General features: G+C 36.9%; 1 protein-coding gene and 3 pseudogenes across 1 annotated transcript; 2 read left to right on the top strand and 2 right to left on the bottom strand.

The window, feature by feature from the left end:
- The first annotated feature begins 47,679 nt into the window (after positions 1 to 47,679).
- LOC144368667 (ankyrin repeat domain-containing protein 33B pseudogene) lies at positions 47,680 to 48,493 on the top strand (annotated as a pseudogene).
- A 28,948-nt stretch (positions 48,494 to 77,441) lies between these two features.
- Positions 77,442 to 81,389, bottom strand: LOC144368666 (transcription factor JunD-like; annotated as a pseudogene).
- An 11,227-nt stretch (positions 81,390 to 92,616) lies between these two features.
- On the bottom strand, positions 92,617 to 142,609 carry LOC120890513 (uncharacterized). Its single transcript, XM_078024930.1, has 5 exons — positions 142,497 to 142,609; positions 104,881 to 105,007; positions 102,834 to 102,838; positions 94,103 to 94,146; positions 92,617 to 93,871 (listed from the first exon to the last, which is right to left on the bottom strand). The coding sequence occupies exons 1-5, from the start codon at positions 142,497 to 142,499 to the stop codon at positions 92,632 to 92,634; spliced, it is 1,419 nt and encodes a 472-aa protein (XP_077881056.1). The 5' UTR covers positions 142,500 to 142,609; the 3' UTR covers positions 92,617 to 92,631.
- Positions 116,671 to 117,724, top strand: LOC101965819 (poly(rC)-binding protein 2 pseudogene; annotated as a pseudogene).
- Positions 142,610 to 144,179: the final 1,570 nt, after the last annotated feature.

The following is a 144,179-nucleotide window of genomic DNA, read 5'->3' as shown; positions in this document are numbered from 1 at the left end:
ATTTTTCTCCATTTAGAATGATGCTGGCCTTGGGTTTAGCATAGATAGCTTTTACAATGTTGAAGTATGTTTCTACTATTCCTAATTTTTCTCGTGTTTTGAACATGAGAGTGTGCCATATTTTGTCAAAAGCTGTTTTTTGCATCAATTGAGATCGTATGATTCTTGTTTTCAAGTCTATTCATATGATGATTTACATTTATTGATTTCTGCATATTAAACCAACCTTGGATCCTTGGGATGAGCCCCACTTGATCATGGTGAACTATGTTTTTAATATTTTTTTGTACGCAATTTGTCAGAATTTTATTGAGAATTTTTACATGTATGTTCATCAGGTATATTGGTCTGAAGTTTTCTTTTCTTAAAGAGTCTTTGTCTGGTTTTGGTATCAAGGTGACGTTAGTCTCATAAAATGAGTTTAGAAGGCTTCCCTCTTTTCCTATTTCATGGAATACTATGAGAAGTATGGTGTTAATTCTTCTTTGAAAGTCTCATTGAATTTAGCAGAGAATCTGTCTGGTCCTGGACTTTTCTTGGTTGGTAGGCTTTTTAAAATATATTTTTATTAGTTTTAGATAGCCACAATGCCTTTAGCTTATTTTTTATGTGATGCTGATAATCAAACCCAGTGCTTCACACATGCCAGGCAAGCACTCTACCACACAACCCCAGACTGGTTGGTAGGCTTTAGATGGTGTTTTCTATTTCATTACTTGCAATTAATCTATTTAAATTGTGTATGACCTCCTCATTCAGTTTGAGTAGGTCTTATGACTCTAGAAATTTGTTTATGTATTCTATATTTTCTATTTTTTTGAAGTACAAATTGTCAAAGTAGTTTCTAATTTCCTTCTGCATTTTAGACATGTCCGTTGTGATATTACCTGCTTCATCTTCTTTTTTAGTAATCTTAGTTTTCTTTTTCTCTTCGTTAGCATGGCCAAGGGTTTATGTATTTTATTTATTGTTTCAAAGAACCAACTTTGTGTTTTGTCAATTTTTCAATTTTTTTTCCTTTAGAGTTCATTGATTTCAGCTCTGATTTTATTTTATTTTTTTTATTAGTTGCTCAAAACGCTACAATGATCTTGACATATCATATTTCATACATTTGATTCAAGTGGGTTATGAATTCTTATTTTTACCATGTGAACACATTGCAGGATCACATTGGTTATACATCCACGTTTATACACACTTCCATACTAGTGTCTGTTGTATTCTGCTGCTTTTCCTGATTTTAATTAGTTTCTGTCTTCTATTGCTTTTGGTATTGATTTGTTCTTCTTTTTCTCAGGCTTTGAGATGTACTGTTAGGTCCTTTATTCGTGCACAGTGCAGTAAACTTTCCTCTTAGTACTGCCTTCCTAGTGTCCCAGAGATTTTGATATGTTTTATCAGTGTTCTCATTTACCTTTAACAATTTTTTATTTCATCCTTGATTTATTTGACTATCCATTCCTCATTAAATAATGTATAATGTAGTCTCCCTTTGGTAGAATAGCTTCTGTTTTTTACTTGAGCGCTGATTTCTAATTTCTTCCATTTTAATATGATAGAATGCAGGGTAATTTCTTTGCTTTTTTTGTATTTACTAAGAATTGCTTTTCAGTGTAAGATATGGCCTATTTTAGAGAAGAAGACAAGTGCTGCTGAAAAGAAAGTGTATTTACTCGTTAATGGATGAAATATTCTATATATTTCTATTAAGTATGAATTATTGATTGTATTATTGTGTGGTTTCTTTTTAAAAAAATATTTATTTTTACTTCTTAGAACTTTATTTTATTTATTTTATTTTATATGCTGTGCTGAGAATTGATCCCCGTGCCTCATACATGCTAGGCAAGTGTTCTACCATGGAGCCTCAACCGAAGTCCCTCTATAGTTTTTTCATTAGTTTTTGTTTAGAACGACTGTCTAGTAGTGAGAGAGGTGTGTTAAAGCCACCCAGTATTATTGTGTTATGATCTATTTTACTATTGAAATAGAGAAGGATTTGTTTGATACATGCAGACGTCCATTGTTTGTGACACAAATGTTTATAATTGTTATGTCCTCCTCATATATACTTCTCTTAAGAAGTATGAAATATCCTTCTTTGTCTCTTCCAATTAAATTTGGCTTGAAGTCTACTTTATCTGAGATGAGCATGGAAACCCCAGCTTGTTTACACAATTAATGTGATGTTTTTTCCCATCCTTTCACCCGCAGCCTGTGGATGTCTTTCCCCATGAAATGAATCTGCCAATCTGCATATTCTGATTGATGAGTTCAGGCTGTTAATATTCAAGTTTATTATTGAGGTATGATCTGGGTTCCCACTCATTTTGAATTATATCTGGTTATTAATGTGACTTAGTTTCTAGTTTGATTGACTATTTATTTAGTGTAGATCCTCCCTTTCCAGTTTTTTTTAATTCATCCTCATGAAATATTTTGTTGAGAATGTTGTGTGGTGTGGGCATTCTAGTTGTAAATTATTTAGTTTTTGTTTATCATGGGGAACATATATCTGGCAGGGCTCTGAATGACATTGGTTGATGTACATCTCCCAGCGAGGTGCCCTATGGCCCTCAGGACCCTCGAAGTGGAAGCTGCTGTCCGTGTTCACACACATGCCTGCGTGCTCACAAGGATTGCTGTTGGCATCATGACACAAGCACCTGTGACCAGGACCCACGCACCAGCCAGAATTTACACACATGCAGACAGCAGAGGAGCATCTGCTACTTACACCAGCCCAGAACTTTGGTAAGCTTGCTTTCTGCTTTTTAATTTGTTCAAATATATTCTTCATTTGTTCTGATCAGTTACACATGACAGTGGAATGCACTTTGACACATCCCAAATCAGTGAAGTGTAATTTCTCCTTCATCTGGTTGTCCAGGAAGCAGATTTACACAAATCATGTAATCATGTGGGCCCATGCATTAGTAATGGCCAAATCATTCTACCATTGTTTCTTTTTCTGTTTTGTAAATATTTATTTTTTTTGGTTATACTTGGACAAAATATCTTTATTTAATTTATTTATTTATTTGTGGTGCTGAGGATCGAACCCAGAGCTTGACACATGTGAGGCCAGTGCTCTACCACTGTGCTACAACCCCAGCCCCTCTACCATCGTTTCTAACCCCATAGTGTCTTTTTTCAATTTTTTTTAAAGCTGTGTTTTTCTTTCTTCGTAATCAGGCATTAAACTTTTAATTAATCATTCACATATATTATTGTAACACCAATGTATTGAAAAGGTAATCTGCAGCTTTAACAAAGCATGCTTTGAACAAACAAAATCCAAGTAACTTTTTATTTTTGCATTTCTAAGTTATAATGACTGATGATATGCTTTGGAAGCTCCAGACACTACAAACAAGACAAGGCTGTGGTATATTCTTTGTTTCTAATTGTGTCTTACTCTTACTTTTTATGTAAAAGCTTAATATTTTGTTACTATTTTGTTTATTAAATTGGCCTCCATTGTAAAGACAAATTTAATGTTAAGTGGTCTAGTTTGAACTAAAGCTTTAATAACCATAGAAATAATAGTTAACAGTTTTATTCAAAATATTTTTATGGTAAGTTGTTTATTTTTGATTTGGGAGTACCTGCTTTAGGTGCATAGTGGGTAAATTTTCAGGCATATCCAATTTACTTACCTTTAAGACTTCTTCTACTTTAATACTTAATTTAGAAATGTCATTTAAAATCGTTTTTAAAGTTCAAATGCACTCATACTGGAAAAAAAAAGTTCCAGATTCTGTTAGTAGAGTGATACTCTGAGACCGACTGGTCCCATTATTAGAAACTCTAGGTTTGAATATAGGACTCCTCACTCTACTAGCTGTGACAAGAGGGATTTAAATTATCTGGATCTTGATTGTTTTTTTGGTAAACTCAACTTTCAACTACCTGTTCTACTCATTTTGTAAGACTTTTGTGAGAATGAAATGAAAATAAAGTATATGCAAACTAAAAAAAAGGTCAAATGCACTCATTATTTTTGTAGCTGTGATATTTTAAGAATCCTCCTATGTATTTGTTGCTGACTAAGAGTATCAATTAGCTGATGTTCAACAGTGATCATCAGTGTCAGAGAGTGTGTTTGTCAACATTTCATTTTCAGTATAAGGATTTATTTAAATCAATAGATACTATAGAAGATGATGTGCCTAATAAATATAGGAGTTAAATTTGAGTTTTTAAGACTTTACAACTAAATCTATAAGTGCTACAGTACTTAGAAATAAAAGTTTAATTGAATTTGAGTAAACAAAATTTAAGCCTTTTTCCAACCTCAGAAAACAATCTTTAAAAATATTAGCAGTCGTCAGGCAACATAGAGGTCTCTTATTAAAGGAATAAAAAATGAGGTTGAGAATAAAATTTTAAAAATTACTAAGTCTACTAATTTTCTGATTATTATGAACACTGACTACATATGCTTTTTTGTAATTGACATGCTATTGTTTTAATTAAATAATGTACAGAATTAATTCTAATTAAATCTTAGAGAATTAAATCTAACTAAATCTCTTATTCTCAAAATTATTATTTTTTCATGTTAAATTTTCTAATTGAACTTCTGATTTTAATACCTTTTTTTTTCTTGGTTCCATAGCCGTTAAAGGAATTAACTGTTGGATTCTGATAATAGAGTTTTGATATTGAAATAGATAACATGTATACCTGGTGTAGAAAATGGAGAAATAAAAGTGCATGTTCTCAAAGAGTAATTGGAGGTTACATTGCTATGTTCCATATTTCATCAGACTTTATCTGTTTTGGAATTTGATTTTTCACTCACATGAAAAGGAAGTTAATTCCTCAAAATTTTTTTAACAAAAATGGGTTGACTTTGACTTGACATCATGATAAAGGGCAATACTTCCCATATTTCTTAGAATACAGACATCTTGTATTTATCAGTAAACCAATGTGGATCTAAAATGAAGGTTTTAGAGATATCTATGTTATAGCTCTGAAATGAGACTAAACGTTGTAGTAGAAGAAAAATGCTGGAAAAATTGTGTATCTTATCAAAAGGAAAAGCCTAGGCAAATTAGAGTAGAAGATTTGTAGTAGAGATATTCTCCTTGCCCATAAGGACTCTAATAATTATCTGTCTGTGTATCATTGAACCATTGCTTTCTGAAACCATGCAAGTTAAAGGAAGACTAATAAGTGATTGGCACCATTGGCACTTTCAGCTAGAGTTATGTCATACAAATTGCTACTTGAAATTGAAGAGTCTTAGATGGGGCCTAGTATTAAAAATACTAGTAGTATTTTTTTTTAAACTTTCACGTTCTTTTTTTGTAGTTTTTAATTTTTAATTTGTTATATATGACAGCAGACTGCATTATGACTCATATTCCACTTATAGAGCACAAATTTTCATATCGATGGTTGTACACAAAGTAGAGTCACACATTTGTGTCTTTTTTAAATTTTTTTAATTTTTTTATTGTTGTTTATTCAAAACATTACATAGTTCTTGATACATCATATTTCACACTTTGATTCAAGTGGGTTATGAACTCCTATTTTTACCCCGTATACAGATTGCAGAATCACATCAGTTATACTTCCATTGATTTACATATTGCCATACTCTTGTCTGTTGTATTCTGCTGCCTTTGCTAGCCTCTACTATCCCCCTCCCCTCCCCTCCTCTCCCCTCTTCTCTTTCTACCCCCTCTACTGTAATTCATTTCTCCCCCTTGTATTATTTTTCCCTTTCCCCTCACTTCCTCTTGTATGTAATTTTATATAACAATGAGGGTCTCCTTCCATTTCCATGCAATTTCCCTTCTCTCCCCCTTTCCCTCCCACCTATCATCCCTGTTTAATGTTAGTCTTCTTCTCATGCTCTTCTTCCCTACTCTGTTCTTAGTTACTCTCCTTATATCAAAGAAGACATTTGGCATTTGTTTTTTAGGGATTGGCTAGCTTCACTTAGCATAATCTGCTCTAATGCCATCCATTTCCCTCCAAATTGTATGATTATGTCATTTTTTAATGCAGAGTAGTACTCCATTGTGTATAAATGCCACATTTTTTTATGCATTTTTTTGTCCCAGTGAGAGAAAAGAGGCCACAATAAAAATGGAGTATAACAAAATAATACTGATAGAGTGCAGAAAACTATTTCAAACACTCATGGTTTACTCTTTGTTCTGTATTTTTAGTGGATTTTTAAATATTGACTGCATATTCAGAAACGAATATTATGACTATGTTACATTGACAGTTTTGCATTGTTCCCTTGAGGAAAAGCCTTATGATCCACCTTATTATTAAGGAAATAATGAGGTGACCACTGGGTAGTCCTGTAGATAATTTTAACTTGTTGGGAAACCATTTTTACTTTGAGGATTCTCAACATATACCTGTAGGAGTAATGTGAAATATGGTGTTTGGAGAAGGGAACAAAGAAAAGTTGGTAACATTGGCATGAGGGTACACAAGTACTGAGACTGCCCAATGAGTGGTGGTCTACATCTATAGTGACTTTCTGAGGAAACCAGTGGGTCAGCCATTATGAGGCCATTGGAAGGCAGAGGCTCCCACATTCCATGACATCTCCCACCTTCTGATTCTGTTAGACTGTTACCTAGCGCACTCAGCCCTACCTCCTCATTTCTGTCTTGAGTCCTTGCTATAGACTCAGGTGTGTGAATCCTTGTTTGAAAGGTGAAGGAGTTTGAAGTGTTGTGGACTGCTGAGTACTTGTTTCTCAACAGTAAGTGAATCATGACAGCTGCTGTCTTCCCTTAGTCCTGATGAATTCTACTTGGGTTATTTTATTTTTTTTTTTAATATTTGGGTCAGAAGCACTCAAACACTGAGCCACATATGCAGCCCTTTTTTGTATTTTATTAAGAGACAAGGTCTCACTGAGTGGCTTAGCACCTTGTCATTGCTCAAGCTGACTTCTAACTCTAGATCCTTCTGTCTCACCTTCTGAGCCTCTGAGATTATATGCGTTTGCCACTGCATCCAGCTCTTGGATTCACTTGTTTTTAACCCATAACATGTTTGGGTTTCCTCTTTGCAGGTCCTGGCTGTACATTTACTGTACAAACATGGCAGTATTCTTCAGCCCTTCCCCTGATGGAGGGGCTGAAATGAACCTTGACGGAGAGCCTCAGATGAAATTGAAAGAAATCATATGGGGACTACAAGCCGAATTACAAGAACACAAACTGAATTTCCGTGATCTGGAAGAAAAATTCATCTTATGTCAATCTACTGTGTATACCCTGGCCAACGAGTTCCAGAAATATCGTAAGTTGCAGATAGGTTTATGGTCACTAAAGTGAGGTATGATTGTCTGTTTCCCCTCTGAGAAAAAGATCTTCTCCAAAACTTTTTCTCCTCTTTTCTTTCATCAAAAGGAAATCCATCATTTCTAGAAGTAAAGATATTGTTATTTTGCCTTCAGTTTACTATCAATGGAATAATCAAACACAAAGACTATAGCAACTTCTAGTTTATGGGGAAGTGTGGGGTGGGCATAGGTTAATTCCCAGTTACCGATTTCTACTGGAGACATGAAAATGCCTTTTCATCCTCAAGAACAGCTCAAATCTTTTATATTAGGATCCAGTCTGTACCATATCAGTTCCACAGACATATAACAGCTGTGTTGGTAAAGGTCTGGGACTAATGATTCTCCATTGAGTTCAGGCTTCCCCTGTGTTTGTAGTGAGTGATGTAGAAACTACTCATTGACTGACTGGACATTTCTGAATTTGATTTCAGGGAGTGGTGCAGAGGAGGAAAGTGGAAACGAACAGGAATTACTGGCTCCCAGGTAACAATGAGTGTTAAGAGCCTGGAAGAGGATGGGTTAAATATGAGGGTCCCCAGATGAGCAAACCAAGAGGTACAAAGTGTCCACACTATTCACATGCAAAGGCAAACACAAGCTGCTGGTATGACTGCATTCCTCAACCATGGAAGAAGTCCATCTTTTAAGGAGGTGTTTTTCTTTTCTCTGCGGTTCTTGTCTGTATCCAACTAGAAATAATCAAACTAACTAAATGTTTTTTTTGTTTTGTTTTGTTTTGTTTACCTCACAGAATCTACATCTCCTGTCTTGTATGGGTCCATTGAGTATGAGATATAAATCGATTTCTTTCTGGTTGATAAGACTTTTTGGCAGGGATGTCATAGCCTTGGGTGGGGGGAATACACATACACACACACACACACACATATACAAATGTGTGCACAAACACACACATAAAGTTCATTTTCTGTGTATGCTGTGGCTCATGGTTGTATCACACAGGGAGAGTGGAGTCTGTCCTCAGCTCTTTTCTAGTCAGTAGATTGAGCCCCTCTTCCTATCTCCTGTCATAAAGACATGTGCACCCTGCCCACATCCTAGGAGGATCATTTTCTTTCTCTTTGAAAGGAGTACTCTCTTGCCCTTTTGTGACCACTCCCTTAGGCCTCTATTTAGTCCAACTGGGACTCATATTTAATCCTCTTGTTTAATTGTACTCTTTATCCCTCCAGTCTGAGACAAGCCCCACAGGAGGAGAAAGAAATCCTGCAGGACGTATTGAATGAGGGCTGTAACACTTGCCCCAGCCACTCTGAATCATCAGATATCCACCAGCTCACCTGCTTCAGTGCTGATCTCTTGGGTGAGCATGAAGTCTCCCTTTCTCTAGCTGCAGCTCATGACTACTCCATTAAAACACAAATGCACTTCTATTAATTATACTTCAGAGGGTCCAGTGACAAATTCAGGATGGTAAACCTAGAACTAACAAGATCAGGGAAGTTGTAGAGACTGTAACCTATTCACAGGTACCATTTATGTGTGTGCATATCAGGGCTCTGCATGACCTTATTCTTACAACCTAGGACAACTGATCTCTCCTACAGTGTTCTTGCTCATGTTTGATCTTTTGATTACAAGCACAAGCCTATAATCCCAGCTGCTCAGGAGGTTGAGGCAGGAGGATCTTGGGTTTAAAGCCAACTCAGAGGGCATGGGATGTGGTTCAAGTGGTAGGACAGTCACCTAGAATGCATGAGGCACTGGGTTCAACTCTCGGCACCATAAAAAAATAAAAAAAGATATTGTGTGTCCACCTAAAACTAAAAAAAATTTTAAAAGCCAGCCTCAGGAAAAAGCAAGGCAGTAAACAACTCAGACCCTATCACTAAATAAAATACAAAATAGGCCTGGGGAGGTAGTGCAGTGGTCATGTGCCCCTAAGTTCAATCGCCAGTACCAAAAACAGAAAAGAGAGAGAACATTGAAATGGTTAATTTTGCTTCCATTAAAATGCTAGAATCAGGTGGTAGAAATATTGGTTTATACCAGAACAGTTCTGAAAGAGGAATTTCCTTCTAGTATACCGCCAAAGTTAACTTTGAGATCCTTAAAAAAAATCCCTAGTATTGAGAAAAATGAGGCTCAGGGCTTTTAATCCTCTTCATAGAAAATGAAACTGGTTCTATTTGAGAATTGTGAGGGGGCCCAGAGCCACTAAGTCTTGGGATGAGCTTTGTGGAAAGAAGGAAGCTGCAGTTAGTGAAGTCCAGAAGAACCTGGACGAGTATCCAGGGATCAGGAGGCCAAAATGCATTTTGACTTTGTCCAATTACATGAAGAGCATTCCATAATAATGATCCACCCAGTCAGAGACAGACCTTGTGCATGATGGATCAGCATAGCATCTCAGACCATTTTTTTAAACTCAACATGTGAGTTCTCCCAGGTTAAGTCCCTTAGTTGCTCCCTGAATTATATATACATAAATTATGTCTTCTTCTGAGGGAGGTGTCTGTATTGGAATGAGTGAAGGGGATTTATTTAATGACCTCTACATTTCTGAATATGTTTACAGAACACCATGACAATGAGGACAATGATAAAGAAGAGTCACTTTATTTCAGGTAACAATGAATGACCAGGGGCTAGAAAAAAATTGGATAAAATAAAAGGGGTGCAGGAATCCTAAAAGTACAGAGCATGAGGTCAAATGTAGTCAAGTTTCTTAAAGGCACAGTAGGAGTGCTGATTGCAGTGAAGTTGTTGATTCAACCCAAGATGATGGAACCCATTAGCAAAATTCTCTGTCTTCTTTAATGGTATTGTAAGAGTAAGTCTTCTCAAGAATAACTGAGCAGCCTTGGGCATTTCTAGATCTTAAATAAATCATATGTTCCCTTTGTAAATGTCAAACTCAGGATGAGATTCAAAAATCATTTCTGTACTGTTAGCCTAAGCTCATCAACAGGTATTCCATAGCAAGAAAAATAGAATAAAAATGATATCATGTCATAATATGGATGTGCAAAGAAGGCAAAATGTCTCTGAGACTCTTGAATTCAGGAGACTATTGATCAGACACTTGTGTCTAAAATTCACCATGCTTTATGCACAAGGTTGGCCTCTGCTATGCTTCTCATTATGTGATCCTTCTGTGACTGTATCTTATAGGTGAGTTGAGCCTCCTTCCTCATTAGCTTGTTATCTTGTTATCACTACACTGAGCACTGGTGGCCCTTGGTCTCTCTCATACCGTGGCACCTAAACTATGTCCTTGAGATGAAAATGGTTTTCTGGATCATTTTTGAAGGGAGGCACCTGTTTTGGACTCCACCCTTCAGCTTTGAATCGGGACCAGCTTGGAGACTGTAACTTCTAAATTACCATGATTTCATCTTTTGTTCTTCCCTGCCTCAGCTGTCTCAGCAGTCTGAACAATGGATTGCAGGAAGAGGAAGAGAATGACCTCCAGCTGGATGAAAATATTTTCAGTACTCTGGTCATCCTAATTCATGTGACACACAAGAACTTGTCAGAAGCTCTGTGTTCCCATCATATGAGCCTAAAGTCAGCTCTACTGTGGATGGAACCAGTGAGTACTTTTATCCTAATTCAGATGAATACAACTTGTCTCCCTGGTAAATCACAAATTCTCTGCACTCAACTCCACTATCTAGGCTGAGACATATGCCTGAAGAGCTAGGAGACCCAGTTTGTTTCCCAGCAGGTGTAGAGTTCAGGTGGATCTGAAGCTTTGTTATTTTTCTTGCCAGGTCAGTTTATTTTTAATCCTGGTCAGCACTGTGCCAGCCATAGTTGCAGGTAGACTGGAGTTAGGAGGAGGGGATTAGAAGCACCTCACAGACATCACTACAACTTTTTCCAGGAGGGATTGGTCAGACCTCAGTCTTTAAAGGGGTTAAATCATTCCTTCTGCAGTGTCCTTGGAAATTGCATTTATTTTCTAATGATTTCCTCTCTTCTTTTCATGAGATAGAATATTCAAAAATCATTGTGGAGGTCTTTTATGGTTCTTGAGTGTTGACACACTTTTTCAACTTCCTCTGAGAAGGCTATCCTTCAATTAATCATTCCTGTTTCTGTTTCACCATACATTGCTGTAGTTTTCAACCCAAAGGAGCACAAATGATTCTTTCCTCCATAGATTACATGTTGAATCATCTGTTCCATCTGAGAGTTATGTTCTCATGTAAATTGTCAATGGCCAGTGTACATGATGGGGAACTGACCCAGTTATTCAGACAGCAGAGAGCATTTCTCTCCACAATTCCCAGGAATGTCACTCTTGTTGAACAAGAGCCATGAGTGGTAGAAGCTTTATAGAGTATGTAGAGAAAAAAATATATTCTTCTTGCCTCTCACTCAAGGTAGAGTTCAACTTTTCCTCAGATAAACTTTTGAAATTCTTGAGTCTTTACTCATTAAATCAGTTTTTAGGAAGAGCAGAAGTCTGTGATGTCTCACTGTATCAGAATGTTTTATAGTAAAATTAACTGACAAAATTTATTTTTCAACCCTTGCTTTAGTCAGTGCCTTTTCAGGTGTGACCATCTTTTTCTTTTTCCCATTTCCACTGAGGTGCAGTGATGCAAAAGTTCAATCTCAGTGTCACAACATTTCAGAAACAGAAATAAAATACATGTGTGAACTGTAACCACTACCAAGTGATCTCTGTATACAGACTACTCCATTAAATCCTCAAGAGACACTATTCACAGTTGGTGGTGTCTCTACAGTAGTGCTGAGGACACTGAGATTCAGCATGGTCACTGCCCCCAAATCTCCACTAGTGTGTGGTGGGAACACAGGGCCCATGTCTGCCTGACTCCTCAGCCAACATATTTTTATTGCTGTGCAGCCTGATCTTTCAAAGACGAGGTGGGTTGGGTATTCACCCATTCCTAATTCTGTATGTTACAAATGTATTTGAGACAATTTCAAAGAGAAACAGACATTGCTTCTCTGGAACAAAGAATTCATAAAGCCTCTCACATGGGTTTTTGAGCTATTAATCAGTATACTTTGTCCCTGGGAAGAGCCAGTGCCTCATCCATTCCCTCCAAATAGAGATGGACACATTCACCTTTATACATGAATCTGAAATGAAGAAAAAGAGCATTCTAATTGTACTAATATTCATCCTGTGTGGGTTTTCTGACCCTAATGTGTATATTGTGAACAGGACACAGCTGTAAATACAGTAGTGGTGTTGACCTCTCTACTCAGACCTATCCTCTGTGTACACAAAAAGCCCTGCAGAAACAACATGAATATAACTAAGCTACAACTTGATATTTTGTTGAGGACTTTCCCATCTTGCCCACTAATGGCATGTAACAATACTTTTAGAGTTTGATAAATGGCTACAGTAGTTGAGAGGATCTTCTACTGTGAGCCTTGAAAAATGTCAGCAAGGTTCCTCCCTGGTAAAAGTAGGCAACCGAAAACAGGAGAAAATTCTAACCCAATTTAAAATATTTATTGCAGATGACCTAGAGGATAGTAGTAGCTCTGTAGTCATTCACGGAAGTGGTAGAGAGAGTGAGTCTACATTGAATTACAGCCACTTTGAGACCAAACTACCCCAAAGCCCTTCAGTCTGAGTTCTAGGTAGTTTAAAAGTAATATCCTTGTGGGAAGGTGAGACTTTCCCAAGGGACTTCACAGATTTGGCCACTTTTCATAATAGATACTATATGTAGGAGGGGCTGGAGGTTTAGACACAGTGGAAATAAATATTGTACCCAATGATTGAGGGATCCAGCCTCAAGGAACTGAAAGAAGTAGATGGAAGGGGAGGAGATTGGATTTGATATAATGAGACTAAATAGGATTTCATGAAAAGGAATGGGCCAGGATGTCAGGGGTTGGACATATAAAAGGAGTTCTCCTTCCCACCAAAATTATGTAACGACAGAGTAGCTGGTAGTAAGCATGCTGTACAAGACCTTTGTGAAGAAACTGTCCATGTTGCTAAGAGATTCTTGTGTTAGTGGCCATTTTCAATCCTTCAGGGTCTAATCTCCTTTTTTTCTCTGTTTCACCATTGCTTTCACAAACAGGTACATTGGTTTAAGATACTTTCTCCTTCAGGTCAAGAGGATCTCTCATGCATGTTACTGAGTGTCTTCAGTGACAGATGATTAATGATGGATGAACTGAGACTTGGGGACACACAGTACATGACAGGCAGGGAGCAGCACCTGTAGACAAAGACATGAATGCTGGAAGACAGAGAAGCAGAGTGAGAGTCAGGGAGGAGACAGCCTGACAAGGAAGGATGGTGTATGGGAGTGTTGGGATGTGATGTTGGGTAACCTTGTGGGGCCAGGAATGAGGACTTCAAATGCAGGATAGGGAGTTGGAATTATTCAGGGGGATGTAGGAATACAGTTTTCACAAGCAGAGTGGGAACATGGTAAGAGCAGGACATTGAGTTAGAAGGCTAGTGAGGCTGGGCTCATTGGTCCCAGCAGGAGGTTCTCTCATGGCCAGGAGTGTGAGGCCAGCATGGGTAACACTGTGCAGCTGTATCTTAACAAAAGTAAACCTGATGAGAGAGTTGATCTTTGGGGAACTTCATAACCAGAGAAGGTAGTGAGGAGGAGAGTGGAAGAATCTAGACACCAGTAATGAGAGTATGATGAGGTGTGCTCTCAAGGTGATAGAGCCAAACAGATTGAAGAAATTTTGAAAAAACTGAAGCAGATTGTGGTGAGAATGAGGGATTTTCAAGGAGAGTGTGTGGAGAACACAGTAGTGGGCAGCTGGCCCTGTTGTACCCAGTTCTTCCTGAGCCTGACCTGGATAGACATGAGGCTGCTGGAAACCTGCAGTCAGCTCAATTTCTGAAGACATCTATTCATTTCCCTAGGGACATAGAACTCAATTATATCAGGAGGAATGTCCAATTTGCCTCTGTAGTATGTGGAAAATATAAGGATTATGGACCCGATATCTCTTCACAGTTTCATACAATTGATTTACAATAAGGAGCCAGCTCCTCTGCTGCATTGCTTATAGCTGCTAACAGCCTCCAGGTGGCAACAGAGTGTATATGTGTATGGATTGTAGGTGGTACATAGGCCACAAGGAGTCATAGGCTTCCAAATTGCAGAGAGGGTCCTATAACTAGGAATGTTATACAACCACTCGACACCCCTCTCCATGGTATCCTAGATTCTTTCCATGATCTTTCCTCCCTGGGGAGAGAGATCAATAAGTCTTTTTATTTCAATCACGTCACTGAGTCTCAATAGAATGTCCTCTCTACAAACAGTGATGGAGTTTAATAATACTGGGAAAATAGCCTTGAACTCATTTTTTTCTTCAAAGCTATCTTAAGTGGATGATTTTTCTTCAGGGACACTCTTTTCTGGACACCTGCCTTTGTTGTTGTTGTTCTTGTTTAGTAACATATGACAGTAGAATGTATTTTGCAAATTACACATTAGTAGAGTATAACTTATCCTGTGGATGATCCCGCTCTTTTTGTTTATGATGTGAATTTACCCTGGTTATGTATTCAAATACAAGGCTAGTTAAGGCTAGTTAGTCCAGTTAATTCTATTGTCTTTCCTGTTTCTCCCTCTCCTCCCATCCCTTTATTTTCCTTCATCCAATACAGTAGATTTCTATAATTCCCTTCCCCAACCTTCCTTTTTTCCGGTTAGCATCTACAAGTCAGAACATATAGCCTTTGGTGTTTGGGATTGGCTTATTTCACTTAGCATGATATCTCCAGTTCCATCCATTTCCTGCAAATGCCATTGTTTTATTTTTCTTTGACTGAGTAATATTCCATTTTCTATATACATTATATTTTTTTTATGCATTCATCTGTTGATGATGTCAAATGGTGGTTTCATTCCAAGTTTTCTAAGGAATCTTCATACTGCTTTCCGTAGTCGCTGCTCTAATTTTCAGTCCTACCCAAAATGAATGAGAGAACCTTTCTCACCCCATTCTCCACCAACATTTATTGTTACTTGAATTCTTTATAATTGCCATTCTAATTCAAGTGAGATGGAATCTCTGTGTAGTTTATTTTGCATTTCTCTAATTGCTGGAGATGATAAAGAGTTGTTCATGTATCTTTTGGCCATTAGTATTTTTTCGGCTGTGAGGTGCATGTTCAGTCCTTTGTCCATTTATTTATTGGGTTATTTATTTTTTTTTCTTTTGGGTTTTAGTTTTTTGAGTTCTTAATATATCCTGAGGGTTGAATGCTCTTGTCTGAGGTGCATGTGGTAAAAATCTTTTCCCATTCTGTAGGCTCTCTCTTCACGTTATTAATTGTTTCCTTTACTGTGGAGAAGCTTTGCAGTTTGCCATCCCATTTATTGATTCTGGCCTTCTTATTATCCAGGCACAGAAACCGAAGGTGACATATCCATCACACTCATGATCTCTGTCACTGTACCTGAGTCACAAGCTGGTTTCCCCAACCGACAGGGACATAAGAAATGGGCATTTTTGGGGGGTGGTACTAAAGAAAGAAAGAACTAGGATAGTTATTGAGCCCTCTTCTCCTTTTGGTGTCACTGAGAAGGCCTGCCTCCAACAGCCTTTGAGTGGTCATGTGAGCCCCAGAGTGTAAGAGATGCAAGCCTCAGATGCACACCTGGATGTAAATGCTCAAATGAGTGGTTGTCAGGGGACAATGTTGGATCACCAGTTAATCTGTGGTGATGGTGGAGCCAGGCTGAGTCTTTCCTCTGCTATCGATAGCTGTGTAGCCAACACTGACCCTGGAAAACAGTGGATGCTCTTCCCAGGTAGGAAAGGAAAGGGAATTTGTAAGCTCTGATCCACATGTTGGTTGTCAGAATATTGTGGGTGGCAGAGATGGTGGGCCTCTCCATGTTCTCTCAGTCAGACTTAAAGCTGCGATTCTCTGACATAGTGATGTGAGCTAGAGCCTGGGGCCTAGGGTTAAATACACTCTCAGGTCCTGGGCTGGCCTTTACCAAGTGCATATCTTAGGTGCCTTCATCTCTTTCATGGTTTATTAGAATAATTTCCAAAGTACCAGTTCAATAAAAATAAAATTTTTTTAATGAAAGCTTTTACTCTGTAATCTCAAATCCTCAGATAACTTCTGGTGATTTGATAAATATAATTTCACAAAAGATATTTTTATTTGATATAGAGCAATTTTTCAGTAATAGTATAAATCCTGGGCCCACAATTCTGTGTCCTGACATATCCAGCTCACTTTTCACCTTTCCTCATCTCTTTGAATTAATGTGACTCCTTCACACAGAAAGTGCACAAATTGTCTCCTTGCTGATTCCACACTGAGTCCATCCTCTCCATTCATCTGTCTCCATAGCCATGTTGTCAGTGTCCTCACAAGGACTCAATTCTGCTCAGATGTAAAGACTGAGTTTCAGTCCCTCCTGCCCCCTTAATCTGGGTTGTGTTCATCTTGATTCTCTGTCTCCCTCAATATCAGCTTCTGGAGCCTCTGGTTATCATGTCAGGTGCCACACTCATCTGACATATGTGGGCAACCTTGCCCTCATTACAAACCTCTGAGGGTCATATAAGAGGAGAAACACCTGTCCCTCATGTGGAGCACTCCCTGGCTCAGTGTGTGTCACTGGTGTGTAGTTCTTGAAGCACATGTGATAACTTGAGGGGGTTCACCATCTTTTCTTCCTGCTGGACTCTACTGGGTGCTCCCACAGTCCCAGTCAAGACTTGGCCTACCGGCTCAGTTGAGTGATTGTGTTCTGGTGTCTCAGGGAATTTTTGAGCATCTGCTTTTCAAACATCTCTTTTTTTCCCTCAGGTTTCTAAATTATTTCTGACTTCTAGTGGCCAGAATATTGATATTATACAATCCCACATGTAAATGTTCATAATTTTCTGTTCATCAGATATATCCATTATATGTTAGGCATATACAGTAGTTCTATTAGTAATAATGCCTGAATATAAAATAAGTCAGTCAGAGTAAGATTTAAAATATTCCAGGGATGATTCTTCCCCAGTTCTCTACTTTCATATAGTTTTCCTTCTACTTTGATTTTGCTTAACTTTGATGATCTCTTCCTGACTAAAACTCTGCCTAGATCTCTAGTGGTATTATTGCCTTTTATATTGGGGAGCTATAGGTGTCTATAACTTCCATATTTCTTGAATATTTTCAAGAATTAGAAGCACACTTGCCTCCTGTCAAGTTTATCATATTGGATATGCCAGAATCATCAACAAAATGAAAGTATCAGTCTCAATGTCTTTATTTTTATGTGGTAGTGAGGATAGAACCCAGGGCCTCATGCATTTGAGGCAAGTACTCTAACTCCGAGCTACAACCCCAGCCCTGAAAGTATCAGTCTCTATAAGCAACACATCAATCCTTAGACTTTCTTGTGCAAGGCTGCTTTCTTGATTAGGTGACTCTTTGGGCTCAATAGTTGTGTCACAGGATAATAGTTCCTGTTTTATTTTCAGAACTGAATTTGGATACTTGCATTGAACTGCAGAACCTTCCCAAGCTTGAGGATGATGCCCTTGGAGGCTTGGCTGTCAAAACACCTGGATGTGAGCTGCATGTCCTCACTGATACCATGAGTGTCATGAAACAGAAGATCATGAAAAGAAAACAACTCTTCTGCAAGTGGAGAATGGCATGCAGATTCCCAGGACTTCAAGCTTTGGGTAGAGTGGTGACAGTTTCTCTGGCTCTGGGATGCACTTACCTCTTTTAGCTCTATATGAAGATATAGCTCCTTCTGCTGTGATTTCTCTTCACCATTGGTTCTTTCCAACAGCAGATGGAGACTGTCTGGTCTTATGTCTCTATTTTATGGTCTCCCACCCTGAGAGGCCTTTCCATCTCTACCTCCTGTTTGCATTCAGAAATCTGCTCTGTTCCTACATCTGCTGTCCTGATATTCCCTGTAACTGACACAGGAAAGCCCAGCTTAATTGGGGGTCCTAATCCCATGAAGAGCATCTTTCAGACACATTCCACCTTTCCTGGAATCACACACTGTCTAGGCTTTTGATCTACCCTGCTTCCTTGACTCTGCTGCCTCTTTATTCTGGGAACATGGCCTTCATAAGTCACTGGCACATGGCTCCTTCTTGGACCCTCCTTGGCAAACAGGACTAAGTCAACCCTGGATTCTTATCTTGTACATACAAAGGAAAATTGTGAAAACTGAAGAGAAAAATTATGACAACTGAACTTTATTTGGGCTATAGGTGGCAGACCCAAACAGGTCTGGAGTCATTTTGTCTTCACCCCTTATCCCACTCCATTTTCCATGACTCCTTTTTCTGCTCATTCCTGATCTAAATTGTAATAACTTTCAAGATTTCCTGCAGATTCTTATTCCTGTCTAGCCAAGGTGACTGAAGAACCCACTGGGCTCTGTGTTGAAATGGGTGAAATAGCACTATGTAATGACTCCTGGATGTTTTTGAATTGTTTGCAGAAAGCCATGAAAATGATGATGAAAAAGACCAAAATTCACTGAATTCCAGGTAACAACAAATAATCTGGAGATTATAAGAAAGGGCAAAATAAGAGGTTAAGGATAACCTGAAAGAATAGACCATGAGGTCAAAAGTAGACACATTCGATGACCAAATGTAAAAAAGACTACTGTTGGCAGGGGTGATGTTGACTAAGCCCAGTGTGATGGAGCCCTTTAGCAAGGTTATCTTTTATCTTCCTGGTGCTGGTACAGTGAGTGTGACTGAGAAGAACTGCACAGTCTTGGGCATTTCTTCCTTTTAACAAAATCACTTGTTTATTTTAAGTTGAATAATCAGAATTAGAGGCATACTATGTTTCTATAGAATGGCCTGATAATCGTGGACAGGTATGTCATAGCAAGAAAAACAGAAATATGCTCCCTTTCTACTCCTCCCCCCCCCAAAAAAAAGTATTATGTCAAAAAAATGGATAGAAAAGTTCTAGAAGGCACACATTCTTTGGGCACTCTATCATGTATCAGGCTGTATTTGCTGGCCATCTATATGCAAGTGTCAGTATCAGTCATGCCCTAGGTTCAACTACAGCTTTGCTTCTCATTGTATGATCCTTCTGTAGTTGTACTTTATAGATGAAGTTGAGCCTCCTTTCTCATCAGCTTGTTATCTGGCCAGTACACTGGACACTGGTGGCTCTCCCTCTCTCTCTCATACCATGGCACCTGAACTATATCCATGAGTTGAAAGTGGTTTTCTAGATCATTTTTGAAGGGAGGCACCTGTTAGGGGACTCCACTCTTCAACTTTGAATCAGGACCAACTGGGAGGCTGTAGCTTCTAAACCACCTTGATTTTTTCGGTTATTCTTCCTTGTCTCAGCATTCCCAATGGTGAACTGCAGGAGGAGAAAGAGGATGACCTGCTGGGGAAAACTTATTTTCTACCTTCGGATCATCCTAATTCATCTAACACACAAGAACTTGTCAGAAGCTCTGTCTTCCCATCAGCTGAGCCTAAAGTCAGTTCTGCTGTGGATGAAGCCAGTGAGTACTCCTATCATAATTCAGATGAATCGAACTTGTCTCCCTGGGAAAGCAAAAATTCTCTGCACTCAACTCTACTGTGTAGGCTGAGATATGCATGCAGAGGCAGGATACCCATCTTGTTTCAGAGTAGGTACAGAGGTCAGGTGGATCTTAAGCTTTGCTGTTTTCCTATGGCCTGGTCAGGTTTATTTCATTGTTGCCTTTGCTGTGTCAGCCATATATTTGCATGTAGGTTGCAATTAAGTGGGAGCGCATCATAAGCACTTCAGAGACTCTGACTGATTCTGTCTTTAAAGTATGTCCACTGTGCTTTGCATGGGGGCTCAGGCCTATAATCCCAGTGGCTTAGGAGGCTGAGACAGGAGAATGATGAATTCAAAGCCAGCCTTAGCAACAGCGGGGTGCTGAGAAACTCAGTGAAACCCAATTTGTAAATTAAACACAAAATAGGGCTGGGATGTGGCTCAGTGATCAAGTCCCCTGAGTTAAATCCCTACTGCTTCCCCCCCCCAAAGAAAAATATGATGTCCACCATTTCTATTCATGATCTTTTCTGCCTGTGAATCAAGATCAATAAATTCCTTTGTTTGTCCCATGTCCTGGTGTCTCTGTAGAATGTTCTCTCCAGAAATAGTGACTAAGATTAATTATATTTGGATAAAAAACATGAAGTCATTGTTACTTCAAAGCCCTCTTTGTCAATTGGATTACTTTATTTTAGGAACTTTTGTATGGGCACCACCCACCCAAGAATACCTAGGCACATGTACAAAAGATGACATGTCCATTGGACACATGATTTCTGTCACTGTGCCTGGGTCGCTAGGTTGGGTCAATTGGCAGGGACATAAGAAATGGGTTTTCAGGAGTGGTTAGCAAAGGGAGAATTGGGATTGTTACTGAACCCTCTTCTTCTTTCAACTTCCTCAGAGAAGGCCCAAGGGCCTTTGGGTGGACATGTGAGCCCATACATATCATAGATGCAAGTTTCCCATGCACAGGTGGAGTCAAGAGCCCAAAGGAGCAGTTGTCCATCAGATAAATATAGAGATCCCTCTTGTGTATTACACATTGTTTATATATGTGCTTTATCATATATAATGGGTATACATGCAGTATATCATTATGCATATTTTAAAATTCCTTAGGATGAGTTTTCCTTTCTTTAATAATGTGTTTCTCCTTTGATTTTGATTGATTTTTATTATCTCTTTCTTCCTCAAAGCACAACCTACCTCCACTCTGATTTTCTAGTGTTTGCAAATATATCTAGGTGCTATTGGATTTTACAAATCCTGTCTTATTTGCTCATACTTACAGAGCATGTCCTCAATGATGCCACAGGTGTCTGCAAACAAAAGATAATTACAAGAAAAATTCTGATGAGCAAGAGGAAACTAGCATGCAGATTCCCTGGCCTTCGGGCTTCAGGTATGTTGGCTCTGGAATACACTTGACTCCTTTTAACTCTATAAGATTGTAGCTCCTACTTCTGCAGTGATTTCTCTTCACCTGTGCTTGTCTCCAACAGCAGATGGAGCCTCTGTTTGGTCTTATCTGTATTTCCCATGGCCTTGTAGCCCTGACCTGCCCTTCCATCTACATTTCCTGGTTACATTCTGAAATCTGCTCTGTCCTCACGTCTGCTCTCTTAATATTCTTGATAACTGCCGCAGGGAAGCCCAGTCACATTAGGATCCCAACCCTATGAAGAGCATCTTTCAGATACATGCTACCTTCTCTTAAATTCTATACTTTCTAGACTTTTTTGCCTTCTGTACCTGACTTCCTTGACTTCATTATCTCTTTCTGCTGGGAATGAGTCTTTCCTAAGTTACTAGCACATGGATCTCTTTCTGGGGGTTTTCATAGGGAACAAGTCTAACTCAAACCTGGGTTATTATCTTTTTTTTTAATATTTTTTTTTAGTTGTAGTTTGACATAATGCCTCTATTTCACTTATTTATTTTTATGTGGTGCTGAGGATCGAACCCAGGGTCTTGTACATGCGAGGCAAGTGCTCTACCACTGAGCCACAAACCCAATCCCCCGGATTGTTAACTTAAACATGCAAATTAAAGTGTCATTTTTTATTATGTTTTTTATGGCTTCTTTTTAGTTATTCATGAGAGTAGAGCCCATTTTGATATCATATAGAAGCATGGAATATATCTTAATCTAATTAGGACCCCAGGCTTTTGATGTACATAAAGGTGACATTCTCTGCATTGTGTTCCTATATGTACATAGCAAAATTATGTCAGGTTCATTCCTTTTCTTACCATTCATTTCCTTTCCTTACCGTACTCTTTTTCCTTCATTTCCCTTTGTCTAATACCTGGAACTTGTATTCTTCCCCTCTTCCCTCCTTAGTGTAGATTAGCTTCCAAATGTCAGAGCAAACATTTGATATTTGTATTTGGGGAGATTGACTTAATTCACTTAGCATGGTAGTCTCCAGATTCATCCATATATTGGCAAATATCATAAAGTTATTCTTCTTTATGGCTGAGCAATACATGTGTGTGTGTGTGTGTGTATATCTATATATAAACCTAGGTTGACTCCATAGCTTAGCTATTGTGAATTGTGCTGATAAAAACATTGATGTGACTATAACACTATAGTGTGCTGACGATAGCCTCTTCAATAAATGGTGCTAGAAAAACTGGAAATCCATATGTAGTCAAATGAAATTTAGTCCCTCTCTCTTAAAACTGAACTGAAAGCATATCAAAGACCTTTGAAGTAGACCAGAAACCCTGCATCTACCAGAAGAACATGTATGCCCAACACTCTAACATCAAGGCTCAGGAACTGAATTCCTTAAGTACACTCCTAAAGTTCAAGAAATAAAATCAAACATCCACAAATGGGATGGCATCAACCTGAAAAGTGTTAAAACTGATAAGCAATAATCCTGGATAAAAAGCTGTATTGCAAGACCAGAAGATGGTGATATATTAGAAAGCTGCATTACCTTGTCTCATGAGCACAGCAGCAGGAATATAGACACTTACTGAGGTTGATGAAAAAGGAATTTCACAAAATATAATAGTGTATATTCATTTGGACTAGGGAATCAGAAGTTTGAGTACTAAAACAAAGAATAAGAATATATAGACGCCAACGCACCTGCCACATGGGTACCGAAAGCAGCAAAGATTCCCCACAAATGGAGGGGAGAACACAGAGAAACACGGATTTAGTACAGAAAAACCTGAGATCAGAAAAGCTGCCTAAACTTGGTTGATCCAGAGGTTGCAGTATTTAAAATCTTAGCAATTAGAGAAATGTAAATCAAAAGTACACTGAGAATTCATTCACCCCATTCAGAATGGTAAATATTAAAAATAAAAACAACAGTAAATGATGGCAAGGATGTAGGGAAAGAGATTCACTTAATACATTGCTGGTGGAATTGCAAATTGGTTCAACCATTCTGGAAAGCAGTGTGGAGCTTTTTTACAAAACTTGGAATGGAACCGCTATTTGACCCATTATCCCACTCCTCACTTTATACCCAAACAACTTAAAATCAGCATACCGCAGTGACATAGCCACTTCAATATTTAATAGCAGCTCAATTCACAATAGTCAAGCTACAGAACCAACTTAGGTGCCCTACATCAGATGAATAGATAAAGAATTTGGTATACATACAAAATGGAATACTACTCAGCCATAATGAAGAATGAAATTATATCATTCACCAGTAAATGGATGGAACTGGAGACTATCATGCTTTGTGAAATAAAGCAATCCCAAAACCCAAAGGCAGAATGTGGATGCTGACTCACAACTAGAGAGTGAAAGATTAGAGGTTCATTGGACTAAACAAGGGGAATGAAGAGAAGGGGGGAACATGTAATAGGAAAGACAGGAGAATGAATAAGACACATCTTTCCTATCTTCATGTATGAATATAGAAACAATGAAGTTCTTCGTCATGTACAACCACAATAATGGGGGATCCTATTTTCAACAAGTTATAATTTTTCTATGTATGCATAATATGCCAAAATATGCTATTATGTAAAAATAATATTTTTAAAAAGAATTTTCAATAAAAATACTGTATTCCTAGATTTGGGGTTGTAGCTCAGTGGTGGAGCACTTGCCTAGCATGTGTGAGGCACTGATTGGATCCTCAGCACCACGTAAAAATAGGTAAAGTAAAAGTATTAAACAAAAATAGCTCTGCCAAAAGAAAAATACTGTATTCCTAAATATATATTGCAATTCCCACCACTTCAAGTTGGGATGTTAATATATTAGCCTACATAGTTGTCTCCTATTATCTAATTCTTGAAGTAGTTTTCTATTTCAGTTTGTTTTTTATTATTGGTACCACTGTTAAATATAAAAGCAGACAATAAGTAATGCTGCAGAGCTCTAATAACAAAACAGCATGATATTGTCATAAAAATAGACCCAAAGACCAATAGGACAGAATAGAAGACAGAGACAAATCCAATACTTAGATCCCTCTGATACTTAACAAAGATGCAAAAATATACATTGGAGGAAAGAGGCTTTTTAATAAATGGTTCTGGGACAACTGGATAACTATCTAGAAAAATAACACTAAAACCCTATTTCTCACCCTGCACAAAACTCAAATGAAAATGGATCAAACACTTAGAAATTAGATCAGAAACCTTACAACTGTTAGAAAAGAACATAGGGCCAACATTCTACATATAATTGCTGGCACCAGCTTCCTCAAAAGTACATGAACTGAAACTATGAATAAATAAGTGGGACACCATCAAACTACAAAACTTCTTCCCAGCAAAAGAAAGAAAGAAGAGTGTGAAGAGAGAGCCTACAGAATGGGAAAAATATCTTGGCCAGCTACTCATCTGATAAGGGATTAATACCCCAAATATATAAATAACTCAAAGCATTTAATACAAAAATATCCCAAATAACCCAATCAATAAATGGGCAATAGAAAAAATGAAATAGAAAGTTCTTAACAAAAAAATTACAAATAGCCAAATAGATGAGAAAAGGTTCAACATCACTAGCAATTAGGGAAAGCAAATGAAAGCAATACTAAAATTTTATCTCACTCCAGAATTGCAATGTTCAAGAATATACATTAAAAAACTGCAGGCAAGGTTGTGGGGAAAATTTACACTTGTATATTGTTAATGGGACTGCAGACTTGTACATGTCCAGAAACCACTATGAGATTCATCAAAAAACTAGAGATGTAAACATCCTATGAGGATCTGCCCACTCCTTGGTATTTTGCCAAAACTTCTAAAATCAGCATACTACAGTGACAGCTACCTCAATGTTTATAGCAGCACATTTCACAATAGCTAAATTATGGAATCACCTTAATAGATAAATAAATTTTATAATTCTGACACATGTATATGATATGTGTGTATACACACACACACACACATACACACACACACTGGGGTTCTTCAAAGGCATAAAAGAAAATGAAATAATGGCATTTACAAGTAAATGGATAGCAATGATATCATGCTACGTGAAATAAGCCAAACACAAAAACTCAAAACTTGACTGTTTACTCTCATGCAGAAACTAGAGTAAAACAAAGGAAATGGGGAGGGCAGGATAGGATATCATACAGATAAAGGAAAGAGCAGTAATGGAGAAGATTGAGAGGCAGAGTGCAGAGATGGGTAAGGGGAGGCAATGCAGATGATTGTTTTGTTGTTGTTGTTGTTATAGATGAACACAATATATTTATATATTTTTTTAACCTGGTGCTTAGGATTGATCAAAGGGACTCAGGCATTTGAGGCAAGTGTTCTCGACTAAGCCACAACCCCAGCCCCAGAATGAATTCTTAAAAAGTTGTTACGTGGACATATAAATATACCACAGGGGACGCCACCTTTATGCATAGGTAGAAAGAAGCAATCAAATATAAATTAATAGATGAGCAAAAAGAAGTCTAGTAGAGTAGATGAAAAAGATTTGGGAAATGTTAGGGGGAATGGGAGAAAAAAGAGAGAGGGAAGGGGGCAATCATGAACTGAAGTCAAATTGCATGTGTGTATGATTTTGTCCGAATGAACCCACTACTATGTATAACTACACAGTTCTAATTTTAAAAAAGAAATATAGGTAAGAAAATCAGTATGAAACCTAAAAAGGCAAAACCAAATTTCTATGGAAGTTTGGCTATAGGTGGGAGACACATACTGGCCTGGAGCCTGTGTTTTCCGATGTCATTTATAGTAGGACAGGTTTTACTATATTTTTATATTTTTCATGATCCAACTGGCAAAGAGGGGCACTGAGACATTAATAGACAAGCTGGGTTTACAGGGCTTAGAGACCTAATCAGGTGCTTGGCTTTTTAGTTGGTCTTCCTTCCACCTCACTAGGCTCCGTCTCAGTATCACAGACCTTCCACACTCTCTAAAGTGGCTTCCTTTTCTTCACCTAGGGGGACCTCAGTATGTGGCACAGTGCTCGTGTCCCTAAGGAAACCAGGGCTGTGGAAAAGTGCTGGGTGGCAAGCACATTTATTCCACGTGGTAGACATCCACTTGTGCCCCAGTCTCTTGCCTGCCTCTTCAGATAAGCATGTTCACCAGATTTCTCTGGCTCTCTTCAATATCCAGCCTCTATCTTGCCTCCCTAGTTTTAATTTGAGTGTTAACAGAGGTCCCACTCCCCAGCCTCTTGACACAACATTCCACTCTGTGTCTTCTGTTTTGTCTTTTGGGGGCACCAATTGATTCACACTCTCCAATCACCTCCATGGCCATATCCTCAATCACTTCTGCTCAGTTTTCTCAAAGTCTGAGCCTTGAAATTTTCATGCCAGATATTCTTGGGTCATGTTAATCCTTATTTTCTCTGTTGTGCTGAATACTCATTTTTCAGATAATGACCTCAAGTGTCAGATGAAAGTGGACTATTTTATGGACTTTTTATTATGGCCTGTAAGTCAGAGATATCTGTAAACTGCTAAGCACAGTACCCAGCTGGTTGGAACTGCTCAGGATACATTAGGTTGCTGCTTTGCCCTTTTGGAGCTGCAATGGTGGATGTCATGTTAAGTCTCCTCTTCACTTCCTTCTGACAGGGCTTCCCTGTCACTGTTTTCCCATGTACCAGCTGAGATGCAGCAGCATGGCTCAGTCCCTGCTCTTCCTCTTGTTCCCAGCCCCAGAGGCCTGAACTGGAACCTGGCTCTGACCCACTCTCCTCTTAGCAGGAACTCCTTTTATTGATAGTTTACATTTTGATGAACTTTTGTAATACAGAGAATTTGAACCCAAGTTCTTCTGTGTGTGCCAGACCTGCCACACTCTATAGAGTGGTTTCTTTTTCTTCATTCTACCACTGAACTGCACCCTAGCCCTTGATAAATATTTTAACATATACATGTTTCACATATATGCATTTGTATGTGTATTTTATATATGTATGTGATTTTGTGCATATTTAAGTTTCACTACAAGGCATTGTACTAGAAAGCACATAGAAAATTATACATAAAGTTGGTTTATGAAATTGTACCTAACAAGTTTTTACTGGAAGTTACATTCATGTGGAATATCCATCCATCAAACATTTTTTTTCTAAATAATAGAAACATATAAATCTGTTAACTTTTGCTTTTCTATGTGACATATATAGGCTAATGATATGAGAGGGAAATCCTGGCACCTTAGATCTTGTGTGGTGAAGGCTAGACTGTGCATGATTTGGGGTGCAGGCTGTTTGTGATGTCCTTGACACTGGTTGTTTTTACTCCCTAGATTCAGGTGTTTCCTCTGTATTTGGGGTGTTGGCATGGATTTTCTAACTCTGGTCCTCCACAGCTCTTCTTTCTCTTCTCCTGGCTCAGATACTGTCATTGTCACCAGGACAAATGGTATAAATATGACAACTAAAGGGCTTGGACACAATGAAGAAAAATTATTAATGCAAATAGCTGCTGGTCCTCTGTAAGTGTGTCATGTGAATTTAGAAAATTTTCTGTGTGCAACATCCTTTTTCCTGACAGAGAAAGCATCGTCCATGTTCCTTGACTCTTCTGTGGCTGCCTTTCTTCTCATTCTTCTTCTTGCCACAGTTGTCCTATTGCTGTCTTTTGGTCATTGCCCTGTACACATTCTTATTCACTTGTCTGTGCCTTTTCTATACAGAAAACTTTCATGTTTATAATATTCTCCTGAATAGCCCACTTGTCAATGAAATCAAAATTTGTCTTCTTGAAAGTTTATCATTATGTAATGATGTAAGAAAGATTATAAAAATAAAGAAAACAAAAGGTGTCTATGGGCTTGAGCCACCCTGCATTTCTGAAGCCTGCCTTTCTTGAACCTGGGCTCTTTTACTGTCTCTGCACTGGTGAGAACTGAGGATATTTTCATGAATAACAGCAGATCTTTATTATTGTGGTTTTCTTTTTCAGAGCTGGATTCAAATGATCCTTCAGGAATGAAGAACTCTATGAAGCTAGAGGATGATTCTATGGATGGCTCCTTCGCCAACAAGCATGGCTGCCACATCATAGGCCACATCAATGACTATACTGCTCTCAGAGAGCAGATTGGGGAGGGGAAACAGCTGGTTGAAAAGATCCAATCTCTCCTGAGACCCACATGCAACTTCCTGGGCCTTGAAGCTCAAAGCTCAGAGGTAGTCAAACCTACAGCTCCTGGATTCACCCTTTCTTTGTGCCCTTTGTCCTTAATTCTAGTTTCTTCTCCTCTATTTACTTTTGTGGCCTGCATCTCCCAATGACAGAGAAAGCATCTTCCAATTATTCTAGCCAAGCCCTTGCTTCCCTATCTCCTGATTCATTCTATGTTCTACTCTGTGGTACAGGAAACAAACTAGATATTCTCCCTCAGAGCCACAGAGATGTCTGTGCAGTGTTGCCACCATCCTCAGTAAAGTATTTGTTAAGAGTTGATGCCCATATGATGTTGAAATCAGCACTGTCTCATGGTTCATTATCTATTACAGTCATGCTGGCCCATGTGGATTAAAATAAGTCAGATGGACAGGTAGTGAGGGATTTGCATCCTTGTATGTAGAAAGAATAAGAACCTGGCAATGGGAGGGAGGCAATTTGCAAATGCTTCTCAGAGTACATCTCTGTTCAGAGACAACAAGGGCCAATGGCTGTGCTGTCTGAGCCACCAGAGACCCATAGATGTGTAGACAGATACTTGCTTCTAAGGGACCTCCAATTCAGGGTAAGACACAGACCCCTATTTATAAACCAACTAAGGGGCCACAGGCCCAATGTGAGAAGTCCCCTCTTGTGCCTCAAGTTCACTGGTGCAGAGGGGTCTTTTATTGCATGCGAGGAAGGTAAAAGGTCTGTAGAGGACATGACATGGGAATGAGCTTTGACAGCCTTATATAGGGTGTCCAGGTGAGGAGTCATTCCAGGTAAAAGGAGCCACACTTCAGTTGTGGGACCTCAAAGGAATGAGCTTGGGTTTTCCAGGTTCAAGCAGCCCATGCTTTGTACCTCATCAACAAAGAAAGCTTGAGTCTTGTGCAGGGCTGCAATGTCGTAAGCCCTGAGATGTCTCAGCTTCAGTGATGTCCATGGCTCCCTCCCACCTTTCCACAGGCACCAGGCAGCAAATGTTTCCATGAGCTAAGAAGCAGTGCTCATGCCCTGCAGCACACCCTAGATGAGTCAGCCTCACTCCTGACCATGTTCTGGAGAGCAGCTTTACCAAGCTTCCAAGGCCCTGAGCTGCCTGGCAAAGTGGTAAGAGGCCAGTGTTGTCTTCTGGTATAAGCCCTGCTCTTCTGCCCCATGAGATTCTATATTCTCAGTTCCAGGGCTTTCTGAGGGTCAGGAGCCACATAGGTTGTTAGAATGTGCTGGATCTTAATGTAGCATCCTGGAGGGAGATCCCTGGTGGATGTTTTCGTTGAAACTCTGATTACCTTACTTTGTCCTCACACCCCAAACCCCAAGATAATAATTCAAAGAGAAGAAAAGGAAATGGAGAAGCACAGACGTAGATGCCCTGGTAATCTATAAATAGCTGCTTCCAATAAATCTGAAGTTTGAGCTAAAATTCAGGGGTTTTGAAGCTTCTCCATTCCTCAGAGCTTGTTGGTCAAAAGATCAAAGGAAGTCACTGTGATCCTGCAGCTTCTTTCAGTCATGCTCCTAGAATCCCAACACACCTTTTTCTCTGTTCCAGTCTGAGGAAAAGGTAGAGCTCCTAAAGAATTGTCCTGCTTTGGGTGGGCTAGTCTCTGGATCCCCTCACTAGTTTTTATTTCCATATTAATGTAACTGGTATGTTTGGGGGAAAAACTATGCTAATTACAAGGAAGCACTTTACCATCTTCAGGTTCGTACAGACATTTTGAAATGTGAGCACTGTCATCAGGTAGCCCTGTGTCCCAGACATAGTATCTCTGAAATTCCAAGTCCTGCATGGATGGGAGAAGGGTGAGACAAAACTTCTGCAAGGACTGATTTGGAGGTCTTGTTCACAGTTGGGAGTTGCTGTGGGTCTGGATTTAGGGTCTCCTTGATCACAGGACTGTAGGCCTATGCTGGTCTGATTGGGGGCTTTCAGGTTCTCAACATTCCTACCTGTGTTCTCTCTCTCAACTGTTCTGAACTGAGGGATTGAGAAGTTGTAATGGAGAGAACTCAGTCTGGAAGTGCCAAGAAGATTATAGAGTTCTACTTCTGATTGGCAGGAACCACAAAGAACTGGATATGTTTGGTCTCCAAACTGTTGTCTGAGAGCTTGTCCTTCTTCCCCAGGATGAATCAATGGAGAGGGAGCTCCTGGATCTGCGAGCCCGAGTATCCAAACAGGAGAAGCTCCTTGAGAGCACAGCTGAGCGTCTGAAGACTGCTAACCAGCAGAAGGAGAACATGGAGCAGTTCATTGTCAGCCAGCGTAGGTGCCCCTGAGCTGTGGAGCAGCAGAGGAAAGGGCTGGTCTTGCAGATGTCCCACTTGTGCTGCAGATAAACAGTGACCACAGAGGCACTGGAATGTTGGAGGGGAGAGTCTGATGCACTGGGCCCAACCCTCCTGTGACATGAGCAATTGTGGTTTCAGAGGGAAAGTACAAAGGGGTCAGCAATAGGCCATGATTGAGGGGTGAGAAGAAAATGGTCTAGAAAATGCATGCCCAGCAAGTAGGGCCCAGCTAGAAATTCCTTCTTTGTGGGTTTCTTTTCCTTCTTTCAGTGACCAGGACACATGATGTTTTGAAGAAGGCAAGGACTAACTTGGAGCTAAGGAACCTGTTGCACCTTACACGATCACAGAGCCTGCTTCAAATACATCACCATCTGACATCAGATCAGTAAGTGACCCTGACGTCCTTTGACCTTCCAGGAGATATCTGGTCCACTACACAGGTCTTGGCTCCTGGATAGCCTCCTCCTAAGATTTTATCCCTTCACCTTCCTGCCCCCTCAGCTCCCTCCTCTGCCCTTGCTCTCTTCCCTCTCATCATTATCTCTCCTCTTTAGCCCAATTTTCTCTCCTTGATGTCATTTAAGCCAGGAGCCAGAGAAATGCAGTTCAGTTGGTCCTTGAGGGAAGAACTTTCAAAGTCTGTCTGTGAATTAGTTGTCTACCAAGAGATCATGAGGCCATATGTGCCTTCTAGACTTTCCTGAACTACTTTATGAAAAGTCAAATAAGGCATAACCTTATAAATTGACTTTAGTGCACAAAATTAGGTTAAGAACAGCAATTTTATTTTAACACCTCATTTTCTTTAAGAAAACATGAAGGAAGATCCACTTGGTCTCCTTGATATAAAAGAAAAAACTGATAATGAAAAAAAGACAACTTTAAGGGAAAAATTTTTAAAAATATATATATGTATATATGTATGTATATTATATATATATATGTATATATGTATGTGTATATATATATATATATATATATATATATATATATATATATAATCAGATATTCTCTACATTTACTTAAATGCTGTGCTAATTATTCCCTAGAAATCATATGAGGAGAAACTTGATGTGTAACTGATTGTTTTAAATATGAGAAATTAATCCTTTAAACTTAGAGGGTAAATATAAGAGCAGTTGAGCCTTCTAGGAATGTTCCTATATTGTACACTGAGATCCTTGACACCCATAGTGTGATCAAGGATGGGCCATGTTTTAATTACCTCTTGTTTTCTAATTCCCTTTGGTTCTTCTGTGAGGATTGCTTTCTTTCCTGAGCCTCTTATCACAGCACTTAGAGGATTGCCTCTGTACAGCCTCCTCCTATCCCTGCCAAGGTAACCCACAGCCTCCATTTCCTGCTGGCTCCCTCCAGTGTGCAGCCCACCCTCTCTTGTTCCTTATTTCTGGTCTCTAACTCCAGGCTGAATCTTAACTGGTTGTATGCCTTTGGCTGGTCCCTTTGTCTCTGTGAGCTACTGCCCCTCATCTGTTAAAGGTGGACCTAGACTTCAATGATCTCTGAGGTTCCTATCAATTTGACTTCTTCTTAAGAAAACTGAGACACACACTTAACAGGGGAACTTGCCCCAATATGTCCTCTTCAGTACAGGCTGTTTCTACATGTGCGTATTTCATGCTCCATCCTTTTTCCCTGGAAGATCACAAAGGCCTTTATTTTCCTTCAAACCACATAACTTGTAGCATGAACTGGGTAGTAAGAGGACAGTAGTAGGGCTGTGGCTGGGGCACTAGGGATTTGGGTGCACAGGGAAGCTTATCCTCTAAGCTGGAACCTGGAATCTCCTCCAGACCCAGTGCATCCCCTTGACTTATTCTTTTCACCACCTCCAACCTGCATGCTTTGCCCTAATTCCAGTGTCTGGGCATCATAAGTGGGGTCTAACAGTTCCATCTGAACAGGATTCTTTTGTTTCCTTGCAGGTGAAATCGTTAAGGGTCCTTCTGTGTGCTCCAGCATTGAGACCCTTGCCTTCCAGGAGCCACAAAAGAAGCAAAGCCACCACAGGTCCCTTACACATGAGGAAGCCTAGGTCTAACCCCCTCACCACATCTGAACAAATACCTAACTGCTAAGGAGCACCTGGGCCCTATTCCTTCAAAGCTGGTGCAGGTCTGAAGAGGTGATCAGAAATGTCTCCTACTAGGGTAGGCAGAAAGGCAGAATGACTTCCTGGCAGTGATGGAATACCAGTAGTCAAATACCACCAGGCCTCTCACTAGACAAATTGCACCTAAGATTGCGTACTCAACCTTGAGACACTGCTTATGAACAGCCTCAGTGACACAGCACCTGTCACAACACAGTTCTCACCTCAGCAGCTCTCCTCAGAAAATCAACTCTGGGGAAATTGTTGCCTCCTACACAAGGGTCATGTGGTTTCAATGTAGAGCTTCTTGGCAGTTCTAGAAGCACCCTAATGAGCAGCAGGGCCCTGCTGGACAGTGTCAGTGAGACTCAGCTAGCACCTTTCACAGATCCACACCTGACCAGGTAGCTCCTCTAGGCCAAGCCAGGCTGGACTTTGCACTGCACCATCAGGTCTGACCTCTTTGAGTCCATGTGAGGAAGGAAATTGATGACTTGTTAAGAGGCCCTCTCATTTATAGCCTAGCACAATCTGCTTCCTTTATTCACTCATTCTCCAAATTTTACTGCCCCCTCCTTTCCATTAAGTATGCTGTGCCATTTTGCTAACCTAACATCCCTTGGCGGAATATGAGACTGATGTCCACACCAAGCCTATGCAAAGTCTTGCATATGGCAGCCTCTACTTGTTTCTTAGTGGTGTGGGCCAGGCCCCAATTGTACTGAAGCCTCCTTTATGTCTTCAGAGTGCTCCTAGGACGTGAGTAGGTATGTGTAAATGTAAGAAGGAGGTTTATTTATGTTGCTGTAGCCATACGTTGAAGGCCAACATCACTCATGGCAGGCAGGGTGAAACTGTAATGGTCTTTCGGTGGCTTTTTTTTTCTTTTAAAGCAAAGTTTGTATGAATAGTTGTTTTTTTTTTGTTTTTGTTTTTTGTCTTTGTTTCCCATTTCTACACCAGTCCCTAGAACAAGTGTTAAGAATAGAAAATAAAATAAGCCAAACCCCCAAAAACAAAGACTGAATGTTTTCTCTGATAAGCAGATGCTGATCTATAAAGTGGGTTGGAGGGAATGAAGGAACTTTGGATTGGACAGAGGGGAGGGAGGTAAAGGGAGGGGTGTGGAGGTGTGAAGGATTGTGGAATGAGAGGGACTTTAATACCCTATATACATTTATGACTACCCTACTGGTGTTGCCTGTGCACCACGTTCAGTCAGAGGAAATGATCCATTTGTATACAATACTGTCATGTATAATTAATTAGAATAAATTTAAAAATTAAAATTAAAAAATGATAAAAATCTTTAAAAAATAGAAGATAAAACTGTCATTAAGAAATTTATTGGCTAATTCTGAGGTCTAAGTTTAAAAAAGTGACAATTTTTCCTCTTTGCCATTTTTCAAGAATTTCTAAGGTAAGACAAGTGATTCTTAAACTTGATGTGCCTTTACAGTTTCACAGGAAAAGACATATTTTGCTGTTTTTTTCTGCAACATTAAAACTCAGGAGTCAGGATGGCAATGGAGAATTGGTTTCTTTCCATCCTGGGTTTGAGCAAGATAGAGAAGAACATTTTCTTTGACAAGTCTTCATCTTTGGTGACTGTGAGGCATGGAAAGCTTTCATAAAAACAGAACACAGTGTGGGCGAAAGGCAGGAAATACCCAAGTGTGTATTTAACTAGACTGTGTTAATCAGGAACCTGTCTTAAAGTGTGTGTTCCCTCTTGCAGTGCCCAAGAGGGCCAGGCAGTCCATCAACCTCCACTGTCAGTTTAAAGATCAAAATTTAAAAAGAATTTGAAGATTTTCATTTCAAAGGGGGTCTCTTTCGCAGTCGGCTATGGGGATTGTGGTAGCGACTCCCTGGGCTGCAGTATAAAGCACTTCAGTGGTTGTGGGTCTCTAATGGAGGATCTGCCTCTTTATGTAAGTATCCCAGTTGGTACTAATGCAGAAACAGTTTAACAAACTGATGATTCTGATACAGGTGGGCCACAAATGACAGTTTAACACACATTATGCATGTCATTGAGACACAATAAATTTATTTAAGAACCTTAATTGATAACGAAAATTTTGGAATAAATTTTTTTAAATAATCCTTCAGAAAATTTTGTGTTCTTTCTTCTTGCAGAATTAAAATAAAGCTATTAGTCTACAGTTATTTCCTAGAAATAGTTAAAAAGGAACACAGTGACAGAACAAAAACTGTAATCATTATCACAAAACCACCACCATTACTCAGCAGCAACAACAAAAAACCTTCAATAGACCTCCCTGTGTAGAGACATGGCCACTCCCTTGGGAAGATATGAAGTCAACCTGTGCTTTACACTTGAGTGTTTTAAGTATTTGCATGAATGATTTTGGCTTTGAAATACAGAGGAATTTGCTGGCAGATTTAGCTGAATGGTTGGAAACTCCTTAGACCCATTACTAAATCTAAAAATAATTCAGCCAATGGTAAGGATATGCCTGTACAATTTCACAGGAAGGACCTATTTTGCTGGTTAAAAGATACTATTATGTATTTTAAGTGCTACAACAGGTATCACTTTTCTGGCCTTGAGTTTATTGTAGCAAGCTTGCAAATTTCCTTCTTTTACTTCTGATCTTCAAGGGCTGGTAGCCTTGATAAAATAATCAATGATCACAGGACAACTCAAATATTTCTACTTAGCTTACTAGGAAGCAATGTGACGATGACAACAGCAACATATTACCTCTTGTAAGTCTGAGACTGGTGGATACAGTCCCCAGCTACTTTTGTAGAAACTTTTGAAAGTTATTGTATTTCCCCATTTATGATTATAGAAATAATTCAAAATAGCTGTTTGAATTAATAATTTTTTAAAAGGCAACAGTATAAGCTGGAGTTGTAGCTCAGTGGTAGAGCATTTGCCTTGCAAGTAAGAGACAACTGGGTTTGATCCTAGCACCACATAAAAACAAAGGCATTGAGTCCATATACAACTGAAATAAAAGGTGACAGCAAAATATCCTTGAGGCAGATTCTACAGTATATAATTTTTTATAAGTATATTTTTTCCATGTGTGTGGCAGAAACAGCTCATTCTGTAAGAAATAAAAGGGAGGGGGGCTGGTGCAGTTCATATAGTTCAGTTCATAGACTGCTTACATTGCAAGCACAAGGCCCTGGGTTCAATCTCCAGCACCAGGAAATTAAAAGAGAAAAAGAAAAGGGGAAAACCTCAGTCATATATGACTACCACTGTCTTCCAATTTTTTCTAATTCAAATAAAATCTATGGAGAATCCTGTGAGGAAAATGGAGTGAAAGTCCATTCTGCTACGTGACCAGTGCTGGCTTCATGAAAGGTTCCATTCATGAGCAAATGCTAGGGAGTTTTAAATTAAAGAGACAAGACTCTTATAACCTTTAATACCAGCTCCAGGACAGGCTTCTCCTAGCTCCCGCCTCCCGCCACCTAATGCAGTAGTTAGGTTTACTGAAGAGGCGAGAGAAAGAGAGAGAAGAGAACACACCAGGGAGTGGACTTTTATTGGAGAACAAAAAATTCCAGGGAAAATCTCATCCAATGAAGGTTAAGGGGCACAGCCTCCCAAGGTCAGGGGCGGAGATTGGTTCTTGAGGCAATGGCCAGACACACCTCTGCACGGACAATGTGTGTCTAGGCACCTGTCACCCAGCCAGGGAGGTAACTCAAATCACATGTGAGGATGGCCTCCCACAGTCCATAAAAGGAGACAAAAGAAAAGAGGACACGTACCTATTGTAGCATTTAATATACATAGTACTATCTCTTGACCTGCTGACCTAAGACCATCAGAATTTACAGAGAATTGATCATAGGGTTAGGGTTAGGGTTATGAAATAATACTCCATTTTTAATGATGAAGGAGAAGAACCTGGAGAAGAATGAGGAGGAGGAAGAGGAGGAGGAGAGGAAAGAAAAGGGAAGAGAAAGAGCAGGAGAGAAAAAGATAAAAAATGAAGAAAGGAAGGTGTGCTGTACCCTTGGAAATCTACCAGGGACTCCATCGCCTTCCAAATGCCTCCATGATTCTAGTAGATATAGTCATCTCCACCCTCAATACAATGGCAGCCCTTCCAGAACTAAGTCCAACCAACCCATGAAATTACAATTTTCTGCCCTGAAATTACAATTCTGCATTTTTCTCCATTGCTGGCTCCTTCACCAACAAGTCTTCTCATCTAGTTCTGAAATCAGAAAAAAGGAAAAAAAAAAAAAACTCATGCTTCAAACTGTTTTAGAAAATTAATTTGGAGGTTACTAGACCTCCAGTACTGTGGTTTCCTATTGAAGTAAAACAAACAACAACTCAATGAAAACAGAAAAAGGAAACTCAACATTAATTACTAGACACCAACAATTAACTGACAAATAAGAGCTTTGTAGTTGAAACAAATATTTTGTCTTTTTTCATTAGCATCTTAAAATTTATTTCCCTTCCACCCATTGAGAGGAGCCCTGATCTCCTGCCAACTGAGCTATTATGTTAATAATTTCATAGAATGCTTAGCACAAGGCCCTGGATTCAATCCCCAGCTCAAACAACTATTTAAAATTTTACTGTGACTCTTTCTTTGATTCAAACTGCAAAAATCTCATCTTCCTATTCCTTATATTAGCCACCATCTTTTTTTCCTGAATTTTCATTTCTTATAATCTGTGCTGTGAGGAAAAGAAACAAATGAAATACTACCAGGATGGACAAAGAAGGATATGCCCAGAAAACCCACCATCTTGTGCTTTGAGAAATTGCCCTGAATCTGCATACGCACATGCACATTTTGTTCATGGAATATGGTACAACTGTCCTGCACTGTTCTATAGCCTTTGTTTTGCAAGTTTCACATTGTTATAACACTTGAACCTAGATTTCCTCCCCTTGGTGTATAATCAGGGAGAAAGGTTAAGAATCCAACCAAACAAGCAGGGAAGATTCACCAACTTTGCATTTTTAAGTCAATAGATACTATTTTATGGTTATTCATGGGGCACAAAATTATAATTTAGTACATTTATACAATGTGTTATCACCAAAATCAGGGCTATTACCATTTCCATTCCTTAATAAACTCAACATATTTTTAAAATACTCATTATGTTTACTGAACACAAAATTATGTTATAATTAATAATAGGTATCTATGAAATTCCCATATATTAGAAAGAAAATAATTATCCTCTTAAATAATACAAATGAAAGGGAAAAAATCACAAAAGTAAGTGGAAAATTCTTCAAACTTAATGTCAATGAAAGGAATATATTCTAAAATTTGCAACAAAAGTGGTACTGACAGGAAAATATATAAGTTCATGTCAATATCGGAGAAGACAGTTTAAAACCAATGATCTTAATTTCTATCTTAAGAATCTAGAGAAAGACAAGCAAATAAAATCCAAAGTAAATAGGACAAAGAAATCATAAAGAGCAGAAATTAATCCAATAGAAAACAGATAAACTACATAAAAAAATCAAGTTTTGGAAAAGATTGATAAAACTGAGTAGAGCAAGAGTCATTGAGAAAAATGACAGAAAATACAAATTATTTTTAGGTGGTATCCATAGATTCTACAAACATTAAACGTAAGATAATCATGGACTATAATGAATAACATTATATTCAGAAATACAATAACTTAGGTGAAGTGGACAAATCTCTTGAAAAATAGATTTCTCAAGATAGCAAGATTATCCTTCTATGAAAAAAATTTCATTTATAATTTGAAAAAAAAATTCAATATTCTTTTTAGTTGACACAATAGCTTTATTTTATTTATTTATTTTTATGTGGTGCTGAAGATTGACCCCAGCACCTTGAACATGCTAGGCCAGCACTCTAATGCTGAGCCACAACCCCATCCCATAATTTGAAAATTTTGACACAAATAAAACTCTAACTCTCAGAGATTTCACTGATTTAATTCTTTCAATTATTTAAAGAAAAAGCGATACAAATATTCACAAGTTAAGGGTTAGGGTTATGGCTCAGCGGCAGAGTACTTGCTTAGCATGTGTGAGGCTCTGTGTTGGATCCTAGCACTACATAAAAACAGATAAACAAAATTAAGGTATTGTGTACAACTAGAAAACAAATATATATATATATATATTTTTTAATTCACAAGTTAGAAAATAAAAGGAGAAAAAAATCTCCCACCTCATTTCTTAGGTAGACATAACCCTGATACCAAAACCAAATGGAACATATCTGATACCAAAAGATCTGATAACAACAACAAAAAAAATATGCACAACCATTTCTCATAAACATATGTGCAATAAAAGTCCTCTACAAAAGCAAGCCAGACATATGTAATAGGAATAATACATCCCAAACAAGTTTAGTTTGGGAATGTAAAATTTTCTCACTATTTGAAAATTAATGAATGTAATTTACTTCATTAACAGAACAAGGAGAATATATAATAATTAAAATAAATTTTAAGAGTATTTGACAAAATTGAAACTCATTCTTTTTTTTTTTTTTGCAAACTAGGAATAGGAGGAAATTTTTCTCACCTGACACAATGTGTCTATGAAGAACAAATGATACATTTAGTAGTGAAATGCTGAATGTTTCCTACCTAACTTCAGGAACAAGGTGAGGATATCTCACCATGTTCACTTACTCTAATGTTGAACATCTTAGTCCACAAAATAAGGAAAAATAAGGACAAGCTGAGAGGAGTAAGTGTGGAAATGAAAATGTGAAACTACTTTCATTTGAAAAAAATCCTAAAAAATCTTCTTCAAATTGTTTTTATTATTTTGTGATATGGACAGGGTCATAGGATTAAAAGTTAATGAACAAACAGCCAAACATGGTAACAAAGGAAGAGACCCTGCACAGAGAAGAATTGGAAGACTTTAATGTTACCAAATAAGTTATTCTTCTCTTTACATCTGCTAAGTTTCCAGTGTTAATTGAAAAATTTCTCCCCAAGGCCAATGTTATACAAATGCTTTTTAAAATTATCTTGAAATTAGTGTTTAACTTTTTTTTTTCATTTTGGGCTTACATTCATTTATATATACATATATATATATATTGTCTTATGTGTCAGTGCTCCAGCATTATTTCCTTACAGAAGAGATTATTTTTTAAGTTATCAATTCCTCCAATTATTTGATATATCATTAGCTTATTTGTTTATATGCCAATATAATCATATTTTTCAAGTTCAAGGAATAGAATTGTTTTAGTCAGCTTTGTGTCACTGTGACCAAAATACCTAGCAAGAACACCTTAGAGGAAGGAAAGTGCCAGTGCAGCCAAATATAAATGGAATAGTTTGTCACACATTCTTTGCTATCTGACTCCTTTTACTCAGCATAATACTTCTGAGATTGTTTTATGCTATTACTCATATCCGTAGTTTTTGTTGCTGAGTACTATTCCATTTCAAGGATTGTGATAACTTGTTATATCCAGGCACTTGTTCGTGGACATTTTGATTGCTTCCATTTGGGCACTACTTTGAGCATAGCAGCTAGGAAAAAAAAAATGGAGCTAGGATAAAGGTCCAAACACAGCACAGAAGTATTTCAGTGGACACTACTCCCCAACTTGTGCCACTTAACACTTTGTTGCCAGGAACTCAACTCCAGAGCTTGATCAGGACACTCAGTGTCTTCACAAGAACACAAATTCCCTACATGCCACTCCTACCCCGAATCGTCCATATGCACATGTAGGTTTGTCTCACAAGAATTCATCTCATTGAAGAATAAATGCCAGTTGGAACCCTTACTCCAGATGAGACTGGGAAACTGCACTTATATATTATCAGTCTATGCCATTATAGAAGGCATGATAAATGGAGAAAAAGACATCTGCCATAGTAGGCATTAGACTCATTATATACTCTTAAAACAAATTTATATATTGTTCAGTCCCACACAAGGACCTTGCATCCCTTGCTGGAAGGCAACCTTGGTTTTAGGGGTTAGGTGAGTGGCTCTGAGTGCTGGGGAAGGTAATGCTGGGTCTGTGCAGGTCCCGCAGTCTGCTGAGGGCCAAATGCACACCAGGGAGAGAGGGAAGCTGAAGACAAATTGTGAGGTAAGGGTGGGAGTGGGCTTGCAGCTCCCCTAAGGGGTCTGAAGAGCTGGCGCGCCTGGAGGGGCAGGATGTGGCCAGCACCTGGGATAGCTGCTCCATGCAGCTCAAGGCCTTCGACAGCTCAGCTGCTCCTTCTTCATCTGCTAGGCCAAGCAGATGATAGCAGAGCACAAGATGCCCTCCTAGCAGTGCACCATCCTTAGACCAGGGCAGTCCTTCACCGCACAGTCCTACTCCATGGCTTCCATGAGCCAGGAGCCTATGTTGGACTTGTGGTTGTCTTCCACCGGATGCGTTTGTACTGGTCGCGTCCTTCCATGTGGTTTGGGCACTGGGAGGAGACATTCAACAATGCCCCCTAGGGCATGCAGTATGTCTCTCCAGGCAGTATGGTAGGCACAGTGGAAGTAGGGAACCAAAGAATTTAACAAGGGACCTACCACCTGGATGCGCAGAGTGGTTCCACAGGAGCTGCAGCCCAGGTGAAAGGACTCCGTGGCACTGGGGGGATGTCTGCAGGTGCGTTGGTTTTGGAATAGAATTCTGGGTAAGCAGAGGAAACCATCTCACAGCCACATTGGAGCAAGCAGATGTCTGCTCACTGGGCTTAGGATGGAGTGCCTGCACTACTGGAGTCAAAGTGCAGTCCTCCCTGAGCCCTTGGCATGGGGGCTCCGATCAAAGTAGAGGATGACAGCCAAGTAGAGGCTAGAGCACAAGAGAGCACACTTGCTCTTGGATGTGCAGGATGGAATCCAGGCTCCTGGAGCCCTTGGCCCACCTATTGTCCTGGGTGTTGTATCTAAGGAGGTAGACCGACCTCGGATAGGAATGGTGTGCAAAAAGTAGAGCAGCAAGCGCTTGCTGGCACCAGATTCAGGGACTTCGGCTGTTGTCAGCCCCGCTGCCACCACGCACCTCACCTTCCAACCTGCCCGCAACCCAGGCAACCACCACCTCCCAACCTCATCCCTGCTGCTGCCACAGCTACAGCCTCTGCCTTGGCAGTTCTTGTTCATCTTCATCAGCCTTTTGAGCACAGTTCAGTCCATCTCTCCCAGTTAATCAATCATCACCATGGAGTGTAGGAACTGGGGCGATAGATTAAGAGAGGGAGCCTTCAGAAGTGACCACCAACTTAGTCCCCAGAGGCTTGGGCGGCCAGACACCTATTGGATCCCCTTCCTCCTTCAGCCTTCAGGTTACATAACAGCCCTAGAAGCCTCAGGTGCCTCGCACAGCATGCACTCACTAGGGGGTGGCAGCAGAAGTGTGTGTGTTAAAGGCAGAGTAGCACTGGCCCCCTCCTGTTGTTGCCTCAAAAACATTTTGCTGCTCCTGCCCCTTGGTCTGCAGCTTTGTCATTGCTGCTCTTCCCCCAGTATCACCAGAGCTCTGCACCCTGCCTCCACTTTTTCTTGGAGGAAATTCGATAATTGGTTTGGCAAAATGCTTGTCATCTATGTTGTCACTGAGATAATTGTTTTTCATATCCTACATCATTACAAGAGTATACACAGTGCTGAGTTATTGTGACATCGTAGGATCCATTCAGATAACTTTTTGATTTGGTATTGCCCATTGTGCTTTTCTATCTCACTTGGTCTTGTCCTCATCAAGTTTGGCAAACTTTTTGAGAAATCCTTTTCTATTTTCTTGTTTTTCTTTATGGTGTCATCATTTTCTCCTGTCTTTATTTTACCTTCTAATTTTATTACCTCCTTTCCTCCACTTTGTCTTAATTCCTTCCTTCTTGTTTTTTTTCTTTTTTTGGAGCTACTCAAGGTGGATTTTCAGAGTCAACAGTGATTTTATCCATCCATGTGTCTTTATCTAGTGTAAAAATGTGGAAGTAGAAGCAGTACTTTAAGAACTTAAGACGCATCCTGTTGCTGTTGATTGGTTGAAGGTCAGTTATCATCTGCTCAAAATTATTTCAAAATTCCCTTGTAATTTTTATCTTTACCCCATATGTATATTTTACTAAAATACTTTGCTTTTTTTGAAATTTTTTTGTGATTTTTCACATGGTTTACTTTGTTGACTCATCATCTAGTTCTGTTGTCAAATCATCTACTCTGAACAAGTCCTTAAGAAAATTTCGAGACTTCCTTTTTGCTTGTATTAGGTCATTTGCCAACACAGTGACAAAATACCTGAGATAAACAATTGAAAAAAAAGGAAAGATGCATTTAAGGTTTCCAGGAATCAAGGAAAAAGTGGGAATGTCCAAGAGTGCTGCCTGTACATGGGTCCACTGCCCAGAAACCCCAGCCCCTTTATGCTTTTCTTTCAACCCACTGTTCAGCCATGCAGCTCCCAGAGAAGCAGGGCACCCATGCAAGTGCACAGTGGCTTTTCTGAAAACAGTAAGCCTCACCCAATCATGGGGCTTTGAGACAGGCAGACAGGATGAACCATGCCAATGCAGGTTATGGTTCATGGAAGCACACGTAGTGAACCTGGGCCTGTTATTCTGGGTGAGAAAGAGCATTCTGACCTGATGGTGACATTGAGGCTTGAAGTCATTCATGGGTGAACAGATGTGTTTGTTGCCACATCCCTCTCCAAGGGCTTTAAAAATGCCCTCCTTTCTAGCCAAGTTTGCAAGGGCCGCTAATCCAGCACTCGATGACAACACTGGTCAACAAAACTGCAAATGAGGTAACTTTTTCCTTCCCTGCTCCCCCAGCCCTTCACAAAGAAGTATATCCTTCTTTCTCCAAAACCATTGCTCCTTCTGGAATGGCTCCTTAAAATGCCATTAGTCCATGTCAGGTTTCAACATGGCTCCCAGATGCTCTTCACAGGAGCTGGCACCAGACAAGGACTCTGTCCCACCTCCACCTCTCTTGAACTTCTAGAATTCAAGGAGACCTGAACAGTGGAGTCCCCATTTCAGTCAAAAGAGGGCCTTTGAAAAGAGTCTCCACACAGGAGTTTAATTATGCAAGACTATATTAGTATACCTCCAGTAATCTGCCTAAAATTAAGAACTACAATATATGCAAAAGAGAGAAGATGGTGCTTCAAAGTACAAAAGATTCATTTCGCGTCTATGCCTAAGTAATTGCTTTCCCCCATGATCTTGCCAGATCATTCACTGAAGAAAAATCTGAATTGTACCAGAGTTTCCAGGAGCACCTTATGTAATGTGGCCTCTGTCACAGACAGTAGGCCTAGAAGAAAAATGCTCCAAAGACCAAACCACACATCAGAGAGAGAGAGAAAATAAACAAAAAAGGTTCTATGGTTGTGGTCAATGTGCCCAGGATCCAGAAGCATGAATAACTAAGAAATAATCCTTTCCCTTCCTTTGTCTTCCCACCCCATCCTGCCTCTCAGTGACAACAAAGTGAAGATCTTCAGCTGACCTGCACACATCTTCAAGGCACCATTCAGCTCCTGGCCACTTGCACATCTGCCTGCTATGGTGCTGCACAATTTGCGATCCCACATTGGTATATGCTACATCCACTGGCCCTGGACTCCATGTACATATCTACTCTAAGCAAATTCTTAATAATTATTATAAATAAATTATTATTAGTGCTTCTCAAGTTGCATGATCAGAGTCAACACTGATTTTATTCCTGTGTCTTTTTCTAATATAAGCAGGTGGAATTAGAAGCACTTCTTTATAAATTGCTTCTTCCACCTCTTATTGCTTTTGATTTGTTGAATCTTTGTTATCTGTCAGCTCAAAAGTATTTCTAATTTTCCTTGTAATGTTTTTCTTTACCCCATATATATATATATTTATAAAAGTCTTTGCTTTATTTAAAACTTCTGATGATCTTTGACTTATTTTTTATTGTTGACTCATAATTTAATTCTATGTTCAAATCATCTATTCTCAATAAATCCTTGAGGAAATTTTGTGTCTTGCTTTATGATTGCATTTGTTATCTTGCTTTCACTGTTTCAAAATACTGAGATAATTTTTTTTCCTTATACTTTTCCTGTTAATGATAGTATTTCCAACTGTATGTGTGGCAGTTGATTTTTTGTAGTTATTGTCAACTTTTCTGCATACAATGTTTTTTTACTAGGTCCCTGTTCATTTTTTATATATGTTTTATATATATTTTCACATGCATATTATTTGAATATTCATGTTATATATATATATATATTCATACTCTAACACTTACACTACACAATACTTAATAATAACCCTAAATTTACCCCATTTCTAAACCTACATTAATACAAAAGCATATCTAGTAATATGAATATTTTTGCATAGACTTATTCAAGCATGCAATTAATAATCCTATACCTATGTGTTTATATATGTTCACATGTAATTTATCTGTGCATTTGGAAATTAATGAATATGTATTTATACATCTCATACCTTTATCTATTTCAAAACACATATATTTCTATGTATTTTAATGCAAATTTTTACAGGTATAATCTTGTGATTATTCATATTTTTTAATATAACTTATTCATTTTCTAATGTTTATGTGTATTTTGACTTGCATTCAATTATCAATGGTATATTTAATGTATATTTTTATATATATATCTTCTTTCACAAATTAAAAATGTGTCTTCCTACATCTCACATTAAAACCTTCCCAATTTCAAAACATCAAAATTGCACATGTACATTCTTAAAATATTCAGATAAAAGCATATATACTTATATGAATACTCATATGTATTTATATTTACATACACATTTATCAATGTTATATTTGCAGAAGTGTTATTATATATTCTTATATAAAATTTGTTTTTGCATTTGCATATTAAAATTTGTATTTATGTCTCATATTAACATTTTCCTGTTTCCAAACATATATTTATGATAATTTTTATGCAAATATTACCATGTACATTCTTAGGTTTATTCATGTTTTCAACAAATATATTTATTCCCTAAAGCTAAACCTAAATGTACACAAAAATTTGAAGTTAATACTAACCCTATATTTACTTGTATACCTAAATCTACCTTAAAATAAATGCATATATAATAATTTTAATATTCATTTCTAAATAGTTATGTATATAATTATCAATGTTGGCATAGTTGGATATGTATAAGTATATATTCATGTATATAATTAATCTATGCAGCTCTATTTTTAAAAATCTGTATTCATATGTGTCACATCAATACCTTTGTTACTTCAGAGCTGGGGCTGGGAGTCAGTAGTAGTGCACTTTACTGGCATGTGTGAGGCATTGGGTTCGATTCTCAGCACTGTATATAAATAAATAAAATAAAGGTGCATCAACAACTAAAATTTTTTAAATAAATAAAAAACAAAAACCTTCCTGAGTTCAAAAAATATATGTTTATTTATATTTTCATACATGTATTCATGAGTAATTCTAATGAGTATTCTTGGTTTTCCATATGCATTTTCCATATGCATAAGCCTAGCCCTTACCCTACTCAAAATTTAACACTAAACCTAAATATAACCTTATACCTGAATCTACATTAATATAGAAGCATACATAAAATTGTGAATATACATGTGTAATGAGACATATATTCAATTATAAAAAGTATATTTGCATATGTATTATATATGCATATTTATTTGTGCATTCACAAATTTTAAAATGGGTATGTGTACATCTCACATTAAACTCTTTCCTATTTCAAAAAATATATTTATATACATATATTTTCACAAGTACATTCTTAGAAATATTCATGTTTTTTGATATACATATTCATTCCCTAGCCATAATGCTAACCCTTGCTATAATTTAATACTAATCCTATGCATACCCCTTATAATTAAACCTAATTTTACATAAAAGCTTATGTATTTACATGAATATTTGTGTGTATTTTGACATATATATTCAATTATTAATGGCATATGTGCATGTTTTTTGTACTAATATATATTATCTACCTCTGCATTTGCAAAATAAAAATATATATATTCATACAACTCATATTAAATCCTTCACTATTTCAAAGCATATGTTTTTATATATATTTTCATAGATATTTTCACAAGTATATGTTCATGAATATTCATGTTTCTGATAAACTTATTCATTCCCAAACATCAACAGTAACTCAAGCCATAATTTAATACTAACTCTCACAACACCCTTATACCTAAACCTAATTTTTACATAAACATATGTGCAGTAATATGAATGTGTACATGTATTTCAACTTAGATATTCGATTATCAATGGTATGTTTACATATATATTATCTTATATGCATATATAAAATTTATCTGTACAATTGCAATTTTAAAATGTATATTTATAAGTCTCACTTCCCTATTTCTAAACATATACCAGGGGCATAGTGACACAAACCTGTAATCCCAGTGGCTCTTGAGTCTCAGGATGATCTGGAGTTCAAAACCAGCCTCAGCAAAGCAAGGCAATAAGCAACTCAGTAAGACTTTCTAAATAAAATGTGAGATGGAGTTAGGGATGTGGCTCCGTGATCAGGGATGCCCCTGAGTTCAAGCCCTGGTAACAGACAAGCTAAAATGTGAAGTAAAGAATACTCTGGCAGACACCCGCAGAACTGCTTCTGATGATTCCTTCTATCTTTGCGGAGGTGAGGAGAAATGCAGTATGGTGAGCATGGACAGCACCCTGGAGGACATCCTGGTGGAGGGCACCTCTTTGTGCACAGGCTGTGCCAGGGATGTGGGGCTCCTGCAGGTGCTGGTGCAGTGGGGTCCACGGGATGAGGAGGTGCAGGGGATCAACTGCACTGCTTGAAGGGCCTTTTTGTTGTCTGCTTTGTGGACACTGTGGTGGCCTTAGCAGAGTTCCCCAATGAGAACATGGCACTAATCACAGCTGTGCCTGCAGGACACCCCACCATCACCAACTACCTGTTGAAGTATTTCTCTGTTCTTGATCTTGAAAAAAGGAACGTGTTCAGCTTCACTGCCATGATGAAAGTCACCATGCAGGGCTAAATGGAGTGTGTCAGAGTCCTGATGCAGGGGCAGATGTACATGGAAGGAACACCCATTGCGGGATGCCCCTCCCCAGAAGTAGGCCACTTACAGAGGCTGAGTGTAGGCTTCGCGCAACTCTCCCATGAACAGTTTGGGGAAAAGTACAGGCTAGAGCTGCTGCTGCCCTCTGAGGCAGTTCTGAAGCCTGCAACCTCCAAAAAAGTGTTTGCAGAGACTCATTGAGTTTGTGTGGTCCATGCTGACCTAGCACTCCAACTGGGGCCTGGAGGATGGGAGCATCCTAGACCATATGATCAGGATGAGCATAAGCTTTTACAGTCCAATTGTGGCCATCATCTGCCAAACTGTGTGCCCTGAGGACCTTTCCTGTGGGTGAAAAAGGCAGCAGGCAGTAAGGAAATCCTATCAGCTAAGGGAGAACCAGGACACCCTTGCCCAAGACAGGGACGAGGAAGAAGGCGCTGAACAACAATATCAATATCAGTATCAACAACAATATCAGTCTTCTGAGGCTATGAGAGCCTCCAGAGAGGAGGTTCCAAGAGTTGGTCCCCAGTCTTCCTTTCTGCCAGGGGCCCAGGGGTCAGCCTCTGCCTGGTAAAAGGCCAGCCTTCTGCCCCTGAAGCTCTTGCATCAGAGAAGTGAGTGGCCAGGTATGTGTTCCTCAGCATCCACATCAGCAAGGTGCAGGCACCCATCTTTCAGAGGACTGGATAGCCCTCAAGGGCAGCACCAAGATGGCACCCACCTGCAGATTCCCAAGCAGCAGTAGAAGGAGGCCAAGGAAGAAAAGGGGAAGGCAGAAGGGGCAGAGAGGAAGCACCTGGCAGAAGCACAGAAGGAAAGGCAGGCACCACGCAGGAGGAAAATGACATGAGGAGGTATGTTGAGCAGAGGGCCTGTGTCAGGCTAGCAGCTGTGGACTTGGTGCAGAGCCCCAGCTAGGAGATGCACAATGGAGGAGAGAAGCACAGGGCAGGGGTACCAGGATGGGTACACAGAAGAATGCACAGGGCTTCTGCAGTGCACTGAGCCAGTCCTGCACAGCCTCTCCTGACAGACTTCTTCCCAGAACCTAGGAGGTGACTAAGCTGTTCCTAACTGGGAATGACACGAACTTATTTGTCTAACACCCATTCTCCAAGTAATCAATACACCTAGAGGCTAATTTACCTAAATGACACCATTTAGAACCACAATTAAGAAATTTATAAAAGGGCAATTTATTTAAAAAACAATTTATAAAAGGGCAGGTTCTTTGGATTATTTTGTATGTTTAATTATTATTCACCAATCTGCAGCATTTTACAGGTGATGAGGCTCTTTGTATTTAAAGAAGTTTAAATACATGTTCCCAAAGACCCTTGGATTAAAATATTTGTGGTAGCTGTATGAATAAACAGAGAACTCATGGGATTCTCTCTCTTTTAGACATTGGTTTTGGCTTTTACCTTCTCCATCTCATGTGGGTGCACATTTGCACTATATTTTCCTAATAATTTGATTAATAGGAAATTTATACCCTGCTGTTCCGTTTCCATGTTTTTCTGCATATATGACAAACTCGAGTCATAAGGTAACATTTTTGAAGCCATTTTACAATGCCAATCAAACCTGGCATTTTGATATTAATGATATGCAGGTCAGTTAAGGGGATACCACTATAAGCTGAATTCACATGTGCAGAAGCTGGGATATTTGTTTTATTTGATGGAAGCTTTGACTTTTACAGCAAAAAGATCAAGTGAAACAGTTCAGAGTTCAGTGTATCTTATTTTAAATCTCTTTTGGCCATACAGTAATAATAAAAATGTTTGTCAAATTATTATGAAATAATGCATAAATAAACATGCATTTCTTGCTTGGTTCATTTTAAACAGAGGCTTTGGAAAACCACATAGGAAATCTTTAACTAGTTATAAGAAAAAGTCGTGTTTTAATAAGAGGGTTAAGTTTAAAAAGTGATTAGTAGAAATACAAAATTTATCCATATTCCCTTAGTTAAGTCAAATCTGTATATACTTAAAATGTAAAAAGTATGCAAAAAGGATGAGAAAACCAGAGAGATGAAGTTGCTGAAGTGGGCAGGAAGGTGATTTTTAGAAACAGGTGGTTAGAGTTGAGTATTAAGTAAGCTGCTTTAGGTAAATTTCTAAAGAGAATTCAACACTTTCAGGGCAGCCCTCTCTTCCAGGCTGAAGTGGAGTTTAATATTATTTTTTGTTTGATGATTTTCCCTGATGTTCAGTTCATTCTCATGCCAGATTTATCAAATTTCCAGAGTGTGAGGTCTTTGGCAGGACACAGATGTGATTTACCTGAGCCCTGAGCTCTCAGCAGAGTTTTCTTTCTATGTGTTTATCTCCAAAGCACTGAGAATTTCTTAGTGGATTTTAAAGTATCTATCACATATCCACTTTATTTAAATGTTAATTTAAATGCTGGTGACCATGGATTTAAACTATTGTACACTGTTTGGAAGTTCTTTACAATAACCCTTGATCCATGCTGACATGTACCTGTTTCATGATGCAGGCAGGGGCTGGTACTCGGTTCTCCTTGCTGCTTCCTATTGGCACTTCTGGATGTTGAGCTTATCAAAGATTTCAGACTATCCCTTCCCCACTTAACAGATCATAAGGCTGCACCCAGGCTGATGGAGAGACTGGTGAGATAAAAATACCATGTTGCAAAATTAGATTTTAGCACATTTTTCCTAAATCCCAGAAAGGCACCAGGATGAATGCCTCAGAATCCTGGACCCACCTTTGGAACTACTGATGTTTGTTGGTTGTGGAACACCCTTATGCCTTAGAAGTTGAGATGGGCCACATCTTCTCAGAGAACAGAGCTGCAAATGACCTCCGTTATCTTTAGAGATGTTCTGTGTCCCTGGCATTGTGGCATCTTCATACCATGTCTATGGAATCCATAGCTTCACCAGTCTTCCCACAAGCCCCTCCCTCATCAGCTGAGGGCCCAGCCAGGCAGTGCTAAATGGCCTCTAATTTGTAATTCTCAATACTGGATGTCCTGGGCATATCCTGTGCATCTGGGTAAGACTAGACAAGACATGGCTCTGTGCTGGCAGCTTGTCAACATTTCCCACCCTTACCCTAGTGCAGAGACTGTTACTGTGTTTGTCTGGGGAAGCTGAACATCAGTTCCCAGGAGACTACACTGCAGCCTGTGGTGAGAACTGCAGCTTCTCCTCTCACTGACTTAGAGGTTGCTCTTCCTGAAGACCCATCCTGAGTTTCCACAAAAGGCTCCAACTTTGTAAGAATGTCTAATTGTCATTGGAACAGGCAGTGTTAGGCAGTTTCTTCTCTGGCTGATTTGGCATCTGGCTGCCAGCAGATTGTCCAATAATCCTGCATGTTAAGCACCATGGGACATGGACACTGGGAATGGTATGGAGCCCCACCCTGACAAGCCATGGCTCTTTGCTGCTACCTGACCAGAAATGCACATTTCTGGTCCCACCCAGCCCTCTACCTCACCACAACCCATTGTCAGACTCTCCAGTGATGGAAGAACTGTCAATGGTGTGACAGGTGATTTCTTCAGTTCCTGAGTTATTGTGAGGTGTGTGATCAGGGGCTTCTCTTCCTGCTTGTTCTAGTCTTATCCAGATGCACAGGATATGTCTGACCAGCATGGGGCCTGGCCAACAATACTGCTGCTGTCCTCAGAATAGCTCTGAAGGTATGTGCATTTAGAAAATCCACTAAGCCAGGAAAGCGGGGTCAGCCCAACAGTTTCTTTGTCAGGCTTGAAGTTGAGCCTGCTATTTTCCTTGTTAGGTAGAAGCAGTAATTATCTAGTGGGAATCATGAGATGAGGAGAATGATACATGCTTGGGAGAACTCTGACAGTTCTTATCTGTGGTGTTGATTAAGGACAGAAGAACGTAACTGTGAAACCCAAAGGAGCCAAGTGCAGAAAGAGTTGGAGCAGAGCCTGGTGCAAACTCCTTCAGTCCTCTCTCCAGAATCAAATTACATCTAGGCTGCCTGGGAAGTCCTTCTCTTTGATGTCCTCAGGTGGGGTTCAAATGTTTTCTGGACCAGGTGCCCAGCACTTCTCAGTCTGGCTGTGTGGAAGCATATTTGGTAGCAAAGTCGTTATACTTCAAGGACAATGTCTCCACTCTCCCTCTCACTAAGGAGGAGGTAATTCCCCTTGTTTTTAGTCTCTGTGGAGTGGGCTGCAGGACAGCAGGTTAACACTCTGCCTGGGTTTGGGGAGGCAGTGTGAGAGGTCAGGAAGCAAAGTCTTTAAGTTTTTCATCAGTTGGTGTTTAGACTCATTCCTCTCTCAAGTTAGAGATCTGTGGGAGCACAATGACAGATATCCTCAAGTGGAATCTTCCTCCCCATGCTCATCAGAATGGTAGTGTCCCTACGAGGAAGGAGATGGAGGCAAGTGGGGGGTCAGTTGGGTGATCAGCCCCTAGGTCACCCTGAGGAGGTTGGTGGGGCTCAGGTGGGCTAGTCAGTTCTTAGGCAACATTGTTTGGTTGAAGTATTTCTGGGTATGGGATGCACAGAGATGTGATTGTTTGGTCCCTGAGATGGAGACAAATAGCCCCTGGTCTCCCTGAGATTCCAGCTGACATCATTTGCATGAGTTTTTATTACTTTGAACAGCTGCATCTAGTCCCAGACAGTCTGCCTTCCATTCATCATCATTCCAGGGGACAGGTGCTGATGAATGGTGACCTATCACAGTGTTCCCTCCAGCTTTCTCATTCCTTCCCTGAAATCCTCTTCACTTTCTTTTTTATTCCCCAATTTCTTTTCTTTCTTGTCCCATTTTCTTCTCCACATTTACTTAAACTCCTTGCTCATCTTTGGCACCAGCTCTCCTGAGTTAAAAAAAAAAAGCAGAAAAATTGGGTTCCTCAGAAGCATTATTGTGGCCCTGATACCCTATTAGGTCAAGACCTCTGAGTCCCCAAGTATGAGTAAGCATCAGGCACCACCTGCTCCTGTGCTGAGGTTCTGCATCTCAGAACCCCACCCACCCCACTTTTAGAAAGGGTGGCCTGGTCTACTACTCTCCTGACATGTGACAGCACAGAGGGTACAGGCTTGGGGTCTCTGCTTGCATTCAGGATGTTTATTAAGTATAAAAGCAAATTCAAGTGGATAGGTATCTTCTCAGGGATTTATATCTGCATATAATTAGAGAAAAGTTGAATTACATTTTAATACTTTTTAGAGCATGAGTAAATTATGATCAAACTGGACAGAAGAAATAGTTCTAAAACATGGTTAATGCTGCTGATTTTATAGCGAATTCCCAAAACTCACACTTCAGCAAAGATTTCCTTGGTTATTAGAAATTAGGGGGACTCTGGCAGAGGATATGGCTTTGAGGTTCATGTGAAGTTGCTTCTGTGTGAGCAGAGGTGCCTGTTTGACAACACAGATGGGCCCTTCATCACTTTTACCTCCAGAGCTGGTTGCTCCGGGTCTAATGCTGGAGGCTACACAGTGACACTGATGTAATTTTTCTACTTGCTATGTGCTTAAACTGTCCCAGAGCCATCCCAGCACCACCCCGATAAGAAAGAGCAGGGAGAGCATGGGGCTGCTCCTGCCTCTGCTTCCTATAGAGAAACACACATGAAATATCACTGACATCATGGAAATCATGGTATAGCTTCTCCTGTTACCCAAGCCGACTCCTGGCAGCTTTAGATATCTCAGAATGTGAAGAATTGCAATTCCATTACCACCTCTTGAGACACCATGCTAATTACATGGCTCAGGAGAGTTTGTGACAAAATAGGATTTGTGATGCCTTTTTCCATTCCTTCCCAGCTGTCAGCAGAAACCAGGTCTCTGGGGTAGAGGCTGCAGTGGGTGAGACAGAGGCCCAGGAGGGGGCCAGATCTCAGGCCTAAAGTGATGCAAAACCTGCTATCCCAGACAGTTGGGAAGCATCAGGACTTCCAAGTTTCATGAAGAAATGCCTCATAGAGGCTGGGGAATGAACCCAAAGCAAGGCGAAGGTAACCCCTCCATGCTCGGCCTTATAGGTGAAAGATCTTTTTGTATAATTTGCCTTGACCTAAGTTTTCTTGAATTACACCCTGATGCAAGTCTCTTGGGCCCTTTCACCAAGTGCTCCTGCAGGGACATACTGGCTTCTCTGTTAACACTACAGTTATTTCCCACATGCTTCAATGTGATTGGGCACTGCTGTAAAATTCCAGCCCAGTTGGTCTTGATGTGATGAAATGCTTTTCGTTTACAGTATTGTGGATGGTCTCACACATCCTGCACTGGTTTGCTTAGGGTCCTAGTCCTCAACAGAGGGTAGTTGTTTGGATTCTGAACCCTGCTGCCCAGTTCTTGGTTTCCTGCCCACTAGGTACACGTCAGCCCTGCTTTGAGCCAGACAACCTCCTGGAGGGTCTCAGTCTTCTAAAGAAAGAAAGGGTGGAACATTGGTCATGCAAGATTATTATAAAACAAAAAGCATCAATCATGATAGAGTCTTATAATACAACTAAGTCATGGTCATTGAGACACCAGGACCTTTGCAGTGGGATTTCATTCGCCACAAAGAACTTACAACAAACACAATTATTCCTAAAATGTGAATTGCCCAAGTTGACACTTCTGCATGTATTCAGAACTTGTTTTATGCATCTGTATGATAACTCTTGAGTCAGCTAGTTATTTCTGTGCCCTTGAGTTAACTTGTCTTCATTAAAATTTTAAATAAGTGGCTTAAAAAATGCCTCTGCATTTTTTTATTTAAAGAAATGGTGGTGGCGGGGAGACCAAAATCACTCTCTGCAGTGATTTGACTTGATTTTCAAGGGACATTGAATGCCAGTGCTGCACATTCAATTCCCTCACTCTGACACAACTTGCAATAAGACTGTGCAAAGCACAGCCCTTGTTGTGCTCCAGTGAGCACAGTGTGTCACTGGGTGACTGCGTGCAGAAGCAACCAGGTATACACACATGCATAAACACTATGTGCACACAGATTACTTCAAGGGAGACCAAATTGCCTGCACAGGTGACAGTGGCTTCCCAATGGAGTGTTTCTTGTGACCCACTTGGTCAGAAGAGTTACAAGCCAAATAATTCCCTGGGAATCCAAGTGATACATGTTGTGGCATAGGACTTATTGAAAGAGGACCCAGGCAGTTTGAATACAACTGCATTTGCTGGGTCTGCAATATCTCTGCCTTAATCAAGGCACCTTAACACCAGTTTGAAGTTCTGAAAGCTGTTTTAGAAGCATACAACTATGGCTACACTTGATGGAAACCAAGTGCATGATACCATACGCCCAGAAATGGTATCAGCAAATTCATGAGCCTTTAGTGGATTTAGACTTAGTTTGAATAAGATTCTTCATTTAAATGAAGGGATAAAGCTAATCTTAATGGAACTTTCTTAGTTCAGATGATAGATGGCATTTACTGGATGTCCCAGGATCTGTGTTTTTCACAATGGTGGTCAGCTATGTACTGCTATGCCCTATTTGGGGGTATAAGCCATGATCATCTTGGAAAGTCATCTGAGAGACATCAATTTAGAGAAGCAATCCCCCATGATACATGAGGAAACTTACATATAGACAGTGAATAGAGAAAAGGAGAATTCAAAATAATGCAGTAAGAACAAAGTCAAGATGAGAGCCCTTGTCGTCATTGCTTTAAATTTGCCTAAACAAATATGTACAGTGTTGTCAATACAATATTCTTTGTAAGAAAACAAACTTAAATTTAAGCTTTCCAAAAAAAATAAGATCAATAGTTAGGGAGAACTGCTGCCAGACTCTAGCCCTAAATTGTTGGAAAAAGCATTGAGTGTGAAGGTGAGTACCTCAATTCTTATCTCTGCCATTTGCTAGCTTATATGACATGGAACGCAACCTTTCTGGGTCTGTGATATAAAAACTTTATGGAAGATAATTAAGTGTTCTTTCCATCTCTAAAAGGCAATACAATATAATAAGACTAGGTTAGTTCATGCCACACCTTTAGGTTATTCCTAAAGGGAAAATATTGAAATTCTTGAGAATATGATCTTTTCTTAGACCCCCTCTTTCCTGTGGTGATGAAGATGTACATGCTGGATACCAGGTTGCTGAACATTAACCAAACCTGGTTTTCTGATATCCAACTTACATTTTTGGGAAAGAGTATCACAAGTTCCCTTTGAGTTTAAACCAAATCCCACACATTAACAAGAACCAATGTTTGCTGAGTCTACTATGTGTCAATTCAACACAAGGTATCAGCAGGCAATTATAAAAGAAATGCTCAATGTTGGCTTATTCTGTGGATCCAAACAATATAGCTGGACTGCTGAGGTGAATGCACACTAATTAACCAGGTAGCAGATTAAGAAATGCTTTCCAAGTCCTGGAGTGATATCCTAAATGCTGTTGGAATTCAGGAAGAAAGTATACTGGTGGAGGAGTAGGGTGAGATGAGATGGAACGAGGTTGGGTGTAGGCTTGCAGCGAAAGTAGACTCTGAATTAGAGTCTTGTAAATGGAAAACTTCTTTCAGTCTCAAGAAATCAGTAAGTTCCTCATTATTCAGGTTTTAACCAGTCACTATCTCAGAGCACTACATGTAAACCAATTACCTACCTGGAATGCAGGAATGCCAGCAGCTTATCCAGCAGGTGAAATTTTCCACTAGCATCAATTAAGTGGTCTCCAACTACAAAAGGCTTTGGCTCTATACCTGGAAAAGAAAGAGCCCATTGTAAATCATGTGCCTTGAGTCAGGGAAAACTTCATGAATATAAAAGCCTATCACTAGACAATAATAGAGAGAGAGAGCCCAATTTCTTTCTAATGCATTATGTCCCTCAGTCTCATCTATTTGAGGCATTTTATACTTATTTGCTTGCATGACTATTTTGGTGCTGCATGACACCAATTGCAGAGCCTGGCACATCCCGAAAGCCTAATACATACTTACCTAAGAAATAAAACCAGTCTTTAGGAAACTGAGGCAAAGGGAGATTCTAAAGGTCAAGAAGATTCAAAAATGAAATCCTAAGGCTCTCACTCTATATAAATAAACAAGAAGTATGCTTCAGTGTGTATAAAAGGGATTCTCAAGGTATAGGAGGGCAGTCAGAATATTCTGGAAGGTTTCCTTAAAAAAATCTACATTACTAATGCCTCTTCTCTTTAAAAAACTTAAAAAAGTTGTAATGTGGATCTGATTAAGATTCTGTTAAAGTTAAAAGTTTATAGTGCTACTTGGCAAAGACTCCTTAAAACAAGTACAGCAAATCATTTGCATTCTTTGTATACTAGAGCCTCCATCACCACAAAATTCTCTATCAGAGTGTATCTAATAACCCCAATTTGAATGCAAATGAAAACACTACACATCAAATTTGTAGGGTGGAAAATGAAAGCAGTGCTTAGAATGTTATATACAGAAGTCAATGAGATGAGGGGAAAGCAGCAAAGGACACTGAGGAGGAGCATACAGGCAGGAGGAAAAGCAGGAAAAACTGCTACCCCAGAAGCTGAGTGAAGAGTAGTTCAAGAAGACATGATCTACTGTGTAAAGGGGTTTCTGAGAGGTTAACTGAATTGTGAATTGACTATCACTGGGCATTGCCACAGTCTGGCTGGGCAAATAACCGGGAGGTGACAAGCAACTTGAAGGTTGAAACGGGAACTAATTTATTGCAAGTCAACTCAGCAGGAACTGAGCGAGAACCCAAAGTAGCAGGCCCCTAAGATAGCGGAACCGCCTCTCTGCAGGATAGCAGAGGTTTATATACCTAACTAATTACACACAGCTTGACTCAATTAACATCATCCATCTAGATACAGCAGTCAGTCAATAAGGAATCCTCATCATCTTAATGGCTTGCTGGCTTTCCTTCACAAACCACTCCTCCTGGCAAACTGCCAGGCACCATCTTGACTTGATTTGCATCCCCAACATCTCCTCCCTTTTGTTTTATTAAACAACAAGTATATGGCTTAGGGATCATGCCTGTTTTAGGTTGTCCAATACTACATATGGTTCTTACCCATCATTGGATGGTCTGACCTCAAATTGTCAGTCTCCTGTCTTAGGTTTGTACCATTGTAATTGGATCTTACCCATCTTTGACTACTGGCCCAACACACTTAGCCATACTTGTGGATAATCACCATAGTGGTTTTTACACAAACACCATAAACAACCTGCCACAAGCAGAAAGAGGAGGATACAAAATGCCACAATACCAAGCCATTGACTGCTCCAAGTGAGAAACCCCTGGAAAAACTGTACCACAGATGACAATGTCAGCAAAGATACCCTGGTACTATTACAATTTGTTGTATCAGTTCATAACGCATATAAGTGATACACAGTCCAGGTAAGTTCCTCAAGCAGATTAAAGCAAGGGAATCCATTAATATGTCTATTTCTTCTTGAAATAAATATTGATGCAACAGATTGTACAGCTAGTGTGATAGCTGTTGCAAGAGCTGTAGTAGTAGCTGCAGAAGCAGCAACAGCTGTGATGATGGTAGCTGTAATTCCGAAGTATCATTTGGTTTTTCAGTAATACTGGATATTCTTCTATTTTTGTCTTAAGGTAGGAATTCTGGCAATAATGGCTAAAGAAAATTGTGCAGCACTCCAGCAGGCACTAAGAAAAAAATTTTCTGAACAATTTAGTACATTATTCTGAACAGAATTATTAGACATAATGAAAAGGAAAGGTGAAAGTAAACAGATCTATTAACCTCCTTTTTTGTTCACATATTAAAACAATACCCAATTTAAATTAAACTGTTTAAATCACGTGAATAAAAGATATTTGGATCCAATTTTTTCATGAGTGCTCCTTATATATAGACATACACACATACAGACATACAACACATAACACAAGTGTGCACACATAACACAATAGTAAAGGCCTTGTAGCTTTTCACAGTTGAAATCTCCATTGCAATGTTTAAAAACTCCACAGTTGATTAAAAAATAAAACTGATCAGAAAAACATTAACCTAGGTCTGTATGAGCTCAAAAAATAAAATAGAAAAAAGCATTCTGGTACCACCTGGTTTTGACTCTTCTTTTGACATCCATCCTTCTTCCTGTAACTTGCATATGGGTTTGAAGGTATTCCCACAAGTAAGCCACAAGGATTTTTATATTTGAAATAGGCCTTAATGGTGCTTTTTATTCATTAGCCTCCAGCTGTAGGAGAACCATTATTGCAGATGTAAGGATAGCTAAACTGGAGTTCTGGATATCAGCTGTTATGGATTTAAGCCAAGTCATCTTCTTTTTGGTCTGTAGAAATCACTTTAGTTAGTCTCTCTGGAATCCAAATTGTCTGCTCTTCTCCCTGTTGAAATACACAGACAGACCCCCGACTCCAGACAATCACTAGGTCAGGACCTTTCCATTGTCCAGTTAGAATATCCTTCCAAAGTACCTTTGGCTTATGTACATTTTTTGGACACATGTGTCTTTCTGAAGCACTAAGTCTTGATGAATCCAAATTTAAAAAGTTTAGAGTAAAAAGGGTTATTTTAAGTGTATCTTTGGGGGAGATAATCCCCTTCTCAATTCCCTCTTTTTGTTTTAATAAGTACATTTTAATAGTTTAATGAGCTCTTTCAACTATGCCTTGTCCCTGTGGATTATACGGGATTCCTGTTATGTGAGTAATGCCAAATGATGAGCAAAATTGCTTGAAAGAAGTAGAAGTATAACCAGGGCCATTATCTGTTTTTAACTGTTTTGGAATGCCCACAGTGACAAAATTTTGTAAACAATGAGATATAATATCTTTAGTTTTTTCTCTGGTATCAAGGGAGTCCATTAAGTATCCGAAAGAAGTATCAACTGTAACATGCAAATATTTTAATTTTCCAAATTCTGGCAAATGTGTGATGTCCATCTGCCAAATATGATTAGATATTAGTCCTCTAGGATTAATTCCAAGATTAACTTGTGGTAAAAAGGTCACACAATTTTGACATTGTTTTATTATATGTCTAGCTTGTTTCTTAGTTATTCTAAAATGCTTTTGTAAGGTATTAGCATTGATATGGAAGGATTTGTGAAAATTTTTAGCTTCTTCTAGTATAGAAAAAATATGTATGACATGTGTGGTTTTATCTGCTAAATCATTGTCCAAACTAAGGGCTCCAGGCAATCCTGTATGCACCCTGATATGTCCTATAAAGAATGGATCTTTTCTGTCCCAGATTAAAATTTGCATAGCAGAAAACAGAGAAAACAGTAGAGGAAGAGGAAATCCTACTAGCATTTTCAAGGGAATTTATAGCATTAACTATATACAAACTGTCAGAAAATAAATTAAATACCTAATCTTTAAACATCACAAAAGCTTGTGATACTGTATTAAGCTCTGATTTTTTGAGTATTAAAAATGTAAAAGCCTTATCAGGGGTAATTACTGCTGCTGTACCATTATTTGACCCATCAGTGAATATATTTGGAGCATTCATGATAGGTGTTTTTCTTGTCATTTTTGGAAAAACTACAGGATGCGAGGACCAAAAAGATAACAAAGGATTGGATGGTAAGTGGTTATCAAATGAACAAATAAATTTGCACATAATTATTGCCCAAGTATTTAACTCATTGCTAACTCGTTAATTTGATCCATAGTATATGGAATGATAATTTTATTGGAGAAATTCCAAACACTCCTTTTGATACTTTTATTCCTTTGAGTATTAATTGTCCTACAGCCATAGGATACCTAGTAAGAATAGTGTTAGGAGAATAAGATAAATGTATCCATAATAATGGACCTTCTTGCCAAAATACTCCTGTAGGAATATTTTTTGTTGGTAGTACAATAAATAATAAAGGCAAACTTATATCAATTCTATCCAAATGCATATTTTCCATATATGTTTCAATGTCTTTTTTGTTTCAGGCATTAACATGTGGGGTGAATTTGGATCTTATGGACTTTTTAGGATATCAAAAAAAGGTCCCAACTCTTCTGTTGGTATGCCTAGATAAGGCCTTATCCAATGTATGTCTCCTAACAACTTTTGAAAGTCATTAAGTGATTTAAGTTGATCTACTCATATTTGAATTTTTGGTGGATGGACCATGGTCCAGGATAATAAAACTCCTAAATAATGAATTGGAAAATTTAATTGTACTTTATCTATTGCTATCTCTAGATTATAATTTTTTAATAAGTTTGTAAGTGTGGCATAACATTCTAGCAAAGTGTTTTTATCTTTGTGTACTAATAATACATCATCCATATAGTGAAATATTTGTAGTTCAGGATTTTGATTTCTAAGTTGCTGGATTGCTTTGTTAACATAAATTTGACACATAGTTGGGCTGTTAGCCATCCCTTGAGGGAGTACTTTCCATTCATATCTCTGATCAGGACCTTCATGATTCAGTGCAGGGACAGTAAATGCAAAACATGGACTATCATCAGGATGAATTGGAATTGAAAAAAAAACAATCTTTTATATCTATAACGATAACATACCAGGTTTTTGGCAAAGGAGACAATTGAGGAATCCCTGATTGAGCAGGTCCCATGATAACCATCTCATTATTAATAGCTCTTAAATCTTGCAATAATCTCCATTTACCAGATTTCTTTTTGATGACAAAAATGGGAGTATTATGGGGAGATACAGAAGGTTGTATCTGTCCTTCTGTTAATTGTTGTTTGACCAGGTCATGGGCTGCTTGTATCTTTTTTTTAGTCAGGGGACACTAAGGAACCTTTCTGATTTCCAAGTGATTTTTATTGTCTCAGCGACCCCTCCTGAAAACCCAATCCATGTCTATCTGTTTTTTGATCTATTTGTATTGGTGCCAGTATAACTTGTTCTTGTTCTCCTAATCCTTTTTCTTTCCTAAAACCTTGCCATAAGAGTGGGCACATATGAATTGATGTTATTTGTTAATGTTAATCCTAATTAATCTAGAACATCTCATCCCCATAAATTTATAGGAAGATGATCCAATACATATGGCTGTATAGTTCCTTCACATCCTTTAGGATTCTTCCAATCTAATACCATCACACTTCTATGAGAATTAGTTGCCATTCCTAGGCCTCAAAGCATTTGAGTGGCATGTTGTAATGGCCAATGTTTTGGCCATTCTTGAGGAGAGATGATGCTAAGGTCTGCACCTGTATCCAGTAGCCCATTAAATTTATGTCCTTGAATCTTTAGTTTTAGCATGGGGAGAGAATATAAATTTAAACAAAGCATAGCCCAATCTATACCTGTGGAGCCTAATCCCCTGGAACCTCTTTCTACAGTACAACTGGTAAATTTATCATGTACACTGGGTATTATTAATAACTATGCAATTCTATCTTCTGGTGAAATTACTGATATACCCTTTGGAGAACTGGCTATAATTTTTATTTCACCTTCATAGTAGGGATCAATTACCCCAAGACTTATCATAAGTCCTTTTAGAGGAGAAGAACTGCGTCCTAATATTAAGCCTACTGTTCCTTGGGGAAGAGGTCCTTTTACCCCTGTGGGAATAATTTGAACTCCCATCTCTGGAGTTAGTACTGCTCTGGTGGAGGCACACATGTTCAACCCTGTGCTCCCTCTGGTTTGTCTGATAAGGGATTTAATGGATAATGTGTCCTGGGCACTACCCTGATGGTGTTGCTGGGTTCTTCCAATGCCCTATATATTTGTGGTCATGGGCCCCGGAGCATTGGACCTCCCATCTGTTTCTTTGCAATGGAGTCCAATGTTTTCCTCCACGATATCATGGGTAAACTGCCGCAGTCCGACTGCAGCAAAATAGCCAGGGGGTGATGAGCAACTTGTGTAGATTGATACAGCAGGAGTAGGAGCCGTTTACTGTAGGACAGGAGCGGTATTTATACATTCCACACAGCTTATCTTAATTAGCATAAACTAAGATATATCAGTCAACCAATAAGAAATCTCCACACTTAATGGCTCGCTGGCTTTACTTCACAAACCACTCCCTCTGGGATTTTGCCAGGCACCATCCAGACTTGTTTACAGACTCTAATATTCCCCTGGCAAAATGCCAGGCACCATCCTGACTTGTTTACAGACTCTAACAGTAAACACCTGGTCCTTGTCCATTTTTTGACAATGGAGTACCCTCTACAGTAGTCTGAGAATGGCATTCATTAGTCCAATGTTTTCCTCTACGACATCATGGGCAAACATCCGGTATTCTTCCCCTTTGATCATACCCATTTTTATTAAACCCTCCTCCTATGAGGAAATTCCCTCTAAAATGTCCTGCTTGACCACAATTATAACATGTTTTTGCCTGGCACCTAAGGCCTGTTGTACTGCAGCTGCCAAAATTGCCCCTATTCATTAATGTCTCCACATAATTTAATATATGTGTTTAAATCTCTATGTTTCCATGGTCTAATGGCCTCCCTACACCATCTATTGGTTTGTGTGTAGGCTAGCTGTTTCACTAATGGCATCGCCTGTTCTACATCCCCAAAGACTCTTGTAGCTGTTTGTATAAGCCTATCTACAAATTTGGTGTAAGGTTCATTAGTTTGGGCTGGGGATGTGGCTCAAGTGGTAGCGTGCTTGCCCGGCATGCGTGCATCCCAGGTTCGATCCTCAGCACCACATACAAACAAAGATGTTGTGTCCACTGATAACTGAAAAATAAATATTAAAAAATTCTCTCTCTCTCTCTCTCTCTCTCTAAAAAAAAAAAACCCTAAAAAAAGGTTCATTAGTTCCTTGTATTACTTTAGATAATTAACCTTGTAAATCTCCATGTCCTTGTAAACTTTTCCATGCCTTGACTGGAGCTGAAGCAATTTGTGAGTATATGGCAGGATCATATCCAATTTGTTGCTGCTGACCCTCATAAGGTCCCTCTCCTAGCAACATATCTAGATTTCTCTGAGGATAACTGGCTACTGCATTTTGCTTAGCCATCTCCATACAAGATTCCTGATTGATAACCTTCCATAGCAAATATTGTCCTCCATTTAGCACAGCTTTGCACATGCTAGCCCAATCTGCTGGCATCATATTCAAATTTGTAATGGACTCAACCATACTTATAGTGAAAGGGGCTCAAGGACCATAGGTTGTTACAGCCTCTTTCAGCTGCTTCATAGTTTTGAAATCTAAGGCATGGTGAATTTGCTGCCCTCCTGCCCCCTCAAATACAGGGCATGCCAATCTTCGAGGTCCTGTCTCAGGATCCCATCTATCAACTATGGGGGTTGAGGGCCACCCAGCACATGCTGTCTCTGTATACATAGGTGGAGCTGTTGGTTGAATACTTGCGCCCTCTGGTGATAGAAAGTGGTTAGTAACAACCTCCCATTGTATCTTTTCCCCTGATAGCCCTTTCTCCTCTAAACTTTCTTCCCCTGTCTGACTAACTCCAGAGACTTCCTGTTTTACTTGATCTAAAATGTCTTCTCCTTGACTAAGCAAACAAGATCTTATCAATGTACATAATGGCAATGTGCCAAGTGGCATAGTTCCTGGGCTTTCCTTTTCTATCCTTTATAAATCTTCACCATGATGGTTCCATTGTGATATACCCAACAACCCCTCTTTAATGAACATGGGCTACATTTTTGTATCATCTTAACGTATGCCCTAACTGTTCTTGATTTTACTGAGATGTCTCCTTCCCTTAGAAATTTACTTAACACCCTTTCAGTTTGGTTCTTCTAATTTTTAATCCCATATTTCCTTGACAAAGATACTGCTTACTAAGATAATGGAAAACAAAACCGAGACAAACGAAACAAAAATGGAACAAAAATTCAATTTTTCTCTTCTCTTGAAATGTCCATCCATCCTCTTGCCTTATCTCTTCTCCTGCGATGTGAGCCCCACCCCAGCAGGGCACGCGCGACGGCGGACAACACCATGGCCTCCCAGGGCTTGCTGCCGAGGCAGGCAGGCATTGCTGTGGGTGTGGCCATACTCGTGCCTTTCAGCAGCTTTTCTCCCATCCTATTTATTTTCAGGGACAGGCAGCTCAAAAATGAAATGAAGCAAAACAAAACAAGAACACACTGCTTCCTGAAATGGTCACCCATCCTTTTACCTTGTCACATGCTCCCAAACGTCCTGAAGATTCCCCATATGGCCACCATATGCCTCAGTCCATCTGAGCAAATAACTGGGAGGTGACAAGCAACTTGAAGGTTGAAATGGGAACTACTTTATTGTGAGTTAACTCAGCAGGAACTGAGCGAGAACCCAAAGTAGCAGGCTCCTAAGGTAGCAGAACCGCCTTTCTCTAGGACAGCAGAGGTTTATATACCTAACTAATTACACACAGCTTGACTCAATTAACATCATCTAGATACAGCAGTCAGTCAATAAGGAATCCTCATCATCTTAATGGCTCGCTGGCATAGCTTCACAAACCACTCCTCCTGGCAAACTGCTAGGTGCCATCTTGACTTGATTTGTATCCCCAACAGGGCATCACAGAGATCACTGGTGAACTTGGCATAGTGTCTGGTGGGTTCAAGATAAAAAAAATCTAATCATGAAGAGTCAGATCAATCCATATTGTGACAAATTCTGTTAAACTATCATTTTTATTCTCCATAACTCTCAATATCATGAAAGACACAACAGCTCCCTGCCCTCAAAAAAGGCTAAAAACATTTCTAGATAGTAGAAAATTAGAGACATGACAAATGCAATACAGAATCTGTGTCTGGATCATGGATTAAGAAAGAAAAGGAAAAACATAGCCATAAGGGATATTACGGGATATATGAAGAAATCTGAATATAAATAACATTAGATACCAACAATATAGAGAAAGTGATAATAAGCAAAATAGGCACAGTAAATACAGGTAGTTCTTTTGAATAATTCTGCTATGATTTTGGTTACAGAATTACTATTAAAAATAGTATAGAAGTACTATTGAAAAATAATGTTGGGAAAAAGGACACTGCTTCACCTTCAAACAAATATGGGTGATCCATGCACTTTCACAGGTGGAAAAATACATTATGAAGTTTAACATTCTTTGACATCTCATTTTCAAAAGCATTTGAAATTCTGAAACAGATAGAGAATGGACTAACAATTTGAAAACAAAGACAAACAAACAAAAAAACCCAATCCTTCCTAAGTATCCTTACACATTTCATAGTATATCCCTCAAATTGATACTAACCTTCCAAATGGCAATGAGCTGCACTGAGAATTACAGCATATTCATATGGAATTTTCTTACTCATCACTTTGTTTTGAGAAGGACGTCTATAAACTGACTTTAAGAGTGCTTTGATATAATGGTGGCAAATTTCTAAAATTTCTTTCTTTACTATTATTGTGGATTTCAGAGGCCAAAAAAAAAAATCAAATAGAGGACAAAAGTCATAAGTGGGCATTTAAAAGTGTTTGCTTCATCACAGGCAATAAGAAAATCTAGACAGTAGGCCTGGGTCCACCCCTCCACTTGCAGGGCAGACACTCACCACAGTCTAGTCTCTGGCAGAGGACAGCCACTTCCAGCCAGCAGACTATTGTGGGAGGTCTACCAGGTGCCCCAAATCCACCCACACAAGACTGTGTAGGACCCAGGCTCACAGTAGGCCCAGGTCCACTCCTCAACCAGCAGGTACCGGCCAGATCCCAGCCTCAGGCACAGGACCATCTCTTCTGGCTAGCAGACTATTGTGGGAGGCCAGGCATGGCCCAGATTGGTCTACACTGACTTATGCAGAACTGAGGTCCAGGGTAGTTCTGAGTTCATCCCCTCCAGACCTGGGAGCCTAAGCTTAATGCACTTCCATCTTGGGACACTACAGTCATAGCCATAGCCTTCCCAACACAGTAGCCCCTAAATTTTTGGCAGCAGACAGGGCCTAGAAGCAGTTACATCTCAGAGCAGGCATCCCAAAGGGAGTGTGAGGCCCATCCTTTCATCCCCAGCTCTGTAATAGATTACTTCCATCTTGGGGCACCTTAATTATTATCTCAAGTTACCTCAGCTATTACCACCAACTTTAGATGCGGTATCATGCATTGAGAGACACCAGCATGGTCTGGAAGCCCAACAGAAAGATGAGGTACAGACAATCTACACAGATACTACAAGAATATAGGGAAGAAATTGTAGTATTTTAGATCCACACTGCAAGAAAGGAAGACACATAGACAACATAAAACAAACATGGGAGGAAAGTGCCCCCAAACAAACCAGGATACTATAATAACAGAACCCATGGACAGCAAAGTTGATAAAATGTCAGAGAAAGAGTTCAGAAGGTTCATAATTAAAATGATCTGTGAATTAAACAATGAACTCAATGAGCAAATACAGGGAAAAATTGATCATTCCAACAAAGAGATAAGAGAGCAAATATAAGAAGCAAAACATTACTTCAAGAGAGAGAGACTCTGAAAAAAAAAGTCAGAAATCCTTGAAATGAAGGATACAATAAATTAAATAAAAGCTCATAGAAAGCATAACCAACAGACAAGATATCACTTGGAAGAAAGAATGTCCAATAATGAAGACAAAGTATATGATATGGAAAATAATGTTGATCACACAGTGAAGATAGTAAGAAACCATGAATAGAACATACAAGAATTATGAGACAGCATCAAATGACAAAATCTAAGGGTTATTGGGATAGAGGAAGGTACAGAGTTTCAAACCAAAGGAATGCACAATTTCTTCAATGAGATAATATCAGAAAATTTCCCAATCATGAAGAATGGATTGGAAAACCAAATGCAAGAGGCTTACAGGACACCAAATGTACAAAATTACAACAGATATACATCAAGGCACATTATAATGAAAATACTTAGCATACAGAATAAGGATAGAATCTTAAAAGCTGCAACAGAGAGGAATCACATCACATATATGGGGAGACCAATTCGTATCTCAGCAGATTTTTCAACCCAGCCATCAAAGACAAGTGATCGTGGAACAACATATACAGAGCTCTGAAAGAAAATGGATGCCAACCAAGAATCTTATATCCAGCAAAACTAAGCTTTAGATTTGTTGATGAAATAAAATCCTTCCAGGATAAACAAAACTTAAAAGAATTTACAACTAGAAAGCCTTTCCAACACAATATTCTCAACTAAATATTCCAAGAAGAAGAAATGAAAAACAATGATGAAAACCAGTAGAGGGATGCAAGGTTGATTCAACATATGGAAATCAATAAATGTAATTCATCACATCAACAGATTTCAATGTAAGAATCATATGATCATCTTAATAGATGCAGAAAAAGCATTTGAAAAATGTATTGATCTATTGAAAAAATACATCACCCCTTTCTGTTAAAAAAAACTAGAAAAATTGAGGATAACAGGAATATATATTAACATCATTCTAAATGGAGTAAAAATTGAAGGCATTCCCTCTAAAACCTGGACCTAGATGGGGATGCCCTCTTTCACCACTTCTATTTAACATAGTTCTTGAAACACTGGCTAGAGCAATTTGACAGATGAAAGAAATTAAAGGGATACATATAGGAAAAGAAGAACTCAAATTAGCATTATTTCCTGATGATATGATTCAATACCTAGAATACCCAAAAAGTTCTACCAGAAAAATTCTAGAACAAGTAAATGAATTCAGCAAAGTAGTTGGATATAATATCAACACCTATGAATCAAAGGCATTTCTGTATATCAGTGACAAATCCTCACAAAATGAAAAAAGGAAAACTACCGCATTTACAATAGCCTAAAAAGAAAAAAACACACAAAAACAAAAATTAGGAATTAACTTAAAGAAAGAGGTGAAAGATATGTATAATGAAAATTACAGAACCCAAAAGAAAGGAATCAAAGAAGAACTTCAAGATGGAAAGTTCTACCTTGCTCTTGAATAAGCAGAATTAATATTATCAACATAACCATACTACCAAAAGCACTATACAGATTTAATGCAATTCCAATCAAAAAAAACAATGACATTTCTCATAGAAATAGTATAAGCTGTCATGAAATTAACCTGAAAAAATAAGAGACCCAGAGTAGCTAAAGCAATCCTCAGTAGGAAGAGTGAAGTAGGTGGCATCACTATACCATATCATAAACTATACTACAAAGCAATAGTAACAAAAACAGCATGATATTGGCACCAAAACAGACTGGTAGACCAACGGTACAGAATAGAGGACACAGATACAAACCCACATGAATACAATTATCTCATATTAGACAAATGTGCCAAAAACATGCATTGGAGAAAAGAACCTCTTCAACTAATGGTGCTGGGAAAACTGGAGATCCATAATCAACAAAATGAAATTATATCCCTATCTCTCACCACACACAAGACTCAACTCTAAATGGAGCAAAAACTAAAACCAGAGAATCGAGGTCTAACAGAAAAAAAAAAAAAAAAAACGTAGGCCCTAATCTCCATCATGTGGGATTGGGCACCAACTTCCTTAATAAGATTTCTTTGATGTAAGAATTAAAATCAAGAATAAATAAATGAGATGGACTCAAACTAAAAAGTTTCTTCTCAGCAAAAGAAACAATATGTGAGGTGACTAGAGAGCCTACATCTTGGGAGCAAATCTTTACCCCTCACACATTAGATAGAGCACTAATCTTTAGGGTACATAAAAAATTCAAAAAGCTAAGTACCAAAAAAACAAATAACCCAATCAATAAATGGCACAAGGACATCAATAGAGACTTCTAAGAAGATGATACATAACCAATCAACAAATATATAAAAAATGCTCATCATTACTAGTAATTAGACAAATGTAAATCAAAACCACTCTAAGATTTCATCTTACACAGGTCAGAATGGCAGCTATTATGAAGACAAACAAGAATAAGTGTTGGTAAGAATGTGGGGGAAAGTACACTCATACACTGCAAAGTGGTGCAGCCAATATGGAAAGCAGTTTGGAGATTCCTTGGAAAATTGGGAATGGAACCACCATTTGACCCAGCTAACCCTCTCCTCGTTGTATACCCAAAGGACTTAAAAACAGCATACTGTAGGGACACAGCCACTTCGATGTTTACAGCAGTATAATTCACAATAGCTTAACCATGAAACCAAACTATATACCCTTCCATAGATGAATGGATTAAAAAATATGGCATATCATGATATGACAGAGTGCTGTTATCACAGAAACATAGGCTCATTTAAATGGATATTGCTAACTTCCCCCTCTATTATAAAACTTTTTTCTTTGATACCTAAAATTTTCTAGAATTCTTTTATTCTACCAGCTGTTTTATAAGCTTTAGAGTTATTCTTTACTAATGTATAATCATTTAAATATTTTATAAAATTCTGAGAATTTTCAATAAGCAGAATTAACTGAACATAACTTTTCTGGGTACATATATGAATCTACCACAGTGAATAACATCATTAAGTAAATTAACAAAAGTGAGGTCCCAATTAGAATGAGATATATTTTATTCCATGCTTGTATAATTATACCAAAGTGCATCCTCCTGTCATGTATAAGAGACCCAATAATAAAAAATGCTTTATTTTATTTTTAATAACTTTAATCTTTTTTAATATTGTGCCAAGGATTGAACCCAGAGCCTCACAAGTCTTAGGGAAGCATGCTATCACTGAATGATAACTCCAGCCCCTTGTTTATTTTAAATATATAAATGCTTCTAGAACTAAAATTAATTTATTATAATTTAAATGAATTTTCTGAAGAAGAGCAATTTACAATAACCTAGAGAAACTATATTTTCTTTCTTTATGAGAACTATGTTCTCTTCTATTTTCCATCCAAATCTTGACTGATGGTATTCTGAGTTAATTTTTATTTCAAACAAATATTTTCCAAGCGCAGTTTCAATCCAGTCATATTTGTCTATTCATGAAGGTACATAAACAAAAACCTTCAGGAATTTGTTTGATTTAGATTAAGAAGAAAATGATAACTAGATCATAAGAGTGGAGAGGTTTTGCACACTGGTTTGCAACTATCTAAATACAGCCATTGGTAGGAGAATGACTTTAAATTTGAAAACATGGGCAGATTTTATAAAGAAGAAATAATACCCTGGGTGTTTCAGTGCCTCAATGAATATGATGTAAAAAAGTCACATAAATAATGTCATATAACAAATATTCATGTTGATTAACAGATTACATAATTTATTTTCAGTAATTAAAATGTTTAAAAGAAGGTAATTTTGTTAATTAAACCACACTTTGTAAATGTCACTACTTAACTTCTTTTTTGATGGACACTTATGAGAATTCAACCTCAATAACACCAATAAGAAAAAAATCTTGAAAACACTGAAGTCTATACAATTATAGCTAGAGGTGACAAAAATCAACTATGGAATTGGACATAACTTCCTTATCCTTGTATTTGAACACATGACCAGAGTAACTGCATTATGTAGAACCACAAAAATAGAATCCTAAATACAATGTCATACTCCATGTATGTGTAATATGCTAAGATATATTCTGTCATCATGTATATCTAAACAGGACAAATAAAATAAAATAAAATAAAATAAAGAAACTATGAAGTTATAGTCTCCCACATGTACTCTGCATCACCAAACTAAAGCATGAATGGTTGCACTGGATACCAGAATTCAAGAGCCTTCTCTGTGTCAGGCAGTATTGTTGATTCATTATTTACTTTGTCCTTATCTTTCCAGTATCTTGAGTCCTGATTGGAAGACTTCTGATCTTACAGATGAGTACACTTAGTTTGAGGAATGACTGAGTGTTCCAAGGTCACCATCTATGCAGACTAAAGCTCTGGCAATCAATTTGTGTGATTTACAATCTACTGTATCATGTATTACAATACAAAGTCAGTCCGTGTTGTTGTTGTTTTTTTTGTTTTGTTTTGTTTTGGTTTGGTTTGTCTTTTTTCCCCTGGTAGGATGAGGAAGTAAGAGGTATAAATTACAACAGGGGACCAAGAATAATCTGCATGATTCTTGAAGGAAATTTGGATTTTCATATTTTTCCTAGTGGAAATGGCGATGCCATTGATATTCATGTTCAGTGATTATGGTCACTGTTACACTGGTAAATAGGTATGTCCAATCATGACAAAGTGTGAATTATATATGTATAGTTTATTGTATTTTAGTATTACCCTAGTAAAATTGTTTTAAATTTGAATGAAAGAAACATGTTTCTAAAAAAAAAGTATCTTTGGAAAGCATAGGAAAAGATGGCTGAATATTATATGTCATTAAGGAATTACAAACTAAACACACCTATAAAAATTTATAAAATTTCAAACCTGACAATATCAAGAGCTAGCAAAGATGGGGAACAAGAAGAACTCTCATACGTTGCTGTTGGAATAACAAAATTCGATAGCCACTCTGGAAGACAGTTTGGGTAGCTTCTTAAAAATCACAATATACAATTAATATGGCCCACTAATTATATTTCTTAGTATTAATTCAACGGAATTGAAAACTATGTCCACACAAAACCCACATACAAATGTCTACAGCTACTTCATTCATGATTGCCAAGAACAGGAAGCAGCTAAGAGAGACTTCAGTAGTTATTTACCTGTTATTAATGTAAACACTGTGATACATCCATACACTGGAGGGTCATTCAAATTTTTAAAATAAAATAAAATTTACTATCAAACATGAAAACACATGGAGGCATCATAAATACATATTACCAGAAAGAATATATTGTCTGAAATGCCATATTTGTGGGATTCCAAATTTATGACTTTCTGGAAAACTTAAAAATGTTAAACATTGCCAAGAAATCAGGGGGAGTAGAAGATGCTAAAGAGGTAAGAACAAGGACTTCCGGTGTGGTGAATCTACTCTGTAAGATGCCATCATGGTGAAAATTGACATTATTCTTTGTCAATGCTTTAAAAAAATGTAAAATTGGTGTTTTAGTAAATAATTAAACTATTTATTGTCATTAATAATTATTTAATATCATCACTATTGGCAAAATATTTTGATTTTGTGCTTACATCAAATGTTTCTCAGTAATATACAAAGAAAAAATAGTGGAAACTCTGAATAAGGGAAGGCATATGGGAACATGGTACTAGGTGCTTCATTTTCCTGTAAAACTATAACTCTCCTTAAAATAAAGTCTGTTCATTAAAACAATGAGAGAAGGCTTGGTGATTTTCCTAGCCTCAAACATGTTCTGCCTTAGGACTGGCCCTCAACAGTATAATTTGTATGAGAATAAATATTTCCAACAACCTTGTTTTCTTTCTTTCTTTCTTTCTTTCTTTCTTTCTTTCTTTCTTTCTTTCTTTCTTTCTTTCTTTCTGTATATTTTTCTGTGAAGTGTTGCTGGTCTTTTCTTACAAGAAAGTCAAGGAAAATCTATTTTTACAATTTTCATTATCCTTTTAGAGAACAGTGACTATAAGCCCTTAGTAACAAACTAGTACCTTACATTCAAAAGGTGCTTATACATTAATTTAAAAAAAATGATTATTTATCATTCTGCTCCATAGGTAGTAATTCTTTGAAAACTAAGGAAAAGATGTTCTAAACTTATTTTACTACACATGAGAAAATTATCTGAGATTTTTTTTAAGTTCACCTCACTTTCAATATGCTACCTTTAAAATGAGAGTACTTTCTTTTTCTACTCAACAAATCTCTGGTTGAAATAAATAAAGGTACTCCAAGTAAAAAGGTGTGCTGATACACATTAAGGGGCAGATAAATTATGGGTGATATTACTGAGAAACACAGTCCTATTGATCAGATAAATAGTAGGCATTTGGTGATACTGAGAGCTCCATACTTTTTCTCCATTTTTTTTTATAACTTAATCCTTTCCATGTAGATCTTGCAATGCTGGGCTATGGTAGTTACTAACTAACACTAACCTACTAGAAACAGATAACAGGGTCTGTGAGTCATTTCTGTCCAGATCAAGTTCCATCATGCTCACAACAATATTTAGTAGAGTTGGACATGACCAGGGCCAGTCAGGACCTTCCCTTACATTTCTCAGCCAAGGTTAACAGAAAAGAGTGTCTCATTTTGGTTTCTAGATGGGAAAGAGAAAATCCTGCATGATTGGCATCCACGGTTCCTTTTTTTTCACAGTTCTTAAACTACCTGCTCATGGCTAAGCTGGACTGTACAGTAGTTGAATTAATTATCTTCAAGCACAGATTGGTTCACAGTGACAATGTATATCTGCTAAATATTCAATATGATGAGGGTGAGAGAATGAAAAGATGGACTACAATGAAAAGGGGAAACTGGAAGAAAAACTGGCTCCCTCAGGAAGAAGGTGCTTTAACCTGTCTCCATTCCCAAATGAGAAAAACCATTACTCAAATTTCTTCCTTCCTTTCTCTCTTGTCTACTTTCTTCCTTCCTCATTTCATTGCTTATTTTCCTTCTTATCTCTCATTCTCCATTCCTTCCTTGATTTCTTTCTAAGAGAAGATGTCTCAGTTCACTCTCCATATGTACTTCTCAGAAACTAGTCATTTGGAAGATAAAGCTATAGGGGAGGCTTATCCATTTATATTGGGTGTCATTACTCTAAACTGTTTTCAATTGAAAAACCTGAAAAATATATTGTAAGAGTATACACACTCACATGAAACATTAGTTTGGGGTTTTTAAAAATTTATTTTCTTATACAACAAACCATACATATCTGGGGTCTAGTGAGAGGCCTTACATTGTTTTGTTAGGAACAGAACAACAACAACAACAAAAACAAAAACATAACAACAGCAATAAAAACCAAATTATTTTCTATCACATTACTGACTTTTCTGTAATAAAGCAGATTATAATAATTTAAAGGTATTTTATCTTTTCTTGAAAAATATATAAACTTTCAAAGGAATTTCCAATGATTTTTCACCCAAATATCAAAGGATGATTTTGTTCATTGATAACTAAAGAAAAAATGTTTTTCAAAGACAATTTAAATTTATTCAATGAATGACAACAGACTTTGGGTGTTTGGGTAAAGAAAGCATTTTCTATAGAAATTTTTGTAATTTTAAAGGAGAAAGGTAACTGGATCATCAGAGGACAGCTTTGCCCCAAATATGTGCATCCATACATTGATGTTAGGATGGTCAAAGCTTGGGAAAAAAGGAAATTTTTCTTGAAGAAGACTCAAAGCCCTGGGTACCTACATTTTTGTACCATGAGTCTTTCAGGCATGGGGTAACTATTCTGTAAGAGGTACCAGAGTTAATGAATATTTCAGCATTATTCAAAGTGTAGCCATTTATCTGAGAAGACTTTCTGTTATTACTGAATTTATTCATGGAAAATAGTCATTTTTTTCCTTCTTGGTCATAGATGTGTCAAAGACAGTTTAACAAGTTGAACTTGACAGTTCCTTCTACCACAGCGTGGTTTATTAGTTTTCCTCAAAATGAAGCATTTTATTGAATTTATTAAAAATATGTCTGTAAAATATTGATTTCTACTTTGTCCTCAGTAGCAAGAGAACTGACGATCTATTTGCTTAACTTTGTTGCTTACAAAACATCTCTAGGGTTCACATTTGGGTTTCCAGCTAAATTCAGCATGACTATTTATGAAAGTGTTCCTCTTATTTCCCTATTTCTTAACACTGTGATACTATCTTATATTCTCCTACTTTATAAACACCTAAATATCTTAGTGTAGTAATTATCCCAATACACACATGAAAACTGTCGATTCCACATTTCATGGAACTTAGCTTTTAATTCAGAAGTATTTCATAATCTTCATCCTGCTCTCATGGGGCTCTGTCACTTCCCTTGACTGATCCTCATATGTTTTATTTACTTCAAAGGATTTCACATTTATTTTAGGAGCATTATGTCAAGAGTATGAATAACATTAAATTCCATTAGAAATAAATTTGATACTACTGGAGAGTTAGAGTGTTAAAATATTTTATCCCATTATTTCATACTTCCATGTAGAGACTCTGATAGAAATTATAGCTACTTTAAGTGTTGTATGGATCAAAAATTTAAGATGTGGGCTAAAATCCTTGAGTAAAATACACAAATTGGAGTCATGGCTGTGTTATTTAATGAAATTTTACCAAGTGACGACAAAACCCTGAATACACACACACACACACACACACACACACACACACACACGTTTAAAGAAAGGAGTCTTGGAGGTGTCAAATCTTCTTCTGGGGAAAACAAAAAAAAATGTTTAAAAAAATGTTATTTGATGACTACTATTTGTCAAAGCAGGCTAATGTTAGGGTAGGCATTTCTTCTCTAAAGTATGAAGTCTTCAGTGTACTACATTAATTCTTCCAAGCCAGGGTTTATCACAACTAAGAAAAACCCAGTATCAGAGGAATTCTCAGCCCAGTTCTACAAGAAGTGGAAAAAAGAATGAACATCAATTCTTCTAAAATTATTTTATGAAATAAAAAATAGCAAAACCTTCTAACCTCATTCTATGAAACTAATATTAACCTGACCAAAAACCAGACAAAGACACATCAAGGAAAGAACATTTCAGATCAGTATTCCTGAGGAACAGAGATGTAATAATTTTCAATAAAATTATGGCAAGCAGCATACAAAATCATATTAACATGATCACTGGGGTTTGTCCCAGGGAAGAAGGGTTGGTTCAACACATGGAAATCAATAAACATATTTTTTTAAGTTAATAGATGTAAAGACAAGAATCAGAAAATTATCTCAATAAATGCAGAAAAAGCATTTGACTAAATACATGGTCAAAACACTAGAAAACTGTATAGTAGAAATATATCGTAACACTATCAAATATAAAAGCTGTCTATGGTAAACACAAGGTAAACTTATTCTTTCTTTCTTTCTTTTTTTTTTGGCACAGGGAGACTTTACATAAAACAGAAAATCGGGTGAGAGTGAACAAAGGATTACCAACAGGAATGTGGACTTCTAGCAAAACAAAAGAACAAAAAGGGCAGGAAGGACGGGTGTTGGAAAGACAGAAGGGGGTAGCAAGAGTGAGGAAAAGCCATAGTATTTTTTTTCTTCTTCCCATTTCTTTAAAAAATCCAACACAAGGAAACACACAGGTATGCACAACCATTTGTTCCCGAGTAGAACCATAAGTAAGGCAGAATCGAACATTCTGTTCTTTTCTCTTCCAAAGGCAAAAAAAAAAAAAAAGTAAAAGAAAACTCAGGCTGGAGGCTGCTCCCCAGAGCCCCCTTCCACAGGGATGTGTAGATGTGTAGGAAGGGGCAGCTGGGCGCTTGGGTTTGTGCAACACAGAACAGCATCACTGGGAACAGAGGCAGCGTGATAGGGGGAGGGGGTCATGGTTTGTCCCACCCCATGAGCAGGGAGTTCAGCTTGTCGAAGTCGAGGGTGCCCTCTTTTGAGTGGTGGGCACCCACGGGGATATCCCTGGGGACTGTGACTTCTCCAAGACCTGGGCACCATCCCAGAGAGGGTCGCCAGGGCTGCACCCTCTCCAAGTCGGGGGCGCCCACCCCCGCCCCGTGAGCCCACCCCTCAAGGAGGGGGTCCGTGCTTGCGCCCGGTGCTCGGGTTCAATATGCGGGTTCAATATGCGGGTGCCTGGTGCAGGGGCAGCAGCTGGCAGCCCCTGTTGACGTGGCTGAGGACTTTCTGCTTGAGCTGCGCCACCTGGCGGTGGATGCCAGCGCCAGCTCCATGTTCTGGCTCTTCTGCATCTTCACTTTCTCCTCCAGGCCCGCAAGATGCGCTCCAGTTTGCAGTTGTGGCACTTGAAGGCTGTGATGCTGTTGAGCAGCCGCTTGCGCTCCACCTTGATGCAATCCTGCGCGTCCATGTGGATGGGCGACTGCCCGGGCTCTCCCCGAAGTTTGGCATGTCAGACATCCTCTGTGGCTAGTCCTTGAGCACGGCCAGGCGCTGCCCCAGTGCCCGGGCGGGGGACGAGGGGGGAGGGCAGCGTCGGAACAGGCTGGGTGGCTAAGGTTACCATGGCAATGCCTCCAGCATCCCCAGCGCCACCGGAGTAGCTGCTCAGGTTCCCATAGACCACTGCCTCAGCCGCAGCCAAGGAAGGGGCTGCGCCTGATGCCATGGCAGGGGGGTCCTCCTGTGGCATCCGCAGCAGCAGCCACTGCACCCACGCCTAGCTGGTTCTGCTTGTGCAAATCCTCCAGGGCCTTGACAAAGTCCTTGGTGAATTCCTGCTCCTCACTGGCCGCCACATTGGGGAAGAGGAGCTGCATGCTCATCAGCGTGGTGATGAACAGCCCATAGGACTGTATAATGAGGAGTTCGAGCTCAGGAGAGGGGAGCTTGAGCAGCTCCAGGTCGGGTGAGCAGTGTGTGTGTGTGTGGAGGGGGGGGCGCCTGGCTGGGGGCCGTCTATGTGCAGGGGGGCCATTGGTGCCTCCATTACCTGCTCGCTCTGGCTCAGCCTCAGCGCACCCCTTTTTCTCTGGTGTCCGCTGCCAGTCTGGCAGACAGGGGAAGAAATGGCCTGGGGACACTAAGCTGCTGCTACTGCCACTGGCGCCACCTCTAGGTCGCTCAGCGCCCCATTTCCATAAAACAGTGTTTCCATGCTCCACCTCCCAAGCTGCTGCGCTGTTGGGGGTGGGGAGGAGTGGACCGCGGCCTCCCAGAGGGCTGTGCCCCACTTCCCTGTCACTGGGCCCTGTGCCCACCCAGGGCGCCTCTGCTGCACCTGGCCCTCTGATAGTGGCGGCTTCATTATTATTATTATTATTATTTTAATATTTTTTTGTCAATGGTATTTATTTATTTATTTATTTATTTATTTATTTATTTATTGTGCTGAGGATTGAACCCAGGACTTCACACATGCCAGGAAAGCGTTCTACCACTGAGCCACTCCAGCCCCAGAAACATTATTCTTAAGGGAGAAAAATTTAAAGCATTCCCTCTAAAATTCAAAAAAAAAAAGTAAAAGGATGCTCTTTTTTTGCCACTTCTATTAAACATCCTCCTTGAAACTCTATCCAAAACAATTAGAAGAAAGAATTAAAGATAAATGAATAGAAAAAGAGGAACTCAAACTATCACTATTTGCCAATGACATGTGTCTATATTTAGAATATTCAAAAAAATTCATCTGAAAACTTTCTTGACTAATAAATAAATTCAGCAAAATAGCACAATATAAAATAAACACCCATAAATCAAATGCATTTCTATACTCAAGCAATGAATCCACTGTAAAAAAAAAAAAATAGGAAACCACGCCATTAACAATGGCCTCAAAAAAGAAAAAGGAAGAATAAAATAAAATACTTGGGAATCAATCTAAAAAAAGAGGTAAAATACCTCTACAATGAAAACTACAGAACACTAAAGATAGAAATTGAAGATCTTAGAAGATATAAAGATGTTCCATGCTCTTGGATAGGTGTCGCGACCCCCGCAAGGAAGACGCGACTCAGGAATCTTCTTTCAGCAGTTTATTCAGGCCCTTGATATTCTTCTAATAATTCTTCTAATCATTCTCGGATGCCCCTCCCAGCCTTAATAAAGCACCGCGAACCCCAATGCGAAGCTGCCACGTGGACCCTTCTCACAGGGTGCTAGAAAACGACACGCCAACTCTCTCTGATAAGGAGTTGACAACACGCCAACTCTCTCTGATATGGAGTTGTCCTTCACAGACCACAGCGGAGCCAGCGCCATCATGTAATGGCGACCACAGTCCGCAGGAATGGCTCACCACAGATAGGCAGAATGATCTTGGTCAAAATGGCAAATCTAACAAAATAGTTATACAGATTCAATGCAATTCCTTTTAAACTCCCAATGACATTCCTCATAAAACTAGAAAAATCAATCATGAAATTCATTTGAAAAATAGAAGAGCCACAATAGTCAAAGCAATTCTCAGCAAAATGAGTGAATCAGTAGGCATCACAATACTAGACCTTAAACTATACTACAGAGAAATCGTTAAAAAAAAAAAAGTACCCAAAGACATGTAGACCAATCCATACTAGTCCAAGGTGCCAACAACATAAATCGAAAAAAAAAATAACCTGTTCAACAATTGGTGCTGGGAAAACTGTAAATCCATATGTAAAAAGATGAAATTAAACCTCTGTCTCTTACTATGCTCAAAAATCAACTCAAAAAGTAGATTAAAGACTTAGACAAGAGAACAGAGACCCAGTGCCTAACAGAAAAAAAAAAAAAGGTCCACATTCTCATCATATTAGCTTAGGACCTGATTCTTGAAGAAGACTCCTAAAATACAAACAGTATAATTAGGAACCAATAAATGGGATGGATTCAAACTAAGAAGCTTATTCTCCTCAAAGAAAACAATCTATAACATGAAGAGAGAGCCTACAGAATGGGAAAATAAATCTTTATCACACACACATCAAATAGAGCAGTAATCTCCAAGATTTATAAAGAATACAATAAACTTTAATGCCAAAAAAAGAAAAATAACCCATCAATAAATGGTCTAGGGAAGTGAACAAGACACTTCACAGAAGAAATACAATTGATCAACAAACATAAAAAAGACCATCATATTTAGCAATAGATAAATGCAAATCAAAGCTATTTCAATATTTAATTTCACTGCAGTTATAATGGCAATTATCAAGAAAACAAGCAATAATAGTTTTCATACAGATGTGAGAGAAAAGATACACTCATACATTGCTGGTGGCCACATCAATGTAGAGTAGGTCAACTCACAGTAACTAAACTATGGAACCAACCTAGGTACCCTTCAAGATATTAATAAATAAATAAGATGTGATATCTTTGCCACCCTGTAGTTCTTTTTAGTGGTTTTCAGAACAAGAGGTTCTGCCTTTTTAAAATAATCTCTTCCAGAAACCCATGTCATTACATTTCCCTGGTTTTTATTTCCTTAACTGGATGCCCTCACTCTCTGTCTCCTTCATAGACTTTTCTTCTCCGTTGCTAAATATAGGTTTCTCTGAGCCCCATCTAAGAGAAATGCTCCCTGTACTTGTATATCTTCACCCACACCCAGGGTCATGCTCAGTTTCATGGCAGTATTTTCTAAATTCCCCTCCCTCCCAAATATCCATTTTCTTCCCAGTCCTCTCCTGTCACCTTCAGACATGTTCATGGGGATATCTAGGAGAAATCACAAACATCAACATAAAAGCCATCCTCAAGACTAGCACTCTTTTCCCTGCCTCGTGTCGTCTTTCTGCCCCATACAGGATTGGGTATCAGCAACTACCCTAGAGTGCTCAAGTCAAAAATTCAGCAATGGTCTTTTCACCATTACACTCACCCAATTCATCCCCAAACCCTGCTTATCTTAAAGACAATATTATAAACATATTTATGTGTGTGTGAGAGAGACAGAGATATACATATATTCAAAATTATAAATATATAAGTAAACAATTATATGTATATTAAATATCTATAAAATATATAATTATAAATAAATAAATCAGGTTAAACTAATTTATTCCTATTACCAAGTCATGCCATCATGTTATATCATACATATTCTATTGAAATCATACCCATGGGGACAAGTTCTGCTAAATGGCCACAAATTCTCCTCATATCAAGGGACTCAAAAGCTGCTTTTGCCCAAAAGCACTGATTATTTACTTAGGCCTACAGATGCCCAATGAACAACTACAAGTGAGATAACACTTGGCATCTCTGAGATATATTTATTCTATTTATTGGCTTATAATAATCACAGCATAGAAAAGAGAAAGAAATACCTGCAGTATTAGTAAGGACTCCTGAAACATCCCAGGCACAACAGGTGTAGGAAGAGGCCGTGACTGAATTGAAACTCTTACCCCACTTGTGAATAAAATTTGAAAACACACACACACACACACAAACACACATACATACAATGGATAGTGAGTGTAATATTCCCTTTCTTACCTGGATGATTAATTTCATAGTGCCATTAATGAAGATTTGTATGAAAAAAATTAAAAAGCTGCTTGTAGAACAAATACTGAAGAGCTTTCTAAAATGTTTCATATCCAAGCCAGCCAATAAGTAGGCAGACACTCTGGTGGAACTAGAAACCTAAATGGCTTTGCAGATGTATAAATATTCATAATCAGTCTCATTTTGTCTCTTTAAACAACAACAACAAAAACTACCACCACATTGTTTTACCATTTGTTTGATGGTACACTAAGCTAAAGCCTTAACAGTATTTTTACTTCATTAGATCATTAGAAATTAAGCACTCTTTGGAGTTAATCTGCAAAATTAAAGAAAAAGAAAACAACTCATGAAATTAAATGTTATTTCATTTTATATCCTTTCACACTTCTTGAGTAAGCATTATCTTATAAATGAAGCTACATCACAAGTTAAGAAATTTATACATATTTATTTGCTATCAAGTTAAAATGATTATTTCTCCATGAATTATGCTGTAATTGATAATAATTAAGAAGAAACTTAATTTAATCTACCTCCCTATCCTTAGTACACATTTCTCTCTAGCACTTCTGACACCTTCATCTATCATACTGTGTTCAATACTGCAAACTTCTGGAACATTTATGTACAACTCTGAGTGGTACCTTCCAGAATGGTTCTATAAAACTCCTCACTAACATTTTCTCAACCTAACAATTTCTTAAGACAATGAGATATTGATTCTTCATTTTTTTTGTTTCACCCAAACTTGAAAAGCATCTGTTATGATTAAAATCAATATAAAGTGAATATCTAAATTCTTTTCATAAAACAAATAAAAAGTGATAGCAGTTATCACATTTTCTAAGGTAATTAGTAACTTTAGAATTTTTAAATATGACTTTTACATATTTTTTAGGTTTGTATTCCTGTTTTAATAACAAAAGTATAAATACTTGCTAAATAAGCTTAAAAATAGTCTATACATTAAAACAGTGTTTTTGTAGGCCTAGGTGGACAAATGAAAAAACTGGGCTTAAAGAGGAGATTCCATGGGTTTGAAGTTAGGGGAGGAAAAAAAGTTTATGCCACAATTACTTTCACAATTCCAATTAAATTCTATTTAGCAAATTTTCTTAGAAATATCTCTTTTGAACAACAAAACAAAACAAAACAAAAAAGCTTCTTCTTACACTTACAAAAAAATTCTTCAAAAATCTTTACATAAGTGCAGCCACTTGGCAGCATAAATATATTTTACCCCAAGCTTATATCATTTCATGATTCTTTTGGAAATTGTCATCCTTGACACATTTATATTCAGAATATTGTCTTTAGATTAAATATAACTAGTTTTAAAATATATACTAAATATTCTTGTTAACCACATAAATCTCCAAATGAAGAAAACCTGTATTGCATTACACAAATATTTTGAATGTGAGATAGGAAAGAATACCTTGAAATAATGCTTAACTAATCACAAAGTGACAATTATGTAATAGATTGCTGCTACTAGACAAAAGTAAATAAAACTGTCATGATAAGATAAAAGAATAAAGTGAAATAAGCAGTAATTACTGTTTTGTCATTAGAGAAAGTAATATCCAACACAGCTCAATAAAAAAGGAGGGAAAGCCCACAGCTGTACAAGTAAAGAATAGGTCTGGTCAAATCAATACTAGAAGCTAGACACAATTCAGGGATAAGAGTGACACCTAAACATCTATGGAAGAATGGAACAATGGGCTGCAAAGAGAACCCAAGTGTTTTTAGGTTCAGGGTATGCTACATACTGAAGAATAATATCAAATGGGCACTGGCTGAAAAATAACCAAGCTATTCTCAAAACAGCTCTTTATTAAAGACAGAGTTAGGACTTAAGTGAGGATATTCTTTTCAAGTCATTGGTAGTCTTAATTAGGTCACTTAATATGCAAATGGTCCCAGCAAGTATAATCAATTGTGTCTGAAACTTTAATGTTTAGAGCAACTTAAATTCTAAGGACACAGAGAAGCCCAGGAAAATGTCATGCAAACATGGAGACAGAAGGTGGTGATCTACATGTCAAAGAGTGCACCTCAAAGGAATTTATTCCAGAAATTACCTTGATATACAAATTTTAGAATTGGGACAAATAAATTTCTGTGTAATCTCATCTGTGCATTGTCTTACAACAGCCCTGTGAAATTAATGCAGCCCATTTGGACACACATACATTGTCCTTGCCCCCTTGCTGAATGAATATACATCTGGATCACATCACCTTTCAAAAGCATTGAAAGGCTGACCTGCTGCAAGAAAAGACATGTCTAATTATAATATTCTTAAGGTATGCAAAAACACAGCTCCTAACCTGATGGGGATATATAGATTTATGGTATGGCACAGTAATACAAAATATATACTTACCTCCTTCATTAGTGTAACTCTAATGAAGTTTCACTCCCACTGAAAATTTTTATACACAGATTAGAAATAGATGAATATATGCATAGGCCTTCATACATTGGATTACAGAAGAAGGTCTTTGGATAATTATTTCAGTAGAAAAACTAGAACCCAAAATTTAAATATCCACCCTACCACACATGTCCTGATAACCTAATTCTGCCATTTCAGGTGCCCACAATTACTACCTCCCCTCCTCAACACACACACACACACACACACACACACACACACACACACACACACACAGAAGGGGAAGGTCAAAAGACTTTCCAGCTTGTGATCCAAGATAAGGACTTGCCTGGATTGCTTTTCTCTGGACTGCTCTCTTTTGCCTGTAAATACCTCCTGATAAATAGTCATAGATCCTGGTGTGAAGGCTGAGACAACATGTAAATATTCTCAGGACATTTTTGTGCCTAGAACCTTGGAAGGTTTGCATACATCATAAAACATATTTTTATTTTGTGCATCTCCATTTAAATGAGCTGAATAATGCACCCTCTCTGGAATATGTGTGCCTGGTTATCAGAGTTCTAAGTTCTGTTTGGTTCTAATGCTGAGAAATTGAGGTTGATCCTTCAAAGTTTCATTACCTTGGCCACTTCCTATAATAAGACCACCACAAAACATTCTTTAGAGTGCTGAATTTTTATCTTTTTATCTGTATAAAAATACACAAATGGATGTGGTCTTTTAGTCTCTTGGGAAGTTGTCAATACATCTTATAAAAGGACTATAAGGCTAGTGAAGTTGACTGGTACATGGGCTACCTGGGGCAAGGAGCTAAAACAAAAACAGTAGCAACAGAAAATAAATATTAAGTCCTCAATAAACCCTGACAATGATGTGTGCACACTTTGGTGAAGGCTTCCAGCAGGTGTGGCAGGTGCCCTAGAGTAGACCTGGATGGCAACATTAGAGCTTGATTTTTTTCTGAGTTTAATCTGGAGGCAGAATAAGAAGATCAGAAGAGAAGAGACATCATAGAGCACAGACATGTGTACAATCCAGCTGTCCCTGGTCTCCCTTGCTCTCTGGTGAGGCATTTTTTGAGAGAAATACCTGTGGTGGCCACATGATGGCAGTTTGCACAGATCAAAGCAAACTTGGGCATTCTCTCTGGCTCCCACCACTCACTTGGATCTTGGCACCTGGATGCTCACCTGCCTTTCTACAAAAGTCAAAAATACTCTGCCCAGAGGTGCATCCATAATTGCAGCTGGATACTCTGAACTTTACAAAAACAAAAATAAATCAAAACAAAACAAAAAAAAAAAAAAAAACACCATTACTAACTGCCCACCTCTAGCTGCTTGTTTTGATGCAAATAGAGCAGATCTGATTCAAAACAGAGTTCTGTATCTTGCTCCCCAAATATCAGGGGTGGAAAAAAATCACGTATTACAGACAAGACTTATTGTTAAGAGAGGGTCAAGGGTCTCTGTTTTCAAGAAAAAAAAGAATTTTAGCTTTCATTGTGAATGCAAAAAAATCTAATTCTAGATTTTTCTAATTTTATGAATAACTCCATATATGTGCCAATAAATAAATACATAATCAGGCATCCTGCTCCTCTCTGCCCTAGTTAAATGTAGGCTGCCTTGAGATTCCTTGCTCCCTTGGATCCCTTCACCTGCATATCAATGCAGCAGGTGTGCAGTCCCTTCTGCTACTCCTTGAAGCATCCTGAACTTCTACCTAATTATTTTTAGGCCTGAACACCTTTGGCCGACTCCACTTGGGGAGAGATTCAGAAAATTCTGGAATAAACCTAAAGACATTTCATCATCACGCTATGATGCTATCAAATTCTTTCTATGTTCCTATTCACTATTTTTAAATTTATCTTATTTTAGTTGTTCTCCTTAATTAAATATGACATAGAATTTATTTTGGTAAAATTATACAAGCATAGGAATTCCTATTTATGATTCATAATTATTTGAGGCTGGGTCTATAGCTCATCAGTAAAGTGTTTGCTTCACACATGTGAAGAACTGCTTTGGATCCTCAGTACCACAAAAAATAAATAAAATAAATAAAGATATTGTGTTCATTTAAAAAATAATTCATAATTATTCTAATTATACTATGCTTAAATATAAAAATGCATTTGGTTTATGGGTGTTTATTTTATATTGTGCTATTTTGCTGAATTTATTTATTAGTCAAGAAAGTTATCAGGTGAAATTTTTTGGGTATTCTAAGTATAGAAGCATGCCATTAGCAAATAGTGATAGTTTAAGTTCCTCTTTTTCTATTCATTTATCTTTAATTCTTTCTTCTAATTGTTTTGGATAGAGTTTCAAGGAGGATATTGAATAGAAGTGGCAAAAAAAGGGCATCCTTTTACTTTTTTTTAATTTTAGAGGGAATGCTTTAAATTTTTCTCATTGCATTCTTAACCATAATTCTTGCAGAGTTATAAACAAATATTTTAGAGTTATAAACAAATATCTTTATCTCTCTGGTTTTCATAATCTGGTATGTGGAGAGAGTCACAGAAATTCCCTTCTTCAAGGTAATGTTGGTTTCTCTTATGGACATTATTTCATGACTGATTTTCTCCTGCAGATAACAGATAGTTCAATGAATAATGTGACATACCCTCTCCACTTAAGTCAGGTAGAGTTGCAGGTTAATTTCTTTGTGAAAAGGAAAGCATGTGGGGGTCAGCACAGTGGGAACCTCAGGGTCCCACCACTCACATCTGTCCTCTATCATTTAGTAAGAAGTAGTTTAGCCCAAGTCATAGTATGATTGATCCTTGGTCCCAAAAACTGGGCCCCAGAAAAATAAGTTTCACCAGAGAACTGGATAGAAAAATGGATTTTCAGGCTTCATGCCAGCCTTACTATATGAGACTCAGAGTGGCTCACAAATCTTAATTTTCATAATCCATTTAGTTGCATGCTTGGGGCTGAGAATCTATGCTCTGATTAGGTCTCTCCTCCAATAACCAGGTTTTTTTATTTGTTTGTTTTTTTTTTTACTACTTTATAAAAAAATATTATGGTCTCAATAAGTTACACCTCACTAACCTACATCTAAAATTGTCTAGTTCCAGCCCTGATGTACAGACCCTGAGATCCAAGGAGGTGGGTGTATGGAACCCAACTGCTCAGATCTTCAGGGAATCCTGTTACAATATCCCCATTTAGACCCTCAACAACACCACCCACAGCTAATAGTCAAATCCCTGTAGATGTTTTGATCTTTACTTCTCTTCCAGAGAAAAAATAAATGCCCAATCTGTTATTTAAGATGATTAAATGGGATTGAAGTTTTGGCTCAGTGAAAAAGTGTTCTCCTATCATGCATGAGGCACTGGGTTTGATCCTCATCGCCATATAGAAATAAAATAAAAATTTCGTGTCCATCTAAAACTAAAAACATATTTTTAAAAGTTAAAAAAAAAATCTCTAAAGGTCATGTAACTGCACTATAACCATGATTATGTGGACCATGGTTTTCTTAAATGAATATTCTGGATCACAGTGTGCAGATCCCCACAGTTGCCTAATAAGACCACTAGATGGCAAGAGTGTGTTTTCGTTTTTTTTCTTTGCTAGTGGTGGGCACTTTGCAGGTGGATCTGGCTTCTCTTTGTTGCTCCCATCAGAGTCCCTGAAGTGTTCCTCACTGAGGCAGATTTTACTGCAGATACCAGGAAGTGATATGAAGCCAGAGTCTTTGACTACAGGGAACAATAGCTATAGGATTTTAATAGAATTTTTTTTTTTTTCAGAATGTTACAGGTCCTCCTCTCCAAAAGTGAGAGGCTGACAATTTCTTCACAGCCTGAAGTCCTAGTAGTGGCAGAACTATGGTCACAGGCCCTAATAATACAAATCTGGAGGAGGAAAGTGGAGACAGGATATTTTCTTCTCATTAAACGTATACTATGGTTTTATGAACACCCAGAACATATGGCCTGCCTTCTTTGATGCTTTAAAGTATTGATTGAGAAGGTAAATGAGAAGGTGGAAAGATAACTCAAATTTGAATCTTGAGTCCAAGTCTAGCTCTGCTCCACACTATTGTGGCCTTTATCTGCTCCTGTGCCTCTTCTACAACCCACATTTTCATCCATGGCAGAAGACACTGTATGCAACAGGAACAGTGCTTGCACAATTCCCACATCCCAGGAGCAGTGCTCCTCCTACCCTCCCACTTCTGGCAGCCCTTTGTGTTTTCCAGGACTAAGATGGGAGGGCTTAACAGAAAGTAGGGGCTTGGGTGCCTCCCCATGACTAAAACCCAGGGATGCAGGTTACAGACACAGTTGCCCTGGCCCCTTTGAGAAGCTTTATATGTTTGACATTGTAGTAAGAGTGCCTTGGGCTTGTTTTAATCGGTATGGGAGACTCACATAAACACATGGACTGTCACAGAGATCTACAGTTTTCCATAAGCAGAAGTGCAGAGCCATTTGGGAAGCTTCAAGGTTGGTCAGAAGATGAGCATGTGGAAGGTGATGGAGAACATGGGAAAGAGACTTTCTTGTATTTGTGCAGAAAGATGAGACAGCATAAGTGAATTTAGGGTTAATATGTTATAATTTTAGTTAGCTTTAGTCGCATGGACCATCCCTGGTATTCTGGTACCTGACATACTGTGATTAGATCAAACAAAGACTGACCTTGGATGGTAGAAGCACAATAGAGAGAATAGTGGTGGTATGGAAATTATATTGTTTAATTTGCACATGGTGAACAACTTAGGGATTTGGCTAACTATTGCTAAGAATTAGCTCTCTCCAAAAGGTCATGACTGGGTGCAGTGGTATATGCCTGTAAACCAAGGGACTCAAACTGGTGGATTGCAAGCTTAAGGCCAGCCTGAGAATTTTAGAGAGACCCTGTCTCACAGTAAAATTTTAAAAACACATATAGGGATCTTGTTCAGGTATAGTAGAACAACTGTAGAATGCTCCTAATTTAAATCCCGAGTACCTTCCTCTGCCCCAACATACATCCACCCACACCCACACACACACAGGCAGTCTAAGAAGTCATTCCCTTCGTGGTCAGCAAAGCACCATTGTCAAAGAAAGAGAGTCCCAATAGAAAAAGGCCTTGGTAACACAAGTACTGTTTATTTCCACAAAAAAGACAGTAACTCTGTAGGTGTTTCTAGCAGCCTGCTCTCTGCTCCCTCAGGCAAGGGTCTGTGTTTATAATCTTTTAGGTCACATGCTTCATGGACCCTAAGCAGCCTTGTGGATGACTGCAGAGCATGGGACTGCAGATTCTTATGGCCTACATATTTGTGTGTGTGTGTGTGCGTGTGTATGTGTGTGTGTGTGTGTGTGTGCGTGTGTGTGTGTGTACGTGTGAATGCAGGTGCAATGCTCAGTGACTCAATGTGCATTCTTGGGATAGAATAGGTGGAAAGACTACTTACTCAACGGGGTTCCTGCTTAGGAAGAATCTTGTCTGTTGTTCAAGCAGGGGCATCTGTCTCGACATTGATGATTGACCTGGGACTGGTAAGCTTCCGGAAGGATGGTAGAACTCTTTGACAAAGGTTTAGTAGCACCACAATCACACCCAAATTAATAATTTTCCTGCTTTCAGGCTTTAGGTTTCTTCTGATAATATGCTATGTGTCTCCCTCTGCTCCTTCTTTTGTTTCTTTCCTCCCTTCCTCACCTACTGGGAGACAATAACGGTGCTTAAAGCACTGGAGAGAAAATAATAAATTAGAAAAATACTAGTTCTTTTTTGTGTTGAATATATGATCTACCCAGGGTTCCTAAGCCTTGGCATGGTTAAACTTAAAGACCAAAGACTTGTTTTTGGTAAGGGGCTTGCCCATCATGATGATGTTTAGTAGTACTATTCCCTACCTTGAAAATCAGGTAGAAATGCCTCTAGAAGACCCAATGTCCACTTGGTGTGACCACTGCCATGGCTGAGAACTATTGAGCAGTGAGGCACAAAGCTTAGTATATACCTGTAGTGGATTCTGCATGGATGTCTCTGTGTCTACTTGGGGTCTGTTCAGGGTCTGCTAATGCTCAGAGTCTGGGTTATTGGGACTTGCAGGGGGTTTAGTGCATACCTGTTGTGAGAGAGTAATTGTCCAGAGGCTATCAAATAAAACCACCATCAACAAAGGCACCATCTTAATATTGTGAGATTATCATGCAGATATTTCTGTTACAGCAAAAGTCAGTGGAGGTATCAGTGCTTTATAGCACTATGGTGATCACTCAGTAACTATAGCTATTATCATTTGAAAAAAAAAAAACACTTTTTAAATGATGCAATTGTCCAGACTGACACACAGCAAATACTGAGTCTGACTACCACAAAACCTGAGTCTCTTTGTCTTTTTTTTCCACTTTTTTGTACATAAGATTAAACCAAGGTGCTCTCTACCACTGAGCCACATCCCCAAATCTTTTTTAGAGTTAGGATCTTCCTAAGTTGCTTAGATTCTTGTGAAATTGCTGAGGATGAATTTAAACCTGTGGTCCTTCTTCCTCACCTTCCCCTGCTGCTTGGATGACAGGTGTGTACCACTGTGCCTATCTGAAGACTGAGTCTTCCAGAATCCTGAGAGAATCTGAAGTACTGCAGTGGAAGAGATTTTCTCATACTTTATTAACTGTCAAAACCATCATTCCCTGGGAAGAAGCACGTTGAAGGCTGAGCCAAGGATGAGTCCAGGGAAAGGTTTCACTTTCTCAGCTTTCACAGTGTGGCTGGGGATGGACCCGCATTTTTCTGAGTGACACAATGGTATTCTTATAAGAGTTGCTGGTAGGATGGACTCATCAGTTCAAATGCTTTTCATTGACACCATTTTTTCAACCATTCTTATTTTTTTCCAAATGTAACAACATTATGGATTTGTAAACTCTGCAGGGCGGTGGTATTCTTTTAAGAGAAAAATAAAAGAGGCAGCTATGTTTCATCAGGTACTGGATCAGTGTTCTCTAAAACAGATATCATATATATGCAAGCAGAGCCACACGTTGGATACAAAGACACACAGTGCTTCCCCTTGTCTGTCTAGTAAATGCTATGTAGTAGTATGTTTAGGGGTGGGTGAAGGGGAGTGTGCTTCATTCTCATTTGTGCAGACGCTCTGGAGGCTCAGGGGCCTCAGGGGTCATGGACAAGACTCTTGATGTCTATTCAGTGTAATCATTCTAACCCACTACATGTGTGGATTTAACAACAGGATGTGTTGCATTTCGCTGTTCAATATCTTTGTTTCTCAGTCATCTGGTTTCAAACTTATAAACTCTGCATTTGATGTAGAAAGCTAAATTGTATCATGAAGGACATTTTAAAAGCCAGAATCTGATACCTGAAGTATGACAAAAACAGCTTTTGAATGTTTTTATGGACACCAAATCCTGAGTAAAATTTTATATCTAACTGTAGAGCAAGAGACATTGACTTCTGGATGTAGTGGTGCATGTCTCTCATCCATGTAGCTCGAGAGGCTGATGCAGAAGAATCGCAAGTTCAAATCCAGCCTTAACAAAAGTGAGGCCCTAAGCAACTCATTATAATTGTGTCTCTAAAGAAATACAAAATAAGGCTGGAGTGTGGCTTAGTGGTTGTGTGCCCCTGAATTAAATCACAGGTATAGTACAAAAATAAATAAATAAATATTGACAAAGGACCATGCTATCCATCTGAGGTTATGGAAAAAAACTTTGATGTGATCATAGACTTTAGTCATAAGATAGTTTTATTAATGTGTTGTTTGGTAGAAAAGTGGCCTTTAAGTTAAAACATAGCTTTTGAAAAAAAAAAGATTATTTTAATTCAATCAATACAGAGTGATTGAGGAAGGGGCAAGTGAACTGGAGAGGTTCACAGGAGGAAAGAGGGCCAAGGTTCCAACTGTACTCCCTGCTCACTTTCATGGGCTCCTGGGTCATGGCTGGTTGTGTAAGTGTGGGGTTTCATGCGGTCAGCTCTCCAAAACTATCTCCGGGCAACTGTAATTTTTCTTTCCAGTATGAAGTTTCTAGTGACCAATAAGGTATGATACCACAAAAAATGACTTTTACACTCTATAGGTGTGTGGGGATGGTTTGAAGTATGAATCATCTGTTGCATGGTAACACTTGAATCATCTATTGTGGATTTTTTGGTGAACAATGAGACTTTTCCTAATAGAAATAGCTTTGCCTCATTCTTTGCATTTGTGTGGTTTCTCTGCACTATGAATTATTTTGTCTTGAGAAATGTGTGATCTTTAATAAAAAGCTTTTCCATATTCTTTACACTTGTGTAACTTTTCCCCAGTATTAATTTTCTGGTATTGAATAAGGCCTGATTTTTGATTAAAAGCTTTGCCATAGTATTTGCCTTTGTATGGCTTTTCTCCCATATGAAGTCTCTGGGGTTGACTAAGGAATGATCTTCAATTAGAAGCTTTGCCACATTATTGACATTTATATGGTTTCTCCCCAATATGAAATGTCTGATGTTTACTAAGGCTTGATTTTTTATTAAAAGCTTTGCAACATTCTTTACATTTGTATGGCTTTTCTCCAGTATGAATTATCTGGTGTTTAGTAAGGCATGCACTTTGATTAAAAGCTTTGCCACATTCTTTACATTTGTATGGCTTCTCCCCAGTATGAATTTTCTGGTGTTGAGTAAGGTTTGATTTTTGATTAAAAGCTTTGCCACATTCTTTACATTTGTATGGGTTCTCCCCAGTATGAATTCTCTGGTGTTGAGTAAGGTGTGATTTTCGATTAAAAGCTTTGCCACATTGTTTACATTTGTATGGTCTCTCCCTAGTATGAATTCTCTGGTGTTTTATAAGGTATAATCTTTGATTAAAAGCTTTGCCACATTCTTTACATTTGTATGGCTTTTCTCCAGTATGAATTCCTTGGTGTTTAGTAAGATATGAATTTTGATTAAAAGCTTTGCCACATTCTTTACATTTGTATGGCTTCTCCCCAGTATGAATTTTCTGGTGTTTACTAAGATTTGATTTTTGATTAAATGCTTTGCCACATTCTTTACAATTGTATGGCTTTTCTCCAGTATGAATTATCTGGTGTTTAGTAAGGCTTGACTTTTGATAAAAAGCTTTGTCACATTCTTTACATTTGTATGGCTTCTCCCCAGTATGAATTTTGTGGTGTTTACTAAGGTTTGATTTTTGATTGAAGGCTTTTCCACATTGTTTACATTTGTATGGTTTCTCTGCAGCATGAATTCTCTGGTGTTGAGTAAGATATGATCTTTGATTAAAAGCTTTGCCACATTCTTTACATTTGTATGGCTTTTCACCAGTATGAATTAGCTGGTGAATAATAAGTCCTGAGTTTGCACTAAAAGCTTTGCCACATATTTTACATTTGTATGGATTTTCTCCAGTATAAATTTTCTGATGTTGAGTAAGGCATGATTTTTGATTAGAAGCTTTGTCACATTCTTTACATTTATAAAGTTTCTCTGCAATATGAATTCTCTGGTGTTGAATAAGGTGTGACTTTTTATTAAAAGCTTTGGCACATTCTTTACATTTGTATGGTTTCTCCCAAGTATGAATTCTCTGGTGTTGAGTAAGACTTGATCTTTGATTAAAAGCTTTTCCACATTCTTTACTTTGGTATGGCTTTTCTCCAGTATGAATTTTCTGGTGTATACTAAGGTATAATTTTGTTTTTTAGAGAGAGAGAGAGAGAGGAGAGAGAGAGAGAGAGAGAGAGAGAGAGAGAGAGAGAGAGAGAGAGAGAGAGAAAGAATATTTTTTAATATTAATTTTTCAGTTTTCAGGGGACACAACATCTTTATTTTATTTTATAAGGTGCTGAAGATCAAACTCAGCACCCTGTGCATGCCAGGTGAGCGTGTTACCGCTTGAGCCACATCCCAAACCCCTAAGGTATGATTTTTGATTAAAAGCTTTGCCACATTCTTTATATTTCCAGATTTTCTCTACACTATGATTACTGTAGTTTTAAAAATGTTTGAACAACACTTAAAGACATTTTCCCATTTCTTATATTTGTAAGGTTTATCTTCACTGTAAAGCCTGTGGTTTTTAGTAATGGATGAATTTCGAGTAAAATGTTTTCTACATTCTTTACTTATGGAGGATTTATCATTGTTCTGATATACAATTGAGGATTCTTTAAATGCTTTTACATATTTTTGTGAACTTCTAGGGATTCCCTCCAATATTAATTCTCTGGTGTTCAGGAATGCTTGCAGTTTTACTAACAGTGCTTTCACATACCTTATATCTGTAATTTGTTTTTTGGTTATAAATGCTTGGATAAATAAATTTTGGGCATGGGTTAAAATCTTTCTCACTTTTACCATTGTAAAGCTCTTTAAAATGATCATATGGGTGTTTTCTAGAATTTAAATAAAAAGTAAATTTTAATGAGTTTTACAGAATTAATATTGTATTACATCAAAAACAAATGTACTGCAAATTACCTAGGGTAGAAACATGTCTATAGATATTGAAAGTTTTATCAGGGCTGGGGATGTGGCTCAAGCAGTAGCGCACTCACCTAGTATGCCTGTGGCCCGGGTTCAATGCTCAGCACCACATACAAACAAAGATGTTGTCTCCACCAAAAACTAAGAAATAAATATTGAAAAATTCTCTCTGTCTCTCTCTCTCTTTAAAAAAACAAGAAAGTTTTATCATAAATATAGAGTTCTCTCCAAGTATCTACATATGCTATGGCTTAAATGATAAGACAATTTTTCTATACTGTATGGAAAAATCAACTCCCTATTACTTTATAATAAAGACAAATTAGTATACTTCAATTTTATATTATCGATCTGTAGACTTTTATCTAATGTGAACTCATGTAGAGATTATTGAAAGTTTTAAAACATAATTAATTTTTAAGCATTTTATTACTGTGTTGATCTTTTTCATTAAAATATCTATTTTTAAATACAGCATACCTTTATGTTCAAAACACTAGAAAAATTAGGGATAACAGGAAATTACCTCAACATGGTAAAAGCTATATATGCTAAGCCTCAGGCCAGCATCATTCTAAATGGAGAAAAATTGAAGGTATTCCCTTTAAAATCTGGAACAAGACAGGCATACCCTCTCTCACCACTTCTATTCAACATAGTTCTTGAAACACTAGCCAGAGCAATTAGACAGACAAAGGAAATTAAATGCATAAATATAGGAAAAGAAGAACTTAAATTAGCACGATTTGCTGATGACATGATCCTATACCTAGCAGACCCAAAACTTTCAACCAAGAAACTTCTAGAACTAGTAAATGAATTCAGCAAAGTGGCAGGACATAAAATCAATAATAATAAATCAAAGGCATTCCTGTATATCAGTGACAAATTCTCTGAAATGGAAATAAGGACAACTACTCCATTCACAATATCCTCAAAAAACAACAACAAAAAAAAAAAAAATCAGGGAATCAACCCAGCAAAAGAGGTGAAAGATCTATACAATGAAAACTACAGATCCCGGAAGAAAGAAATAGAATAAGACCTTAGAAGATGGAAGGATTTACCTTGCTCATGGATTGGTAGAATTAATATTATTAAAATTTCCATATTACCAAAAGCACTTTACAGATTCAATGCAATTCTCATTAAAATCCCAATGACATTCCTTGCAGAAATAGAAAAAGCAAACATGAAATTCATCTGGAAAAATAAAATACCCAGAATAGCTAAAGTAATTCTAAGCAGGAAGAGTGAAATTGGTGGTATCGTAATTCCAGATTTTAAACTATACTATAGAGTAATAGTAACGAAAACATCATGGTACTGGCAAAAAAACAGGCTGGTAGTTCAATGGTACAGAATAGAGGATACAGAGACAAATCCACAAAATTATATCTACCTTATATTAGACAAAGGTGCTAAAAACATGCAATGGAGAAAGGATTGCATCTTCAACAAATGGTGCTGGGAGAACTGGAAATCCATATGCAACAAAATGAAATTGAATCCCTTTCTCTCACCATGCACAAAAGTCAACTCAAAATGGATCAAGGAGCTAGGAATCAAACCAGAGACTCTGCATCTAATAGAAGATAAAGTTGACCCTAATCTTCATCACATGGAGGCAGGCCCCAAATTCCTTAATAAGACATCTATAGCACAAGTCTTAAAACCAAAAATCAACAAATGGAACAAATCCAAACTGAAAAGTTTTTTTCTCAGCAAAAGAAATAATATGTGAAGTGAATAGGAAGCCTACATCTTAGGAACAAATTTTTACCCCTCAAACATCATATAGAGCTCTAATCTCTAGAGTACACAAAGAACTGAAAAAGTTAAACAACAAACAAAATAGATAACCCAATCAACAAATGGGCCAAGGACTTGAACAGACACTACTCAGAAGAGGATATACAATCAATCAACAAATACATGAAAAAATACTCACCATCTCTAGCAATCAGAGAAATACAAATTAAAACTACTCTAAGATACCATCTCACTCCAATAAGAATGCCAGCCATTATGAAGTCAAACAAACAATAAGTGCTGGTGAGGATGCAGGGAAATAGGTACACTCATACATTGCTGGTGGGACTGCAAATTGGTGCAGCCAATTTGGAAAGCAGTATGGAGATTCCTTGGAAAGCTGGGAATGGAACCACCATTTGACACAGCTATTCCCCTTCTCAGACTATACCCAAAAGACCTAAAAAGAGCATACTACAGGGACACAGCAACATCAATGTTTATAGAGCACAATTCACAATAGTTAGAATGTGGAACCAACCTAAATGTCCTTCAATAGATGAATGGATTAAAAATGTAGCATTTATACACAATGAAATATTACTCAGCACTAAAATATAACAAGATCATGGCATTTTCAGGGAAATGGATGGCATTAGAGCAGATTATGCTAAGTAAAGTTAGTCAATCTCTAAAAAACAAATGCCAAATGTCTTCTCTGACATAAGGGGGGTGACTCAAAATGGTATAGGGAGGAAGAGCATGAGAAGAAGACTACCACTAAATAGGGAACAGAGGTGGGAGGGGAAAAAGAGGGATAAGGGGAGTTGCACTGAAGATGGAAGAAGAACCTCATCGTTATACAGAATACATGTATGATGTTGTGATGAGAAAAAGAAAAAAAAAGTGTGTCACATTAGATTGCATAGAGAGAAATTATGGGAGGGGAGGGGAGGAGTAGGGAGGATAGGAAGGGCACCAGAATAGAACAGACCTTATGATTGCTGTATGTATATAGGTGACCCTATGACCAGTGTGATTCTGCAATCTGTACGATTAGAAAAATGAGAAATTATACCCCAATGATTCAAATGTATGAATTGCCAAGATCAAGATCATTGTAACGTCATGTGGAGCTAATAAAAAAATAAAATAAAATTTTAAAAACTCGCCTATTTCTGAAGCTGAGCAAACTGGTTGAATCTTTATTTTCCTGAAGATATTGTTAAGGTGCAGCTTCATAATGCCTTGCAAATATCACATATATATGTAATTTGATACATTTTTTGAATTTGAAAATATTTTTGAATTGTAAGTTTTTTTATACAGAATACAAAGTAGTAAAAATTTTATGATTACAATAATGTAATTAAAAGTCTTAACCAAATAAAAAGTAACTGGCACATTTGAGCAGTCAATCTTTTGAGATGCTTATAATAATATAAGCTGATGAATGCTTAGATTAATAAATTTGGGACATTTTTGTGTAATTTTCTGTATAAATAATTTTCATGTTTTTTTCTTCATTTAAAGAATTTTTAAAATTTCCTTCTCTTTCAATTTCTATTCCTTATTTAAAATTAAGCATTACCTGTCTTGTTATACATACCTTCTCTTTATCAAGTTTTGCAAAAAACATTTTATTTCTTGCTCTCCTGAAAATTCTTGGTTTTGATTAGAAGTCATACCTGAAAAAAAATTAAAATAGCAAGTTATTCTGCTTACTACACTATGGTGAATATACTCTGCAAATATATAAAATTTTATAAAGTTGGAGGGATAATCAGAGAATAGTATAATTCAAAGCCACTTTTACTCAAGAACTATACAGAGTTTACTAGAATACACTGACAAAAGTTGTGAAAACTTTGAAAATCATCTTAAAAATTTATAGCACCACACATGAGGACATTAAAACTGACTACTATTACCACAACAATGTCAAATCACAGCCCTTTACTTCAAAATATTTGGAGTCTACCTGTGACACAAATGTTGCAGGAAACGAATATCTCTTATTTATTTGTTATCTCTTTGGGGATTGTTTCTTAAGATTGAACAGAGGAGTATTCTATCACTAAACTATATCCAAAGACACTTCTATATTTATGCTTTTTTTGAGACACTTCTATCAGAAAGATGCTGAAATTTATTTTAAACTGGCATTCCACTGCCTTGGCTTCCCAGTTATATGGAATTACATTGGCATATCATTGCACATGACCTGTTTTTGTTTCCTTTGTAACTTATAAATATTTTCCAAAATGACTTTAATTATGTAGTTTAACAGATTTTAAATATAAAAATTTCAATGAAAATAATAGCTCCTATAATAAAGGGTATTATCAACTCAAGCAAACAAAGAATATAACACTAGTAATTGAGAGTTAAAAAGTTGATGTTGTTAAATAACTAAGCAATGCCAAATAACTACTTGAAAGATATTTAATAAAATAAATAACAATGTAGAAAATTGAAAGAAATTCAGAAAAAAATAGCAACAGAAAAAGCAGAAATTATATACTAAAAATATTTTTTATAAAACAATGCCTCAGGCTGGGGACACAGCTCAGATGGTAGAATGTTTACTTCACATGCAAAAGGTGGGGCTTAATTCCTGGCACCACACACACACATCACACACACACACACACACACATACACACACACACACACACACACACACAGTCTCATCCATTAGAAATTTGAAGAATATATTAAAGGCTAGAATTAATTAAAAGACACAGGTAGGTCTGGATAATGTAGTGTATGACTGTAATACCAGCATCTGGGGAGGCTAAGGCAGGAGGATTATGAGTTCAAAGACAGACTCAGCAATGGTGATGCATGAAGCACCTCAGTGAGACCCTGTCTCTAAACAAAATACAAAATAGGCTGGTGATGTGGCTCAATGATTGAGTGTCCCTGAGTTAAACCCTCAGTATAAATAAATAAATAAATAACATAAGTTAATAAATTTATAATCAAACTTTTGAAACTCTTCAAGAAAAAAATTTGATATGACTAAGAAAAAGATAAATTTTAATTATAATGATATTGTTTTATGGTTAACCATTGATTTCTTTGAAGAAGGCTTCCAGAAAAGAATTGGAGCATAAAGGTATGTATGTTGAAAGAAAAAGAAAATATGAACCTAGAATACTTTATCCAACAATACCATTTTTTAAACTTTAAAAAAAATACAGGCTTAAGATATATACATATTCCAAAGTAACTTTACTTCTTGGCCTGCTCTAAGAGAAATAATCAATGGAATCTTTCCAATAAAATAAATCTGCACAACAGAAATGATAAAAAATTTGAAAGCTTATGTGAAAAAAATATATATATACATATACAAATATATATTTTATTTTACTTTCATTGTTGTACATAAAACATTTGATTCTACTATAGAATTTGGAAAACTAAAGTGTAAAAATTATCATAATTCTTTGTTAATCAGCATAAGTTAGAAAAGCAGTTGTGAAATCAATAATAAATCATGGCAACACATGTAAAGACACTGATTATCTTACAAAACCAAAGTTAATTCAGTTTGAAACATAGTGCAAACTAAAAAAAATTTTAAATTTCTTCTATAGTAATACATGACAGTAGAATATATCTTCACATATTATACATTCATAAAGTATAACTACCTATTTGTGTGGTGGTAAATTTTGTGGAGTTACACTGGTTGTGTATTCACATAAGAACATAAGAATGTTATTTCCAATTTATTCTACTGTTTTTAAGTACTTTTATGTAATTCCAAATAATGACAAAATAAACATCAAAGATAAAAAAATAGGAAAAAATTGAAATATCACTATAAAAATTTATGAACTACAAATTAAGGCAGTTTTTTAATAGTAGAAAAAATTATAAGAAATAAACAAAAATTGAAAACTACAGAAGTAAGTTCTTCCTCATCAGTAACTTAAGTACAAATAAACTATTTTGAAAAATCCTAATCAGAACACAATGTGACTAACAAGATTAAACCTAAAAATATGTTAACTATTTCAGATGTAAATCTACAGAAGATTGTCTTTAAATATAAGGTCACAAAAAGACTAAATCAAAAAGATACAACAAATATTACATTCAAAATTGCAAAGATTATAATACTATATAAATAAGAGACAAAGTAGATTATTATATAAAGATAAATATGACCAATCCTGGGAATACAATCATAGTGAATATATTTGTAACACAAATCATATTTTTCATATATAGAAAGAAAACACATACTAAAAATTAAACATCATAGAAAGAAACAAAGCTATAGTAGGAGACATCAATTCCCAATTAATGCAAAGAAAAAAAAATAGCATTGCATTAGTACCCATGGAATTAAAAAAAAAACTTCAAAAAGCATTAAAAATTAATTAGGTTTACAGAGGAAATCTATAGTATATGGAATATTATTCCAAAGAGATCAGGTTAAAAGCAAAAAACAAATGTTAAAGATATTAAAATATTGAAGTTGCTTTCTAACATAACATAATAAGTTCCAAAACAAAAGTGAAAATGATATTCAGAATTTATGAATATGAGTTTAAAACCAAATTCAGTGATTAAACAAGGCCCTAAGCAACTTAGATAGACACCTTAACAAAAAGAAATATAAAAAAAAGCTGCCAGCCAGACATGGTAACACACATCTGTAATACAAGCAGCTTGGGAGTCTGACAGCAAGATTTTGAGTTCAAAGCCAGCCTCATCAAAAGAAAAGTACTAAGCAAATCAAGGAGACCATATTTCTAAATAAAATAAAAAATGGGGGCTTGGGATGTAGCTCAGTGTCCAAGTGCCTCAGAGATCAATCCCCAGTACCCTTCCCAAAAAAGGATTGTTGATGTAGCTTAATTGTAAAGAACCTCTGCTAAAAAAAAAAAAGAAAGAAAAAAGAAAAAAAATCCTATAGCACCCCAAACAATCTAAGCAGTTCATTTAATACCAAACAATCAATATTACTTTTGTATAAACAAATAAGTTATTTGAACAATTCTGTGGAATATTCTGGGTGCATCAATAACTACACATATTAAAATTTTTTATAAACTGCTTCCTGATATAAAAATAATAAAAGCTACAATATTCAATATATTTTGAGGGTAATTGAGAAAGCCACGAGTAAGAAAACTGAAAGTACATCAACTAGCCCTCAACTTGATGGTAAAATTAAAATAAATTTACAGATCTATTCTCATTAAAACAACATTCAATAGAGACCAATTGAATATCATTTCACATAATTACATGAAGGCAATTTGGAATGAACTATGAAAAGTTTTCAAACTTTTCAAAGATAAGAAATTATATAATATTTACAATGGTCAACTTTTAGTATAGTGTGTTAAGTGAAATAGTAATTGACAAAAAAAATACCAGGTAAATCTACTTATGAGAGATATCTATTGTAGCCAAATATACAGACAAAAAGGAATGGCATCAGGGATGAAAAAGTGTGACAAAGGAGCACTTGTTTAGATGAAAAATGAACTTATTTTTTAGTTGATCCAAACTTTCTAGAAAAAATGTTACAAAAAAATTTGAAAGAACACTACTGACCAGTAAATTTAAAATATATAAGACAGTAAATTCAGGAAAGTTACACAGTTTTGATCACAAGTACAAATTTAACAAATACATAAAAGTTAAAAGAATTGTAAAAATCTTTATGGTACCTTTAAAAAGCTAAAATCTTACACTAGGCAAAACAATAGATTCATATAGAGAGAGATGATGAATATGCCATTAATTCTAGCTACTTGGAAGGCTGAGGCCTGGAAATACAATTTTAGCTTTAGCCACTTAGCAAGAGTCTATTTTAAACTAAAAGTCAAAAGGGGGTGATGATGAAGGTAAATATTATAAGAACCTCTGAGTTCAATTTGCAGTATATATCAAAATTTATATATATAGAAACTCTGAGTTCAATCTGCAGTGTGTATATATATAAAAAAATTTAGATACATTACATGAAGAAGCACAAGAACAGGGTAAACAATCAAGGCACTATATATAAATCATAAATAAAAGAGGGGTAATATTTATACATGTAAGTAAAAGTATAGAAAACTTGATTGAAAATTGGCACATGGTTCAAGTGCAATATAATTTCACCTAATGTTTTCCTAAAGTGACAAATTATGATAATTTCTATTTAATCATAACATATAGATATAAAAATTAAAACAATATCACTGAGAAAAACTAATAAAAACGCTGCAGCTGTCTAAAGAGTGAAAGTCAAAAAAGACACAAGAATTAGAATAATGTAACCCACAAAATTCTGAATAAGTGTATTACAATAGAAATCTTTGTTTTAATTATTTTGTAGTTATAGGTGGACAGAATGCATTTATTTTATCTGTTTATTTTTATGTAGTGCTTAGGATCAAACACAGTACCTCACATGTGTGAGGCAAGCCCTCTGCCAATGAACTACAGTCTAAGCCCTGAAAATTCTTCTTTAAACCACATTGATCAGCTATATTTACATAACCCCTAGGAGCAGGCATTGTGAATTACTGCTATTCATTACATAGCAGAATAAATTTACAGAATGTCCAATTTAAGCATTCATATAAAGCTCTGATGAGAAAATTTTGAATGAATAAATATTTAAATTATATTTTAAAAAATCTTCTATAATATTAATATATTATGGTTTTACTTAGAGGTATTTGGAAATTAGCAGATTTTCAAGGGAGCCTCCTGAATACAAATAAGTGCCAGGTTATGAATATCCTCACAGGCATTGTGGAATATTTTGTAGGGATTCTTACTGTGAAAATATACAGAGAATCATTCCTCTGGTGAGCAAATTCCTAGGCCAGGGATAACAGGCAGTCTGTTTCCCACCCTAAGAATGCCCTGGAATTTTCCCTAGGAACTAGTAATGTAATTAAATGCATGTGCGATGTCAAGCTGCTATGGCAATGCCCTGCTCAAAAAGGTTCTGCACTAGAGTCTTATCAGCCTCAAACATGATCTGTGGAAGACAGCTCCTGAGAATAAAGGAACTCTCTCTCTCTCTCTCTCTCTTTTTTTTTTAACAAGCACAAACTCTCTACATACAGGTGCCGCAGTCTAGCTGGGCACAATTCAGGAGCCACTTGTCAAAAAAAACTAACTTTATTTTTAGAACTACAAACACCAAACAAAACAGCTCCTCAGGAAAAAACCCTCAGAGCCCAACTGCCACCACTGGCTTTCCACAAGCCTCCCACCCCCACACCAGCCTCTCCACCTCCCACTATCCTCTTGCTCTTGAGGCCGATTGGCTGGGTTGCATGGGTGGAGTCAAAGAAGTCCCCCAATGAGCAGCTCCGTGGAGGAGCCAATCAGCTAGATGTTGCTGGGGCTGCTGTGAGCCAATCATCAGCTGGCAGCTGGAAGTTTGCTGGGGCCCCTTTGGCTGTGGTTCTCAACATACAGGTAAGTTTATACAATGGAATTTCTTGAGAGCTACACAAAACTCCTAAGTTTGCACATTGTAACTTAGTATATAACTGAGGAATAAAGTGTATAATGTTGCTAAATTTCTAACCTGCCTAGTAATAAAATAAACAATATGTAGTTATGTTGCCAATGACCTAAATTAACCTATTGATATAAATAAAGCTTGGCAGCTTGGTCTCTTTGCCATTATGCCAACTTTCCTGCCTCTTGTCTATGTGTCTTCTTCTTCTTCTTCTTTTTTTACTGTCCTACAATACTTTGTTAATTTGAATGTACAGAGATCACTGGAGGACAAGAAGGAGCTTAAATAATTGATTGCATGGTAAATATAGAACATCGAATGCTCTTTATTGATTGCAATGGAAACAAACCTAGGCTTGAAAAAACTAATTTCTGTTGGATTTTAGCTTATCAATTAACATTTTAAAATGTGAATTCCTCTTTGACATTTGGACCTCTTATCTGTATTCTTTGATTCATTGATTTCTACCCACTTTGATATGTCTACTGTTGGTTTTCTCTTTAAATCCTAAAGTTATTTCTTTGGGGACAGAAAAGTCACCAAGGATTACTTTAAGAAAGCAAAAATGTTTGATGGAAAATGAAATGTGTCACAATTTGTTATTTTCTTGGTAACTACAGAAGTCTTCTTAATGTTGTCCTCATTAGGAAAAAAGAAAAAGAAAATACCCTATAAGATTCTACACAATTATTTCCCATTTTTTCCAAACAAAAACACTAAAAAATAATTTGAAACCATTTTCATTCTCTACATTGTGACCACTACTTAGAAAAGATAAATTAAACATAAAAAGAAAAACCTTTAACATTTTTTTTCTACATAAACAAATGCCAATCTTTGTCCTAAAATAAGAATCTAAAACTTTTTTCATGCAGAATAGAAATTGCAATAAGACACTCTACAAAGTTTAAAAACAAAATAATCCTTGGTTTTGAATTAGAAATTCTGACTTAAATTTAGGCTTACCAATAAAAAGTAGGTTTCTACAGATCTCTAACATCACATCTCCATATAAAGTCTGCTGAGAAGGGTCCAGGCATTTCCATTCCTCTTCAGAAAAATCAATGATCACATCACTTAATGTCAATGGTTTCTGAAATAAAAATGAGTAAATACATATCACATAAACCATTTGATTAATGACATCGTATTTATTTCATAAAAAATGTACTGAGAGTTAAAAAAAAAAGTGTCTTTCACATATAGTAGTGACCTCATCCATTCAATAAGATACTTTTTTGTGGTGCTGAGGATTGAACCCAGGGCCTTGTGTATGCAAGGCAAGCACTCTACCAACTAAGTGATATTCCCAGCCCTAATAATTAGTTACAAGCAGCAAAATTGGTGGATAAAGTTGGTATAATGGAACCCAGGGAGTAGCATATGTGAAGTAAAACACTGACACAAAGAAGTGGGAAAAAAAAATCTAACATAATCCCAAAGGATGAATAATAGTAGCAATTAGTTACTGAATATTCAAAAGAAGCACAAACAAACAAAGCAATGATACTTGAGACATGCATATCAAAATTATAAGTAATAATTTTACTCATACAACAGTGGTCACCTCAGTGACCATATGAGATCACTAAAGACACACGAAAACATCCAACAGTCCACATATTTATTTGAATGGTCAAAGTTTTCTATCTTCTCATATTTACACATACCATAAAACAAGTATTGTATTTAAAAAATTACTTTTACTTCTTCAGACCACAACATCACAACTCACTTCTAAAACAATAGAATAAAAATTTTAATTGTCAAAGTATTAAAAAACACTTAGGTCCTTGGGTCAACTTGAATTACATGGCAAAAAAGTTATAAAAAAAATTAAAAGCAAATTAAGTGAATAGACTGTTAATCTCTCAGTTTATAAGGAAACTGACATATCAGTTTAACATTCCCAGATTTGGATAATCACTCTCACTGTGAAACTGTATTCTCACCTGGCTCATTTCAAAGTAGGAAGTGAGAGAATCCCAAGCAGCAAATGTCTTCTTTGATATAATGAGAACAACTAAGAACAGAGCAGGGAGGAAGAGCAGGAGGAAAAGATCAACTTTAAACAGAGACATGAGGTGAGAGGGAAAGGGAGAAAAAAGGGAAATTGCATGGAAATGGAAGGAGACCCTCATTGATATACAAAACTACATATAAGAGAATTTGAGGAGGAAGGGAAAAAAAACAAGAGAAAGAATTAAATTACAACAGATGGGGTAGAGAGCAAAGATGGGAGGGGAGGGGAGGGGGATAGTAGAGGATAGGAAAGGTAGCAGAATACAACAGTTATTAATATGGCATTATGTAAAAATGTGGATGTGTAATTGATGTGATTCTGCAATCTGTATTTGGTGTAAAAATAGAAGTTCATAACCCACTTGAATCGAATGTATGAAAAATGATATGTCAAGAGTTTTTTAATGTTTTTAATAACCAATAAAAAAATAAAATTAAATTTAAAAAAATTCTGAAAGGTTCTGGCACCCTAAATGCCTCCCTGACAGCATAAAAATACTACTTTTTCCATGGGTCTCAATTATCACTAGTGAATAAACACATAGGTGAAGTTAGTTTAAGGTTCTGATCTGTGATATCTTTTTTCTGTATTATTATTATTATTATTATTATTATTATTTAGATATTTAACCCAAGGGCACTCTACCCCGGAAAGACATTTCTAGAAGTTTCATTTTTTTTTTTAATTTTGATAATTGGGCTCACAAAATTGCTTAGGACTTCTAAATTACTGAGACTGGACTCAAACTTACTTTCTTTCTACCTCATTTTTCCACAAAACTGTGATGTCAGGTGTGTGCCACCACTTCTGACTCTGCAACCCCTTTTGATACCAAATACTCAAATTTGCACAACAACTATTATTTCAACAACTAGTAGTCCAATAATTCATTTATGATATGTCGCGACCCCCCTTGCCCGCAAGGAAGACGCGACTCAGGAATCTTCTTTCAGCAGTTTATTCAGGCCCTTGATATTCTTCTAATAATTCTTCTAATAATCCTTGGATGCCCCTCCCAGCCTTAATAAAGCACCGTGAACCCCAATGCGAAGCTGCCACGTGGACCCTTCTCACAGGGTGCTAGAAAACGACACGCCAACTCTCTCTGATAAGGAGCTGACAATACGCCAACTCTCTCTGATATGGAGTTGTCCTTCACAGACCACAGCGGAGCCAGCGCCATCATGTAATGGCGACCACAGTCCGCAGGAACGGCTCACCACAATGATACCATTTAGTACAGATCCCTCAAGGTTAAGGTTCACTCCTTTCAAATTTTACTGAGGTACCAGTTTCAAGCCCCAGAATAGAAAAACATTTATATTTATGATTCATTTTCTATAATTTAACATCTCAATATCTACATGCTCAAGTTACTTATTCTGATAAAAAAAAGAACACACTTATGCATACCAGGTTCTTATAAATTATATAAATCAGAAAGTTGACAATAGAAAACTTGCATAGAACATAAAAAATGTCAGAGAAAAAATGGACACTATATAGGTCATTTTAGGAAATAACTTGTTGAAGATATTACCTCCAATTTTTCTGTTCTGCTACAGCAGTGAAGAGCCCCCTTCCCATTATGATTTAGAAGATCCTCACTATTTTAAATATGCTGATTCAGTTATTCATTCTGCATATTTACATTTTTTTCATCAAAAATATTTAATTGAACACTTTTACATTCAGGGGTAAGAACAAAATATTTGTAAAAGAAAAAATAAAAATGAAGCTTAAGTTTTTTCTCTATGTGAAACCCTTAGAATATTGACCCATCACATCTCAGCCCAAACAAACATATATTCAATTTTCTTAAAACTCTTAAAATACTTATTCATTGACTTCAGAGTAAGAGATCCTTCATTTGGAATTTTGATATATATATATATATTTTTGGTACGGGAGCATTCTACAACTGAGATATATCCTATGCCTTTTAATTTATTTTTTCTTTTGAGACAGTGTCTCACTAAGTTGCTACACAAATCTTGAACTTTGACCTTTCTCCCTCAACTTCCAGGTAGTTGTTATTACTGGCATGTCCTAATGTTCCCAGAAAGACAGAAATGTTCTAAACTCCTTTGGTCCACCTGCTTTTCACCTTCTTCTTTTTTTTTTTTTTCTAAAAACAAGCCCTTGACAGCCTAAGATTTTAGATGCATCCATATGTTATATTTGATATATTTGAAGTATTGCAATATAGATTTAGAAAGAGAAGCTGCTTATTACCTATTTCTGAATTTTTCCAATCTGATATTCTAGAAATAGCTCCGCAGCAATGAAAACTATAGCCACAGATAGAATTAAGATCTAACTCAACCTTCAATAATGTTCTGTTGCAGGCTCAAAAATTGACCTTAGTTTGAATGCAATTTTATTCTAAAATTTCCCTCTATCTTTTCTCTTTGGAAACATTTTTTTAATCTTTCAAATATTAGTGATAAATTACATTTCATAGGTAATGAAATGTTAAACAAAATGAGACATTCTTCATCCACCTTTCTATTTACTTAAATATTTGGTTACTACCCCAAACTTGAGGTACAAATTGTGTCTTTCAATTAGCATACAGTGAGTTTTTCTTTGAAGACTTCTGAACAAACGCACCAGGATTTTTTTTTTTTTCTGGAATTCTCGGAACAGTTTATTTTCCATTCAAATTCTGGCACCTTATAATCATTTTTCCCCGAGATGAGTAAGAAAAGGGGGGACAAAAATAATATTTGCCTTTCTTTTAAGATACAGAAGCACCTAAATAGATCAAATATTTTAATATTTGATCTATTTGGATGAAACCTATAAAGAATATTCCTGTAATATCTAGAGTATCCAGCTAGTCCAACAAGGTACATCATTCCCTGATTACAGGCTGCTGGGGAGGAAGGGAGGGTTACACACAAGTTGGTATTCTGTAGGTAATTCAACAAACATGGACGCTGTGGGCACCTTGGGTCAGATTCATGTAATTTTTACACTATGGCCACTCAAAAACATGGCAGATACTGAAGAGACATCACACTCTAAAGTTTCTTAAGGGGGCCCTAAACTTGCCGTCTATTCTTATAAAATACAAATAAACAAAAGGTTCAAAGATTTGTTTTTAATTTTAATACCAAGGATTAAACTCAGGACTGCCTACATACTTAACATCATTTCACTCCCTTTTATATTTTTTTTTATTTTTAATATATTGATCCTCTTTTTTCATCCTACTAAAATGCTGAGATTATGACCATGCATCTTCACACCTGGCATTAGGTACAAATACTTTTTCAAAGAGTTTCTTGTTATAACCACATGTTCCTCTCATGTGAAAGTACAACCACACAAATGCACACCCATACTCACTTTTAAAAATTCTATCCAAACCTAAGAGGAAAAGCTGATTTAAAACCCTGTGTTATTTGAAATGTTCCAAGAAACCATAGTTCGTATTATAGTAAATTATCTGAGAAAAGATGAAACTTCAGAAAATCATGCTTACTACACATTAGGAAAATGCACTTAAAAATGGGTGCCACCTGGTAAGGAAAGAGAAACTGAAAACTCCTTGGACCATAGCTCCTCCCAAATATTAATTATTTCAATGAATCAAAATTCTCATGCCCTGGTCCTGTCTTTAATATCCACTCTGAAGGGGTGTAGGCAAGAAAGTACAGAGTTGGTTTCAGGCCAGCAGAGGTCACCAATCTGGCACAGGACAAAAAGTAAAATCTTGACTGTCAACCCCATTCTTAGGGCTGGAGGGGCAGTATATTGAGCTTTATCAAATTTAAGGCAGGGTTAAAAGATTACAAAGGTGACCTCAGGAAACCCAGGTTCTCACAATTAGTTCTGACTACTTTTACTCTGCCCTTTCTTCTGTTTCATAATGCCCAGTCCTACAGACATATCATTTTTAAAAATAAACTAGATCCTGAATGTTAGAGGAAAAGTGCCTGTGACAGACTCACCCAGACATCACAAAACCTGGAGAAGAATCAAGAGATTTGCCTGAGACAGAGATGAATTGTCTCCCAGATTTTGAAGCCTACCCTCTATTCTTTGGTTGTTGCTCTGATTCAATAATTATCACCCAAATCACTTCTGATTGAATAATTTTTACCTGAATATAAAAAAAAAAACAAGCTCAGACCCCTCTGCCTCTGAGTGGAAGGTGAAATAATTTCAACTCAGGCTATAGGACCCCAAAATAACAAAATATTAATTATATGCCTCTCAGACAGAGCTTTCTATGTGCAAGAAGACTTGGTTATACAAAGGGACATAAGTATTTAATGTTTAATATAATGTTACATCAATTATCAGTGACAATAATGCCAATGACAGATTAAAAATGCAAATAATATAGTGGGAATTACTTTACATTTTTGGGTTTCATAACCTTCATACTCTGGCTAAATGAGGCTTGTTTGTTTGGTTCCAGGGATAGACTCCAGTGATGCATCACTGAGAAATGTCTCCAGTTGTTTAAAATATATATATATATATATATATATATATATATTTCCAGAATCTCACTAAGTCTTTGAGGCTGGCCCTAAGCTTGTGATTAACTTTCTTTACTATCCTGAGACACCAGCATTATAGGTATGCAACAACACACTGAGCTCATGTTCAGAAATTTTGATGCAGCTAGATTTTAGAAAAAGTAGTCAATCTTCTATAGCATCATAGTTAAAAGAAATAAAATGATAAATATATGTGTAACTGAACTTTTAGAGGTCACAAGTAAAACAAATAAAATAATTATAATAATTTATAAATAAATTCTTATAATTCATAAGTTATCACAAAATTGGTACTTTATAATAATTTAAGTTATAAAATAATTAAAATTTTTATTACATAATAAAATTATGACTATATTTTCTAAGAAAACTATTATATTTTTAACACAAAATATCCATAATTTTATCATTCTAATATATACACAATGAAATTTGTTAGCTGACTACATGTATTTTTCATTCAACTTTCAATTCTCATACTTCTTTTCACTTCTAATACTTCTCAATGTAGATCAGCCACATTCCAAAAACTCATTAGCCACATGTGGCAAATGGATGCCACATCACAAGTTTATATCTGAGTGCTGTGGTTTCCTGGACTGCAGAAAATTGAATAACTGAAACCTTCTTTTCTTATTAGAGCTGAAAAACATGTCTTTCTTAACAATATTTCTTCTTTAAACCAAATGAGAAAGAAATGGTATTTTTAGACCCAGGAGTGTGCTATAAGATGAGAATTGTCTAAGGCAGGCCATTCTTCTAAAGTGATAATTGTTAGGGTCAGTAGCCTTTTCATATATTAGACAGAAAACAAAGGATGATGCAAATCCAGGGAGAAATGTCCTCATGTCTTCATGTCAGTCTACACCTTGAAACTAAAATTTAGTTGTGGACAAAAAGATTAAAACTTTTTTATTTTGCCATTAGGCCTTAATCCTAGGGATCCAACTATGGTTGTCAGTGTTATCTTTTTTTGTAGAGTATGCTGTGAGTTAAAGTACAATAATATTTTCATGTCTATATGCATTTTGGCATTACTCAAAATCATTTTATAGAACTTTCAATGTTAAATCAATAAAAATAAATTTAGTGCTTTTTTCATGCCTAAATCTATGCAGTTAACTTGAAATTATCATGTTTTGAATTCTGGCTTCCTGTTTCTATTAAATGCATTTAAGCTATCAAGTATTACCAAGCTGTCAAGTATTACACACTACCAGCCAACTTACTAATTCATGATTCAAATGAACAGTTTATGAGTAAGCCAAATTTAGACTGGGTTTTTCTGGGCTATTCTGATTTCAGCAGAAATTTTTACAAGCACATGCTCTGCTATTGGACATGGTTGCCCTGTTCCTGGAAGAGAAATGGCTGTCCACTCTAGTCTTTTCATTCTCATCCACATGGCCTCTTCTCCTTCATAAGCCTAACATGAGCTTCTCCTTCTTAAGATGGTGGGGTTTACAAAGATAAAAATGGGAAGAAATCAAGACACTCTATGTCTAAGCACAATACCAGTACATTTCCATATCCTCTCTCTTCTACTGGCTGTAATATAAAAGCCATTTTTTATTCACATATTGACAAAGAGATACTATCTCTTATAAAAAAAAAAGCTATAAAAGAGTATTGACAATTTCCTGGGATAAAGGGAAGGATATTGAACTGGAGATATTTTTGCATTTTATACTTTTTTACCTTTTCTTTCAGAGACTATTTGTATGTCTATTCTAAATTTATAAAATTTTACCATACCACAGATACTAGTAGAGGCTAGTCAGGTTTTGAACCCAGAATCACAACTGCCTGACTCAAAAACTCAAAGATTTTCATAGGTCACAATAATCATGCAAATTTTCTAGGGCTCTTGATATAGTTAAATTGGTAGAGTGCTTGCCTTGAATGCCAAAGACCCTAGGTTAAATCCCTAGCACCAAAATAAATAAATAAGTAAATAAATAAATAAAATAAAATAAAAATAAAACTTTTCTAGGAATTTAGTAACTAAAAAATTACACCTCTGCTATAGAAGCATGATTCTTTTCAGCTTCATAGCCTTTACTACTTTTTATTATTAAAACACTTTCAAGAACACTCAAGTGTTTTTTTTAAAAAAATAGGGAATAATTTGGGTAGATCAAATTGGACTATGTTTTGAAAATAAAGCTAAATGAATCATTTTTATTTCTCATCATGAGATAATAGTAAAAAATGTGTATAACATACAATATACAGGTAACTTAGTTTGTTCCTTTTCTTTGGTTTTCATAGTCCACTAATGATTTTTAACCTAGATTAAACCTAGACATTCTTTTCATGAAACAGTCTCTTGATATGAAAGCAAGAGAAGATAGATCTACTGAATTTTTTTCTAGCAGCAGTTTGGCTAAACACCTGAAGATATAAGAAAATAATTCTTTTATTTTTTTCAACATGGCAAATCTTTTTTTCTATAAACCCCACATGAAAGGCTGAAGTGGATAAATCTACAGAGCACACAAGGAAACCACGCAGAGCTAATGCATTTTCAACTGGGAACCAGTGATGAGCCCCTCTCCTTGTATATTTATTTTTGGTGAGGTCATATGTCCATCTCTTGAATGTCATAGAAATAACATTATATAGTTTTAACAAATAGAATGATAAAAACCTTCACTGCTTTTAAGCACAGAATATTTACATCATCCCCCCCCCCAAAAAAAAAACATTTTCTTTCACATGCAACTTTTTGTTTCCAGAAGGATGTTAGTGTACAGGATTATAGAACTACATTTTTATTTTCCCTGACATCATGAAATATAATTCAAATACAGCTGCTGAACTATACAGTATCTGTGAGAGTCAATAAGCATGTGTGCATCAGTAGAGTGTTTGTTTGTATTGATGGCTGCTTTCATATTTTATGGATTCACTACAAAGTGTTAATTTTAACATTCAAGAACATTTGAGTTATTTCTTACTTTGGACCATTTAGGACCAGTGAGGTCATCAATAATTTTGAACAAATAATTATTAAACTCAGCTTATTCTTTCCTAGTATTTCAATGACACTATATATTATTTTTTCTGATTGCTATGAAAATTATAATTTCCATCTTATCATTTCAATTTAATCAGAGTCAATATTATATGAGTTTACTAAATACAAAATAAAAATCTTACCACAGACTGTTTATTTTCTTGTAGTCTTTATGCAATTACTATAAATATTTATACATACCAAAAATACACATTATACATCCCAAAAATACACTGCATAATTTTTTTGTATGAAATAATTGTAGGTTATTATAAAACAAAGAGAAACAAGTATCAATCATAAGATTGCTAATACATGCTAGCCATGATGATACACACCTATAATAATTCCAGTGACTTGGGACAATGAGGCAGCAGGATAACAAATACAAATATTGCCTCTTTTACTTAGCAAGACTCTCAGTCACTCAGCAAAACACTGTCTCTAATAAAAATACAAAAAGAGCATGGGAGCTCAGGATGTGGCTCAGTGCTCAAGTGTACCTAGGTTCAATCAATGGTAGCAAATAAAAAAAATTGTAATATATTATAAAACTTAGGCAGTGTGGTAAAACATTGACAATAATGTAACAAATACAGAATTTAATAGATAATATGGATAAATTATGAAATGTTATTAGTCACATTTTGGCTACAATATTAGTAGATATGTAGGTTTTGGTAAATTTTCTTTCCTATGTGCCACATGTTTCTAAGTATAAATTTTCAAAGACATGACGTATAGTCTGAGATACCATTTAAACAACAATTATACTTTATATTGATTGTTTTATGTTCTACAAGATACTTTGCTCTCAGCTTTTTAAAGTTTCAGAAAAGTGAATTCAAGAATGGTTTCAAAGTCACCAAACACTACACAATAAGAAGTATAGGGAACTTTTAATATCCCTGATGAAAACTCTAAAACACCTTAAAGATGAGAAATCAGTTTTACGTGAACATTCTGAATTTAAGTCTTCACTCTCAAATTTTTATCTACACAATGACAGTACACCTTAGATAACATTCAGTCAGAAATTCACCACATTATACACATTCATCAGAAGTCCAGGTGCATATGCTTTGTTGACTTTTCCATTTCATCTACTTTTTTAAAAACATTTTTACACCCTTCATTTTTGGCGACCTTGAAAGTATCTACATTTTAAGCTTTGTTATTATACAGTTGGGGAAAGAACAAAATTAAAATAGCAAGCCACACAAGGAAGCTACTTTGTATATACCTTACTTTCACCATGTTAAAAAGATTGGTGAGAATCTCAAAAACCTACAATTCAGAAACAAACAAACAACAACAACAACAAAAAACAAGACCACCAAACAGACACAAGTATATCCACTCAGTGAAAGTAGTGAAAGAAACATGAAGCAGTAAATTCTCTGGTCAATTAAGTAGATTACAAAAGCAATAAAGAATTCCTCCAATCCTTATAAATAAAAACATATTTTCAGGAAGTTTGTCAGAATCAGCCCTCCACTTTTGAACTGCAAAAAATAAAATATATTCAAAAGTATTTTAGAACAAAATATTTTATAACAAATAAATAATGAGAAGTTATATAAAAGAATACTTCCCAAAGTCACATCTGCAGTAAGCAGCATTTAAGAAAAAAATTAAAATGCTGTCAAATTTGAAGAGTTTGCCTCAACAAGTTGTTTCTGTTTCTGAAAATATGTTATGCAGCTTTCTATTATAATTTGCAAAAATATGCACAACTGGAAAAACAGTAGTTATATTTGATACCTACCACTTTAGCATGATTCAGTTTGTTCACATCATCAATTAAACTTGCAAAAAATCTCTAGTTCCCATTGCTGCTAAAGGAAATAATCACAAATATAACAGCTTAAAAGAGTAAAAACTCATTCTTTTATAGTTATGGATGTTTTCATTATCATGACAGAAAATTAATATCAAAGTATTAGCAAAGCCACACTCTTTTCAGAAACTCTGGAAGAGAATCTGTCTAGCTTCTAGTTGCTATTGGTATTTTTTCTGTGGTTACAAATGTTTCCCTTTTCCTTGTAGTGATACATACTTCAATAGAGAAAAACAATTATATATATATATGGAGAGAGAGAGAGAGAGAGAGAGAGAGAGAGAGAGAGAGAGAGAATGGTCCTGTCATAACAAGCTACAACATTCAAGCATCATAAAATCTGAGAACTATAGCAACATAGAAGGTAGATACTCCATTGAGCTTATTTTTATTCATGCACAGAGTATTTGAAATTTCATGCACAGTGGATGAAGAAAGAAGGGACAGAGCCAGGAGGATCTAGCAAGACAGGTTAATTATGCACAAAAGTGAGTGTGATGGATAAAAATGTGACATCATACACTGTCTCTGGATGCAGATCAGAGGACAGAGCCATGTTCAGAGTGGAGGACTTATTTGTTTTTTTCTTGGAACCTTGGAAACTCTCTCAATCCCACAGAGCTTTGGATTATTCCAACTAATACTCTATTCATACTTTCTGCCTATCCTTGGTCATCCTCTTACAATAAATGTGCATGGTACTTATTTGAATACTGGGAAAGAAGAAACTACATCAGTGATCTCTGTTACTCAATTTTTAAGAACATTTCCTGTATATTTCCATGGATTTATATATCTGGAGACCAATTTTAAATATTTTAGAATGAGGAACACTCGGTGATCAAAGCTAAAATATAAAGTGGGAGAAAATACTTGCAAAGTACACATGTAGCAAAAAGTTGATGTGACAGAATAAAAGTGGTTTATATTTGTGGGGAAAAGAAGGCATACCAAAAGAGTAAGTTACAGTCAAAATATTTCTAAATTCACTTAATAAAAGTGGAAATATTCAACAATCACACGAATTTCCAAAAAGGAGTATAAGTCACTCCTACTGAGGCAAGTTAACAAAAAAAGCAAATTCATTATTGCATACCAACCAGGAAGGAAAACATTAACTAGAAAAGAAAAAAAAATGAAATTAAAAACATTGGAATTGGCCCAGACCAGCAGAGGCAGCAGCCAGAACACCCTCTCTTGCCCTCCACCCACTCCTGGGTCCCTTTCCCCCTTCCTCCTCCTCCGCTCCTGGCCTCCCACCCTTCTCCTTCCTGCCCGCTCCCCTTTTCCCCTCAGTCCTCTGGAACCTGCAGTTTTTGGCTTTTACCTCCACCAGTGACCAAAGACTTGACCACTCAAAGTCCAGCTCCCCATAACACTGCTAGATAGGGAAACCCAGTGTGATTGAAAGTAGATTAAATGTCACTCTCACCATTTGGCAACTTATGCATGGGAAGGAAGTTGGCAGTATCATCAAAAAGAAAGGCGAATGGTTAAGAAGATGTGCGGGGAGAGTGGTGCACGTTTCAATATCTCAGAAGGGAATTGTCCTGAGAGAATTATCACTTTGGCTGGACCCACTAATGCCATCTTCAAAGACTTTGTTATGATCATTGACAAACTGGAAGAGGACATCAGCAGCTCTATGACCAATTTTACAGCTGCCAATAGACCCCCAGTCACTCTGAGGCTGGTGGTCCCTGCTACTCAGTGTGGCTCTTATTGGAAAAGGTGATGTCAAGATTAAGGAAATATGAGAGAGTACAGGGGCTCAAGTGCAGGTGACAGGGGTTATGCTCCCCAATTCAACTGAGCGGGCCATCACTATTGCTGGCATTCTGCAATCCATCATTGAGGGTGTCAAACAGATCTGCGTGGTCATGACCATCCCGTACCTGCCCAAGCCATCAAGTTCTCCAGTCATCTTTGCACGTGGTCAGGACAGGTACAGCACAGGCAGTGACAGTGTGAGTTTTCTCCACACCACCCCATCCATGTGCCTCAACCCTGATCTGGAGGAACCACCTCTAGAGGCCTAGGCCATTCAAGGACAGTATGCCATTCCACAGCCAGATTTGACCAAGCTGCACCAGTTGGCATTGAAACAGTCTCATTTTCCTATGATGCATGGCAACACTGGATTCAGTGCAGGTTTGGATGCATCTGCTCAGACTGCTTCTTATGAACTCAACATTCCAAACGATTTTATTGGCTGCATAATCGGATGTGAAAGCACCAGAATCAATGAGATTAGTCAGATGTCTGGGGCACAGATCAAAATTTTGAACCCAGAGGAAGGATCTACTGATAGGCAGGTTACCATCACTGGATCTGCTGCCAGCATTGGCCTAGCTCAGTATCTAATCAACATCAGGCTTTCCTGGGAGATGGTGAGCATGGGCAGCAGCTAGAAAAATGCAGATTCATCCATAATCCCTTTCTGCTGCTCACCACCACCCATGATCCATCTGGGAAGTTTCTGAACAGTCAGCAATTTCAGGTTTTAAATAGTTTGTAAATTTTCAGTTTCTAATCACTTTATCATCTACTCGTGATTTTTTAATTAAAGCGTTTTAATTCCTTTCTCTGTTCAGATGCTAAGATCCATATTTAGTTTTATAAGCTTCTTATTTATTTATTTATTTATTTATTGGCTCATTATTTTTTTCTGTTTGTCATGGAAATGTAAGAGTGGACTATTAATACATTTCAGTTTAGTTCTGTAATGTCAGGAATTTTTCAAAAACATTGAGATGGGCTGGAGCTTTTTCTTTGTGAATAAAAACTGGATGCCACAGTGATTCATGTGGGTTTTATTCCTGATGTCTTCCTGTTATTTTTGTACCTTTAATCCCTTACAGAACCCTGATTGGGTTTTGAATAAAAGCCTTTATTGCAATTAAGATATTTTCTCCTGTTTACCACTTCCATGTTTTTTTTTATTCACCCTCAATTGTTTCTTCCTACAATGCTGTATTTAGTTGCTCCTTGTGAAACCTTATACACAGGTTGAGGATTAGACTTTGCTAGTTCTTAACTGTAGAATAGATGTGCAGTTCCATGCTTGGAGGGTGCACACATACATATCCATGGAAGCAGTTGACCTGTAACTGGGATTCACCTTCATGGGAATATTTGTCCTTGTTCAAACTTGCATATTTTAAATGAAAAAAAGAATTATTGGAACTGTCAAGCTTTATTCTTTCCCATGCAATATTTTAGAGCCTTGTGGAAAATTGATTTGGTACTGCCTACATAGGTACACCTTAATGAGCCACTAGTTCTACTCTTAGACACTAAAATATTCTGTATGTTCCAACAGGGAGCTGCCACTGCTGCTTTCACCATGAAAATAGACTGCATCTGCCACCACCTTCCACTGTCCATATTCCTTAAGTCAGGACCCTGGATACCAAGATTCTAATGCGCCTATGCCCAGTCCCACAACAATGTCAGAGTCAAGCATAAGGTATGTGGCATAGTTGGGAATTAAGGATCTGAGCATGGACACAATGGAAGAAAAGGCAAAATGGAATGAGTATAAGAAAAAGTGTTGAAGGAGTAAAAGAACAGATCTGAGGAGGAAAAAGAAACTGCTAACTGTGTATAGATGAGAAAAATTTTGATCACAAGCAGGAGAAGACAGGAAATATTGTAGCAGCATAATACTTACCCCAGTGGCCTCATATTAGGCAATTCCTAAAAACCAGAACTTAATGGTATAATCAAAAAAGGATGCCACACACCTGGCTTCCTGCTCTTAGAGCTCTACCAGAGATGTCACACTCTTTTTCTTTCAAGATATCTAATTTCTTCCTCTCCAGGCACTGCTCACTCAACTTAAATCTGCTGATGCTCCATTTCTAAACCTGTTCCATCAGAGCTCCCTCAGGTTGTCTCCAGTAGCTCACACCTAATCTTTTTTTTCTTCAACTCATCTCACCACTCCTTATACTCTGGTAACCCCTCATAACTGAACTCTTAATGCTCCAGCCCTGAAATTTTGAGCTACCCCTGTTTTCTCTGACTCCTGGATCACTCTCTGACTTGCTCCACCAACAAAGCATCAAGCATAATTGGTGTAAGATTTTGTTTCCTACACAATAAGCTACATATTTCATTTTTTGTATAATTAAATGTATAATTAAATAATAATTAAATGAATACATTATCCCACTCTTCTTAGAATAATACTTTAAAAGAACTAGTTGGAGAAAAATAGTTGAAGTTACCACTAGGGTGACTGGAGGGTATAGTAAAAGCAAGAGGACATGAAGCTATTCTGTGTGGCATTATTAATGTTCTATTTCTTAATAGAAATAGTAGTTACATAATATATTCCTCTTGTAATAATTCAGGATCTGTAGAGTTTTGATGCTGATCAAGTATTTGCATTGTTAAATAAGATCAAGTTAATTTCATAAAAGGTAATGGGGAAGAGCATAAGGGGGAGACTAAAAAATTAGGGTACTAGAAATTATACTATCAAATGATTAATTCAAAATAAAACTAAGAATTCATTAGCTAAATATCACTCTCAATATTTTGAGAAAGACAATTTTTATAGGTATAGACTAGAGGGAAAATACTAACAAAGGAGTAATATTTAAACATATTAACAGTGAATATAGCATAGAAAATGTCAGTAATTCTAAATGTTACATTGAGAACACAACTAAAATTAAAAGAGCTCTGGTAAATTTTACAAGTAAAATTTTTATATTATTTATATATTATATACTTGTAAAATGTATGGTATGTATAATGATGCCTCATTTAATGGAAAATACACCATAAGGTGATTCTGTTATTTTGCTAGTGATACAGGATAGTAGCAATGATAAAAGGCATATCTTAAGTGAGGGCAATGTTGCAAATATAAATGAATAGTAGCTCTGACTTTATCTCCATCCATGAATACATTAAATGGAAATATTATGTTTCAAGTTCCTCTTAGGCAAAGTAAAAAGAATGAGTTGAGAGATTTACATAAACTGTACAACTGGGAAATATCTCCCACTTAGATGATTTTAGAAAGCTGGGGTAGACTTGGGCCTCAGTCCAGCCTTAGGCAATGTGCTATGTAATTGGAACAGAATTAACAACAGCCAGTGTCACTCCGAGAAGAGGAATATTGGGACCATACACATAACACCCTACCTCTAAATAGTTTTCTGTGCTTTAGATTTTAATTTTGCTTTTGCTGAAGAAGCATCTTCAAATTCACACTACTAAGAACACAGAAAAAAAATGATACTTATCTATGTTCATGCAAGGGCATCCATGGGCTTAAAACCCTGGGATCAGGACAGAGAAATAAAATCACAAATAATTTGGTTTATGCATTTGTGGGTGTTCAAAACAAAAGAGCTCCAGTCTCCAGTTTGTACCTCTAAAAATTCCATGACAGCCAATTTTTTCTCAGCAGGAAAATTTCTCTTCACTGACTAATGTAATCTTTTAACATCTTCCATTCAATGGAAAAAACTAGTTACCTCACATATAACAAAGCACTCTGAAAAATAAAGGTAGGAGGCTTAGGCAGAGGACCCCAAATAGGAAGCCATTCCAAACATTCAAGTTCTGGGAGTGAAGCTAACTGATCATTTACAAATCTCCCCTAGATCACAAAATATGGGTTTTACATTGATTTGCAAGTATCTCAATGGGCTGCTAAAATCCCAAGCAGTAGTTCAAAGAAGGGATTAGAAAGCACATATATTTGTTAATTCCCAGAAATGTTTTTACACACTCATTCTGTGGATACTTGACAGATTGGACTCCACAATCTTCCCTGACATATTTGATGCACAAGTCAAATAGTGGACACCTGCATACTGAGCACAGGTGTTAGAGAAGCTTTTGTCACCAGGCACAGTTGCACATGCCTGTAATCCCAGCAGCTTGGAAAGTTGAGGCAGGAGGATTTTGAGTTCAATGCCCAGCCTCAGAAAAAGTGAGGCACTAAGCAATTCAGTGACATCCTATCTCTAAATAAAATACAAAATAGGCCTAGGGATGTGGCTCAGTGGTTGAGTGCCCCAGAGTTCAATCCCTAGTGCATACCCCAAAAAAGAGAAGGAATAGTTTTGTCAGTAATCTCGTACCCAAAAAGTGTCAAGAAACTATGGATCTGGGAAAAAGATAACCCTTGCACACTGTTCGTGAAAATGTAAGCTTAAAAAAGTCACTTGTGAAAATAATGTAAACCCCGTGAACTACTTAAAACAGAAGTAACATATAACATGGTTAAATTAATTCTGGGTATAAATTCAAGGAGTTAAAATGAGTAAGTCAAAGAAATTACTGCATGTCCATTTTATGCAGCAGTATTGCCAGTAGTCAAAGAAAAAAAAAAAAAAAAGACTTAAATGAAGAGTGTCTCAGGAGTTTCATTTCAGGTGCAAGGGATCCAACTCCTCCCCAGATAATCTCCACACTGCATTTCAGACTGCTTTCTCTTGGCAGGAGAGGACACAGAGATTCAAATGGGCTAGACACTCCAAAACTATATAGACATGACACCAGTGGGTACCTCAGAAACAACTGACCCAGGAGAAAGTATGAGAATGACATGGGGACATATCATCCTGCCAAGTCTACAATGGGAATCCCCACTTAAGTACATTCCAGTAAGGTATCTGTGTCTCTGGAAGAATAAGAGAGGACAAGAATGAGCATTTTATTACAAAGTACCAAGTGATTCTTCTCTCTATATCTATCTCTTTTTCTCTCATATTAAATTCTCACAAACAGGAGGATACAAATCCCATAAACAGTGCCACCTAGGACTTGGGTTGTGGCTCAGAGGTAGAGCACTTGCCTAGCATATGTGAGGCACTGGGTTTGATCTTTTGCACCACATAAAAATAAAATAAAGATATTGTATCCACCTATAATTAAAAATTAAAATGAATATTATGAAAACTGTGCTATCTAGTGTTAAAAATATAGTTACAAAATATAGTGTCTATTGGAAATATGAGAAACAGTTTACCATGTTGTGGAGTAATAAATTTGGCATTGGGAGTGTGAACAGAAAAATGAAAAAAAAGAGAATTATATTCTGAGATAATAAAAAAAAAAACTAAAGAAAAAGTCCAGCCTTCCGAATTTGAGGTCCTGCTTCTCAGACATATAGAAAGCTCAGGAGAAAAAAGCAACTCAGTTACTTATATATTAGCAACACTTTTATGAGAGAAAAAAATTACATCTGGATTTGGGATTCGCTCTTGATGATCATGCCAATCAGTACCACAAAATCTGAGGAGATGCCACCCTTCCAGAACAAAGCTATCCACATACACTTCAGGTCATGCCTGAAGATATCATGATTGTATAATACAGAATGTTCAGACTTTCAGCTGCTGATGCATTTCCCACTGAATTGGTAAAAGGAGACTGAGAATGAACTTCTCTATAAGATGATTCATTTTTGCATATACTGGAGACTTTGCTGGAAAGTTCCCATCTACCAAAACCACTTACAGCCATAGCAATTGCTGTCTGAAACTTCTTTCAAATGGTCTCCCTTTCCAGTGTACAGATGCTGTCTCAAAACCCTGCACAGTCACTATTGCCTGGCTTTCAGTGTGCCTTGCATTCTCCGTATAGATTTTTTAACATCTGCGTGGAAGCAGAACCTGGGTTTCCTGAGCATTAAGAAGGAAGCCTAGAAATGGATCTGAAACAATGGCAAGCTCCAGAAATTAAAACTTGATCAGATAGTGTAAACCATACCTCTTGTACTTATCATATGTTGGATCAAACAATTATCACCCAAGAGCAGCTGATTGGAAACTGCTGCCCTCTTAGTCTGAATCTGCTGAGCCTACTTTCCAAATGACAGAGATGGAATCAACTCCAGGAATGAATGAGGACAGAATGAGTCAAGATAGGCAGGTTCTTGTGTGCATTTACTTCCCTTTTTTTTTTTTAAGGTGATTAGAATTGAGTACAGGTAGCAGCTTTTTTAAAAGGCAAGTTTTTCCAAAAGTATGGAGTCCAGACTTACAGTAGAATATTTAAATTAAGTCTTTTATATATGATAATATCAATGTATGAATTATATGCACACATATTGTTAATTGTTGGGAACCAAATAATGGGCAATATATTTTTTTAATTTAATTTTTCTTATCTATTTTCTAAAAAGGCAGTTAGAGCTCTCAATTGGGAAGCATTCCTCTAATGTCCAATATAAGTAATATGTTAGGCACAGGTGTAGTTTTTAACTAACTTAGTATATACAATAAAAAAGACATATTTGAAATTTATTTTGGGCTGGGGATGTGGCTCAAGCGGTAGCGCGCTCGCCTGCCACGTGTGCGGCCTGGGTTCGATCCTCAGCACCACATACAAAAATGTTGTGTCTGCTGAGAACTAAAAAATAAATATTAAAAAATTCTCTCTCTCTCTCTCTCTCTCTCTCTCTCTCTCTCTCTCTCTCTCTCTCTCTCTTTCTCTCCCCCACTTTCTGAAAAAAAAAGAAATTTATTTTAATCACAAAACTGAATATATCAAGAGTACTATTATTATGTGACAAATATAAAATTACTAATTAAGAATATATATGTATTTAAAACTACATCCTTACAACTTCCTCTCTTTTAAGGCTCTAGCACATCTTAATTCATAGTGGTGACATTCCATTTTGAGAATATGACTCCTCTGACCTTGGGGAGTCAAAAAGCCTGGACTCCTTCATTCCATACAAGAGGTGTGAGAATACACTTTTTCATCAATTCTTTTCCACAAAATCAAACAGCAAGAGTGGCACTGTCCTCAGAAAAAGAAGACCAAACAAGACAGGGTTTAAAAGATACTGAATTTTTTTTCTTTCTATGTGATGCTGAACACAGACTTATTAACATTTCAGGTGTCAGAGAGCATAAAAGAGAAGAGAAAGTTCCAAGAGTGGGTGTCTCATTTTGTATATCTTTTCACAGCCTTGACTCTAAAACTTAAATATATTAAAGACAAACATCTTATTTTGCAACTTAGCCTTTGACCTAATGCCAGGCTGTGATATTGTTTCCTCACTTGGTATGAGGTACTGTGAGAGTTTTAGCATCAATCTGATGAGTACATGTCTGCATAAGCTAATAGTACTTCAATAATGGTCCAGACTTAGGGAAAAAAGAAAACAATACCAATAACGCAACTGCTGTTTTCCACAGAATTTTTTCAAAGTATGTGACAGAATCCTGGTTTACAATTATAATTGATGGATGAGTCACTCTAAAGCTTATTAGATCATAATTGGTCTGGTTTATTAATTCATGCTGGTCTTATTGTTTTTTTTTTTTTTCTGGTAGAAACAGCTGATGACTGTTGAACTTCAGAGGGTTACGTATCATCTTCATCAGGGCACCTTAATTCTCTGCTTTGATAATTCCTTCTCTAATGTGGGCTTGTTATTTTGGACACAACAGGATTTGAAAAGCAAAATCAAAAGAAATCAAGAGTGTAGGTACCTATTCATTTTCATCTTTAGAGGTTCCTATGAGCCACAATAAATAAAAAAAATGCCAGGCATAGTAATGCATGACTATAATCCAAGTGGCCCAGGAGACTAAGGCAGGAGGATTGTTGAAAATGTTTAAACTGAGCCTCAGCAATGTTGAGGAACTGAGAAACTCAGTAAGACCCTGCCTATAAAAAAATACAAAATAAAGCTGGGGATATGGCTCGGTCGCCAAGTGCCACAGAGTTCAATCCCTCATACTCCAAACCTCCCCCACTCCACCCCCCAAAAGAAAGAAATATTACATTTAAGGACTTGGAAACAAGTTCTGCATTTTAACATGTGAAGATAAAAAATACAATACCTAGTTTATAAATATAGAAAAGAAGGAAAAATCACTGATATCATGCACTGTATATCATACTACCCTATTTTAAACATGAAGCTTATATAATGGTTTGAAGGAAAGAAACATTTTCAAATATCCACAATTATTAAGAATACCAGGTAGAATTCAGAATCAACTATGCATGACTCTAAATCCCAAAGATTTCCACTAGACCACATACTACATGCACATTTTCTTACTCTCTCAGGTTTTGGATGGAGACATACCAAAAAAAAAAAATCAGGATCTGTGTCCATACTGTGTACATCACCAGTGGAAATAATATACTCAAGAGTATTCTTCTCAAACTTCTAGAAAGTACTTGGAATAATTTTGAGTAATGGCTGATGTCTCAATTTAGAAAATCAATAATCAACAATACATTTTTATGAGAATACTACAAAACATTCTGCAGGCATGGTGATAAATCATTCTTTGGAAATTCTAGAAAGAGAATACTTCATCTGTGTCCGAAAAGTGCTAAAAATGAAAATTTGAAAACCCATAAAAGAGAGTGTAGAAGGACACAGCACTTTTAAACAAGATCCCAAAGAATGCACTGGAACTTTCTGATGAGATTATTATCTGGGCCTTTCTATATAAGAAAATGAAGCTACATGGAACTTGAATCCATACAAAATGATTTTTAATAGACATAAATGGGAAGTACATTCCATGATTATAATATATATGCATTAATAAGACACCATCTTAAATCATCATCATCATCATCTTAAATAATTATTAATTGCAAGAATTATTCTAAATATTTAATAGAGAAAAATATAAATATGAGTCTTAGTGAAAAGAAATGAATACAAATTAATAGTAAACAACTAATAATTTAAATAAAAATAAATTCTGAGACACACCCCATGTAAATAAAGCCACCCCTGTCACGAAAGTGGTCCCTGGTATAGAGATGAAAATTCAGTTCCAGCTATCAACTAAAGGAGCCACATTTATCCTAAAGTTTCCTGATTACTAACACTTCTGTTAGTGAGAATAATTTTCAATAATACAGGTGAACAACATTTAATCTTTGTGAAATATTCAGCTAACCAAGAATGGTGGCACAAACCTAAAATTCCAGTGGCTCAAGAGGCTGAGATAGAGAAATAATAAGTTCAAAGACAGTAACAGCAACTTAGTGAGGCTCTAAGCAACTTTGAGGGATTCTGTCTCTAAATAAATATTAAAAAGTATGGGGGGGCTGGGGATGTGGCTCAAGTGGTAGCGCGCTCGCCTGGCATGCGTGCGGCCCGGGTTCGATCCTCAGCACCACATACCAACAAAGATGTTGTGTCCGCTGAGAACTAAAAAATAAATATTAAAAAAATTCTCTCTCTCTTTCTCTCTCTCTCTCACTCTCTCTTTAAAAAAAAATATTAAAAAAAAAAAGTATGGGGATGTGGATCAGTGGTGCAGTGCCCATGGGTTCAATTTCAGGTACAAAAAAAAAAAAAAAAAAATTCCTTTAAAAATGTTGTGCTTCAATTTTTCCTCAATAGTTGTTCTTGTTAATGTCTCCTAAAATTAAGTAAAAATTATCTACTGTTACATAGTGTATCTTATTGTCATTGATATATCCTATCACCTTAAGCATTATAATTATTGAATATTCAGGTAGTGAACATATGAACAAGATAGAACAATGCAACGATGAAAAAAAATGAAAGTATGTAATTAAACTCCACACCTCTGGTCAATTTAATTTTGAAAATTTTGTCAGAAAAATTAAATGGAGAATAAGTAGTCTCTGCCTTAAGCAAGATTGGTATAAATGAATATTTATGTTTCAAGTTATGTTATTGGATTTTGATGAGATTATGTACAATATTTAACATGAACTGTATTTTACATTAGAATATAAGAGCAAAAACTATAAAAATTAAGAAAGCAATTACATATTTATAAATCAGATTTAGCTGTGAAGTCTTAGTTTTGCTTCCAAAGTAAAAACAAGAAATAAGAAATTGGACTTGAAAAACCTTCTGTACAAAAAATAAACTCAACATGAAAGTGATGACATAATTATAAAGTTTTCCTTTTTGTTTTCAAAGAACTATTTTTCCAGTTTATAACCTTTGCTGGAGGGCAGTCAATCCTCCTCATTGAAAAGCTGATTGAGCCCACAGCCCAAATATTTTTTTTTCCTTAGGCTCTCACACTCCAGTGCCAAAATGCACACTTCATAATTATCCCATGATAAGAGCCTCAACCATTGAAAAATGTCATACATCCCAGAGACCCCCCAATTTTTCAAGCTGTTAAGTCAATGATAAGTCTAAAATCTAGACGATTTATAGCACTTGACATGTACAAATTGCTGACACAGTTCTAATTTGTTTTAGTTAGACCTTTGAATAAACCACTATTTTTTGGCAGTATTTGTCTGTTTCTTTTGCGTATCCAAATGCAACTGTCTTGCATTATGTAAAAAAAAAATAACATTTGCAAAAAATACCATAAAGTGGATCAATATCGAAGAGAAAAAAAATGTCATATGCAGAAAATTAAAATTTCATGCCTCTTTAATACAAAAGTAAAATTAATTTGGTGGTTTCTTGGTAAAATAAAGAACTACTAGATGAACAAGCATTTACCTCTGAAATACACCAAAAGTAACTGGAGATGTGTTGAGACTGTCATTCATATAGAAATATTTAATGCTGAACTATTCACAAGAACCAAAATGTAAAATCAATACAAGGTAAAAAGATAAATGGAAACATGTAAGTCCTCACAGTAGAATATTACTCAGCAATATTATCTTTGTTTTACTAGGAATTGAACTCTGGGCCTCACATATGCTAAAAAAGCACTCTACCTCTGAGCCATTATCCCAGCTATACTGAACAAGTATGTTTCATGAGAGCACTAAATGTTATAATGAATATGTACATGGAAACCTTAAGCTAATTGAAAGTAAGAAGAAAAACTGTAATATGTTTTACAATTAATATTATATGTAATTTTCTAAACAAGTAAATCCATGAAGCCAAAACACAGATTAGTCGTTGCCAAGAGCTATGTGAAAAAGAAACAAACAAAGACATTAACAACAAAAAACTGGTAGTGGGCACTAATTTGTTTCCATCTAAAATAGTTTGTGAAACTAAATGTTGGGGATGGTATACATGTGAATATACTAAATAATAAATAATTACAAACTGAAAATATTTATAAAGTTAACCTTAAGTTCATGTGGACTTTGCAGGAAATGGATAGATAAATAATTTATGGAATGCATAAAGCAGCCAAAATACCAGCCAGAAAATAGGGAAATAAAATTGTAACTGATAACTGTTCAAAGAAACACTGAGTTTTTATTATGAGATCCACTTGCATTTATGTGAATATAATATGGCTTTTTTTGGTTTTCCTTTGTACTTTATAATTTGTGCTAAGTATATACGAAACCTATATCTATACATCAACCACTATTGTAAAATTTTCAAGTTGTAAAGTTTTTAATATACTTATGTAAATAAATATGCATTTTTTGTGAGTGTGTGTGTGCATGCACTGACTGAGATGAAACCCAAGATCTTGCACAAGCATGGCAGGTGTTTCACTGTTTTGCCACAACCCATGTACAAATGTGCATTTTTAAACTTGGTTCTCTCTTTCTCTCTCTCTCTCTCTCTCTCTCTCTCTCTCTCTCTCTCTCTTTCTCTCCCTTTCTCTCTCACTCTCTGTCTCTGTCTCTCTCTCTGCCTCTCACTCCCTATATTTCTCTCACTCTCTCTATTTTGTATTTTTGGTACACAGATGGCACCCAGGGGTCATTTACCACTGAACTACATCCCTAGTCCTTTAGATTTCTTTTATACTGACAAAGGGTTTTTCTAAGTGTATCAGGCTGGCCTCCAATTTATAATCTTTCTGCATCAGCCCTCAGTCCTGGGATTACAGACATGTCTTGCCATATCTGTCTATTTATCTCTTTTTGAAAGTATATCTAATGCCAATTTTAACTTTGTACTGTGTATATTTCAGATTGCTAAAATGAACTTTTTTATCATGTTCTAATTAACATTCTGCTAATACTCTATTGATTGTTGTTGCTGTTTTATGGCTGAATAAAAATTTCACATGATTAAGCACTATCTTTCACTACTTCACACATGTGCTTTCTTGTTTTGCCTATTTATTTTATATAGAGTATAAATTTGATCTCTCTGCTGATTAGTGTGCTAGGTCTCACATACTTCTCAGTTCTCTGGGAGCCTCAGCCTCCTCCCTTCTGCTTTTGCTCTAGTTCACTGTTGGCAATTTCTCTCATCTCTACTAATACACAGGTTCTGGGTCTTACTCTAACATAGCAAGGCACAGGTCTGTGAAAACAAAGAAATTAAAAAAAATCATCTTTATCGCATGACAATGTTTCAGACAGAAGAAACTATGCATAGGAACTGTCAGATTTATGAATAAAGAGTCACAAGGCATTTACTAAATAAAAAAAAAAACTGAAACCTGAGAAATAAGATCCTGAGTATAAAGTTCCCTGACATGTTATTTACACTTTAGTTATATAAGTAATTCAAATAGATGCAAATAACACAATTTATCATACATCTGTAAAACTGGCAATTTTGGAGGCTGAAGCCAGGTTATTAAAAATACAAAGCCAACTAAGCAAGGTCATTCTATTTCCAATTGTGCTCTCTTAAAATCTCATAACTGTAGGGTGAACAGTGGCACACTATTGTAATCACAGAAGGTTGAAGGTTGGAGCAGGAGGATTACAAGTCCAATTTCAGCAACTTAGTGAGGTCCTATGCAACATAGAGAGACCTTGTCTTAAAATTGAAAATGCTCAGGCTGTGATTCATTGGTCAAGTATCAATGGGGTCAATCAACAAAACTTCTAAAAAAACTAATACTCACAATTTATAAAAAATAAATTAATGAATTATCTAATAGGTGTTTAAATTACAAAATCAATACTTAGGACTTATGTGAAGAAATTTGGCCTACACATTGTTTAGCCTCACTTTTAATTTCTACTTGAAGGAGATAACTTACAGTTGAGGTACATGATATATATTGTAAATAACTGAAGAATTGTAATCCCCTGAGACCCGAATATATACATTACTTTTAGTTCATTATTCAGTTTTATGAGGTCTAATTATAATAGTATAGGTTTAATAACCAGTGTTATTAACAAATATTAATTTAGTAATAAAATTAAAGACAAATTTAAAATATGTATCTTGCCTCAGATATATATACATATTGCTCAGCAAGCACCAATCATGATGGTGTACATCTATAATTTAGTAAGTTGGGATGGTAAGGCCATCCAAATAAGTACAAGACTCCTAGTTATGATGGTGAATTTCTGTAATACCAGCAGCTCAGAAGGCAAAAGCAGGAAATTCTCAAGTTTAATGGCAACCTCAGAAATTTAGTAAGCCCTTAGGCAAATCAGTAATTTCCTGTCACACACACACACACACACACACACAAAAAAAAAAAAAAAAAAAAAAAAGCTGTGTATGGTGGTGCAAGACTCTCAGTGATTTAGAAGATTTAGCCAAGAAGATTGCATGTTCAAATCCAGCCTCAGCAATTTAGAAGAGCTATAAACAACCTAGTGAGACACTACCTAAAAATTAAGCATAAAAAACCTGGGAATGTGGCTTAGTTGATATGTGCCCATGATTCAGTGCATGGTACCAAGAATTAAAATAAAGAAAAAGAGAAACGAACAAAACTAAACAAACAAAAAAAAGTTTTTGATGTGATTCAGTGGTTAAGTTCCTGTGGGTTTACTTCCTGATACTTATAAAAGTATAAAACCAATTGGGCAATGTATGCAGAGATAATATTGTTTAATTATAGAACACTGCTACATTTGACCCCAGTACAAAGAAAAACAAGAATAAGAATAAAATAAAGAGCCTCACATTCACTTAAGTCAAATCCACAGTAATTTTTAAAAAATTTTATTATTTAGTTGTAATTGAACACAATACCTTTATTTTATTTATCTATTTTAATGTGGTGCTGAGGATCAAACCCAGGGCCTTACATATGCTAGGCAAGTGCTCTACCTCTGAGCCATAGCCCCAGCCCCAAAGTAAATTTGGTTTTTAATTAATTAAGCAATCAGTGCCTTAGTTAAGTTGGTAGACTTACAGAATTTACAAGAGTTGCTCCTGCACATTCAATAAGAGAAAAGCTGGATTAACTGAAATTGAATGATAGTCTTTCTCAGCCAATATGAGGACTATCCATTGATTTGATGAATAACTAATGTGGCACCAAGCACATGGTAGACTGCAAGATGTACATGTTGAAGTTATTGATTGCACCCTGAAAAAAAAAGTGTAAATTGGTAAAATTAAACCAGGATTTTTTAACAAGCCAAATGTGTGTGTGAGGGAGATGGACAAAAATGTTAAACACCCCATTTTTTATATGTTTTTCTTTAGAAATCCCAAAATATGTGTCAAAGAATATACGGAAGAATACTGAGAATGCTTCCCACATGGTGTGAGGTGTTTTTTTTGTTGTTGTTGTTGTTTTTTTTTTTTAAATTTTCTGGTACTAAGGACATATATTCTAAATATACAGTTTTATATGTTCCTTTCAATATTCATTAAGAAGTAGAAAAATGTGTATTTCTATTGCCTTTTATACTTTTGTTTGTACCTTTACTTGTCTATTTTCTTGATCTACATTTCTAGACCAGCATTTATAAATAGTTGGAACTGTTTTTTGTTGTTGTTGTTGTTGTTTTTGTTTTTCGGCTTTTTTTTTTTCTGTTCATTAGTTCTGTTGGGCTAAACTTTTATGAATATCTTCATGCTGTCATGCTAAAATTCTCTCAAAAGATCATATTTTAATGAATGTATAATAAATAAATTATGGCTATGTTTCTAATGGACACATTGTAGCAACACATTAATTACTAAGCAGAATTAAAATAAAATAATTCACAATCACATATGAAGTAGTCACATTACTATGTTCTTTATAGGCTTATCAGATGTGATGATGACTGGAATAAATAAAATTAAATGTTTCTTTTTTGGATGAATCAAAATTTTGTCTTTGGCCTACTCATCATAAAATGACAAATTTGATTACAAACACCAAAAAGTGTTTGGGGGTCAAATAAGATTGAAGAAATATGAGGTTATTTATTTTTAGTTACAGCATAGCTACAAAAATATTACATGTTGTAAAACACTGTCAAGGAAATGACACTAACATAATGATATATCAAATATTTAATTTAATATGTAATATATAAAAATCATAGAGAAACATTACCCCCCCCATATTTGCTACCACAATAATAGTTATATACTGAATGGAAATATATTTCTGTTAGTGCAATACAGTTGTATTTGCAAGTTTAAAATAACATCAAATTAAAAGATGCAAGAGGTAGCTGGGCAAGGTGGCACACACCTGTAATCCCACTAGCTCTGGAGACTGAGGATGAATGATTTCAAGTTCAAAGCTAACCTCAGCAACAACAAGGCACTAAGCAAATCTGTGAGACCTTGTCTCTGAAACAAATACAAAATAGGGCTAGGTATGAGGCTCAGTAGTCCAGTAGCCCTGAATTTAATTGCTAGTTATACCCACCACCAATCAGAGACTTTGATGGGAAACTTTGAAGAAACCAATAACAATGAGGTAGAAAAAGTAAAGAATGGGACCCTAAAATTGATCAAACAACATTCACTCAATGAAACAAATGATAGAAAACTAGCCAACAAATTGACCAAGTTTAAATTGAGTAGGTTAAAAAGCTAAAAATGTATCAGCCAATCTCCAAAATATAAAACAAAAGTGATCAAGATATGTATAACAGTGTAAAACCTCCTTCTTTGAAAATCAGTTTTGTTATTTTTTTAGTTCCAAATAATAAAATGTATCCCTATTAGGATCATAAGGAAATAATACTTAAGGAAGAAGTAACCAAAAGTAACTAAAAGCAAAGAGAACATGTGAGTGTCTAGCATAAAGAGAATAGTGTACCAAAGAACACCAATAGGTTACATCACAAAAAAACTGTTATTTTTGTTTTGTTTTGCTTTTAGTGTTTTTTGTTTTGTTTTGTTTTTGGTGCTGGGGATTAAACAGGGTCTTGTGCATACAAGGCAAGCATTCTACCAACTGAGCTATATCCCCCCGCTGAAGAAACTGGTACTGAGAAATGAATCACAAATAAACTTACATACTATTCTTAAATTTAAACCTGCCTGATCAACCTGTTTCTGACTCTCAGAAAAGGAAGGGAAGTTTCAATCATGTTTTATAGCAACTTTGTTCAATGGACTCTTAATTACTACTTAATGCTGATCACATTATCATGATGGAAATTTAAATACATAGATTTAATTTACAGTAATTTCTGATTTTAATATAGTGAAAAAAAAGAGAATTAGACACTTACTGGAATGAAATAATCAGAAATTATTTTTTACAATTTTGGATTATTTAAATACAAGATGTTCACAGTGTGAGTGACTGTGAATGTACAAATTTCAAAGTATTTCAAAATGATGAAATAGCCATACTACCTATGAAAGCTCTAAGAGAAAATTATTCCTTTTCATTTTCTCAAATCTCATGGCTTCTAGTATTCCTTAGCTTGTGACCACAAATGCTTTTCTTCTGAATTTATCAAACACTCAAAACACAGAAAACAGGTAAGCCCTCTCACAGGGAAGATGGTAGTAATACAGCAGAGAAATACCCTCGAACCTCACAGGGTCTGAGAACCATATTATATGATATGGAAGACCTCCTAATAGACTGGCTCTTCCAAATATTGTTTGTAAAGATAGAGAAAAGTCAGTTCATTAAACATGTTATGTTTTCTTAATACCAGAAAAAAAATCACATCATTTTCAGAAGTAATATATACTTCAATATAGAAATAAAATATAGCTGTGAATGACATTACACTTACAATCTCAATGACTTGGGAGGCAGAAGCTGAAGAACCAAAAATTCAAAGAAAGCATCAACAATTTAGCAAGGCCATGACCACCATCAGAAAGTTCCTGTCCCAAAATAAAATAATAAATGGCCTGGGTATATGGCTGTGGCTTAAGGCTATACCACCCCTAGTTTTAATACCTAATATATATCTGTCAAAACTATAACAAAGGATTTTTTCTAGATCGAGTGGCACAAGCCTGAAATCACAAAACTCTGAAGACTCAGGCAAGAGGATTGTGAGTTCAATGCCACCTCACCAAAATGAGTCACTAAAAACCCCAGTGAGACCCTGTCACTAAATCAACCTGTCTCTATATAAGTTTAAAAAAATGGCTGGAGATGTTAATGAGTGTAATGGCAACTTGGTTTAAATCTTAAGAACCACAAAACAGAGCAGTTATTTATTTTCAAAAAGTTACACAAATATGTTAAAAATTTATTTTTTTATTTTATTTTTTTTTAAAGAGAGAGTGAGAGAGGAGAGAGAGAGAGAGAATTTTTAATATTTATTTTTTAGTTCTCGGCGGACACAACATCTTTGTTGGTATGTGGTGCTGAGGATCGAACCCGGGCCGCACGCATGCCAGGCGAGCACGCTACCACTTGAGCCACATCCCCAACCCCTGTTAAAAATTTATAAGTGGAGCAACATTAAAATAAAAATTTTGTTCATTAAACAGTACAAAGTTGGACTGGGGTTGTGGATCAGTGGTAGGTTGCTCACCTGGCACATAGGAGATCCTTGGTTCCATCCTCAATACCCCATATCAATAAATAAATAAGAGTATTGTGTCCAGCCACAACTATATAATAGAGTATTTTAAAAAAAACATATAAAGAGAATTGACAAAGTGGAAAAACTAATAACCTCACATAAAATTAAGCATGTTTAATAAAAAAGAAAATGACACTTTTGGTAGGAAAAATGTTCATAAATGAAAAACTCTCAACATCTTAACAAATTAGAAAATACAAACTAAAATCAGATACAAAAAAATTATACAGTATTGATCAGGACAAACACCAAATTATCTTGAATTAGAGAAGAAATGTAAATTGCTAATATTTTTTGTGTATTTATTTAATATATATGATACTCGTCAACCAGTAGCATAGTCTGTGGAAATTACTGTACTTCTGAACCCTGATAATATATAGTTACATGATAGCATAAGGTTACGCCTATGCTAGCCCAAGCAGTTGAATCCAGAGAAATAGGTGCAAAGAGGAGGTACATTCAAAATAAATAAATACTATATAAGTTTGAAAAAAATTGCTTTTTTGGAATGAGACACGTTTTTAGTTTTATTAAAGTTGCATCCCCTTTCTCCACAGGAAAGTCTGAACTGGGCTTCTCCAGAAATCTTCACGTTGGCTGATTTTAGGACTGTCAGCAAAACAGTTTCTACAAAAGAGTGCAATGTAGATAAACTAATTGTCATGTTTCCCGGTTTCACTTGGCCACTGGTCAGGAAAAATATCAGCACTCCAGGTGATGGACACCCCCTTACTAGTTTCTCACGAACATGTATCCAGTAGAGTAGTTTGTAAAAATGTGTAAGCAAGGCCTCTGGCCTTGAGCTGGGGCTTCACAAAGATGTCTACATTTCTAAGAAAAGAGAAGTTACCAATTGGGCTCCATGGTAATAGCTAGAAAAGGAGGAAGGAAAGGGGAGAAGAAGCTCTCTTCTTCTCAGGTACTGTCTTTGAAGGGTTAACTTGTCTAGAAATGTGAAACAAAAAAAAAATGCTTTTATATGACTTCTGCAGTCTGTGAACTTCTAAGCCCCTCCCCTTACATGCTGGCTATAAAACTCTAAAAATACCTGAATTCAGGGTTCAGGGGATTGATTGATTACAGCAAAACTGTGCCCTCTGAGTCTGGATGCAGCCAAATAAAACTGTTTTCTGCTATCTTCAGTGCCTTGCCTCATCTCTTTCTACAATATCATTATATTCAGTAAAATTGACAGAACAAAATATTACATACAAGTGATATCTGTGTAACACATCACATATATAGAAGCTTTCAAATACAATATATGCAACTTATCACAAAACAATAATTTAAAGCGGACATAAAATGCTCCATTATACACACCATGTGTGTAAATAAAACTCATAATTACAAAAAAACTATTTATCTCAGTTTAATGTATAATATCCCCCATTAAAATTTTAGTATATTTAAAATGTTTTTCTAAAATTTATCTAGGAAAAAAGTATGTAAAGTAGCCCAAAATTTCTAATTTTGAAGACCAAATACACTTGCTATTGTTATGTGACACTAATGTGTATTATGAAACTATATGCAATAATAGGAACAATGAATCATAAATTAACAAAATATGAATCCATACACATGTCATTTTTTGGCATTGTTAAGAGCAATAGAAAGGCCTAAATAAAACCATCCATATTAAAAATAATATTAGACATGAACATCGAAATTATCCAACCTGAAGTTGGAATTTGGTATTAGTAGCACAGCTCACTATTAGAGTGTGTGTGCATTGTGCAAGGTACTCAGTTCCAAACTTAGAAACACAATAAAAGGAAGATGTTAAGGGGGGGGGATCTTGTTGAAAATAAATCAGAATATTAAAATTCTGCATTCTCCCTCCATCTATAAATACAGTTAATAAAAAGCTACTCATGTTCTGAGTGTCTCATTGACAAAGTCATAAATGAGTAGAAAGACTTAAATACATTTGACAATTTAGAAAATAACTATTGTCAATCAGAATGAAAAGCTAGGGTACACTGAATATTAGTCTTGTCTTGAGAAAAGCACTGCATTTGGGACCAAATCCCCATTGGCCAGCATCACCCACAGTAAACAGAAATGTAGGAGAAGTGATATACAAGTGATATACAAGTGATATACAAGCAACAGAAAATATGGTGATTTCTTGGAGCTATGAAAGCCTCTACAAGTGTTTTATCAGCTGGGTTCTAGGCAGGATAAATAGCCAAATATCAAAGCAGTTAGTTTATCTCAAGAAGACATTTGCCAACATATTTTCCCAATGGCTGTTGCTGTCAGAAAAGATTCTCTCTAGTTTGTATTGTGGATGTAACAGGGGGGAATACAATAAACAACTGGTACCCTGAGTGAGATTTTAGCACTTCATGAGATCAGTCCCAATGTAAAGGTAAAATTTCTAAGCTGATTTTAAGCTGCAAGAGTCTGAGTTAAAGTGTAAAAGACTGGGCATTGTAAAGTTTCTAAGAAAGGCTTGGGCTAAAAATAGTAATAATAATAATAATAATAATAATAATAATAATAATAATAATAGACCAGGTATTGTTAAATTCCTCTGCTACCCCATGAACCTGTAATCTCTGTAGCTGTTAGGACAATACCTGAACTGCCCAGTAAATATTTTCATTGATTCCCTGGTTGTTTATTAGCTAAGGGCTCCAAATAGCTCAGTATGTAAGCATCCAGTCCACAAAACCAATCAGTTTAAATGTGTACCCCACTCAGGAGTGACCAATCACCCCTGCCCAGAATCATGTATGATTTGTTCTGATGTATGCAAAGCCCCCCACCCTCTCCAAAAAGTGTACTTAAGCTCTTCTTGACCTCTGCTCTGGGCTCTGGGCTGCTCTCCCTTCCTGAGTGAGCCTTTAGCCCCAGCATGCTGGTTCAATAAAACTTCCCCCTGCTTATTGCATGAGGCTGGTCTCTTGTGGTCTCTTTCTTCGACGCTCCGCCGGACCCTTACACCAAACCTGCTCACCCCAATAATCAAGCCAGGACTATCAATTGCTCCTAAAAGGAATTTGCTTGTACACTGAGTTTCTCAACTTGAATATATTTTGTTTAAGTTACTATGTCCTGAAGTTCCAAGCTCTGGAAGCAAAAGTGACTGAGCTTATGCAAATCTATATATTGAAAACCAATGAGTGTACATTGTTTTTCTAGCACTTTTATGGACTATGATATCCAATAGTGGTTCAGAAAAGGGGTTCGAAACAAGAAATCCCTGTTTATTCAAACAAATCTTTGCAGAACACTCCTACTCTGGCTACTTCACATAAACTTGCCTGGGGGATTTAATACATGAGTCCAATAGATTGATTACCTGCACTCTCTTCAGGGCTCTTAGAATGGCTTTAGGAAAAATCTTAGAGACTGGTATACTGGCAGAGGCCTGTAAACCCAGAGGTTTAGAACTGCGATTTGAAAGCCAGTCTGTGCATCTTAGCAAGCCTCTAAGCAACTTAGTAAAAAAGAACTGGGGATGTTGCTCTGTTCCCAGTACCAAACCAAACAAAAGCAAACAAATATCTGAAAGATTACAGGGATGCCAGAGTACATATACATGTAAAAATATTGGTGAAATATAAAATTAATATGCTTTGAAAAAAAGTGTTAAGGTTCTTCAAAATCTTAACATAAAAATGACATATACTCCACTAATGATAATTTTGGCTAGCAAAGAAAGGCTGCACATACTTGTGCTCTCAGTGGCTCAGGAGGATATCAAAAGATGATCTTAAGTTCAAGACCAGTCTCAGCAATTTGGTAAGGTCCTAAACAAATGAATGAGACACTGTCTCAAAACAAGGGGAACAGGTTGGGCTATACCACTGTGACAAAGTGCCCATGGGTTAATCTCGTGTACCTAAATAAATTAATATAATAATAAATCTGGGTTACAAAATTGTTATACAATCCAGTAATAATATTTCTGGGTATATATCTAAATAAATTTGGAAACTTTTCTCAAAGAAATACTGCAGTTCCATTTTCATTGTAGCTTTATACACAGTATTTAATAAAAGAAAAAATAAATAAACTTTCAGTCAGGCATGGTGGGAATCTTATAATCCCAGGGGCTTGGGAGTTTGAGGCAGGAGGATGGAGAGTTCAAAGCAGCCTCAGCAATTGTGAGGCACTAGCAAACTGTTTCTAAATGAAATGTAGAATAAGGTTGTTGATGGGGCTAAGTGGTTGAATGCCTCTGAATTGATTGGGTATGGTCCCCCCAAAATGAACTTCCTTTTAGATGAAAGGAACATCAGAAGATTCATTTCAGCTTCACAGCATCCAACTGCTCCCCTTAGAGGCTACACACTTACAGTTCAAAGTTATCTCTAGAAGGCAAGATTCAGAAACTGATATTTACTAAATAGGCCAAGAGACTTTTGTATCTGTGGGCACCTTATATCAGATTGTTCTAAAACTAAGGACTGAACAAATATGGGAGGTTGTAATGAGAACACAATACACAGTAAATCCTTCAATGGGGAATCTTAACTCAGACACTGTGATAACTGAAACCACACTTAGAGATAAAACTAGATTCTCTGCTTCACTGATTCCTGGGTTATTGATTCAATCCAAACAGATATTGAAAAAGTATTAAAGCTACTGGTTAATATTAATATAAAACAGAGTGGCCAGATTTAAAGATAGGTAGTTAGTGTTGTTAGGTACATTGGGTCTAACATTGAGTAAAATAAAGAAAATGGAGATCATTATTGAGAAGGGAGTCCAGGAAACCAGAACAACTGGGGATATTGAAATGTTAATGTCCCCAAGGTCTGGAACCCAACCTAAAGAATTGTTCATGAAGTAGGACTAGCAAACAGGGAGGTGCTAATCAAACCACCCCAGGCCCTTCCTGCCCAGATTACTCCTCCAGGCCACCTATCTCCCACCTTTAGGCCTTCCCACCAGTATTCTATCACTGCAGGATAGAGGGAAACAAAGGACAGGAATGTGGAAGGACTAAAAGAATACCTTAGCTATAAAAAAGGAAAGACCTCCTCCTTCCAGGGATTCCAGGTCCCCTCTTCCTCTTGGAGGAAGTCTTTTCTTCTATCCTTTAATAAAGTCTTCTACCTTCTACTCTATACTTGCCTAGATGTGCTTCTGCAGTGTTATATGTCAGCATTCAGGGAAGCAAGGACTCATCACTGGTACACAGTGGTAATGACAGGTTATTAAAAATGAACCAGGTTATTTACATGGCTTTTGACTTTCAAATTCATGTGCACTCCAGTCCTTGAGATTAAACTTTCCTGTAGTCTACAACAAGTCTAGTCCCATTATTATTTTCCTCCACACCACCACAAAGATATTTGCTGAAATGGTTTTACAGGTTATTTTAATATAGTGGTCTTGAAAAACCAGCCTCTATCTCAGAGCACAGCCTGTCCAAGAAAGGGACATTAACTTTGTCCTTGGAAAAACCCACAGAGCACTCCTAGGCATGTTCCCACCCTGCTAAGTTGTTTATCTACAAATAACAGGAGAGATCTGCAGCCCCAGGTGTCCCTGACTCAGTCAGGCTAGGTGGAAATCCATTGCAACCCCCTAGCAGCCACCAATCAGCATGAGACAGGGAAATACCTGGGATGCCAGATGACCCTCCCAGTAGTTTATGGTGGTTGATAACATATTGGGAAACCTTGTAGTTCAGCACGTACACCCCTCTTGGCTCAAACCAATCAGTTCAAATGAATACCCCTTTTGTTCTGACCAATCACCCCTGCCCAACTTGTTCCCCCCAGTGAATGTGCTAATCATGTTTTAGAGTTGTTATTTGATTTTCCCGCTGTGTGTGATGATTTGCTATGATGTATGTGAAGTCCCTGCCCTCTCCAAAAAAATGTATAAAAATGCTGCAAACCCTGGGCTCAGGGCCTCTCAGCATCACCAGTTGCTGTGTGTGCGCTGGGAGGACCGAGCTAGCTTGCAATAAACACCTCTTTGCTGCTTACATCAATTTTGGGTCTCTGGTGGTCTTTGGGGGTCCTGAATTCGAGCATAACAGTCTCACATATAAGGAAAAAAAATCTTTTAATTGGGACGCATTAACTATACTATTTTATTTAGAAGAGTCATTATTTTTAATGTCACCTTATTTTCTAATTTTTCCCTTTCTTCTTATGTGAAAGACTCACAAAGATAAAGAAAAATCTTTTAAAACTGCTCTCCAGTTCTTAGAGAAAAAAAATTACAAATACGGCATCTCTTCAATATGAAACATGGGAAAAAATAATTGATCATGTTAAAACTGGAGTTTTGAGATGAAACTAAATTTTTCCATTTAACCATATTTTTTTTCTGAGATTCTGTCTCACAAAGTTTGAAAAATAAAATCTATGAACACTCAGTGAAAGTAAGAGTAAAAAGAATAAGATTTATTTAAGTAAGAGAAAATAGAACTTCATGTTGTGGGAGAGGGCATAGTAGCATAAAAACCCATTTTGGTGTGCCAGCATTGGAGTTTATGTATGGCTTTGAGAAGAGTAAGAGGCAAAATCTACTTAAAGTAGATATTGAAAAAAGCATCCTGGCTACCACCTGGGTTTACATCTATCCTTTCTGTATCCCATCCTTCTTCCTGTAACTTCTACCTGGATTCATCCCTGGGACAAATAATTTACTTGAAGGTATTCACTCAAGTGAGCCTCAAGGTTTTTTACATATGAAATAGGCCTTAAAGACGCTCATTAACATATCTATCCATTAGCGCCAGGTGTGGTAGAAAGCTCTCCATTATACAGCTGCCTGGTCATTTTACTATCTATTCAATTTATCCTCAATCAAGGTGAGTAGGGAACCCAGGCTTTGTGAATGTGAAGTGAGAGCTAAAAATTTAGAGATTTATTCTCAGACCTATGGATAGCTAAACTGGAGTTCTGGATATAAGATGGCTGTTCTGGATTTGAAATATTGCTTATCCTAGACTTAGAGAGCTCAGGAGGCATGAGAATGGGGAGTTCAAAGTCAGCCTTACAACTTACTGGGGCCCTAAGCAACCCAGTGTGACCTTGTCTCTAAATAAAAATATTAAAAAAAAGGCTGGGGTTGTGAATCAGTAAATAAACATTTCTGGAATTAATTCCTGGTCACAAACAAACAAACATATATTAAAAAAAAATCAAAACAAACACACAACAACAAAACTCAGGAGGAGCAAAAACACGGCTTCTTTAAAAACACAGCTTCTCTCATGCAGGAACACAGCCAATGTAGTTGGTCTCCTCTCCTGAGGATTATCTCAGTCTTCACCACGCAATCTGGGGTCATGCTTGGCTAGTGGCACACAGCTAGTGGCATACAGATTTCCACATAGGGATTCAGGAAGGCCCTGAAAATACCATACAGTGATGACAAAGAATGCCAGGGCTCTCAAATGCTGATCTAAGCTCCACTAGACTAGTCAGAGCAAACTGAAGACTGAGTTGCCACAGAGAGACCTTCTGGCCACCAGACACTAGAGAAACCTCTGAGGAGTCCCTGACCACCAATTCTGGTTCCCAACATTGCCAGTCCCACTGGCTTCAAATAGCCTTGCTACCTAGTCTCAAAATATGAACACACACTTACCATTTCCTGGCTTTCAGTATGCTTTCTTCTTCTCCCTGATAGTTTCTTTCAGCTCCTGTGTAGTGCAGAAACCTGGGACTCCTGATCTAGGATTGGAAGCACAGAAATGGATTCAAAGAATGACAGACTGCAGAAACAAAAGGAACAGAAGATTGTGGAAGTCCGCCCCCTCATCACTGGCTGCATGAGGATTGGACACTTCTCACCTAACAGACAGATTAAAAAGGGCTTCAGGCACTTCTTCCAAACAGAGCCTAGTAGGCCAACTCTTTGAGTGACACTAAATTGGATCCAACCCAGAATCAAATAATGTCAGAAAGACAGATCTTTGGCTGCTCTTTTTTTGTGGATAAAAGACTAGGGATCAACCATGTGCAGTGGTGCATGCCTCTCCCAGCAACTGGAGAGGCTGATGAAGAGGATTGTGAGTTCAAAGCCAGCTTTAGCAATGGTTAGGAACTAAGAAATTCAGTGAGACTGAAAAACCAGCCTGTACCTCAGGTCTTTTGGCGGTCCCGAGTTAAAGCATAACAAGACACTCTCTCTCTAAATAAAATACAAATATGGCTGTGTTATGTTCGAATTCGGGACCCCCAAAGACCACCAGAGACCCAAGATCGGTGTAAGCAGCAAAAAGGTGTTTATTGCGAGCTAGCTCGGTCCTCTGCAGGCACACACAGCAACTGGTGATGCTGAGAGGCCCTGAGCCCAGGGTTTGCAGCAGTTTTATACATTTTTTGGAGAGGGCAGGGACTTCACATACATCATAGCCTGTTTTAGCAAATCATCACACACCGCAGGAAAATCAAATAACAACTCTAAAACATGATTAGCACATTCACTGGTGGAAACAAGTTGGGTAGGGGGGATTGGTTACTACAAGAGGGGGATTCATTTGAACTGATTGGTTTAAGCCAAGAGGGGTGTACGTGCTGAACTACAGGTTTCCCAACATGTTATCAACTACCATAAACTACTGGGAGTGTCATCTGGCATCCCAGGTATTTCCCTGTCTCATGCTGATTGGTGGCTGCTAGGGGACTGCTATGGATCCCCATGTAGCCTGACTGAGTCAGGGACACCTGGTGCACAGCAGATCTCTGTTATTTGTAGATAAACAACTCAGCAGGGTGGGAATGTGCTTAGGAGTGCTCTGTGGGTCTTTCCAAGGACAAAGGCCATGTCCCTTCCTTGGACAGGTTTTGCTCTGAGAGGCTGGCTTTTCAGCTGCTGATGTGACTCAGTGCTCATATGACACTGAGTTAAATCCCCAGTAGCAAAAAACAAACAAATAAACAACAACAACAACAACAAAAACCCACTTGGGGATCAGATCCACAGGTACTCATTAGAGAGCCCCATGACCCCAGAGTTGATGGATGGATTGATGGATGAATAGAAACATAGATAGATAGATAGATTCCTGGGCCAGGGTCTTTAAATCTCCTGAGATTATTGTAACTGATATTACAATAATGCTATCCAGCCCTGATTTTTTTTTTTTTTAAATTTGCTGTGAATTGCATTAAGTGTCTCAGGATGGAATAATTTTATGGCAGTGTTTTCTCCCAATACATAGACCCAGCCCAGATAGAAGTTCATTTAAATTTATCACTGTATATAAGGTCAAATTAATTTGTGAATATATATGTATATATTTTTATAAAAATAAATATCACAATT

This window comes from Ictidomys tridecemlineatus, chromosome 11, assembly GCF_052094955.1.
Source record: "Ictidomys tridecemlineatus isolate mIctTri1 chromosome 11, mIctTri1.hap1, whole genome shotgun sequence".
NCBI classification, from domain to species: Eukaryota; Metazoa; Chordata; class Mammalia; order Rodentia; family Sciuridae; genus Ictidomys; species Ictidomys tridecemlineatus.
The sequence above is the reverse complement of the archived record's forward strand: the minus strand, read 5'-3'. Positions and strand labels throughout refer to the sequence as shown.

What these genes read in the sequence shown, in the direction of transcription:
- LOC120890513 (XM_078024930.1), bottom strand. An exon ending in GGCAAAGCTTTTAATCAAAA is followed by an intron (nt 93,872 to 94,102) that starts ATCATACCTTAG and finishes TCTCTAAAAAAC; the next exon opens with AAAATTATACCTTAGTATAC.